The sequence below is a fragment of the Meles meles genome, chromosome 19, assembly GCF_922984935.1.
Source record: "Meles meles chromosome 19, mMelMel3.1 paternal haplotype, whole genome shotgun sequence".
Lineage (NCBI taxonomy): Eukaryota > Metazoa > Chordata > Mammalia > Carnivora > Mustelidae > Meles > Meles meles.
In genome coordinates this window covers 50,103,555-50,216,964 of record NC_060084.1, presented here as the reverse complement: position 1 = coordinate 50,216,964, position 113,410 = coordinate 50,103,555, and the positions used below count along the sequence as shown (strand labels likewise).

Here is a 113,410-nt window from a genome sequence, read left to right as displayed (position 1 = left end):
CCAGCGTACCTTCCTGGAGGGGAGGAGGGACGGGATGCGCAGCCCCAGTTTCCAGCCCATCCCAAGTGCCCATCCTCGCCCCGAGAGTACGGGGCGGGGTGGAGGGGGGGTTAGGGTGGGAGGATGGGATGGTGCCCAGTCCGGGCCTCACCCCAGCCCCGCAGGCTTGCAGGCCGTGTGCCCGGCAGCTCCCCGGGGCCCGGTTCCCCGCCCCCCGCGCCGAGGGCTCCCCCAGATCCGGGCGGGCGGGCGCGGCGGCGGCCAATAAGCGCGCTCGCCGTCTCCGGGAGCCGGGCCGGCTCTGCCCGCCTGGCATTGGGCACGCGGTGGGCAGTGGCGGGCGGGGCCTGGGGGGTCCTCGCGCCTGGTTGGGCCAGGCTTGTTGCTGGGTAACGGGGCGGCGAGTTTCCCCTGGCAACGGCGGCGGGTACCGCTCACTGGCTGGCCGGGAAGGAGGGGAGGCGGGGGCGCAGGCAGGCCCCGCAGACCCCAGCAACAGCGCGCGGCCCCCGCCCCGCCGGGGAGCGGTAACCTTCACACACGCCGGCAGCTCGGACCCTGCGGACACCCGCGCCCCCGCCCAGCCCCCACGCGGCTCGGGTCCAGCCTCCGGGCCTGGGAGGCCGGCTACATCGAGGAACCCAGGAGGCCCCCTCCCCTCCGTGGAGAGCCAGGACTCAGGCCCTGCAGTGAAAAGTTAAGTCCTTCCTTCCCAACTCCCTCTCCCCGAGCTGCGAAATCTACTCACCCAGAATGGCATACAAGATACCGCGGAAGCTGATGGGTCGCCAGTAAACCAGCTGGGACGTTCATTTTCATTTTCTTGAACCGATGATTCACACGGAGGCTATTCCTTCGGGCCACTGTTCTGAGTGCGTTACAAACAGAAACCCACGTAATCTTCACAGTTCCTTTTTGGGTCCCGCAGTGACCCTCTTTCTACAAATAAGGAAACTGAGACAGAGAGGGAAAGCTACTTGCTCAAGGTCATCATTTGAACCCCGCAGCGGGGCTCCAAAGTCTGGGTCTTTTACCGCTTCACTGTGCTGAATGTCTCTCTCTCAGAGGCATTCATATTCACAGCTTTCTTTAAAATTATTTTTTATCATTTTTATTTTGTTTAAAGATTTAATTTATGTGACAGATTGAGACACAGGGAGAGAGGGAACACAAACAAGCACGGGGAGTGGGAGAGGGAGAAGCAGGTTTCCCGTTGGAGCAGGGAGCCCAATGTGAGGCTCCATCCCAGGACCCTGAGATCATGACCTGAGCCGAAGGCAGCGGCTTAACCCACTGAGCCACCCAGGCGCCCCTATCATTTTTATTTTTTAAGTAACTCTATGCCCCGATGTGGGACTTGAACTCATGACCCTTAGATCAAGAGTCCGTGAGAAACTGCAGGTTAAGCGAAACCCACTAGTAGCTGGCCTGTGGACCCCTGGTTTGAGACCCCTGCCCCAACTTGAGGGTCTTAGCTTGAAGTCCTTGTTTGGATTCTCAGAGAGTCAATGGACTCCCCCACTGGTGGTATTCATGATGGGTAACATGTATGAATCACCCACAAGGCCCCAGGGCTCTCTTTTTCTTGATCTTCTTACTCTGCTGTGCTGTCCGGACACCAAGACTCAGGCACATGAGCAGGCGGCAGAGCGAGGGATTCTAACTCAGGCCATTCAGAACGGAATTCATTCTCTTTGGTGAGATCTGCAAGCGGCTTTGGTGGGGACGGGCCACAGCTGTTGGGATGCTGATCGAGTGCTCTTAGCCGACTCTCCACAGCACGGAATCATCTGGCTCCAAATGGAGGAGGTTGAGAACCCCCGGTGTATGCCCAGTCCCATTCCACCACCGTCACAGCCGCCACTGCCACCCACCGCCTCCCCCCCAACCACCTCACCACCAACCCCTTTCATCTCTCCAGCTGATCTCTCTCGCTGTCTTTTTCTGACTTTCTCCACTTCCCTGAGCTGAGTCTTACTGTCTCTGTTTGTATCTCTTTTTACCTCTGTTTCTCACCCTCCGTCAGAGGTGTGGGTGAGCCCTCCAATCTTAAGAGACCCTTGTCCCCCCCCAAAAAAAGAGGCCCTTTTCCCCTATCCAGGGGAGCAGGGACCAGAGGTAGGGTTGGAAGGAGGCCCAGAATGCTCCTCCAGGAACCTAGAGAGGAGGGAGTCCCTTGGTTCCTCAGGAGACCCGGTAGAGGTGAAGGTAGGGATGTGTAGTCTGGAAGATGCACGTGGGGCCTTCTCTGTCCCTGTGCCCTAGGGTAGGGGTCTCCAAAGGGCAGCCCTCAAGCTAGTCACAAACATTCTTGGACACACAGCATTTAATCTGGAGTTTGTATGCCACTAGAAGGAAAAATACTTGTTCCAATTAGCCCCAGTCCCCACCACGCCCTATTGTATGACCCTGGATTCCTTTCTCTCATTTATTTAATCACAGGTGGAGCCCCCTCCCCCCACCCCGGTCCGGGGTGATAGGATGCCAGAATTTGGAACAGGATCTGGACTAGACGGTGAGAAGGATCATGACCGGTGACAGTGCTTATGACTTGCTAACACTGTAGGCCCACTCCTCTGCGCACCAAGCCAGATTCCTAGCATTCTTCACAGTCATTCCTCACCCCCATGTCCACCCCCGGCTCAGAACACTCTAGCACTTCTGGTCTCCTGGTGTCCGGTCTTAGATTGGGCAACCAGATGGCACAGACCATGAGAAAGGGGTACAGGACAGACTGGGAGCTAGCCCAGGGCTGGGGCCTGTCTCCCAACTTCATCAGTGCCAGGCACAGAGCGAACACCCACAATAATTAGTTCTACTAGTGATAATAGCTACCATTTATTAGGTGCTCAGTCGCTGTCAGACAATGCACTCAGTAACTTCCATGCATAACCTCATTTCATAAACGTCCAAAGCAGCATCTCTCACACACCTTTAAACTTGGTCTACAGTAAAAAACACGCTTTCTCTGTGACCTGATATGTATTCACTAGGTATAAGCAATGTTTCCACAAAACAGTATTTTCTTTGACTTCATGATTTTTTTTTAATGATGTCCTATTTTTTATATATATATATATATATATATATATATATATATATATATATATATATTTAAGTCTGGTCAAGAACCCCTCAAGTCATAGGTAGAAGGATTGATAAGAAAGGGGCACCAGGGAAGTATGGGGGGGTGACAGAAATGTCCCAAATCTTGTTTGGGGTGGTGTACAGTCATTTACACACACGGCAGACATTTGTCACAACTCACCAGACTGTGCACCTAAAAAGAGTGAACTTCAGGGCGCCTGGGTGGCTCAGTGGGTTAAGCCTCTGCCTTCAGCTCAGGTCATGATCTCAGGGTCCTGGGATCGAGTCCCGCATCCGGCTCTCTGCTCGGCAGGGAGCCTGCTTCCTCCTCTCTCTCTCTCTCTCTCTGCCTGCCTCTCTGCCTACCTGTGATCGCTGTCTGTCAAATAAATAAATAAAATCTTAAAAAAAAAAAAGAGTGAACTTCATTACATGGATATATGTCTCAATAAAGTTAAGTAAAAAACAGTAAGATCTACAAAAGTCATTTCACAATGCATGGTTTGCTCATGACCCACAGTTTGAAGAGCAATGGAAGGAAGGAAGGGGAGAATGAATGAATGAGGGAGGGGAAGGAGAGAGGGAGGCTGAGGGAGTCCCCACTATGTATGTTTGTCTGTATGTATTGTGTAGGTAAGTAAGCTCTACACCCAGTGCGGGACTTGAACTCACGACCTGGAGACCAAGAGTCACGTCCTCTAGGGACTGAGCCAACCAGGTGCCCCCCAACTCCCCAAAATTTAAAGTAGGGAGATTTCACAGATGTGCACCTCCGGCTCCTCTTGGGAAATGGAGGGATCTGGACCCGGAGGGAACCAAGTCTGAGAACCTGGAGAAGCCCAGTTTCGCTCAGGTCTGGCATCCTTTCTCAGCCAGCCCACGCCTCCCGAGGTGCTCAGATGACTGGCCCTGTGTGACGCGTTTCGTGGCTCGTGGGTTGGGCTAGGGGTGTGACATAGAGGGAATGGAAAGTGCATAGGAGCCTGAGCTCCTGAGTCCTGGGAAGAGGGAAGGAGATGGGGTTACCACCGCAGAGCCGAGGAAAGACTGGCAAGGAGTAACTGAGAAAGGGAAGTGAAAGCCAGGAGGCAGGGTGCTAGAAGTCCCGCAAGGGCAGCCTGCCCGGGCATGTCCCATCTGGTGCTAGGGGTTTCCTTCTTGCCCTGAGTCCCCTGCCAGCCAGATTTGTGGCAAGTGTGGCCAGGTGTGCCTGCTCCAGAGAGTGTCCCCGGCAGTGGGCCAGTTACCAGGAACCTGTGACAGGTGTGCTTCGGGACTGTTCTGGGGGGTCCGTTTTTGTTTGTGTCTGACTTGATCTGTGTCCCTCAGGGTCAGTTACTGACAGCTGTAATGGGTCAGTTGTGAACTGGTGTGCGTTTGTGTGTGTCCCTGTAGGAGTGTCACCTAGATCAAGCTCTGTGTTCAGGTGTCCCTGTGACAGGTGTGTGCGTGTGTGTGTGCGTGCGCGTGTCCACCTGCGCCTATCAGGAAGCCTGTGTTTCCTGAGAAGCGCTCAGCCTCAGCCCGTGACTGCGTGTGTGTGCTGGGGGTGCCCGTTCCGTGGCAATGGTGGTGAACACAGTTTGTGGGTCCCCTGTGCTCATCAGTGTGGGCGTTTGTGTAACACAGCCCAGTTCCTTGTGTCCGTCCGCGTGTCCCGGGGACCCTGTCAGCTAGCCGGTCTCTTCGGTTGTGTGTGGGTGAGAGACTGTGCGCCCCAGCCAGCGTGGGAGCCGGCATATCCGCTCCCCGGTCCAGGGGGTGCATTTGTGCGAGTGTGGCCGTGCGCCTGCGAGTGGCTCGTCGCCGTGGCCCTGTCAGCACGTGACTTTGTGTACCCTGGAGCGCCAGCCGGTCAGTCGGCGTACGCGTCTCTGGGCGCGTGTGTCTGCGGGTCCCAGTCAGTGTGTCAGTGTGTCAGCGCGTGTGTCCGGCTGTCCCGCCGGCCGAGCGGCTGCGGTCGGCACTCCTCGGTCCTCCTCGCGGCGGGCCAGGCCCCGCCCCGCCCCCGGCTGCAGGGAAACCCCCGCGCGGAGGTAGGGGGGCGCGGCGCGCGCCTGCAAGTCCCGACTTGTCCGCCGCGGGCGGCTGGGCGGGCGGGGCTGTGGCGTCACGAGGGGGCGGGGCGTGGGACCCGCCGGGCGGGGGCGGGGCGGGGCGGGGCGGGGCGGCCGCCGAGCGGGCAGGGGATCCGCCGGGCGGCCTGAGACGCGGCGCGAGCCACATGCGAGCGGGTTCCTGGCGGCGGCGACGGCGGCAGCAGCAGACTTGGCGGCGGGGGCCACGACGCGGACGCGCCTACAGCCCGAGCGGGAGCAGCAGCAGCCAAAGCCACAGCAGCCGCCACTGCAGTTAGAGCAGCAGTAGCAGCCGCCGCAGCAGCAACAGCCGCGGCAGCGAGCAGCGCTAGGCGGGCGCGCCCTCTCGAAGGAAGCCGCCCGCCCCCCATCACCGCCCCCTCCGGCGTGTTCATGCCCCCGGGGTGAGTGTGCGCACCCCGAGTCCCCGCGGGCCGCCACTGGCCAGGCCGGGTGGGCTCCCTGGAGGAGGTGGCAGGAGTGCGCTGGGAGAGCAGTGGGGCCGCGCTGCATCCCCACCCCGTGCCTCCCTCTCTCCCCACCCTCCATCCCACGAACGACCCTGGGTTGGGGTCGCTGGGCCGGAGGCACTAAGGGTCCGGGAGCGCAGGTGCCTCAGCGGTCCGGCGGGTTTGTTTACAAACAATGGGGTGCGGGCTCCGCAGCGCCCCCTGGCGGCCAGTGCGGGCCCGGGGAAGTGAGTCGACCCCGACTGCCCCGACCCCCGCAGTCCGGGAGGGGCGCGCGGGGGGGGGGGGGGGGCGGACGGCTTGTAGACGCGGCCACACCCCAGGCGCGCGCCCGCTGGGGGCGGCGACGAGAAGGGGGCGGCTCGCGGGCCGTGGAGTCTGCGGCTCCTGCGGGCGGGGGCTGCGCCCCAGCAACAGCCGGTTATTGGCCCCTCGCTCGCCTCGCGGGCGGGGCGGGCGCACGTGGCGGCGGCGGGGTGGGGGGGTGTGCTGTGACAGCAGAGGGGGGGCGTCTGGGCCCGCCGTGGGAGCGCGCGTGTGCAGGGTTGTGGATCTGCAGGTGTCTCGCCTGGGTGTGTGCATGTGTCTGGCTCCGAGTTAGTACTGGGGTCCGCAGGGGGTGGAGGTGTCAGTCCGGGGGAATGTTGGGGCTGTGGCCCGTCGGGGTGTGTGCTTGAGTCTCCCCATGAGTGTTTGTGTGATGGTCTGTGTATACCGTGCCCGAGGGCTGGATGCTGTTTATGCGTGGTGTACCTGCGTGTGTGTGTATGTGTGTGTGTTGTGTGCTCTCAGAGTTGTCAGTGGGCGCTGTTTGGGGCTGATTCTCTGGGTCTGTGTTGCCTGCGTGAGCTACAGTATGTGGCTGGGGTGTTTGTGTGTTGCTTGAGTGAGCTGGGTGTGAGGGTTTGTGTGTGCGTGTCTTGCCCGATGTGCTGTTTGTGTGTGCTTGTGTGTCTTGACTGTGTGTACTGTCTGTGTCGATCTCTAGGGCATGTGTCTCAGCTAAGCGTTTGTGATGGTGTGCCTGCTGAGCGCAGTGGCTGTTTTCTGTCCAGGTGCGTGAGCACGCGTGTGTGTGTGTGTGGTCAGGGGGTGTCTCGGTCTGTGCTTGGCTTCTGTGTCTGGCATCCGAGTCTGGGAATTGAGGACTCGTGGGGTCTGTGTGGTGCTGTCAGTGGGTGTTACTGGCAGTCCGGGGCTGTGTCTGAGCCTATGTGTGTGTCTTGTGTGTGTGTGTGTGTTGGGTCTGAGGGGCTTGTCTCTGTGATCGGCTGGCTCATGTGTGTCATGTGGGCTGCGTGTGTGGAGTGTTTATGTCGGTCACGTGAGACCAGTGTTTTCTGTGGGTGCCTGAGGTGTGCGCGCTGCCACGGTTGTGTGGGATTAGAGTTGGCTGGGGTGTGTGCGTGTGTGCATGTGTGTCCGAGGCTGACAGTTGGGGATGGTGTTTTGAGGTTGGCGGTGGAGGGTTAGCTGAGGTCTGCTCTTTGGCGTGTGTGCTGATGCATCTGGGTCTGATGACAGGAGTGTGTGTGCCTCATTTCCATGCGTCCCAGGGTCTGAGAGTTGGCGATGGGGGGGCATGTTTTGGGTGTGTTGGTCTCTGTGTAAGTCCACGGATGTCCGTGGGGTGTTGGTATTTGTGTAAGCCCTGAGGTGTGCAGGTCTGACCTCGTGGGTGTGTGTATGTGTGTGGGGGGAGGGGCATGTGTCTGAGAAGGGGAACAGTGCCTGTGTGGTGTGTCTCTGTGTTTGCGATGGCTGCATTGTGCGTGTGTGTCCACGCGCATATCCACAGTGGGTCAGTGGGTTCTGACAGTTTGTGTATGTGTGTGCGCAGGGATGGAAGGGCTGGAATGTGGCAGCCCGTCTGCATTCTGATGGTCTGTGTGTATGTGTATGTCCACATTTTGGTCAGGGTGTGTGTGTGTGTATGCATGTGTGTGTCCTGTACTGGGTAGCAATCCCAGAGATCGGAACCATTTCTGTGCCAACGGGAGATGAGGTGGGAGGTCAGGCTGGCCAGTCCCAAGGAAGCCCTTACCTGTGTGGCGTGTACCCTTCACCACCTCCCCCTACCCCTGCCGGAAGTAATATTTGCCATTGAGGTCCTGCATGAGTCCGTGTGCATGGCCATCGCCGTGTTCCGAAAGTCAGCCCCACCAGCCCATGCTCTGGGTGACTCCCAGGCTGGGTGAGTTTGTGTTCTGAGGCTGTCTCCCCTCCTGCACACACACACACACACACACCTGACAGACTGCTCCATCTGGGTCCTGTGTGAGCCCCTGGACTTGCTGTGAGAGCTGTCCTGTACCTCCTTGACCGTCGTGGGCACCCATCACCACGCGCATTGGAGGTGGTCCCCACCTGGGGGGGCCCTGCGACAGACCCTCGGTGGCCATCTGTCCTGTGGGGCCATCGCAGCTGCCTACAGTGCCCCGTCTGGGCCCTGTGTGTTCTGAGACCTTCCCTGGACTTCCCTGCCCCCCAAAGGTGCTGGTGGCTGTGTGCAGGAGTGAGTGGGGGGTGTCCTGTGTGCCCCCTGCACTGCCTGCCTGACCGCACCCCTCCCCCCCTGTCCTGCAGGCCCCAGGGAGCGCCATGGCCCGAGCACGCCAGGAGGGCAGCTCCCCGGAGCCCGTAGAGGGCCTGTCCCGCGACGGCCCGCGCCCCTTTCCCCTCAGCCGCCTGGTGCCCTCGGCCGTGTCTTGTGGCCTCTGCGAGCCCGGCCTGCCCGCCGCCCCCGCCGCCCCCGCCCTGCTGCCCGCCGCCTACCTCTGCGCCCCCACCGCCCCTCCCGCCGTCACCGCCGCCCTGGGGGGCCCCCGCTGGCCTGGGGGTCCCCGCAGCCGGCCCCGAGGCCCACGCCCCGACGGTGAGTGCCGCCCCACACGGGCGCCCCGGGATGCGGGGAGCCAGGAAAGAGACATTGGAGGAACTGGAGAAGTGGGAGCGAGCGCGGGGGGGAGGAGGTGGCGAGCCGGCCGGGCCACAGGGAGGGTGTGGCCAGTGTGGTCTTTGTGTTGCAAGAAGCAGGAAGACTGAGTGGGAGGCTGGGGGTGGGGGGAGGCGGGGTGGGAAGTCCCTCCTGGAATCTGACTGCAGTCGCCGAGTTGCAGCCCACGGCCTTTTCCGGGCCGGGGCAGCAGCTGTTTCCCAGCCCCCACCTCCCCGAGTCTGGGTCTCCTTAACCTCCCCGAGGATGATAGTTGGAGGGAGTGTGGGCAGAGCGAGAGGACTGTCACTTCGGGACTTGGGGGGTGGGGGATGGCCTTTTGCCTTTATCTGCATCTCTGGCCAGGGCCGCCCTCTTCGCAGTCCGGGAGGAGGAAGGAGAGGGGGAGGGGCCATTGTGTGGGGAAAGTGGGGGTGGGGGAGGCCAGAGTGGGAAAGTGAGTCTTGGGGAGGGAAGGGTTAAAGGTCCCCTGCCGGATGGGCTGTTAACCCTGTGGTGCCCTGCCAGCCCCATCCCGGCCTACACGCTCGGTGGCAGGGAAGATCGTCCCGCTTTCCCTCTCCACCCCAACCGCTCACCCTGTCTCTGGAGCCCGGGGACATCAGGGGGGAGAAAACTTCCCCGGCTGGGCTCCCCAGCAGCAGAGGCAAGAGGGGACCCGATTTCAAGACCACAGGCACAGCTGTGGAAACTGAGGCCCCGATTTTAGGCCTGAGGATCCCCCTCGCCAGGACCTGGTGTGGCTGTGGAGGGAGGCAGATACTGCGGGGCGGCCCAGAAAGGGTGGGGCAGGAAGGCATATCCCGAATCCCAGCCCCCCAGGCCCGGGCTAGCTCGGAGGCAGCCTGTCTGGCCTTCTGGTCTCCGTGCCCCTGCCACATCCGGGGGTGTGGCTTCGCTGCGGTTGGACACCAGAATGCAGGAGACCTGAGGCTTGTGACTGTGTGTAGTCAGTCGCCGTATCCCTATGTGACCTTGGGCCACTTCTTAGGGTGGGCCTCAGTTTCCCCATCTGTTAAGTGGAACAGGCAAAATTTGGTCCCGTTTTGTAACAGTTGGGTCGGATAAGAGGGAGACTTCCAGACTAACACGGGCAGTGGGGGAGGGGGTAAGCTGGCTAGCCAGGTAACCCCGAGAGAGGCCTTCCCAGGACATCCTCTTGCTTTCTGGCGCCTGGGGAGCGGAAGCTGAGAAACCTGGCTTTTGGAAGGGAAAAACAGAATCGCTAGAAATGAGGCGGAAAGCAGAAAGGAAATTGGGAGGCTGGAAAAGGGAGAAGCGGGCCCTGGCTAATTGGTCCCTCGGGGCCGCCTCAGGCCCGACAAGGGTGGTAGGTGCTGACCACGCCCCCCCCTCCCCGGCTTTTCCCAGGTCCTCAGCCCTCACTCTCGCCGGCGGAGCCGCACCTGGAATCGCCGGTGCCCAGTGCCCCGGGGGCCCTGGCGGGCGGCCCCACCCAGGCAGCCCCGGGAGTCCGGGGGGAGGAGGAGCAGTGGGCCCGGGAGATCGGGGCCCAGCTGCGGAGGATGGCGGACGACCTCAACGCGCTGTACGAGCGGCGGGTGAGTGCTGGGGGCGGGGTAGACGGCAGGTGGGACTTCCCGCCCCGGAGGGGGCTGCGGGCGGGCCCCGCCAGATGTGCCGCAGCTGCTGCCCGGCGCGGCGGGGTCGCGCTGGGGACAGGCAGGTGGGAGGGGCGGCGGGCCCACGGACCTGTCGAAGGGCCCGCGCCGCGGCGGCTGGCACAGGCCGGGCCAAGGGCCGGGACCGCCTTGAGTGCCGCGGCGCGCCCGCGGCCCGTGGCCGCGGGGACTGAGGGCGGCGCTCGGCGGAGCAGCTCATATATCCCGGGCTATTTATAGCCGGTGAGTCAGCAGCGGCGGCGCGGCCGCGCCCGCCCCTCCCACCCGCCGGCGCGCGCGGCCGGCAGCGCGCCACACAGCTTCCCGGGCGGCCCGGTGGGGGGGGGGGGGGGGCGGGTCGGGTCATGGAGCCCCGCCCCCGCGGGAGGCGCCGCCCCCAAGCCGCGGCTCGGCTTCTGATGAAAGACAAAATCTTGGGAGCTTATGGCATAGAACAGAGAATAACAAATATCAGGGCGCCGAGCACCCAACTCTGTCCAATCTGAACATTACACCCGCGCTGCTTGCTTATTGAAAGAAAAACAAAACCCGGATGTTGTCAAGCCCCTCGCTCCCCCCCCCCCACCCTCTTCTCCTCCTCCTTTCCAAAGGAAACCTCTCAAGTTGGCGTGTCCCATGACTCCGCAGGTGTTGATCCCCTACAAACTAGTGATCAGGCCACAAACAATGCTTAGGTTGGCGGGATGTTTTTGGGCTTCATATGCGAGATATGGTGTGTTTCTCTCCAAACTTTGCCCCTCCTGTATTAGGCTTTGAGACTGATCCATGTGGGCAAAGCATTTTCGCTGTTTCTGTAGCATTGTGTTGGATCAACGTACAGTATCCTTGTTCATTTTCTCATTGATGGAGATTTAGAATTTGAAAAGAAAGAATGCTTCCAATTTCATTGGCTTGGTTTTTTGTTTGCTTTGGTTTTGGATTCTTCCTGAGGATACACCTTTTCGGTGCACTTGTGTATACCCCACAGTACAGACGTGGGTGCTCGGCTTTACCCGGTGATCGCTAGCTTGCTCCCAGGGATGACTGTGCTGGGCAGCACCCCAAAGCAGTGAAACATTGGCAGGCTTTCCAGCTGACGCCATTCTGACATGCCCCCTTTGCTACCTCCCGGCTTCGAGAGTTGGTGGGAAGTAAGTTGAGGGTGGGGATTGGTATAGGGCATCCCACTAGCCTGGCACCCACTAGGTTCATAAGGATGGTTTATCTGACTTTGTTCTCATCGGTCGGAGGAGCTTCCCATCCTTTCACGGGGATGAGACCAGGGGGGCAATGCTTGTTAGCAGCTGGCCTGGCCCTGCGCTCAGGATAGGGAGTGGGAGAGAGCTACAGCTTACCTTTCCTTTGTACTGGGGGAGTCTTTTCTTCCATGTGGCTTCCTTCGTTCTCACTTGCCTAGCAATGCGGAACTGAGAGGGTCCTAGGGGCCACCGCAAGCCTTCATCCTGTCGCTGGAAAGAGGGCAGGGGTTAGCTTTGCCTGCACAGATTTCCGGGCAGCCTCAGCACAGAAGGTGAACTGTTGTTTTCAGGGCTTGTCCTTCCACGGATCGTTCTAGAATCACTGAGACCATAAGCTCCCTGCTCCCTTCTCTGTCACTTCCCAGCCTTTGAGGGGAGGGCAGGACAGTCTGCCATCCAGCCGCCCCCCCAATCCTGCCACCCCCCAGCCCTGGCTGACTTTTGGTCCAGAGACTAGGGGAGCACTTGCTGGGCTCAGGCACTCTGCTGAGGACTGCGTCTGCGACATTGCCATCCATCCTATTCTGTTCTAGATGAGGACACTGTCCCCCTTGAGGTGACTGACTTGGACCCTGGTTGGGGGAGGAGCTGGGATATGGACCCAGTCAGCAATGGTAGTGCCCACTGCTGAGGGCTGGTAGCTCACCCTTAGGAACCTGCCTCCCTCATCCTGGCCCTTGGGCCTAACCACCCACGCGCCCCTGTCCCCCTGCCGGAAGCCCACTCTAACTTCCTCTTCTCCCTCTTCCTAGAGACAAGAGGAGCAGCAGCGACACCGCCCCTCCCCCTGGAGGGTCCTGTACAATCTCATCATGGGACTCCTGCCCTTACCCAGGGGCCGTGGAGCCCCAGAGATGGAGCCCAATTAGGTGCCTGTACCCGCCCGGTGGACGTCAGGGACTTGGGGGGCAGGACCCTCCCACCTCCTGATGCCCTGGCCAGCGCGGGGGACTTTTTCTGCACCATGTAGCATACTGGACTACCAGCCCTGCCTGTCCCAGGGGCGGGCCAGGGCCGCCACTCCAGCCCCAGTCCCGGCCTAGCCTGGGGACACTGACGGAGATGTGGACTCCTGGGTCCCTGGCTGGGAAGCCAGGGGAAAGAGGGCTGACGGACTCAGCGTCTGAAGGCAACGGTGACAGAGAGGGTGGGGACGGAGCCACCCGCCTCTGCCGCCCACCACCATCTCAGGAAAGGCTGCTGGTGCTGGCTGCCCGTTCCAGCTGCAGGGGTGACACTGGGGGCGGGGGGAACCTCCCTCCCAGTGCTCCTTCACTTTGGGCCTAGCCTCAGGCCCCTGGTGCTTCCCCCCCTCCTCCTGGGGAGGGGGCCCGTGAAGAGCAAATGAGCCAAACGTGACCACTAGCCTCCTGGAGCCAGAGAATGGGGTGGGACTGATGGCTGCCCCAGCCCAGCGCCCAGCCATCTTCCCTGAGCCAGCCGGCGGGTGGTGGGCATGCCTGCCTCACCTTCATCTGGGGGTGGCCAGGAGGGGCCCAGACTGTGAATCCTGTGCTCTGCCCATGACCACCCCCCGCCCCCATCAATCCCATTGCATAGGTTTAGAGAGAGCACGTGTGACCACTGGCATTCATTTGGGGGGTGGGATATTTTGGCGGAAACCGCCCCAGCCTTAGTCCCCAGGGCGAAGCGCTGGGGGGAAGATGGGGAGTCAGGGAGGGGGGGAAATCGCAGAAGAGGGAGGAGTCTGGGAGCGGGGAGGGATGGCCCAGCCTGTAAAATACTGTATATGCGCTGCTGTAGATACCGGAATGAATTTTCTGTACATGTTTGGTTAATTTTTTTTGTACATGATTTTTGTATGTTTCCTTTTCAATAAAATCAGATTGGAACAGTGGATACTCTTTCTGCTTTCTTTTCCCATGGCATGGTCTGGTCCAAGCCTCCGTTGACCCCTCTCTGGGACGAGGTGGGAGGAGGCAGTCCACCCACAGAGCCCATCAGGCTCTCCAGCTGTATCCAACTAGCGGAGCTTCTTTTTTGTCTTGTTTAAGAGTTCAAGTCATCTCCGCACCCCACGTGGGTTTCGAACTCGCAAGCCTGAGGCCAAGAGTCCCACGCCCCACTAGTGGAGTCAGCCAGGGCCTCCGAAGGCAGGGGGTGGGTTTCTCTGGTGCTTTATCCTCACTTTATCCCCACTAGATAAAGAACATCCCGGAAGCTCCATGTTTGGGGAATGAATGAATGACCTAGAACTTCTAAAGCACCATCAGGAGTCCTGGGACATGTGTCAGCCATCAGGCTGCCCTTGTCCCCACCCTCCCGGATGGAGAGCACCTCAAGCTATGACCCTTCTAAAGGTTCTAAAGGGGTAAATGGGCACGATCACTTTGGACCTTGAGAGCTTGTTTGGAGGTTCTAGCAGGGGAGCGCAGCTACTCGTATACCCTTGACCGAAGAACGGTCCTCTCCTCTATCGGGGAAGGTCGTCCTCTTCGACCGAGCGCGCAGCTTCGGGAGGGACGCACATGGAGCGGTGAGGGAGGAAGGGGACACCCGCCTAGCCAGCCAGATCAGCCGAATCAACCCTGGCGATCAATGGGGTGACAGATGTCGCAGCCAGATCGCCCTCACATCCGCACGATCACTTTGGAAAGGAATCTGGCAAGAGCTTGTCAAGCAGGGGATGGGCACTGTCTGTGCCAGCAACTGGCTTCCTGGGTGCCCTCCCTTAGAAATGCATGGGCACGAGTGTCCAAAGGTTGGCAACTCGAGAAAACAACTCTACGTCTCCAGCAGCAGTTGAAAGGGTCTCAAGTCTGCTCTAGGCATGCAACTGAATAATCGACAGGGGGTAGCCAGAATGAACTAGAACTCTACCCATAAATAACAAGTAACAGTGAGCACACACACACACACAAAAAGCAGGTGGCAAAATGGTGGCGGGTACCTGGGTGTTATTATATTATTCTCTGTATTTTCCGCTGGGACTTAAAACGCTGGGCACAGAGGCCAAGGGTAGGGGCGTTCACACCCAGCCGTCTGTCTGGCTGCTCCTCGGCAGAGAATGCTTCCCATGCGGGCAATCTAGGGCTTCCCCTTTCCAGGAATAGTTCGTGGAATCACTGACATGGTGGAATTAGGTCTATCGATGTTATTATTTGTTTTCCCTTTTTGTTCCAGTTTCCGCTCTCCTGCCTTCTCTTGGATCATTTGAATACTTTTTTCCAGTTCTTTTTGAGATTTCGCTCTCGGCAGTTCAGTCTGTAGTACTGCTCTTAGGGACGACGCCCACAGGTGCACTCTTTCTCGGTCTGTCTGGAGTCCGTATGGTGTCATTTCACTTCCAGGGGAATCCGCCACCGCTCAGGCCACGCGTCCTTGCCACTCCTCCCACTGTTTTGTGCTGTCGTTGTCACACGGCTTACATCTCCTCTCACAAACCCCTCACGGGAATGGCATAACTTTTTTTTTTTTTTTTTAAGATTTTATTTATTTGCCAGAGAGAGCGAGCGAGCACAAGCAGGCAGCGTGGAGGGCAGAGGCAGAGAGAAAAGCAGGCTCCCCGCTGAACAAGGAGCCCGATGTGGGACTCGATCCCAGGACTCTGGGATCATGACCCGAGCGGAAGGCAGCGCCTTAATCGGCTGAGCCACCCAGGCGCCCATAACTTTTTTTTTTTTAAAGATTTTATTTATTTATATGATAGAGATCACAAGTGGGCAGAGGCAGGCAGAGAGAGGGGGGAAGCAGGCTCCCTGCTGAGCAGAGAGCCCGATGCGGGGCTCTATTCCAGGACCCTGAGATCATGACCTGAGCTGAAGGCAGAGGCCAAACCCACTGAACCACCCAGGCGACCCATAACTTTTGCTTTAAAATTGTATACATTTTAAAGAAATGAAGCAGCTAGATAGTCTTTAGCAATCTTTCCCCGCCCGGTTACCATTTCTTCATGCAGCCTGACTTCGAAATTTCTCCTGGGATAATGTCCCAAAAGCCTGAAGAACTCCCATTAGCATTTTGTATAGTGTCTTTCTGCCAGTGACAAGTTCTCTTAGTCTTCTTTTATCTGAAAATACTTGTTTTCACTGGTTATAAAATTCTGGGGATCGTTTTTTTTTTGAATCATGGTTGCCCTGCTTGTAATATGTTGTTTCTGTCAGCTACTTTCAAGACTTTATTTGAAAAATCTTTGTCTGTTTTTGAGACTGGAGAATTCCCATTAATATATTTCCAGCGCACGGAGTCTCTCATTCCCATTCTATTAGGTCTACCAGTGGATCTTTAGAATCGCAGATACTGTATCTTCAGTGTTAGAACATCCATTTTGTTCTTTAACATTTTTCTATTTCTCTGCTGAGATTTCCTATTTTTCAACATTACACTTTTACCTCAATGAGCACATTGTAATAACTGCTTCAGAGTCCTTGCCCGCTAACTCCAGCACTTGGTTTTTGTTGTTGTTAACGTAGGCTCCACGCCCAACATGGGCCTTGAACTCACGACCCCGAGATCAGGAGTTGCATGCTCTACCCACTAAGCCAGCCAGATGCCCTCCTAACACTTGGGTTCTTTTGGCCATCTTGTCTCTTCCCTTGAGAATGAGTCACGTTTCCCTAATTCTATGTGTATTAGGTAATTCTGCCTTGTGTCCAGATGTTATGTTAATGTTGTAGACGTCTGGATTCTGTTATATTCCTCCAAAGAAATATGAAAGGTCTTGCTGTAGAGGTATTTGTATTTGCTAGACTCAACTTACTGCAGGGGGTAATGGTGTAAATCTGGATCGCTTCAGCCCTGCTTGGAGTTGGCCCCACAGATCCACAGCCGGGTGGTCAGCAAGAGACTTGGGCTGAATTTATACAGGTCACTTGGGGGAAGGGAACCTCCCTGGTGCTCTCCTTTCCAGCTGCTGTGGTTCCTCTAGGCTCTGTCCTCTGGTTCTTCAGGCCAGGGAGACAGCTGGTTTTCTACCCGAGTCTTGGCTCTCCCCAAAATCCACCTGCTTTCGAGCACTCTCCAGAGCCTTCCAGTAGTTTCGGGGTTTTTTGTTTTTGGCATTTTGTCTAGAATATACAGTTTATTTGCGGAGGGGTGGGGGTGGTTGTCTGTTAGAAACTTACTCCACCACACCAGAAACAGAGCTTCTGTATTTTGATAGACCTAAACCTGTTATTTTTTTTTTTAGGCTCCCTGCTGAGCAGAGAGCCCAATGTGGGACTTGATCCCAGGACCCTGAGATCATGACTTGGGCCGAAGGCAGAGGCTTAACCCACTGAGCCACCCAGGTGTCCCTAAACCTGTTATTTTTTAGGGTTGAAAGTGGAGAACCCTACTCCGCTACATAGTGTAGATGGAAAGAGCCAGAGACCCAGGGACAGTCCAAGTCACTGACAGCCATATTTTATTTGCAAAGTTCACAGGACTCTGATAAAAGAAGGATCAATTCTTCCAGGGGGGCAGGAAACACGTAAAGTCATCTCTGCTGGCCTTCTCTCTTGGAACCAAGATGCTGAGTGGCTCCCTGGCTTAGCAAAGCAGATGCTCAGAGCACCTGGCAAATGAGGTCGAGAGCGGAACCTCTGCCACTGGCAAACCAGCCCCCCCCCCCAACCCAGCAAACTAATCCCAACTTGACCGGTACTCCTCAGCCGCCTCTCGTAATTCCACTCTGCAATGGTTTCTTCTGGAAGGGAGAGATTTACTTTTCATTGTTCATGTTGCATCTTCCTTCCTTAAAAACTACGACTGCGTGTCTTTGTAAATCTTTCAATTCTGCACTACGCACACCTATTATCTATCCAAACAACAAAGGATATGTAAAAAACGCTTTTGGAAGGAAGCAACATCAAGTGCTTTTATACGCTCTGTACATAACCGTGGCCTCAGGCTTTGGGGAATCTTTCCCAAGTGTGTGCAAAGGGAACCAGCTCAATGTCACTCAACAGCAGACTGATCGAACAGCTTACCGTTGGTTCATCTGTGGTTTTGGAATTCAATGCCCAATGCACTGACAAGGATCTCTAAGACAGTGAGAAAAGGCAAGTTGCAGAGAAAGTTATGCATAACAGCAGCTAACACGGAACAACTTCTCCTCAAAGAATGTACTCATTCGACCCCCACATTAACAGAGCAGTGTACTGCTATTACCCTGTTTCACACATGGGGCAAAGGAGGCACAAAAAGGTCACTTGCTCAAGGTCACATAGCAAGTCGTATGGTCTGGGCTTAAACCTGACAGTCCGGAAAGATTCACTGTCAAACGCTGCCAAGAGTGAGCTCTGGGAGGTATGTATGAAAGTGGATACGGCTAACATATCCAAAAAGCATCACATTCTCCCCAAAATCCTGAGTTTAGCTAGGAAGTCAGCTGTTCCCACTACGTGGCCGACGTTGAGCTGCTAGGCCCTATGAGGCAGCGGGGAGGGATCGTTTCACCCATATGTGTGTGTATTACTTGAACGTTTTGCTATGAGCTTAAAAACAAAATCTACCTGTCCTGCATCCAGCTGGAGGCCCTCCTATCCACACGTTGGGCCACCGGGTCCTGCCTGCTACGTTTTCAGTGGCGACTACTAGATCTCAGAACCTTGAGAAGGTAAAGTGCGAGTCTCTGACAAGTACGGGTGCCACCAAGTAAATGCCCACTGAGTGTCTTGTGTAGAAGCCTCCCCATCAGCCCACATTCTGCCCCTTCCTTGTTGGGGCAGGCTGTTCCCTCTTCTGCAGTATGAGCAGGACAGCAGCGTCGACCCCCACGGGGCTGCTGTGAGGGTTCAAACAATTTAGCTGAAGTGCAGGCATTCTGAAAGGGGCCAGGCAGGCGTGCGAGCAAAAGTGTTAGCTATCATTAAACTCTTTTGACTTGCCAACTCCAATCTAAGCGTCCATTCTTCCATCTACAAAGGGCAACCAGGGCATACCTCAACAGACACACACGTTTGTATATACCAAAAACATACACAAGAAACTGACAAGCGTCTACACTGCAAAGGGAAACCACGGAACTGGGGGCTCTGATGGGACTAAGAGCTTTTTCTTTCTTTTTTCTTTTTTTCAAGTAGCACCTATTCCACTAGAATGTTTTGAGGCTTCGACTTAACAGGGTCTGGCTACTAGATATCACCCTCAGACAACAGAAGTGGGGTACGGAGCAGAGAAACCTGGCAGCCCCAAAGACAGCCCCCTTCCTCTCATTTGGAAACTTGAGCGTCCCGAAAATATTTGTTACCTTCACAGATTAGATCCTCCTTCCCAAGTAGCTACGAATCTCCTGGAGGTATGAGAAACCACAGGACGATCACTGTGCTCTTCCTGGAGACTCGGCGAAATCTTTTTTTACGATAATACGAATGTGTAACATGGGAGAATATGAAATTTGAAGAAATGAGAATAAAGACCGTTCTCGCCTGGGGCTGGCAGCTTCCAGCGCCCACCCCAGATTCCCAAGGGGTCTTTTCCGATGACTCCATTTCTGCCATGAGAGATACGGGGTGGAAAAGTTTGAGAAGCTCCCGGGAAGATTATATGATGACAATTTTGTTTTTATCCATCCAGACCCACCTGCTCCCCCTTGTGACCAAGGCCCCACACTGCAAAGTAAAAGGGTGTAGTTGGCTCGAACTGTCAAAGAAAGGGTGAGTCATGAATTGCTAAAAACACTTGGTGCCCGAGTGGACACTGCCGGGGTCAGGAAAGGGGCCCCTCCAGAAACAGTCCTAGCCTCACCCAGGGAGGAGGAGAGGGGACCGAGGGAGGGTCAGGGAATTAAGGGCCTCCTCCCTGGAGGAGACCATTTTTCTTCTTTTCTTTTCTTCTGCAGCAGGACTGAAATAGGAAAGGAGGGAGTTTGTTCGAACTGGCCAGACTCACGGCTCACACAATTCTACAAGAAAGAGAAAGCCCAGGATGGTGCTGAGAGCTGTCGACTCAAGACAAACCCGCCATCCCGAACCAGCGAAAGCTTTGACCCCTGCCAGCCGCGGGACTTGCGGCACACGACTGAAGTGTCACTTAAGTCTCATACGGAGCCCCTGCCCGCTCGGACTGCGCACAGGGCCTGCTGCACAGGGGATCCCCACGGAAGGCAGCATCAGTATCACATCTTTTACTTCTTGCCCATTAATTTAATTCTCGTCACCGAGAATAGCCACTATCGAACTGAATTAGTCACAAGACAGTTGGAACGAGAAGCTTCTACGCACCCTAGAATGTGAGCCACCTGACTCTTGCTGCATTACCCAGAAAAAGTGGCAGGAATGGTGACGGAGGGGAGGAATCTCTGAGTCACACTGAAGCATCCAGTGATTTTTCTTTAGAAAAGGCTACTGATAGGATCACTCCCTCATCACGGGAAGACGCTTGTAATGTAGAAAAATAAATAAGCAAATCCAAAAGCAAATAACTTTATTTCTATCATTCCTTTTTAAAGAACCAAGGAAACGTAGAAAATATAAAAAACACACAAACAGCTGCAATTCGGGGGGAAAGGAAGGACAGACACAGCCCTCGAAAGCAACGGGCTCCAGGACGATCTGAGTTGCATCAGGGATGGGGGGGTGGACGGGGCTCTGGTAAGACAGGCTCCTATGTCCTAGCTGGGGCCCCGATACCTCAGAATCCTCAAGAGGTGACACCCTGGAATCTGCCTTTTAAAAACAAGTCTTCCCGCTAATACTCACTTTGCAAGGTCTCGTCCTAATGCCCAAGGGAACTCTGGTAACATTTCCTCTCTTCCAAAATCCAGGCTGAAACCCAACTAATCCTGAACTAAAACTCAAGAACAGCACACCAGAGGCCACCTGTTGTTTTTCAGGATCTCAAACTCTGGAGGAAACACATTCCACTTGCCCTGTCTTTCCCTCTCTGGGGCACCTGTCGGCACGTGGAACTGCGGCTCCGCTAGTGTTTCACGCGGCCTGGCCTCATTCCCCACCTGGAGTCATGCTCTTCCCTGTGTGACATCAGGCAGGGAGTAAGTCCAAGGAGGTGGTGAGAGGATCCCAAGCAACAAGGCGTGCCTGTCCCTGGCAGGCATCTCCTGCAGAAGCTCAGAGGGCTGGCGAAGCCGTGACGGCCCCAGGACAGGGGGATGCGTCAGAGGGGATGTACAGGTGATGGCCGGCACGCAGCCCTTGACAGTGTGGGAACAGAGACACCGGTTCCTAAGCCCCTTGCTGAGCAGCTGCTGGTGCTTGGAAGTCGCACATCTGGACAAGCTCACTGCTTGCGGGAAATGGTTTGTACTAGTCCAGTGGCCTCACTTTCCCTCCACCTGGAGCAGCCTTTGTCTGGGGGAGGGGACAGGGCACACGTGCGGTCAGGCTGCAGGTCAATATCTCCAGGGTGGCCAAGTCTTGGGTTCACTTGGGGCCGAGGCACTCCACGATCCCACTGCCCTTCATGCCATCAAAAAAGAAGAAGTTGTTGTGAGGAGGGTCCCTCTGAGACAGGGCCTGGGAAGAAAAACAAGACGAGGGTTCAGCTCAGATGCTTTCAAAAAAAAGAAAAAAAGAAACAGCCCTCAAAAACCAGATCTTCTAGAACTTGGCAGCAGTCTTCAACAGAGGCTGATTTTGCTCCGCAGGGGGTCACTGGTTACGTCTAACCCACGACTGTGACTGCCACATCTCTCTGCGCTGTCCCTGATCACTCGTGTCTCTGGACAGATCGTTTAGCCTCTCTGAACCTCGTTTTCCCCGTGTAAAATGAAAACAGCACACGTACTATCCTCGACATTAAGAGAGATGCTGCTCCTCAGCCATGTGAAACGACGCCTGACCCGGAGCAGCACCCAGAGAGCGGCAGGAGTAATTGCGCATGGCTGTCCTACTGAGGACATCAGCTGTGGGACACACTGGAAGAGCCAGACGCGGATCTTCCAGAAGGAGACATGCTGCCTGCCGTCGTCTGCATGACAGGCCGGGGCTGGGATCCAGAGAACCTTAGAGGTGCTATTTAGCCTGGAAATGGTGATTAACTTGTGGGGTTAACAGAAGCACAGGGCACTTTAAAGGTGGAGCCAGACCTCCTGAAATCACGTGCTGAATCGTGTGTGTACATGTATGTACTGGAAAAAAGACTCATGGGTGTCAGTGAGTTTTCTAAGAGGTTCTTAACTCAAAAGGGCTGCCATTTAAAGACGAGGACGTCGCCCAAGCGTGCCACCGGGCAGGGTTCAAAGGCCTGTCATTCATGGGGCAGGACCGCTTCTACAAGGTTAGGAACTCACTCCGAACACCCTGAACTTTGCTTTGCATCGAGCGCCAATCTCAACCTGTTTCTTCCTCTGTAAAACGGGAGCAATTATACCTCCTTCAAGTGTTATTCATCCATCTGTCCATGGAAAACTTCTAGAGCATCTACTCTGTGCCCAGTATCCTAGCAGGTACTGAGGCTTCTGAGGCATGGTTAAGACAGTGGCCCGCTTCTCTGGGCTCACATGCAAAAAGGCAAATCAACAGCATGTGCCTGCTACAGTTTTTGGTGAACATGAGATGCTATCAAGCTTGTGATGCGTCTGGGACATGACAAAAAGTGCGAGCTGCCATGACTACCAGGAGCCAGGGGTCCCTTACCACAATCTGAGGACCCCAAGCACCCAGCCAGGTGGAAGGGCCCAAGAGCCCGCAGTCAGAACTCCTAGACCCTAGGACTCAAGTTACAGGACATGACACAGTGGAAGCCAGTAGGGCCGCCACGACCACTGCAGACTGGGAGGCCCAGCGGGGACAGTGGGAGAGAAAAGGAGGACTGACACCTAAGGAAGCATGACGGGACAGGGGATATGGGTGTATGTGGTGTTTGGAATGATGGAAGGAAGAAAACAAAGAGGATTCGGAGGGTAGGGAGTTACGTTTGCCTTCCGTCCCCTAGTTTGTTACGGATGGTCAGACGGTCCTCAGGACAGGGGGAGGGTCCTGCAGCCTTCAGAATGTGGGACCCTGGTGCCAGCTGGCTGAAGGCTGAATCGTGTTCAGTAAGGGGCAGGGCTGGTGGGGACAAGACACCAGGCCATGGGGTGAACATGGGGCAAAAGGTAAAGTGCTTCCCAAGCAAGATGGGGGTAGGGGGAGATTCCAAACACACCCAGCAACCAAGAATGCAGTGTCCTCTGGCTGTCTGGGATAAACAGAAACAAGATGCGGGTAACAGCTGTCTCCAGCAGGCAGGAAGGAGGGGGCCGCATTAGAGGTTAGGACTGGGATGCAGGGAAGCCACCGCAAACAATGGGGTCAAGGCCAGCCGCCCTGACCCTTAATCTCCATCCCACATGAAAACCACAGGGAGCAGCTTCTTGGTGAGATGTACAATGTGAGGCTGAAGGCACAAAGATAGTGCCCAGGTCCATGCAGACAGCGCCTGAAGCACAAGGGCCGAGCGGCGAAGAGCACAGGCCCAGAGACCAGACTGCCTGGGCTCAGATCCCGGCTCCACCACTTCTCTGCACCTTGGCTCTCCCTTTATGTAGCGGGTGCGCACAGAAGTCCAACCTCAGAGGGCTCTTGTGAGGAAAAGATAAGTGTATCCTTGTGAAGAATACAGGGTAGGCATTTCAGTAAGCGCTGTTACTGTTTTTTGTCACTGCAGGCTACGAAAATGAGTATGTTCCCTTATGACTCTCCCATCATGGCGCTCCTTCCTCCTGAGTCTGTCCATAGGCGGCCTCAGAATCCTTCTCCACAGTCTCCTGAGCAGCCACAGCGGACTTCTCAGACTGGGCACAGGGTTTTCACAGCAGTCTGAACTAAGCAGAAGGCATGAGCAAGGAAACAGGTGTGGCCATTGCATCCCTCTCTTCTTCTCCCTCTGAATCTCTCTGGGGCTCTAGTCCCTATTCCCTATGTCATAGAAAGCTGGATTTAGGGAGAGAATTTGGTCCAGAGAAAAGGATCAGGAAAGACAGAGAGAGAGAAAGAGAAAAGAGCCTTAAGGAAGGCAAGACTATCAAATTGAGTCAAATGTCTCCAGAGCAAATTTACTGACTTCAAGACACGGTAGCGAGAGCTGGATCTCCAAATGGTCCCAGTGAACTCAAACACATCATATAAATGAGCACGGAAAATCACTTAACTAGGCACGAATCTGCTCCATGAAAGAAAAGGACAAACCATCATCGCAAATCTAGCGAAGCAGTCGAGAACCTACGAAAGGCAGACTGAGTATCCCAAAGAAAGTATCTGGGGACATGCTATAATTCTGACAACCAAAATGTTCCAGAAGAGAATCAAAAGGCTGGCCGTGCTCGTTACTGGTTACGTGAGCCCAAGTGAAATACTTTGCTTCTGAGAGGGATGATGACACCAAACCTAATGTGGTCAGAGGTCACCCTCTCCGGAGCCTTACGGAGCTCCTGGCACAGTACACATGCCCCACTGGTACTGGGTGCCCCTTCTGAACACACGGCCCGGCTGTGTGCATCAATGGGAGGGAGCTCTGATGCCGCGGTCATGGACAGAGAAAAATCACATGAAGTAGGAGTTAAGAGCACAGGTTTTGGTACCCATCTCCAGGCCTCAGTGTCCCCCCCTCCCCTTTAAACAGCAATCATGACAGTATCCATTTCACAGAGCTGTGAGAAGCAGAACACACGGCACATCCCATAAGCACCATGGAGCTCATGACTATAGTCCGGGTCTGCAGGCAGGACCTGAAGGACACTGTGCCCAGCTCTGAGCTCAGCACAGAGTAGACGCGCAGAGATCACCTGCCATATGCTTGTCTGCACGGGCTGGAGAGAAGAGGACAACGTGCAGAAGCAAAGAAGGGAAAAAGGCAGGGCACGAAATGAGAATGACTGGGGTCAGAGAAACCAGGCAGCCCTCTGAGGTGGCCGTGGGTTCTCCCAGTTGGCTCACGGACAAGGCCATGGTGGAGCAACGATCTTCAGCTCCGAAGGGTCTCTTTACCTTCACAATTTCCTGGGCCAAGATTCCTCCAACCACTGCACACACCGGGGCCATCTCGGAGAAGCAGTACCTAGAAGAGAAGACAAGTGAACGGGAGCTCCGAGGAACAGGAAGGCTGGGAGGACTTCTGACAAAGGTCGGTAGTGGGCTTGCCTGAATGGAAACACCTCCTACCAGGACGAGTCAGTTCAGATACGAATCCTAATGCTGGCACCGAGGCGTGAAAACGAAATCTGCTCCAGAAGGTAGCTGGGAAAGACCTCTGAACCTTGCAAGGTGGGCACGAGTTGTTTCAGTTTTTTGTTTAAGTTACAATTTTTTTCTTTAAGTTAAAGGAAAGACTATATCCGTGCTTCCTAAAAATAAGGTCGAACAAATACCAGATGTTTCAGTGGCCCGGTCACATTCTCGCAATTCTCTTCTTACCCACAGTGGGCAGTGGGCTTCTATCTGCTATTCCCAGACAACTGTCAGGGAGAAGGCCTGTGTTAACATGCAGGAGGCATGGGAAATCTGGGGCCTATAAAGAAGCATGGGGGCACAAAGCCTCTGCTACTTACAGAGATACCAACCCTGTGGGCTGGGCTGGGGCACCCAGAGGACAAATCTTAGCTAATACCGTCACCTGCCCCTCCAAAACACTGCTCCTGGGTGGGACAACCCACTGCCACCACCTCCCCAGAGGAAGTGAACTCTGCCAGTTCCCAGCACTGAACACAGAAGGTATTTTTTTGAATGAGCAATGTGGAACACAGAGAAGTTAAAGGGAAAGCTTCCCTAAGGAACCCTACCACCGGAAGACACCTCCAATCTTCCCAACGTGCTAAACACCCTTCCTAATTTTTAAAAGTGCACATATCTAAACATATATAATTTAAAACCCAAGTAATAATAATTATTCACTCTGCTCTGTACTCTACTGATGGATATTTAAGCTGTTCAACATTGCAAACATACATCTTTGGCATAGGTGTCCAATAATTCCTTTAAAAAAAGAAGATTTTATTTATTTATTTGATAGAGAGAGAGAGAGAGTGAGCAAACGAGCATAAGCATGTGGAGCTGCAGGCAGAGGGAGACAGAGAAGCAGGCTCCCCAATGAGCAGGGAGCCTGATGCGGGGTTCGATCCCAGCACCCTGGGATCACGACCTGAGCTGAAGGCAGACGCTTAGCTGCTTGAGCCACCCAGGCGGCCCGGTGTCCAGTAATTCTTTATGACAAATTCCTAAATATAGAATTTTGGGGTCCTGACACATTGTGCCAAAATCCCCTCCAGAAAAGCTTTACCATTTCAACTCCCACCAACTGTGTGTGAAGCTGCCCATCTCCTCACACCCTGGCGGGACCAGCACTGCCATCTCTGCACCCACGGGAGGTTAACTTTTCCTCTGGATTATCAAGTTCCTTTAGAGAACATAAAACTAATAGAGAACTATACCAAGGGCGCCTGGGTGGCTCAGTTAATAAGCCTCTGCCTTTGGCTCAGGGTCCTGGGATCGACCCTCATCAGGCTCCCTGCTCAGCGGGAAGCCTGCTTCTCCCTCTCCCACTCCCCCTGCTTGTGTTCCCTCTCTCGCTGTGTCTTTGTCAAATAAACAAACAAAATCTTAAAAAAAAAAAAAAAAAGAGAGAGAGAGAGAGAGAGAGAGAACTATACCAAAGAAAAACTGGTCACTCATAATCCCACTACTCAAAGATAATCAAATGTGGAAATACTTTTCTTTTAAAAAATACTCCTATATTCTGTGCAATCTGACTATACAATTTAATATTCTGCTTTTTTTCTCTCAAAAAGCATATCATCTCAACAAAATGCCAGAGAACCTAACCAGGAACATACAGAAAGGATTATACACCATAACTAAGTGGATTTACAACCAGGAATGCAAAGTTGGTGTACTATCTGAAAAATCAATGTAGTACTGCCATATTACACAAATAAAGGGACCATAAGACACATGATCATCTCAAGTGACAGCGGAGAAAAAAAAGCATTTGACAAAATCCAGCACCTCTTCATGATAAAAACACTCAACAAACCGGGAATAGAGGGCAATTCCTTCAACCTGATAAAGGGCATCCATGAAAAATCCACAGCTAACATTGTACTTAATGGTGAAAGACTGAAAGCTTTCTTCCTAAGATCAGGAATAAGACAAGGATGTCTGCTCTCACCACTTCTATGTGACATTGTACTAGGGGTTCCAGCCAAAGCAATCAAGGAAAAATAAACAAGACTGCCAGACTGGAAAGAAAGAAAATACATATTCACAGATAACATGATGTAGCATATAGAAAATACTAAGGAATCCAAAGAAAAATTATTCTAACTATTAAATTTATTCAGCAAGGCTGCGAGAGAAAAGATTAATATACAAAATTAAATTGTATTTCTATACATTAGAAATTGTATTAAATCATATTTCTATACATTAGAAGTGAACATTCAGAAAATGAAATTAACACCTCCATTTACAATACCACCCAAAAGAATAAAATATTTAGGAATAATTTAACAATAGTTACGTAAAACTAAAATCCTGTAGACGACAAAACATTGTTGAAAAAAACAAAAGATATAAATAAATGGAAAGATATCCCATGTTCATGGATAACACTGTTAAGGTAGCAATACTCCCCAAATTTAATCTATTTGGCACAATCTAAACCAAAATTGTTGGGGCCTTATTTGTAGAAATGCAAATTTCTACACCCTAAAAATTCATTTTGGAATGCAAGACACCCAGACTAGTCAAAAGAGTCTTGAGAAAGAACAAAGCTGAAGAACTCACATGTCCCAATTTTACAACTTATTACTACTACTGCTGCTACTACTACAAATCAACAGCAATCAAGACACTGTGGTACTTTTTATTTTTTTAAAGATTTAATTATTTATTTATTTGAAAGAAAGAGTGAGAGAGATCACAAGCAGGCAGAGAGGCAGGCAGAGAGAGAGGAGGAAGCAGGCTCCTTGCCAAGCAGAGAGCCTGATGTGGGACTCGATCCCAGGACCCCGAGATCATGACCTGAGCCGAAGGCAGAGGCCTAACCCGCTCAGCCACCCAGGCGCCCAACACTGTGGTACTTTTATCTGTATGGAAAGACATACATATCAGTGAAATAGAAATTTGAGAATCCAGAACAAGAATTACATATATGGCCAACTGATTTTTTTTTTTTTTTAAGATTTTATTCATTTATTTGACAGATAGAGATCACAAGCAGGCAGAGAGGCAGGCAGAGAGAGGAGGGGGGAGAAGGCTCCCCGCCAAGCAGAGAGCCCAATACGGGGCTCGATCCCAGGACCCTGGGATCATGGCCCAAGCCGAAGAAAGAGGCTTTAACTCACTGAGCCACCCAGGCATCCCTGGTCAACTGATTTTTGACAAGGGTGAAAAGACCATGAAGAAAGTCTTTAACAAACAGTACTGGATAATTGGGTCTCCATATGCAAAAGAATTAAGCTGAACCCCAACCTCACATCATGCACAAAAGCTGACTCAAAAATGACTTATGGTGGGGCGCCTGGGTGGCTCAGTGGGTTAAAGCCTCTGCCTTTGGCTTAGGTCATCCCGGGGTCCTGGGATCAAGCCCTGCATCGGGCTCTCTGCACAGCGGGGAGCCTGCTTCCTCCTCTCTCTCTCTCTCTCTGCCTGCCTCTCTGCCTACTTGCAATCTCTGTGTGTCGAATAAATAAATAAAATCTTTAAAAAAATTTTTTAAAGGGCGCCTGGGTGGCTCAGTGGTTTAAGCCGCTGCCTTCAGCTCAGGTCATGATCTCAGGGTCCTGGGATCGAGTCCCACATCGGGCTCTCTGCTCAGTGGAGAGCCTGCTTCCCTTCCTCTCTCTCTGCCTGCCTTTCTTGTGATTTCTCTCTGTCAAATAAATAAATAAAATCTTAAAATAAAAAAAAAAGAAAAAAAATTTTTTTTAAAGAAATGACTTATGGGACCTAAATGTAATAGCTAAAACTACAAATTAAGCAATAAGTCTTCATGGCCTTGGATTAGGCAATGGTTTCCTAAACATTATATTAGGAAAAGCACATGTGAAAAAACAAAACAAAATGCAACAACTCCAGATACACTATAGTTCATAAAAATTAAAAACCTGCACTTCGAAGGATACTTTCCACATCAAAGAGAATGAAAACACAAGTCATGGAATAGGAGAAAAATTTTGCAAATCATCTATCGGATGAACGACTTGTATTCAGACCCTACAGAGAACTCTTTTTTTTTTTTTTTGAAGATTATTTATTTGAGAAAGACATAGAGCAAGAGTGACAGCAAGCATGAGCAGGAAGGAGGAGCAGAGGGAGAAGCAGACTCCCTGCTCAGCAGGGAGCCCAATGGGGGGCTTATCCCAGGACCCTGCAATCATGACTCAAGCCAAAGGCAGATGCCTAACTAACTGAGCCACCCAGGCGCTCCTCTACAGAGAAGTCTTATGATTAACAATAAAAAGATAAATTAAAAATGGACAAATGATCTAAAGAGACATTTTGCTGAAGAACATATATAAACAGCCAGTAAGCACATGAAGAGAGGCTCTACACATTATTAGTTATTAAAAGAATGCAAATCAGGGGCGGCTGGGTGGCTGGCTACTGAGCCACTGAGTGGGTTAAAGCCTCTGCCTTTGGCTCACGTCCTGATCCCAGGGTCCTGGGATCAAGTCCCACATCGGGCTCTCTGCTCAGCGGGGAGCCTGCTTCCTCTTCTCTCTCTGCCTGCCTCTCTGCCTACTTGTGATCTCTGTCAAATAAATAAATAAAATCTTAAAAAAAAAAAAAAGAATGCAAATCAAAACAACAGTGAAATACAATTTATTACTCACTAAGGTTAAATTAACAGACAATAACGCTTGCTGGTAAGGATGTGGAGAAACTGGAAGCCACACAAAGTGCTGGTGGACTGGTAAAGTGGAAGACAGTCTGCCAGTTTCTCAAAACATTAAACATAGAATTACCATATGAATCATCAATTCCACTCTTAGTTCTACACACCCAAGAGAAATAAAATCTTATGCTCACACAAAAACAAGTGAATGTTTATAGTGGCTTTAGTCTCTAATTGCCCCAAACTGGGAACAACCCAAATGCCCTTCATCTGGTGAACACACTGGTATATCCATATAGTGGACGACTGCTCAGCAGTAAGAAGAAATAAGCGATCCATTCATACAACATGGATGAACTTCAAGTGAATTAAGCTAAGTGAAAGAAGCCAGACTCAAAAGCTTACACATGATGAATCACTGCATTTTATGTTACACTATTGGATAAGGGAGAACTACAGGGATAGAGAACAACAGATCAGCTGCCTTGTCATCAACAGTACTACAAGGGAATTTTTTTTTTTTTAAGATTTTTATGTATTTGACAGAGAGAGACACAGAGAGAGGGAACACAAGCAGAGGAGTGGGAGAGGGAGAAGCAGGCTCCCTCCTGAGCAGAGAGCCCAATGTGGGGCTCAATCCCAGGACCCTGGGATCATGACCTGAGCTGAAGGCAGGGGCTTTAATCCACTGAGCCACCCAGGCGCCCCACTACAAGGGAATTTTTAGGGTAAGGAAACTTTTCTTTCTTTTTTTTTTTAAGAGAGGGAGAGGGAGAGAGAGAACGAGAAACTTAAGCAGGCTTGACGCCCAGCATGGAGCCTGAGGCACTTGATCTCACAACCCTGAGATCATGCCACAGACTGAAATCGAGAGTCAGATACTTAACTGACTGAGCCACCCAGGCACCCCAAGAATGAGTATCTATCTATCTATAGCTTCCTTTTTTTTTTTCCCCCAAAGTGATCTCTACACCCAAAGTGGGGCTTGAACTTACAACCCTGAGGTCAAGAACTGTGTGCTCTACTGATGGAGCCAGCCAGGTACTCTGAATTCACAGAACTCTTAAAAAAGATTTTATTTATTTATTTGAGAGAGAGGGAGAGTGAGCAAGAGGGAGGAGAGAGCACACGAGCAGGGGAACAGGGAGAGGGAGAAGCACTTCCTTGCTGAGCAGGGAGCCTGATGCAGGGCTCCATCCCAGGACCCCGGGATCATGACCTGAGCCGAAGGCAAACGCCTAACAGATGAACCACCCAGGAGCCCCTGAATTCATGGAACTTTAAAAACAAAAACAACCGACAACTATATGGTCAACTAATCTTTGACAAAGCAGGAAAGGATATCAAATGGAGAAAAGACAGTCTCTTAAGCAAATGGTGTTGGGAAAACCAGACAGCAGCAGGCAGAAGAATGAAACTGGACCACTTTCTTTCTTTTAAAGATTTTATTTATTTGAGAGACATCCTGAGACAGAGTGAACACAAGCAAGGGTGGGAAGAGCAGAGGAAGAGGGAGAAGCAGACCAGGGAGCCTGATGCGAGGCTGGATCCCAGGACTCCAGGATTATGACCTGAGCCGAAAGCAGACACTTAATGGGCTGAGCCACCCAGACGCCCCTGGACCACTTTCTAACACCAAATATATTAATACACCAAAATAAGTTCAAAATGGACGAAGGACCATCAAAACCCTAGAGGAGAACATAGGCATAAACCTCTCCGACCTCAGCCACGGCAAAACTTGGGACTCCATCGAGATGAAAAGTTTCTGCGCAGTGAAGGGAACAATAAAACTAAAAGGCAACCTAGGGAATGGGAGGAGGGATTTGCAAATGTCACATATGATAAAGGGTTAGTATCCAAAATCTATAAAGAACGTAACCACACTCAACACCCAAAAAAACAAAGAATCCACTTAAGAAATGGGCAGAAGACATGAATAGACCCTTTTCCAAAGACATTCAGATGGCTACTGGACACATGAAAAGATGCTCCACATCACTCATCAGTAGGGAAATACAAATCAAAACCACGATGAGATACCACCTCACAACTATCAGAACGGCTAAAATTAACAACACAAGCAACAACAGGTGTTGGTGAGGATGTGAATAAAGGGGAACCCTCTTGCCCTGTTGGTGGGAATGCAAACTGGTGCAGCCACTCTGGAGAAGAGTTTAGAGGTTCCTCAAAACATTGAAAATAGAAATGACCTATGATCTAGCAACTGCACTACTAGGTATTTCCCCAAAGGACACAAGAATACAGATTCGAAGGGGGACATGCACCCTGATGCTTACAGCATTATCGACAATGGCAAACTATGGAGAGAGCCCAAGTGTCCATCAACTGATGATGGGTAAAGAGAATGTGGTGTGTGTACAAACACACACACACGGAGAAAGAGGGGGGCGGAATATTATTTGGCCATCAAAAAGAACGCATTCTTCCATATGCAATGACGTGGACGGAGCTAGAATGTATTCTGCTAAGTGAAATAAGTCAGTCGGAGAAAGACAAATACCATATGATCTCATTTATATGTGGAATTTAAGAAAACAGATGAACATATGGGAAGGGGGAAAAGAAAAAAAACAGAGAAGGAAACAAGCCATAAGTGACTTTTATTTTTGTTTTTTTTTACAGAGTTTTTATTTACTCACTTGAGAGAGAGAGAGAGACCAAGAGAGCACAAGCAAGGCGAGAGGGAGAAGCAGACCACCCCCCCGGACCCTGCCGCCGCTGAGCTGGGAGCCTGACGTGGGGCTCAATCTGGGATCGTGACCTGAGCTGTGGCAGAAGCCCAACATCTGAGCTACCCAGGCACCCCACCGTAAGTGACTCTTAATGATAAAGAACAAACGGAGGGAGCCGCGTGGGGCATGAGCTAGGTGGGTGACAGGTATTAAAGAGGGCAGCTGGAATGAGCACTGCATGTTGTATGTCAGTGACGTATCACTTAATTCTACTCCAGAAACTAACATTGCACTGTATGTTAACTAGGAAAATTTACATTAATAAAATTTTTTTTTTAAATTCGTAAAAATTCAACAAAAGAAATAACCCAATTGAAAAACAATAACCCTGGGACATCTGGGTGGGTCGGTTGGTTAACTATTTGCCTTTGGTTCAGGTCATGATCCCAGGGTCTGGGGATTGAGTCCCACATCAGGCTCTCTGCTCCACAGGGAGTCTGCTTTTCCTTCTGCCTCTCCACTCTACTCATTCTCTTAATAATTTTTTTTTTAAGATTTTATATATTTATTTAACAGAGATCTCAAGTAGATGGAGAGTCAGGCAGAGAGAGAGAGAGGAGGAAGCAGGCTCCCAGCTGAGCAGAGAGCCCGATGCGGGACTTGATCTCAGGACCCTGGGACAATGACCTCAGCTGAAGGCAGAGGCTTTAACCCACTAAGCTACCTAGGTGTCCCAAATAAAATCTTTAAAAGCAAAACAAAACAAAACAACCCTCTCCCCCCACTCATACAACTCATAGAACATTTATTTGAGAGAGAGGGAGAGAGAGAAGCAGGCTCCTCACTGAACAGGAAGCCCGGTGCAAGACTTGAATCCAGGATCTTGGGATCATTACCTGAGCCAAAGGCAGACACTTAACCGACTACGCCACTCAGGCGCCCCTGTATATAAGTTTTTTAAAGATTTTTTATTTATTTATTTGACAGAGAGAGAGATCACAAGTAGGCAGAGAGGCAGGCAGAGAGAGAGGAGGAAGCAGGCTCCCCGCGGAGCAGAGAGCCCAATGCGGGGCTCGATCCCAGGACCCTGAGATCATGACCTGAGCCGAAGGCAGCGGCTTAATCCACTGAGCCACCCAGGCGCCCCATATAAGTTTTTTTTTAAGAAAGATTTCATGTCATCTCTTGTGTATGGATGGATGGATGTCCCCTCTACACGGAAGATGTCTACCTCCAATGTGGCTCAAATTCACAAGATGAAAAGTCGCAGACTCTTCCAACTGAGCCAGTCAGGTACACTGCTATGTATGATTAAACAAACAAACAAACAAACAAAACCACCAAAAATACAAACAAATAAACAAAAATACCCTATTGACAAAAAATAAATTAAAATACCACTAAGGAAACAATTCTAAATAATAAAAATTAAACAAGACAAAACAAGCACCAACTGAAGAAACAATCATATGAATCCAGAATACAGGACATTCTACAATTTAACTGGCCCAGACTTAAAAAAAAAAAGTGGTAAATTGTTCTAGATTGGGAGTTGGAAAATGTTCTCTGTAAAGTAATTGACAGTAAATTTTTTTGGCTTTATGCGTCATATGGTCCCTGTTTAAACTCTTTAAGTCTGCTGTTAGAGTTGTAAAAACTCTACAAAAGCTGTCACAGATAATACATAAATGAGTAGGTGTGGAATAAAACTTTATTTACAAAACCAGGTGGCAAGCTGTAGTGTGCCAGCTCCTAGACGAAAAGAGTCAGAACCAAATGCAACTGATGAACTTGGATGCTTCCTTAAGCATCACGTCATCAGTATGGCCCTTCCCCTAGAAGAAAAAGCAAAATATTAACAACTGAAGCTAGCTGAGTGTATTCACTACTGTCTAATTCGTTTTATTTTTCTGTATGCCTGGCGCTTTTCATAATAAACATTTATCTGGTGCATTGTTCTGTGTCATTAACTCTTTAATGCCTTTCCAATTTCGCTTTTAAATATGATAATAAATATTATTTATTTAGTACACACCAGCATGGAGCCCCACGCAGGACTCAAACTCACGACCCTGAGATCAAGCCCTGAGCTAAGATCAAGAGTCGAACGCTTAACCGCTGAGTCACCCCACGCGGCCCATGAATATCCTCTGTACCAGAAATACTTAGTTTACATTATTTCTTCAGGGTATATAGTCTCATTATCAAGGAGAATGACTGGGCCCAAGAGAGGACACTGTAATGATTCCTGATACATATTTCCAAACTGCTTCCTAAAAAGACTGCACCTTTTCCCAACACCCTTGTGAACAACTATATGGGTCTTTTAAAAAAAATCTGCAAAGGATTTTGTTGACTTTATATATGCTAAGAAAATGTGTAAGAAGATATAATAACAAAGGGTCAGTGGTTTTCCCTGGGTAATAGAATTATGAGGGATTTTCATCTCTGAATTTATTTGGTACTATATCAGATTTTCTATAACATGCATACTATTTCTGTAATTTAAAAAACCAGTAACTTCACAAAAGGATAAATATGGTAGGATTCTGCTTACATGAAATACCTAGACTAATTAAATTCATGGAGACAGAAAGCAGAACAGAGGTAATTACCAGAGGCTGGGGAAGGCAGAATGGGAAGTTACTGTTTAATAGGCAAAGATTTTCAGTTTAGGATGATGAAAAAGTTCTGGAAATGGATAGTAGCAATGTCTGTACAACAATGTGAATGAACTTAATGCTGATGAATTGAACCATTTTTTAAAAAGATTTTACTTCCTTATTTGACAGGCAGAGATCACAAGTAGGCAGAGAGGCAGGCATATGGGGGAGGGGGCAGGCGAGAATTCTACCACTGAACCACCAATGCTCATATGGGGGAGGGGGAAGCAAGCTCCCTGCTGAGCAAAGAGCCCCATACAGGGCTCCATCCCAGGACCCTGGGATCACGACCTGAGCCAAAGGCAGAGGCTTTAACCCACTGAGCCACCCAGGCGCCCCGAAGGCAAAGGTTTTAATTCAATGAGCCACCAGGCGCCCCTTTAAGATTTTATTTGTAAGTAATCTCTGTACTCAATGTGGGGCTCAAAGTCACAACCCCGAGATCACTCCACCAACTGGAGTTGCACACTCTACCAACTAAACCAGCCAGGTACCCTCGAATGTATGTTTAAGAATGGTTTGGGGTGCCTGGGCGGCTCGGTCAGTTAAGCAGCCAACTGTTGGTTTCAGCTTGGGTCACAGTCTCCAGGTGGTGAGACTGAGCCCTGCTCTGGGCTCTGTGCTCAGTGGAGAGTAGGCTTCAGGACTCTCTCTCGCCCTTTGCCCCCCACCCCCCTAAAATAAATAAACCTTAAAAAAAAATGTTTAAATGGGGGTACCTGGTTGGCTCAGGGGGCAGGGCATGAGACTCTTAACCTTGTGGTTGTAAATTTGAACCCCACACTGGGTATGGAGATTACTTAAAAATTAAAAAAGAAAAAAAAAAAGGTTAAAATGCTACATTTTATATTGTGTTTATTTCGCCAAATTAAAAAAAATTAAACAGTAAAAGTTATATTACATATACAAATTATGAATGTTTATATTTTATTTTATTTTTTATTTATTTGACAGAGAGAAATCACAACTAGGCAGAGAGGCAGGCAGAGAGAGAGAGGGAAGCAGGCTCCCTGCTGAGCAGAGAGCCCCATGTGGGGCTCGATCCCAGGACCCTGGGATCATGACCTGAGCCGAAGGCAGAGGCTTTAACCCACTGAGCCACCCAGGCGCCCCATGAATGTTTATAATAGTGACAAAGTATCTACAACTTAAACACCCACCAATATAATGGTTAAGTAAATTACCAGCTATCACACAATGAGACATGAAGCACCAGTGAGGCTATCGATCTGTGTGTTTGCTGCAAAGAGGCCCATGATATGCCAAAAAAAATAAGGCTATCATATATTAAGTATGATCTCATTTTGATATTTGAAAAGAGAAAAAAAATATGTATAAACAGTAAATAGAGGGGTGCCTGTGTGGCTCAGTGGGTTAAGACTCTGCCTTCGGCTTGGGTCATCATCTCAGGGTCCTGGGATGGAGCCCCCCATCAGGCTCTCTGCTCGGCGGGGAGCCTATTTTCCCCTCTCTCTCTGCCTGCCTCTTTGCCTACTTGTGATCTCTTTTTCTGTCAAATAAGTAGATTAAATTAAATAAAAAAAAATCTTAAAAAAAAAAAAAAGTAAATAGAGACGCCTCTGAGATAAAACCCTGAAACATTACCAGTGGCCACTTCTCAACAGTGGGACTATGAATGATCCTGTTCTTTTAACACTTTCTGGAAATGGGCAACTGTTACTTTCTTTTTTCTTTTTCTTCTTTTTAAGGTTTTATTTATTTGACAGAGAGACAGTGAGAGAAGGAACACAAGCAGGGGAAGTAGGAGAGGGAGAAGCAGACTCCCACTGAGCAGGAAGACTGATGTGGGGCTCGATCCCAGGACCCTGGCATTATGACCTGAGCTGAAGGCACTCAACTGAGGCACCCAGGTGCTCCCAAACTGTTACTTTCATAATCAGAAAAGCAATAAAACTTTCTGAAAGAGAAAAAATGACCTGACAGAAAGGACAGTGTCTGAGAGCACAGACAGATGAGAGGAAAGAAGGCTTGTGCACAGCTTTCCAGACTCAAGTGGGCACACCCTGTTCAGAGCTGGCCGCCGGCAATTTGTGAGGGAAGCTCAGCTGCCAGACGGCGGCTCATTTCCTTGCCAGCATCCCCGGCCCATCTCAGGCCTCATCTCCACCTATCTATCCACAGACACTCGAGGCTACCAAACACCTCTTACTTACAGGGCAATAGAGCAGAAGCGCCTAAGCACACGAGGACCTGGACAATGGAAAGTGGTTTCTGCTAAGAGGCGGCAGAGAGAACACTCTGGAGAGAAAACCAGCCAGCAGCTAGTTAGGCTCCGGCTTTTTCCTTCTGGGGAGGGGAGGCCTGCAGTGCACAGACAAGCCGTTCTACACTCAAGGTGCCCTAATTAGTTCACGAAGCTGCATACTCACAGCCGGGCACCCAGCACTGGGCAAGCCTGGTGGCCCAGCCCCGCCTCCTGCCGTGAAGCACAGAACGGACACCACTTGCTTCTCACACACATTCTTCCTCCTCCAACAGACGCATGTCTGGCTTTTAGCAGGAGACAGGGACCCCACTGCAGCCTGCAGCGTCTCAGCCCCTGACCACACAGTGCCAACTTAAAAAGTATCCTGTGAACGGCTGCCTCTTTTTGGCTGACGGCTTGGCAGGTGGTTCAAGGCCCACTGCTGGGCCTATACTGGTTGGGCTTTGGTAGGGTCTAAATGAGATTCCCCTGGGGTGCCTGGGTGGCTCAGTCATTGAGCATCTGCCTTCTGCTCAGGTCATGATCTCAGGGTCCTGGGATCGAGCACCGCATCAGGCTCCCTGCGCCTGCTTCTCCCTCTCCCACTCTCCCTGCTTGTGTTCCCTCTCTCACTGTGTCTCTCTCTGTCAAATAAATAAATAAGGTTCCCAGACACAAGTAAAGTTAAGTAGAGACTAGGAACAGAAGGGACCCTGATTTACTTTATTGTTGAAAAGAAACCAAGGCAGCAGTGTGCTAAGACCTGGGTGTGACCTCTATAACTATATACTATATATGTGTATGCGTATATACATAGTGGACTATATAATAAATCCTTGGGTGAGTGATAATATCTTTCTGAGCATCAGTGTCTTCATTTAACTAATGGGAAAACAGTAACAATTAAAATAATAATAATAATGCGTACTTAAAGGGATTAATTTGACAGTTAAGTGTGGTGGTGGTACAGGGGATGCCTGCCTGGCTCAGTCAGTTAAGCATCTGCCTTAGCCTCAGGTCATGATCTTGGCGTCCTGGGATCAAGACCCACGTCGGCTGCCTGCTCAGTGGGGACAGTAGGGAGTCTGCTTGTCCTCTGCCTCTGCCCCTTCCCTCCTCATGCTCTCAAATAATAAAGAAAATCCTTTTTTTTTTTTTTAAATTTTACCCATTTATTTGACAGAGAGATAGCCAAAGAGAAATACAAGCAGAGGTGTGGGAGAGGGAGAGGGAGAAGCAGGCTCTCACCAAGCAGGGAGCTCAATGCGGGGCTCGATCCCAGGACCTGAGCTGAAGGCAGACACTTAACTGCCTGAGCCCCCCAGGTGCCCCCTTCTCCAAGCTCTGACTTAACTTTTCCTCACCTGTAAAATGGGTTGTTGTGAAGGAGACCACGTCCAGAAGAGACCACCACAATGCCCGGGACATAACTGTTGCTCAATAAACTCAGTCCAGCTGCCATCACTAGCGCCTCCAGCTGGAGGCCTTCCAGACCCTCCTTCCAAAGACACTGAAAGAATGAGAGTGACAGGATTCCAGAACTGCCTGGAAATGGGTTCCTGACACAGTCACCATCTGGACCTCTCCTATTAAATCCTAAACCCGCCGAGTAGGAGAGCAAAAGACTGGTCGCCTAGGGCGAAGGCATCCCAGGATCCAAGGGTGTGGATGCCGGGAGCATGGATGCTCTTGCTGCTGACGGCAGAAACTGGTAAGTGATCATGGAGGGCAATGGGGTCATATCTACCAAATGATAAAACCACAATCTTCTGACCCAGCCACTCCCTTTCCAGAGATGGATCCTGCAACTGTACCTGCAAACCTACAAAATGATACGCACAAGGCCCCGCACTACGTGGTAACAGAAGCCTGGCCACCACCAGAGTCAGTACGGGAAAGGTTCAATAAACCGTGGCGCTCCCATGGTGAAACACCACAGAGCAGCAGGATCAGAGGAGGAATCTAGGTACCGATCTGGAAACAGTCCTAAAATATAATGCAAAGTGAAAAGAGAAAGGTAGAGAGGAGTGTATATGGATTTCACATCATCTTGAACTTTTAGCCACGTGAATATAAATGATCTATGACAAAAGATAACCTCTCTTCTGGTTTCACATATGGTGCTATACCAGAGATCAACGGGGGTAGGCAGAATGCGGCGAAGGAGGCTCTCCTCGGGACTTTCGTTCTTAATAAGGGATCTGCGCAAATTAAGGCAAATGCTGAAAGCAGACATTTATCAATCCAGGCTAACCTGTGATAAACATGAGACTAACCTGACGAAGTCTTCGGGAAGCAGGTCAGAACTAACACCCAGGGAGTCAAGCACGTCGTTTCGAATCTGGAGCAGCAACTCCGAATCTTCCCCAAAGGTATCAGAACTAGGATCTCTTCCTTTATCTGTGCGGAACTTCAGGAGCACTAAGAAAGGCAAAGAAGGCAGGTTAAAAACCAAGTCTTTTTTTTTCTTTTTAAAAGATTCTGTTTATTTGAGAGAGAGGAAGAGAACAAGAGCAAGCAGGGGGAAGAGCGGAGGGAGAGAGAGAAGCAGGCTCCGTGCTGAGTGTAGAGCCCAACGTGGGGCCCGATCCCCTGACCCTGAAATCATGACCCAAGCTAAAATCAAAGCATCTGACACTCAGTCAACTGAGCCACCCACATGATGAATGAAATGATGATAACGAAAAGACCCCAAAACCAAGTCTTTTCATTAACAAATGCTTATGGATATTGAGAACATAAATACAGAAAGTGGTACATTAATTAAAATGAGGGCCAAGTGAAAGATAATCTACTTTCATTTATTCACAAACACAGAAGAGCAATCGAAAATTCCAGAACTAACCAGAATTACTGCGACGAGTACCACAATAGTGTAACAAGAGGATCTGAGGTCCTTGGTGGGGTGGTGTCCGGTAAGGACTCCCAAAGGAAGTAGTAACTGGGTCCAGTGTGTGAATATGGGGGCAGGGAAGTAGGGGAGAAGCCTCAAGCAGAGGGAAAAAGACCCAATTATGACCCACAAGACAGGTCAGGATGGGGAGGCATCATTCCAGGCATCAGTTCAAAGGGCTGCTTCAGCCAGAAGGTCAGCCAAAAGCTCAGACTCATCAGACAGGCAGGTCATTATAAACAAAACCTCCCTCGGTACAATAATTATGTCAACCTCTAGAAACGAATGTTTAATTTTGCTTGTGAACCAGAGGAAAGGTTCAGATGATGGCAGCAAATCAGAGCTACTGTGTAATGAGAGCCTAATAGGGTTTGAATTTTTAACCCCAATAAAAAGACACAGGCAGGAGCCTAAGACTGATCAAAATACCAGCACCTTCTACTGCCACCACACCTTGTCCAAGATGTTCACTGCATGCTGGGTGCATAGTGTCCTTATTCCCTGCAAGCTCCCCAAGGTGGGCATACAGCCAGCCTGGAGCCCCATCTCTAGGACAATGCCCGCCCCCCCGCCATGACACTGCTGCTTCGAGTGCGGGTGGACAGAGATGGAGCCTAGTGTTCTGGGATAGCAACTCAGGCCCCGATGGGGCTTCCCAGTTTAAAAAGTGCTTCCTTTCAAGTCTCATCGAGAACTGCTGACTGGAAAAGTGAACTTGTTCAACAAATTATACTCTCTATCAGTACAAGGGGCTCTTCCCTAAAAATTAAGGTGGACTGGAAAATGATCTAACTGTTATGAGGCTCTTTAAAAATCCAAGGATTTGGAAGCCACCCTGGACTAAGGAATCCATCCTTCTCCTTGATTTCTTTTTTTTTTTTTTTTAAGATTTCATTTATTTATTTGACAGAGATACAGTGAGAGAGGGAACACAGGCAGAGGGAGTGGGAGAGGGAGAAGCAGGCTTCCTGCTGAGCAGGGAGCCCGATGCAAGGCTCGATCCCAGGACTCTGACAGCATGACCTGAGCCAAAGGCAGATGCTTAATGACTGAGTCCCCCAGATGCCCCAATTTTCCTCTTTTTCAGAACATAGCTCCAAGGCATGCGGGTGGCTCAGTTAGTTGAGTGTCCAACTCTTGATTTCAATTGGGTCATGATCTCGAGGTCATGGAATCGAGACCATGTGGGGCTCTGCACTCAGTGTGGAGGCTGTTTGTCCCTCTCCCTCTGTTCCTCCCCATTCCCCGCACTCTCTCAAATAGCCACAATCTTTAAAAAAAGAAAGGAAAAAAAAAAAAAAAAGACACAGCTCCTAGAATCTTCAAAGCTACTGGACCACTTGGCAGCCAACTCAGAGCTGATGACCATTTGGATGCTGGCTAAGACCAAACCGCTGTCACCTAAGCCTCACTTCTAACTCAGCAGACATGTTGCTGGGATTCCAATCTGGAGGAAATAAATGCAATTAAGTAATAAGCATCTGGGGCAGGGCAGAGAAAAGACGTTAAACCAAGACTCTTTTTCAACAATGTCCTGTGAAGACAAAGGAATATGGAAATCTGCTGCTCAGGCCCAAAAGAGAAGATACTCCAGGCAGACTGTATCGAATGTCTTTGCTATTCCTGTCAATCACTCCTGAGAGTACACAAGGACAGACCCAGAATGAGTATCAGTGTCTCCCGAGCAATGACGGAGGCAATGCCAAGGGCAAGCTACTCGCACTGCACACCCCAAGGCCCGGTGTGCACTGAGCAAGGCCGCATCCGATGTGATCCTCTCCTTTCTGTGTCACTGCAACAGAAGCACCAACTGTCACGAGGCATAGAGGGGAGGGGATCATTTTTTCAGCTCCACCACAAAGCTTTTCATCTTTTGGTTAAAAAATACAGCTCTTGGAACAAAGCTGAAACCATTATAATAATCGGAAAACAAACAGTGCCTACAATGTGCCAGGCACTATTCTAAACATTTCATGGGCATTAACACTCGTCCTCAACGACCCGGTGAGGTAGGTATTATGCTCCCCACTGCATTGATGATGAAACTGAGGTTCAAAGAGATGCAGTGGCTTGTTCAATGTGACTGTCAATAATTTGCAGTGGGGCAGAAATGCCAACTCAGATCTGGCTTCAGAATCCGTGTTTCTTAACCTTAATCGAATCCAGGAGAAATGGTAAGACAATCAGGAACGCAGCCCCAAGGATTCTAAGTGGTCTGGCTCCCTGCCCCTAACCTCAGGAGGACTCCTATTCAACCACATTTTTGTGAGCTGCATTTTCCAGATGGGTCCTGCCCTCTCCCAACTGGTCCATTAATTTTAAGTTGCTAGTTCAGTGGGGTGAGAAGTGGAGGCACAGGCCATACAAAACCTTGCCCATCAATCTTCAGAGTGGAAGAGCAGCTCTACCCCAGAAAGAAAGAAGATGGCATGAAGAGGAGGAGAGCAAAGGCAGCCAGCAGCTGGCCCCGCTGTTGCTCTGGGCCCCTTGCCTGGTCCTGGTGCAGGCCGCCTGGCTGAGGGCCGGCAGGCTGGCACCGTCCAGATACCTCGCTGACCACATCTGAAGTCCTCTCAGGGCCTCCGGGAAAGGGGCCAGTCAGTCCGGCCACTTACTTGCAGCAAAGCAAACAGAAGCTGTATTTTTCACTCTTTTTCAAATGTCAGCACTCCAGTCAGCAGGGGTGGGGAGGACAGAGAGAAGCCCATGTCCTGGACAGGCAGCAGCCCCAGAACTGACCCTATCCCCTAACAAGCTCTTGCTTATTAAATTCTCCTCTTTGTTCTGCTTTTCACCCCTCCCAAACAGCCAGCCAGCCACACACACACACACACACACCACTGTTGACTCTGCACTTCTCAAGCGCACCTCCTCACCAGTTTCCAGATTATAAAACTGTTCTATTAAGATCAAATATTGTCAGGGATGGAGAGCTGCTCTGCCAAAAGATGACTCATTGCATCATATCAAAACACTGCACAAAATTAGAGTTCCAAACTTGATTAACTTCATCTGAACCTTTTAATTAACTCAGGTTGTTAAAGTCTGAGGGAATGACATTCATCGCTACAGATGATAGGCTAGTGTCTCTGCCCAAGTTCAGGACTTGCCCGTGTAATGGAAAAAGGCAAACTTCAAAAAGGAGAAACCAAGCACCTTTTCATTTGTTAGAAGAAAAAACTATGTACATGTGAATATACTACCATTTTGATAAAAAGAAATTAACATTCAAATTCAAATTTAAACTGAATCAGAGTATCAGATTTGTGTTGTAACAGAAATCTGGAAAGCAGTACTATTAATCACTATTTCTTTCTACAAATTTCTATTACATTTAAACAGAATTATATTTAGCAAAATCAATAAGTCCCCCCCCAAATAGCACATTTATAGGGGAGGAAATGAAGTTAATGTTCCAAATTAGCCCTAAAGCAATTGCTGTCCCCCAAAATAGCTCAAGTGAGGGGGAAAAAACCAAATCTATACCAAAACCTCCTATGCCTGACACCTAAAAGCTTCTCTGTACCTGACACCCTTGCTCCAATCTCTCTGGTGCTCTCCAGCCTCCCATAGACCCGTTCTCCCCAAGCTGGCTCACTCAGTGGAGACTCATTATCTCTGAGAATGGCTTGAAAATCGGCTGGACTCCTGGCTCACATATAAAAAAGAAAGGAAAGGAAGAGAAAAAGGAAGAAAGGAAGGGAAAGGTAAGGAGAAAGAAGAGAGAAAGGGAGAAATGGAGAAAGAAAGGAAGGAAAGGGAGAGAGAGAGAAAAAAAAAGTTATCCTCCTACCCTACAGCCCCCTCCCTTTTTTTTTTAAAGACAGAGCACGAGTGCTCGAGCAGATGGAGGGACAGAGGGAGAATCCGCACTGAGCAGGGCTCGATCTCACAACCCTGAGATCATGACCTGAGCCAAAGTTAAGTCAGATCCTAAACATAACCAAGCCACCCAGGCACCCCCACTCCCCACGGCCTATCTTTTAAGCCAAAACATGAGGTCTCATGTTTGATCAACTGCTCTTCCCAATAAATACATACCAAGGATGGTAATAACTACAATTATTGTGATGATTTCACAGTGCATACAAATATCAAATCATCATGTTATAACCTGAAATATAATGTTATAGATCAAGTACATCTCGATAAAAACAAACACATAAATAAATAATGAGCATCGATTGTGCCAGGCCCTGAGCTGCACAGGGGAAAGCAAAACGCATACTCTGCTCTCTCAGAGCATTCAGGGAAGGTGACAAAACCACATACAGAGTAACGAAAGCTGGGAAGCAGCAAAGGCACTCTGAGAGCATCCCTGGATGGAACGGGGTGGTCTTACCGGGTGGAACCAGCTCGTCCCCACCGGCCACCAGGCCTGAACACTGACCCTGGGCACACTCTCACCCCCGGCACATCCACATTCTGCTCCTCAGAGCCAAGGGGTTTGGAAATTGGCAGGCGGCAGCAGTAGGGACCACAGCGCTGGAGCCAGACTGCTTGGGCTGGATCCCAATTTTTCCACTTACTGTGACTTTGGGCACGTGACAACATCCTTGAGCCTCCTCTGTAAAATGGGAATCATAAGAGCACTTCCCTGACAGGTTTTAAGGACTCAGTGAAGTAGTCCCCGTAAAGCGGCAGGGACAGTGCCGGGCGCAGCGTGAGCACGGCGTAAAGGACAGCGCTCCAGGACCCCCGCTCTTCCGCAATCGCTGTAAGCCCAGCTTGCACGCCCTCAGAGAAATGGGACAGACTTCGTGCCGAAATTCCCCACTTGACTCCGCTACCCTCACTAACTCAGCTGTGCGCTCTGAGGCCTACAGGAACTCAGCTCTGAGCAATCCTGGTCCGCTGCACATCCCCTGCCTGCTTTCCTCCAATGCCTAGATCTCAGGTTGTGATTTTAGTCATTTGTGTAAATTCACTTGTACAAGGACCGAATTGGTCTCCTCAGCTGGATTTTTGTGCTCGTGGGACACAAACCGTATCCTCTTTGTTCATTATTCTCTACTTAATGCCCAGCACAGGGTATGCCTTATAGTGGGCACTGAGAAAATCTCCACTCCGCTGGGGAGCTTCAATGTTTGGCAAAGGATGGGAAGCAGTCACACAAGAGTGGGGAGAAGGGCTCCCAACAACTACACAGGGCCCTCACCCATCCTAAACAGGCCTGCTCTTCTATTAAGAGAGTCGAATCGAGTTTTCAACATACCCAAGATGGATCTGTTCCTTACAAACGGGGCAGATCTGAAAGTCCAGCAAGAAACAAAAAACGATATACAATGCACCACGTGTCCTCACGAGGGGAAGGAGATGAAATCTGGCTTTCAAGGCCTATCTGAGGGCTAAAGGTGCAGAAAAGCCAGCCCGCAGGCATGAAGCTCAAAAGAGGGACAGAGTTGGACTGGGGAACCAGTGATGTTTCAGGGAAGTAACTGTGAGTTAGACTCTCACAGCCTCCTGCCTTTTGAGGTGCCTGGTCATCTGCTCAGCTCAGTTCCACATTACCTGCCCCTTCTTTTACCTCACTCTTTAACCACAGACACTTACAAGTAGGTGTGTGCACGTATTCATTCATTCATTCATTTTTCCATCCACAAACACTTCCTGAGCACCCGTACTCCACCCACACCCCGTGCTGAGTTGTGCTGGGGACCCAGAAGTGACCCAGACAGTCCCAGGTCTGGGGATCCGCAGAGGGCACACTCGTAAGTCTTGTCACCATGGCCACACATTACTTGACCTCACTCTCCAGAGAGCCTCACCACTGCAGTGGCCTCCCCAAGGACTCGCTCTGAAATGCCCCTTCTGAGCTCCAAGCCCTGGCCACCCTTTCACCTCTCTGGTGAAACCTGGTGTGGGACCTCATCACGAAACAGCTCAAAACAGAAAAAGAAAGCTGTCTCACGTTATTTACATCTCACTCTCTTCTGAAAAGAATTTGAAGCAGCCGCATGGAAGTTACGGACGGGGCGGGGGAAGGGAGTGCTATTTCTCAGAAATGACCTGAAAACAAGATGCCGGTTTTTGCCTACCAAATTAAAGGCCAAGATTACTCACCTAAGCAAGAAGGCAGAGGGAACTGCTCTGTCACAGAGTTCTGGTGGGGGGTAAATGCTCAGTAAACCATAAGGAAATGTGGTACAGAGGATCTTGACAAAGGGTCATGCCCCTTGGCCAGTGATTGAATTAAATATAAATGGTCCCTGCCGTGTTATTTATACCACAGAAAATCTGGGAATAATCTCACTTCAGATAGTAGGATGGTTACATAAAACATACTGACAGGTTGGAATACTATTCGTCTATTAAAATTAGATTTAAGCAGGTTTTAGTCAGGGGCACCTGGGTGGCTCAGCTGGTTAGGCGTCTGACTCTTGGTTTCGACTCAGGCCACCATCTCCTGATTTGTGGGATCAAGCCTCGTGTCAGCCTCTTCACTTGGCAGGGAGTCTGCTTGAAAGATTCTTTCTCTCTGCCCCTCCCTTCCACCCCCTCTCTCTAAAGATAAAGAAATCTTAAAAAAAAATTTTTAGGGGCGCATGGGTGGCTCAGTGGGTTAAAGCCTCTGCCTTCGGCTCAGGTCATGATCTCAGGGTCCTGGGATCAAGCCCCAAATCAGGCTCTCTGCTCCGCGGGGAGCCTACTTCCCTTCCTCTCTCTGCCTGCCTCTCTGCCTGCTTGTGATCTCTGTCAAATAAATTAAAAAAAAATCCTTAAAAAAAATTTTTTTTTTAAAAAGCATGTTCTGGTACTGTTTTTGGCAACATTTATGTTTAAAAAAAAAAAAAAAATCCTACAAGAACACCTGGCTGGCTCAGTCAGTAAAGTGTGTGACTCTTGATCTCGGGGTTGTGAGTTCAAGCCCCACATTGGGTGTGGAGCTTACTTAAATAAAACCTTAAAAAAGGAAGTCCCATAATATCCTATATTTGGAATGCACTCCACTATGTAAAAATAAAGCAGAATGATGTAATACAGTACAACTGTTCCCACCCCATTCTAGAGGTGGGAAACTGAGGCTGAGGACAGAGAGGTTCAGGGTCACAAAGGACACTCAAAGGTTACCACACTCATAACCTCAATGCTATACCGCCTCCCTAGCAGTAGAGACAAGATAGGAGACACCCTAGTTCACAAAATAAAAATCACTTCAAATGGATTTGGCTTCCCACCCCAGAGCGCATCAGTTTAGAATAACGCCCACTATTCGGTCAGACTCTTGTCTGGCCAAATACCGATACTCCTCTAGAAAATGTGAAGTGATCCCTGAGCTTGACTCTCACCTTTGAAGTAGAACATTTTGACTAGTATGCAAAGACTGTAACTTGCAAAAAGAAAAGGACAAAGCAATTGTGAAACGCAGAGACAATCACGCAGAGGGCAAGAGATCCGCAGCCCCCCGCCACCGGGCCCCTTCTCTACCAGCTCGGCCTACCGCGCCCTCAACTCACAGAGCCGTTCTGACAGAGCCCTCTGCATTCACACTCACCCTGCCTGGTCACAAGCAGCAGGGAGACAGGGGCTTTTCTCTAGCCCAGCACTTGAGTGCCACATGACCTTGACTCTGGGCATCTGCTGCTCTCTGCCAACCGCTCTCACCGAGTGAAGATGGCACAGGACATTCCCGTGACTGTTGTCTGACAGTCAGAGAAAAGATGGGAGGCGTTGAACAAGGACTGCAGCTGGGCTGGGGGCCTGAGAGCAGCTCCAACACAGGCTAATGCCGGGGGTGGGGGAGACAGAGGGCTGCAAAGCAAACAAGCAGGCAGGTCTCGCTGACAATGCAGCCCATTATTACAATCTGCTCTCGGGGGCGTCAGGTTCCCATCTGCCAGACTGGAATAAGGAAATGTCCCAGGGCTCTTGTGAAGTTCAGAATTGTTAAAATGGACATAATGCCGTTACTGGTAATGCTAATATAGCTGACCCTTGAACGACACAGGAGTTTAGGGGCACTGACCCCCCACCCCAACTGTGAATTCGAAAATCCATATATAATTTTGGTTCTCCAAAAACGTCACTACTAAGAGCCTACTGCTGATCGGAAGCCTTAGTAGTAAGAGAAACAGCTGATTAACAAATATTCATGTTATATCTGTTACATACTGTATTCCTACAATAAACTAGAGAAAAGGAAATATTATTAAGAAAATCACAGGGAAGAGAAAATACACTTTACAGTACTGTACTGTATTTATAAAAATAAAAAATTCATGTGCATGGACCTGCACATTTCCTATCTGTGTTGTTCAAGGCTCAGCTGTCATTAAAACCTGACTGCGTTGGGCAACATTTAGACACTTACTAGGTTTGGTGACCCTGGGCAAATGACTTGGCCTGCCCAACAGTCAGTATCCTCCCAGGACAACGGGCAATCATAGTAAGATCTGCTCTCCGAGGGAGTTATGAAGATAAATGGGATTGTGACACATGTAAAGCCCTTAATCGACAATTATGAACATACAACATGGGCTGGGCCTTCGTTTGATCGCGGTGGCCCATGAGGCGGACTCAGGGTTAGGCCCACTTGCCACACTCAAGAGCGGAGCAGGTGCCTCACCAGGACGGGTTTTCTCACCAGGCTATGCTCTGACAGCCGTGAAGCACTAGACCGCACTTACAGGTCACCTCTGCCCTTCCCCTCACCTCTCTTCTCTCACATGGCACTGTCTTCCTTTCTGAATGACTGCGGTCTGTGTTCTCTACCACTGATAAGGCAGTGGCACCAAAAAACCCAAACAGAACAACAACCACCCAAAAAACCACTGCTTTTTTTTTCTTTCGCCTTTCCTACAAATTATTTTTAAACATCTGTGGTCATGACAGCAGCGAATCAACAAGTACTCGACTGCCACCCCCTTATCAGAACCCACTTCCCTGTGGCCGTCTCCTCCCCAGTGGTCCTTGTCACTGCTGGACACCAAAACACCCGGTGGGGAATGCCAGACCCCAACGGGAACGGCTGCCCTTGACCTGGTGTGCAAAGGTCTCAAGTTCTAAAATAAGAAGTTCCTTCTGAACAGAACTGATCACCAAATCAAGCTGAGGCCTGGAGACAAAGACAATTACAAATCATCACAGCAGGGACGTAAGTAAGGAGTGTGGTGAGGGCAGGGAGAACTGAAGTGGGAGGCATGAAGTAAGTTTTCTAGTCTACAACAGGAACAAAATTATTACAAAGCATCCACCAAGACACCTTGCAAAAGATTCCACACAGAAAGGAGGAAAAATGGGGTATAAAATACCAGAAAGTTCTAAGGGCACCTGGCTGGCTCATTTAAGAGCATACGACTCTTTCAACCTCAGGATTGCAGACTTGAGCCCTAGGCTGAGTGTAGAGGTTACTAAAAAAATTGAATCTTTAAAAGAGAAAGTTCTGGAAGAATACACAAGTAATGTCAGTTTCCTCTGAAGTTACCTGTATATTTTACTAATCTGTCTCACTTTTATAATTTAAAAAAGGAGAAACAGAACTACTTAAGGCTCTTGTATATATGATCATCGCAAGAACAAAGTTCTCAAAATCTTCTCCATCTCTACAGAGGACATGAAGTAAAGGGATTTGCTTACGGTCAAGAAATACATAGCAAAGCTGGGACCTAAACTTCTTTCCAGATCCAACTCTAGAGACTTCAAGGCATAGGTTGACTGAAAAGATTCTACTGACAGGAGAAAGAGGACGTGAACCCCAAACTTGTCTGGCCAGATTTACAAACCAAGAACAATTAATCACCTTAGAAAAGAGCCTAGAGGCGCCTGGGTGGCTCAGTGGGTTAGGCCTCTGCCTTCCGCTCAGGTCGTGATCTCAGGGTTCTGGGATCGAGCCCCATTTTGGGCTCTCTGCTTGGTGGGGAGCCTGCTTCCCCCCTTTCTCTGCCTGCCTCTCTGCCTGCTTGTGATCTCTGTCAAATAAATAAATAAAATCTTAAAAGAAAAAAAAAAGATTTTATTTATTTGACAGAGAGAGACACAGCAAGAGAGGGAACAGAAGTAGGGGGAGTGAGAGACAGAGAAGCAGGCTTCCCACTGAACAGGGAGCTCACCCGATCCCAGGACGGAGATCATGACCTGAGCTGAAAGCAGACACTTAACGGCTGAGCCACTAAATAAATAACATTTTTTTAAAGATGTTATTTCTTTGACAGAGATCACAAGTAGGAAGAGAGGCAGGCAATGACAAAGGAAGGGAAGTAGAGAGCAGAGAGCCCAAAATGGGGCTCAATCCCAGGACCCTAAGATCATGACCCGAGCCGAAGGCAGAGGCCCAACCCACTGAGCCACCCAAGCGCCCCACAAAATCTTTTTAAAAAAAATTTATTAGAGAGAGAGCATGAGTTGGGGGGCAAGCAGAGGGAGAAGCAGACTCCCCACTGAGCAGAGCTCAGTGTGGATGTGGGGCTCCATCCCAGGATGCTGGGATTGTGACCTGAGCCGAGGTCAGATGCTTAACCAACTGAGCCACCCACTCACCCCAGAATTTTGCTAATTCTTAACCTGTGGCTTCATTAGTTTATTTTAGGCTCCTGTAAATGGTGCTAGATGGTGCTAATTTGCCTGATTTCTTTTCCCCACTGTGCCATAAGACTGGCAGTACCTGTAAGTCCTAGACTTGGCTGCAGGACTGTGCTGTAAACGTGTAGAGGATGGAGAAGTAGTTCCACTCCTTTAAGCCCTCTGGGTCCAGGGAGCAAGGGCTTGTTAACAACCAGCAGCTCCTGTCTCTCCTAGGACCTGGTGAGGCCAGGGCCCTTCACTGGGGAATGAGGCTCTTTTCTTTTCTTCTTCTTCTTTTTTTTTTTTTTTAAGATTTTATTTATTTGACAGAGAGAGAGAGAGATCACAAGTAGGCAGAGCAGCAGGCAGAGATAGAGGGGGAAGCAGGCTCCCCGCTAAGCAGAGAGCCCGATGCGAGGCTTGATCCCAGGACCCTGGGATCATGACCTGAGCCAAAGGCAGAGGCTTTAACCCACTGAGCCACCCAGGCACCCCTAAATAAATAAAATCTTTTAAAAAATTTTAAAAGGGACGCCTGGGTGGCTCAGTCGTTAAGTGTCTGCCTTCAACTCAGGTCGTGATCCCAGGGGTCTGGGATCAAGTCCTGCATAAGCCTCTCTGCTCGGCAGGGAGCCTGCTTCTCCTTCTCCCTCTACCTGCCACTGACCCTGCTTATGCGTTCTCACTCTCTCTCTGACAAATTAAATAAATAAAATCCTAAGAAAGAGAAAGAAGGAAAGAAAGAAAGAAAGAAAGAATTAGCAAAACTCCTCAAATGTGGCACAGGTGGCCTCAGCAATCAATCGACCCACACTGACCAAGCCCCTGTTCTGCATCAGGCCACTGTTGGACAGTCAAGAGACGAGGGGGCCCAGAAGACAGTCCTCAAGTCAGCTCTTGTTGTCTGGGCGGTGGCATGGGGATTACAAAGGAAGGAAACCCAACTCAGATAAGGGGCTTAGGTTCCTGGACATAGCACTGGAGCTGAGCAGGGAAGGGCTGAAGTAGGATATTCCAGGTAGAAGAAATGGAAATGTGTATAGAAATGGGGAGGGTTAAGGTTAAGGCACCTGGGTGGTTCAGTCATTGGGTGACCCCTTCCGCTTCGGGTCGTGATGCCAGGGTCCCGGGATCGAGCCCTGCATCAGGCTCCCTGCTCGGCGAGAGGCCTGCTTCTCCCTCTCCTACTACCCCTGCTTGTGTTCCTTTTCTCACTATGTCTCTCTCTGTCAAATAAAAAAAATCTTTAAAAAAAAAAAGAAAGAAAGAAATAAGAAGGATGACACTATGGGGTGACGGCAAGTAGTTCAGTAGAAGTGTAGGGTTCAAGGACAGCAGAAGGAATGGAAAGGAGAAAAGAGGTCAGCAGGTCGCAGGTCTAGAATGCCAAGCCACAAAGTTTAAATTGTATCTTGATGGCAAAAAAGATTCACAGAAGGGTTTCAGTTTTTAGACAGATTAGTCTGGTCACTGAAAACGAATTAGAAGAAGGAGCTCTGAAGGCAGAGGCTGGTAAAGGGGCCACGGCACTGATGAAGGCTGCCAGAGAGGCAGTCCTATGGGAGAACTCGCGATCATCTGAAGGGGAGGGAGGGAGATCAGGGGGGCTCCAGCTGAACTCGGGTCCCAGAGAGCACCACGCAGAGGGCTAGGCTGGGACTCTAGGTGAAAGGAGCTGCCAATCAACCATGTGAACTTCAGGAATGCTCCGCAGAAGAGAAAATGGCAAATAGGCTGGGACAAAGCTAACAGCTTAATTTGGAGCACTGGCTTCGAACAGATTCATTCTGGCTCTGGGAATACACAGACAGCGCATTAGAGCACCTCATCTTTAATCCACCCTACAATAAAATAAGGCTCAGCAGGGGGAAGTGACTTACAAGAGGCCACCACTACATCTATGCCCTATGCCCCCCGCCCCAGTATCTGCCTCCAAGCCACCACTTGTATTTTTACTAAGTTCCTGCCCAGCTCCAGACAGAAGGTGAGTGGAACTTGTTTACATGCAAACACACCCCCTACAGTCTGCCTCCCACTACTGCTCAACAGAGGAAATTCTTTTTTGCAGAGCAAAGCCCCATAGTGGAGGCCAGGGAGACTGGTTCATCATCTCCTACCCGATTCATCAAGGCTTTGCTGTTCTGGTGATGTGCGGTGTATCTCCCACAGCAAGGGTACCCAGGCAACCTTGAAAATCTAGAGAACCTCTATGGCTCTTTTGCAGAGGAACTGTACCTACCCCCCCACCATCTGAAGAGATGATAAGGATGTGATGTAAAATACGCCCTTCTATGGACCTGCAGAGGTCATCAGTAAGCCCTTTGCAAGTATTACTTACCAGCTACCAAATCAGCATTTTTCTGATTTGAGGAAAAAAAAAAAAAGTTGGAAAAAGTTGAGAAACGGTGTGTTTGGAGATTGTTTTTGCTCGTTTTTAACTTTTTTTTTAAATTTTATTCATTTATTTGACAGAGATCACAAGTAGGCAGAGAGGCAGGCAGAGAGAGAGAGAGAGAGAGAGAGAGAGAGAGAGAGAGAAGCAGGTTCCCTGCTGAGCAGAAAGCCCGATGCGGGGCTTGATCCCAGGACCCTGGGACCATGACCTGAGCTGAAGGCAGAGGCTTTAACCCACTGAGCCACCCAGGCCCCTCTTTTTTTTTTTTTAATATTTTATTTATTTATTTGACACAGAGAGAGAGATCACAAGTAGTCAGAGAGGCAGGCAGAGAGAGAGGAGGAAGCAGGCTCCCCACCGAGCAGAGAGCCCGATGCGGGGCTGGATCCCAGGACCCTGAGATCATGACCTGAGCCGAAGGCAGAGGCTTTAACCCACTGAGCCACCCAGGTGCCCCGTGCACCTCGTTTCTAACTTTTTAAAAAAGACTTCATTTATTTATCTGAGAGAGCGAGCCAGCACAAGTGGAGGTAGCGGCAAAGGGAGAAAGGGAGAGAGAGAGAAGCAGACACCCTGCCAAGCAGGGAGCCCGACACAGGGCTGGCTAACAGGACCTGGAGATGACTTGAGCCAAAGTCAGACGCTCAACCAACTGACTAAGCCACCCGGGCACCCTTATTTTTAAGTTCTGAAATAATTTTAGACATACAGAAAATCTGTACATAGAATTCCTGTATAACTTCATCTAGATTTCCCAAAAGTTAACATTCCACCACATTTATCATTATTTCTCTGTATCTGTACATACGCATTTCTTCCTGAACGATCCAGCATTTCCTAAAAACAAGAACATTCTCTTATGTAACCATGAAACAATTACACAAACCATGAAATTAACATTGATAGAGTATATCTAATTCACAGACCTTTTTCAAATTTCATCAACTGTCCCACTAATGTCCTTGAGAGCCAAAGAAAGAAAAACCTTCCCCTACTCTTGGGTTCGATCCAGAATTCTCCATTCCACTTAGTTTTCGCATCTCTTTATTCTCCTTTAATTTGGAACAAGAGTTCCTCAGTTCTTTGTGATACTTTGAAGAGTACAAACCATTTACTTCACAGAATATTCTTCTATTCGAGCTAGTCTGATGCTTCCTCGTAACCAGACTCACACTACGCATTCTGGACAGGGAATCCGGCGTGGTGGCGTGTCCTCCCCAGTGCGCCCTCTCGGGATGCATAAGCTCTTTCTCTCCCATTCCTGGAATATCAACTTTGATCTCTCGGTTGAGGGACAATCCATCAGGGTTCTCTAAAGTCTCTCTGTAATTAGTTAAAAAGTAGCTCGGGAAGAGATCATCTCTTCTATTTCACAACAAACCTTCCTGTTCGTTTTAGCATCCATCAAGGATTCTTGACGAACAATTTTTACTGCCATGGTGATGGTCATATACAGATTTTTTAATCTGCACCGCTCCTGCTCTATTCTTCTACTGAAAAAACAAAAACAGGGCATGCCTGCATGGCTCAGTCAGTTAAGCATCTGCCTTTGGCTCAGGTCACGATCCTGGGGTCCTGGGATCAAGCCCTGTATTGGGCTCCCTGCTCAGCGGGAAGTCTGCTTCTCCCTCTCCCACGCCCCCTGCTTGTGTTCCCTCTCTCCTTCTGTCTCTCTCTGTCAAATAAATAAATAAAATCTTAGAAAAAAAATTTTAAAACAAAAAAACACACCATACCTCTTGCCCACATTTATTTACGTACTCGTTTATCTATCAGTATAGTCATGGGCTCTTTTTTTATTCAATGGGTTATAATCTATTATTTACTTGATCTTCCATTGTCCCAGACCTCTCCAGAAGGAGCCCCTTCAAGTTGGCTCCTGTGTTCCTCTGACATGACCCATCATTCTTCAAGCACATCCTTACTTTCTGGCAGAGCAGGATGTTCCAAGCTCACCCGTGATGTTCCCACGCAAGCCCCAGCGTCAGCCATTTCTCCAAGACAACATGGTTCTTACGAGATTACTAATAGGCAGGATCTGGGCATGAGGTGTACTCATGGCTTGCTACCAGAGTACCTTTGCTTCTAAGCCCTCTCAACAAACAGAACTAGGAAATACACATGCATAAATGTGAAGACACACGCATCTATACATCTGTGTCTGTATCTGCACAGAAAAACCATGAGTTCATCTGGTGACTCCAATGCCCATCTGACCTCACAGGGTTCCTTCTAGCCTTTCCCACCTTCCATACTTACAGGAACTCCCTTTTCTGGGAAAAAAAAAAAAAAAAAAAAAAAAAAATCTGACTCTCATTATCCACAATATATTTATTTACCTATCTGCTCCACTCTAGAACAGTAACTAGTTTCAGAATTGCTAACCCATATACCACTGTGAAAAACAAACCTACTAAATTAGAGTTCAGTATTTGTTTATAGTTCTTTTTTCTTTAGTCTGAGGGTATATATTCAAAAGCTACATGGGTCAGTTCCTTTTTCCTGCCTCTGTAGTAATGGCCTCATCTGAAATAAATACTTAATATGCTGTAAAGTAAAAACACAAAGGAGCTCAAAGCTGTGACAAAGCATGTGGGTACCCCCACCCTGTGGCAGTTGCCCTCTAACTGGCTGGGCACTCAGAAGATGGGGAGCTTTACAAATACAGAGATGCCAGGCTCTGCTAGTTATTTTGATCCAATAAATCTGGGCTAGAACCAGGGAATCTGTATTTTTCAAACGTTCCCTGAGTAAATTCTGGTATCCTATCAGTTGGAGAAAGATGGGCTATAAGAAATAAAGCTAGAGGAGTCTGGCTGGCTCAGTCGGAAGACCACGTGACTCTTGATCTCAGTGCTGTGAGTTTGAGTCCCATACTGGGTGTAGAGAGCACTTAAAAATAAAAATTTTCTTAAAAGATTTTATTTATTTGAGAGAGAAAGACACACAGAGAGAGGGAATATAAGCTGAGGGAGCAGGAGAGGGAGAAGCAGGCGTCCCACCAAGCAGGGAGCCCAATGCGGGGCTCGATCCCAGGATCCCGGGATCATGACCTGAGCAGAAGGCAGACGCTTAACAACTGAGCCACCCAGGCACCTCTTAAAAATAAAATCTTAAAGAAAAAAAAAAAAAAAAAAAAAACAGGGCCCCAATGATCTCTCCAGCCAACTCCAAGAGAGCTCCAGCCTCACTGTGCCATGGTCCTGGCACCACTTGTCCCGTGCAGGGTCTGCGCCTCTGCCTGCAATCATCTTGCCTCTCTCCAGTCCCTAGCAAACCCCTCTTCTTTACAAGTGAGCTCAGATGTATTGTCCTCTGTGAAGACTCCTCGGCTTCCCAATTACACCCAGGCCCCTGGTTCCCTGAGCTCCGCGGTAGTTTTATTATGAAGCAGTTCACAGAAGCTGAGAAACAGAACAGGACAACACAACAGCCTTCTCCAGAGCCCTGTTACTCCTCACAGGGAGAATGGTCTGTGTTTCTCTCTTTCACTGGCAAGGATCTAATGAGGATTCCCAGGCATGGGACCTGGCATATAGCAGGTACTCAAATAATGTTTGGTTAAATTATTTTCAACTTTAACTTTGTGGCTCAAAAATGGCCTAAGTACTTTTCCACGACTCATCAGAACAGAGACCGAGAACTTTCAAGAAAGTTCACGTTGCCAAGGATTCTCTGCTAAGTAATTCTCATCTTGCGATAAAGCCTGTTTCTTCCTGCTCTGGGCTAAACCTGAGTGTTATTGTTCATGCTGGTAAGTGAATGCTGTTTCCATACTAGACCTGGTATTTTTAGCACTCCTGTTATGATAAACTCACAGTAACCTCAAAAAGAACAAATCAAAGTCAATTTTTTGTCACAGGAAACCAGCTCATGCTTAATGTTGTGCAACATGCCATGGGAGAATAATAAAAAGATGAGACCTTTTGCTCACAGATGGTGAGGCAACTCTCAAGATAGTGGAAAAATGCAGCAGGAAGCATGCAGTCTGGCCGCTATCTTATTAGGTAAACTGGAAAAACACTCGACACCCAAACAAGGCAAACGCACATGCACACACCACAGAGCAGCTGCTTCCCCAGGGGCTGAATTGTGAATGGGGCAATAAAACACCTACGTGTGAGGGCCAGGCCAGTACGATGTTGGAATCGAGTCTGACGGGTGCCGAGAGAACTGGGCAGGCAAGAAGATCCTGAAGGGACACCGCAGGGCAGGCTGCTCTCCCTCTAGAGTGGGCCAAATGTCCGGACAAGCAACAACCAGTCACTCGGGCAAAAAACACTTTCTTACGGAGTACGTGCTGTGTGCTCTGCTGGGCGATAGTGAAACAAACTCGGGGTCCCTAGGAAGTCTCTCCGGTGTGCATCACAGCCAAGCAAGCACTGTGTCCTTACTAGGAACTCCCAAGGCATCATTAGGTGTAGAGGTCACCTTCCTAGAAAGGCTCTTGGGAACAGATTCCAAGGACCAGGAAAAACTGAAAACAACTTCCATACCTTTCAAGATGAAACTGGTCACAAACAATGCTACACCCGAAGGAATACATCACACAGCCAATAAGACATATGAGGTCACTCTATACATGCTCCATGATCTTTCCGTACCACTGAAGGCCATCCAGTGAAAAGAGCCAAACTGGTTTAATAGTCTGGTTTACACACACACACGTGTGGTTATAAGTGTTAAGTCATCTTCCAAGACAGGCCCTTTCAAGACAACCCCCCCTTTTTTTTTCAAAAACATAAAACTCAAATGTCTCTTGGGGGAGAAGAAAGACTATCTGGGTCAGAATTCAGATAATCTTTTTGTTGTTGTTTTTAAAGATTTTATTTATTTATTTGACAGAGAGAGATCATAAGTAGATAGAGAGGCAGACAGAGAGAGAGGGAAGCAGGCTCCCCGCTGAGCAGAGAGCCTGATGCAGGGCTCGATCCCAGGACCCCGAGATCATGACCTGAGCCGAAGGCAGCGGCTTAACCCACTGAGCCACCCAGGCGCCCCAGAATTCAGATAATCTTTAAAAAAAAAAGAAAGAAAGAAAGAAAGAATTCAGATAATCTCTGTGTCTAATACATATTTGAACCAGGGTTTTCTGTATTGTGGTGGTAATTCTATTTCTCTAACATGCAGGACTCCTGATTTGAAATTTAACAAAAATCACTTAGCTCGGAGGTGCATTTAGAGATGCGAGGGACACAGTCCAGGGATCAAAGAGACCTCAAGGTCTAAATCCTGGTTCTGTCTATAAAACCAAGCATATGCCCAAGCAAGCCACAGCCATGCTCAACCTTGGTCTCTTTAAAGAAAATGGGACAGCAACTATATTTTGAAGGCTGTCACGATAACACGAGAATATGTCAGATGCTTAGCACATTGCCAGGTAAAGCAGCAAGCGGTGTCCAGTACCCAATAACCATTCTTACATGCCACAGGAAAACCACAGTAATGCCTGAAAAGTCAACCACTCAACCTGGATACTCCCCAAGGCCATCCCACTTCCGGAAGTCAGACGTTAGCAGTGTTTAATTTTATAATAACAAAAGTAAGGCCATTTTAGAATTGTATCGATTTCAGGTGTGCAAACCTTGACTTAAAAAAACCAACCAATCGGGGCGCCTGGGTGGCTCAGTGGGTTAAAGCCTCTGCCTTCGGTTCAGGTCATGATCTTAGGGTCCTAGGATGGAGCCCCGCATCTGGCTCTCTGCTCAGCAGGGAGCCTGTTTCCCCCTCTCTCTCTGCCTGCCTCTCTGCCTACTTGTGATCTCTGTCTGTCGAATAAATAAATAAAATCTTAAAAAAACAAACAAACAAAAAAACCAACCAATCCTCCTCCTCAACATGTGACTGGAAAATGTTCGGAAGAGTCAAAGGAAAATACTAAACAGTCTAGAAGCTGTGCCCCGGCACTCATCTTTCACATTCACCATCTCAGTACCTCTCTTAGAGCCAAGGGAAGGCTGAGTTGTCTGCTAGCCCCTCAGCCCTGAGTCAGGAACCCAGATCTGAATGAAGCTCCTACACCAAAGGTTAGACCTGCTGATAAGGGGGAGGAGCTGTGATCTGAGCTCAGCTCTGTCAGTCTCCAAAGACCGTGGTTTTTCCAGGATATGAGACTGCATCAGTCTCTACTCGGACTCTACTTTTACTGCCATGGTTCGCAATCAGAACAGGCTAGGCAAAAAGCATGGTTCTAATTAAAATCAAACTTTAGGACTATGTGGAGGATATTGTTTAAATTAATGGATTAATTTTAAAAAATTAAAAAATAGCCCTTCCCCAAAAAAAAATTTCTAGAATTTATTAAAAGAAATACACTTTAAGTTTTTTTTTCTTTCTTCTTTAAATGTATTTGACAGAGCAAGACACATCAAGAGATCGAACAGAAGCAGGGGAAGTGGGAGAGGAAGAACCAGGCTTCCTGCTGAGCAAGAAGCCTGATGAGGGGGGCCCTGGGATCATGACCCAAGCCAAAGGCAGACGCTTAAGGACTGAGCCACCCAGGCGCCCCTAAACTAAGTTTTCTGGTATAAGTCATAAATCAATAAAGTTATATAAATCTAAAAGTAGAGGGACGCCTGGGTGGCTCAGTCCATTAAGCATCTGCCTTCGGCTCGGGTCATGACCCCAGGGTCCTGGGATTGAGCCTGACATGGGGCTCCCTGCTCAGCAGGGAGTTTGCTTCTCTCTCTCCCTCTGCCCCTCCCCTTACTTATGCACTCACTCGCTCAAATAAATAAATGAATAAAATCCTAAAAAAGAAAAAAAGATACAAATATAAAAGAGAAATACAAGCCACAAGAAGGGTATTTTATTAGATTCACTGATTATTTGGACTCAGAGGGGCACGCCTGAGTGGATCAGTCATTAAGTGTCTACCTTCAGCTCAGGTCATGATCCCAGGGTCCTGCTCAGCAGGAAGCCTGCTTCTCCCTCTCCCACTCCCCCTGCTTGTATTCCCTCTCTCGCCGTCTCTCTCTGTGTCAAATAAATAAATAAAATCTTAAAAGAAAACTTTTTTTTTCAAGACAGGCTGGCTGACTTAGTCTTACCATTTTATAAGCAAGAAACAAAATCCTAGAAAAGCAAGTTATCTGCCTCAAGTCACAAAGACAGTTAACAGCCAGTGTATTTGCAGAAGGCAACTTCACATATGGAAGCTGCTATGCTTTGCTGCATAAATCCAATAAGGTCAAATTACAGGAGAATCCCATAGCTCCATGAATGGCTGAGCAGAAAGTCAAAAGGAGTATTTCCCTGGGTACCCTGGGTATAAGATTAAGATGACACAACCACAGAGGAGCAGCTTCATACCTATAAGCGGAGGATTCTGAGCTGCTGGTATAACCTGGGAGAGATCACAACAGCCATTTCCCTCTACTTCCAGAACTTCAGCCCAGCAGGCAGTCGAGGGCATTAATAAAATTAAGTATGCATTCATAAAGAAGCTCCCAGAAGCCAAACCAGGCCCTCCTGCTCACTGCATTTGGGGCACTCCCAGTAGCTCCAGCCCCTCTGGGAAGATACATCAGAGCCTAGAGAGACCAACTGAACAAAAAAAAAAAAAAAAATCACTACATCACACAGGAAAGGTTAGAACCTGTCACCTGCTGCAGAGAGAGAGGCTCAGGAGAGGCTGTGTTGGACATCCAGAAACAGCCAGGAAAAGCACTGGAGTGGTGTGAAGGAACTAGCCCCTGGAAGAGTTGGGACACTTGGTTGAGATGTAGACTCTACCACTAATTTGTTTTATGATGATGGCAAGGCACTTCCCCTCCTGTGCCACTGGGTTCTGAGGCTTAGGGAAAGTGGCTGGTGATGATATGGACTTGCCGGCCAGGGATGAGGGTCCTTCAGGCACCCACGCCACCGGTAAGGGGGGTGGAGGGAGGGGCAGAAAGCTCCTTCTTGCCACTCCTGGCCTAGAGGGCATGTGGGCCTGCCTCCTTTTATAATTCCATGACTGCTACAAAACCATACATGTAAAAACATTTAAGATAGTAAATTTCATGGTATGTGTTTCTTACTGTAACAAAAAAATTGGGGGGCACCTGGGTGGCTCAGTGGGTTAAAGCCTCTGCCTTCAGCTCAGGTCATGATCCCAGGGTCCTGGGATCGAGCCCCGCATCAGGTTCTCTGCTCAGCAGGGAGCCTGCTTCCCCCCCCCCCACACCCCTGCCCGCCTGCTTCTCTGCCTCCTTGTGGTCTCTGTCAAATAAATAAAATCTTAAAAAAAAAATTTATATGTCTATTGACTAACGAACATCATTTTAATCACCAAACCTGAAGCCCTGAAACTGAAACTGAAAAGGTAGTGAGTACCGTTTAGAAAAGTAAACATATGGGATGTATTATCCAACGAAATGTCACAGGCAGAAAATTAAAATCTAGTAGGATTGCTGCCATGATAGTACCTACTCAAATATGAAATTAAAGGAAACTGAGTCAATCCCAAAATTTCTACACAGTTGCAAAGTACTTGTGTCAAAACACAAAACCCCAAACAAAACAAAACAAAACCCCACAACTTTACAGATAACACAGGTCTCTAGGACTTTCCTGCTCTGTGCTGAGAGTGTAGGCATACTATTCAAGTCTTACAAAAACCCCCTTCAGGCAAGTGCTATTAACACTGTGACAGAGGGGAATTTGAATGAGCTTCAGGGAATTTAACTCTCTGTGGCTCATTATCACCCACCTAAAAAAAAAAAAAAAAAAAAAGAAGCAAGACTGAAAAACCAGATGCTTTGATTCGAAAGCTCCTGTTCCGAACAACCATGCACCAAGTCTGCCATTTGGGTCAGTAACAAGGCTACTGCTTCTTGCTCAGGACCTGTCTACATCCCCTGCCCCTGTAACTTCTGCCGGTGCTGGCCAGCAGTGGCCGGATGTAAATTGCACTTTCCCCCATCCTGCTGCCTCCCACCTCAGTCTTGGGCTCCTGAGGGCAGGGATGACCACAGGCCTGTGTCTTAATCAGTCCTTTTTTTTTTTTAAAGATATTTTTTATTTATTTATTTGACAGAGATCACAAGTAGGCAGAGAGGCAGATAGAGAGAGAGGAAGGGAAGTGGGCTCCCTGCAGAGCAGAGAGCCCGATGGGGGGCTCGATTCCAGGACCCTGAGATCATGACCTGAGCCGAAGGCAGAGGCTTTAACTCAATGAGCCACCCAGGTGCCCCTTACTTTTTCTTTTTTTTAAGATTTTATTTATTTATCAGATTAAGAGAGAAAGAGTGAGTGAGCACAAGCAAGAGGAAGACCAGGCAGAGGAAGAACCAGACTTCCTGCTGAGCAGGACTCAATTGTGGGACTCCATCCCAGGACCCTGGGATCATGACCTGAGCTGAAGGCAGATGCTTAATCGACTGAGCCACCCAGGTTTCACTGTCTTTTTTTTTTTTTTCTCTCTTTATTAAGATTTTATTTACTTATTTGACAGAGGGGAAGAAAGAGAGAGAGAACAAGCAGGGGGAGTGGCAGAGGGAGAGGGAGAAGCAGACTCGCCGCCAAGTAGGGATCCCAATATGGGACTCTATCCCAGGATCCTGAGATCATGAAACTGAGCCGAAGGCAGATGCTCAACCAACTGAACCACCCAGGCACCCTCATCTGTGTTTTTTAAAACACCTATAAGTGGGGGAACAGCAGCTACTCCACATGGCTGTAGTGAGGATTCCATAAGCCAACACCTAGAGAGCACTTACGATGGAGGTAGGCTGCTGTGTCCAGGTGTCTTATACCGCCTTAGGCTTCAAAGACCTGAGCAGTTCAGGGCCCCAGCTCCTTTGCCGTGGCCAATCTGTGTTCTCTCTGGTAAAACACAGAGCCTGTCCTGGTCTCTGTTTCCTCACCTCAAGGAACTAAACTGGGGAGAATTCCCACCCACCCTGTCTACCTCATAATGGCGCTGTGTTGATGAGCTCAGAGGAGAAAATACTCTAGGAACTGCAGAGGGTTAGAACAGATGTCTTGCCCTTGGCACTACTGCCACTGCGACATTGTGGGCCAGATAACTCTTTGCCACAGGGGCTGTCCTGTGCCATGGATATTTAGCAACATGCCTGACCTCTCCCCACCCTACCTGCCCACAGTCTGAACAACCAAAAATGCCTTAACACTGCTCATGCCCCCAGCAAGCAAAACGACCTTCGTTTGAGAATCACCAGATTTTGGTAAATCCAAATACCAGTACAAGCAGCAATAAGAACAACTTGGGTTGTTAAGTCCCAAAGCTGCAAATTAACAGCTACTGTTTACTGAGGGCTCTCCATGTGTCAGGCAGAGTGATCAGCTTCTCCCAAAGGCCCATGCCCCATGCTCAGGCTGGACTAGAGACAGCACTGCCTTGCCGCCCCGTCCTCATCCAAAGGAGTATTTTCTGAGTCCTAGCACACTCATTCCTAAGACTCATTCCTACCTAACGCACTGGATGCCCTCCCTAACTCCCCACACTGGATGATTTCTCGACAAATGGATAGTAAGTGCTCTAGTTTCTCCCAACTCTCCCCAACCCGACCTGGCTAACACCACTAATTACAGGAGGAAGGCTTCATTCCTAGCTAATTAGCCTCATCCAATTTTTCAGTTTATTAAGGAAGTTCTGTGTAGTTTTACATATTTCCCTCTGAACCAATATACATGGTACCTGCGGAGGGAGGAACTGTGTTCGCTATCACACACAGCCACCATCTGTCCTGACCCGGGGCAGGGTGTGTTCCTGGAGTCCGCAGAGAGCCAGCCCTGGAGAAAGTAAGGCTGAAGACTATCCAAATGTAACCAAAGGTGCTTTGTAAATTTGACAAATAAAAGCGACATCTCTACCCAGTCTCCTGAGAATGGGTGAGGCTTACGCAGAGCTCAACGAGGGGCCACGTCTCCAGCCCAGCCATCAGGATGTTCTCGAGTGGTCACGGAGAGCCGGCTCGTGAAGAACTAGACTAGGGGCAAACATCAAGAGAGCCCTGGACTCTGCAGCCACAGGTCCGGAAAGCAAAGCACAAAGTGCCCACTGGGACGCTCTGTTCTGGCTCCTCACCTTGAAGGAGAAAGTAATCCGAAGTTGTGCGCTTCAGAGTTGTCTTCGCCTTATCACTGCTCCAGTCCACTTCCAGCGCGTCCTTAACGGAGCAAAAGACCACCTTCTGTTGAGAAAAAGGCAAAATTGCTTAGGGAGAAAAATATTGGCTTTAAATCGCAAGGCAGTAGCTCCTCACCATCTAGGAGAAATGTCATTATTTAAGGCTTACTGTTCATTAATAGCAGCTGAGGACCACGCAAATCCAATAAATGGTAACTGAGCACTGGGGACACAGCGACGAGCAACATATACTCCTTGCCCCAGAAGGAGTCAGAGCAAAGCTAAAGACCAAATTCCACTCTGGCTTTAACTCTGGCTGTGCTCACACCGCAGAAATTTTTGCACAAGTGAACAAGACTGTGTGTCTACAGATAGTCAATAAAACATTCTTTGTCACAGCCAACAAAAACATTAAATGTGTCTCATCAGAAGAATGGTTTGAGGGTGCCTGGGTGGCTCAGTGGATTAAGCCGCTGCCTTCAGCTCAGGTCATGATCTCAGGTCCTGGGATCGAGTCCCGCATCGGGCTCTCTGCTCGGCGGGGAGCCTGCTTCCCTCTCTCTCTCTCTGCCTGCCTCTCTATCTACCTGTGATCTCTCTCTGTCAAATAAATAAATAAAAAAAATCTAAAAAAAAAAAAAAAGAAGAATGGTTTGAGAATAACAATAGCAATAAATAACAGAAAGAAACATAAGCAAGGGTTATGAGACAAAAGCTCCAGGCTGCGGGCCTGGAGAAGGCATTTGTAAAAGTGAAAAGAAGCATGGCCGTAACCTATTAAAGCTAAATGAAATTATCTCAAAAAAAAATGCCATCCTGTATCTATATTTTAAAATATAAATAATTGGGCGCCTGGGTGGCTCAGTGGGTTAAGCCGCTGCCTACGGCTCAGGTCATGATCTCAGGGTCCTGGGATCGAGTCCCGCATCGGGCTCTCTGCTCGGCAGGATGCCTGCTTTCCCCTCTCTCTCTGCCTGCCTCTCTGTCCACTTGTGATCTCTCTCTGTCAAATAAATAAATTAAAAAAAAATCTTTAAAAAAAATAAATAAATAAAATAAAATATAAATAATTAACTATGAGTAAGAAAGTGACTTTCCTTTTTCTTTCCTGACTCGTTCGGTCCAGAAGCCATCCACTGGCACTCAGGAAGGGCAGGGAAGAGTGTGTAGAGGTGCTGGGTGACCTGCTGAGGGGGACAGAGCAGAGCCGGGTAGGAAGGGTGGCATCCCGCGAGGGGGGGCGCTAAGTGGTGACTAGGAGACTCACTCCCACCAAGGACTTCTGCAACAAGTGAAGATAGAGAGAACCTAGGTTTCTCACTGTCAGAGAAGAATTGCGGAAAGGGAAAAAACCAGAATAAAGCCTGTGGTGGGGTTATTAGTGTGAACTCACTTTCAATATATACAGACACGGAAGTAAATGCAGACGCAAGCCTGTGTGTACGTGCACACAAATACTGAGGAGCCACATCCACGGACAAAGCATCAAAGCAATGACGCCCTGAGAACTGTCAGCACACCTAACCCCCAGATCTTGGATTCTAACCCCCCACCGAGAAACATTTCTCTTTGGAGAAATGGCTGATTTCACGGCTAAGGCAGGAAGAGTGTGACAGGAGCCCGAAACATCTTACTGCGCCTGAAACAAAGTGTGCACAGAATGATGGGGGTGTGTCCCGAGTAAACAGGAGCCAACCAACGTAAAAGAGCCCCCACTGGTCAAACTGAAACACTTTATGGAAAAAAATAAACAGTAAGAGATTATAACACTTCAAATGAACTAGAATCCTCTAGTCATTGATCTAAAATCGACTAATTGATAAAGTGTGATGAATAATGAGGTCATTTACATATTTTCAAAATACCTCTCCAAAAATTATTGGAGGGGAAATTACGGGAAAAGAGGAACTGTTTTCAAAGGAGAAATCTGGCAGGCATAATTCTACTCAAATGACCAAAATTAACAATGCCAATAAAGCAGCATATGGAAACCAGAACCAGACCACAGGATGGGATGAGGAGCAACCCTGCTCTGGTATTTTTGCCAAAGGTGTGAAGCTGGAATCTAATCATGAGGGAACATGAGACGAACCCAGATTAAGGAACAATTTACAAAATAAGTGGCTTGTAATCTTCAAAAGCATCATGAAAATCTAGATGCACGCATGATCCTGAACTGAATCCTTCTGCCATTAAGGACATGATTGGACAACCGGTAAAATCTGAATGGGGTCTCAGGGTTAGATGGTAGTGATGTAGCTATTTGAATTTTGATTTTGAAGTTTGGTTTGTGACTACAGAATACGCCTTGTTTGAGAAAATACAGACTGAAATATTTGGGAGTGATGAAAGGAGGACTGCTTTGACACTTTATTCTCAGATGATTCAGGAAAAAAAAAAGGTTCTCAGAACTAGCTACTTTAACGAAGTTTAAGATGGTTACGTGTGGGGCACCTGGGTGGCTCAGTTGGTTAAGCGTCTGCCTTCGGCTCAAGTCATGACAATCCCAGTGTCTTGGGTTCGAGCCCAGTCGGGCTCCCTGTTCAGCAGGGAATCTGCTTGGGATTCTCTCTCTCCTTTTCCCTCTGCCCCTTCCCAGTCGGGCTCCCTGTTCAGCAGGGAATCTGCTTGGGATTCTCTCTCTCCTTTTCCCTCTGCCCCTTCCACATGTGCACTCCTCACACTCTCTAATAAATAAATAAAATCTTAAATAAACAAACAAAAAAGATTGGGGCACCTGGGTGGCTCAGTTAAGTGTCTGCCTTTAGCTCAGGTCATGATCAGGCTCCCTGCTCCTCCCTCCCTCTCTGCTCCTCCCTCCACTCATGCTTGTACTGTCTCTCTCTGAAAAAAATAAAATCTTTAAAAAAAAAAAAAAAAAGATGGTATGTGAGTATGTATAAATAATTTCAAACTTCCTGAGGTATGGGTCTCTTTTTCTCCCTCCTTCTTTCACCACATATACATACCACACACCCACCCCACTCCCCCAACAAACGCCCGATATTTAAGAAAGGAAAGAGACGACAGTATAATTTAGAATGCTAAGTGAACCAAGACCTATCAGCTCCCAGGCAGTTGACGCTGCTTGCTAACGACCAAAATGGAACTGACAGATGAAAGCTCAAATAACTAGTGAAGATGAAACAGTCATATGGTTTTTAAGGTGGTTTTCTACGTCCCCATAATGACTCCTTTGGGATTTAAATCCACTGTAAGAATTGGTATATGAAATGTTTGTACTATCCTCAAACTTTTTGGTCAATGTGTCTGTCTGACCTCAAAAGTCAAGTCAAACAGCCCCTGAGTGACATTTACTGCCTGATACAGACTGCTTGACCCTTCTTAAGAAGTCTCACAACACAGATTCAAGCCATCAGCAGTATGGTCTGGGAATGCCATCACAATAACAAAACAAACTCTCATGAGGTTTCATAAACTACCAAGATTTTAATTCAGAATTTTTGTAGTTTACCTGGCTAAGAATCCATTGACTTGTTAGGTCACGATGCTATGACAAGTGAGGAAAAAAAGTTCTGTTTCATGGTCTCAGTCCTACAAAGGCCCACCTCTAAACTTTCAGGGCTTGGGGTGAAAGTACAAACGGAAACCCATACACCACTTCTACATATTTAAGTATATATCATACGAACAGGCTATTAAAAAATAAAGTGTTGGGGCACCTGGGTGGCTCAGTGGGTTAAGCCGCTGCCTTCGGCTCAGGTCATGATCTCAGGGTCCTGGGATCGAGTCCCACATCGGGCTCTCTGCTCAGCGGAGAGCCTGCTTCCCTTCCTCTCTCTCTGCCTGCCTCTCTTGTGATTTCTCTCTGGTCAAATAAATAAATAAAATCTTAAAAAAAAAAAAAAATAAAGTGTATTATATTCTCTTGCCTTAACAAATATACTTTCTTACTACCTGGAAGACTAGGATCAAATTTGGAATTCTCGGGGCGCCTGGGAGGCTCAGTGGGTTAAAGCCTTTGCCTTCGGCTCAGGTCATGATTCCAGGGTCCTGGGATCAAGCCCCGCATCAGGCTCTCTGCTCTGTGGGGAGCCTGCTTCCTCCTCTCTCTCTGCCTGCCTCTCTGCCTACTTGTGATCTCTGTCTGTCAAATAAATAAATAAAATCTTAAAAAAAAAAAATTTGAGGGACGCCTGGGTGGCTCAGTTGGTTAAGCTGCTGCCTTCGGCTCAGGTCATAATCGGGGTCCTGGGATAGAGTCCCGCATCAGGCTCCTTGCTCAGCACGGAGCCTGCTTCCTCCTCTCTCTCTGCCTGCTTCTCTACCTGCCTGTGTGTACTCTCTTCTGTCTAACAAATAAATAAAATCTTAAAAAAAAAAAAAAAATTGGAATTCTCACTCTCCTTGGGAGTTCTGTGCCAGAATGGGGTGCACTGCAAAAGGTGGTCCTCTTTCCCTTCCCACCTCTGGCTCTCACAGCTCAAGAGGCTCTGCATGTGAGTGTGGCCCCCCAGGCCACCCTTCCCCCACTACAACAACTACTCCTCAGCCCTAGGCGCATGGACATTGTTGCCAAGGTTTGTACTCTGGAGGAAGATAAGGGAAGAAGCCCACAAAAGCCTGGGAAGTAAGCCTGGGGTTGTCTGGATAGGAGATTCCAGGGGTCCCAAGCATCCACAATGTGGTCCAGAACTGGAGAGGTGGATTGGTAGGGGAGATGGGCCCAGGTGGACACATCTCTTTAATTCCATGGAATCCTCACTCTACTAGGGGAATGGCTGGAAGGAGACCAGAGTGCGACCTCGTAGAGGGCTAGGACCAAGGACAGAGGCCCTCTTTCCTCCCCAAGTCAAAGGGCAGAACTCCTCGAAATTTTGCCAGTAACTTGTGAACTCAGACAAATGAATTCACCTCTCTTAGGCCTGTCTCTGGCAGGCAACCTTTAGGGAAGTTTTCTGAAATCTGGGGAGGAGGACCCCAGTAAACCTTGTCTGAAATATGTATCAGCCCTCCAGCTACAGATGACAAAGCCAGAGGCGGGCACATGGCTCAGGCCACACCAACAGGTTCTTTCTCCTGGGAACTAGGAATTTGAAAGCTAGAAACAGAGACACATTAATGACCAGAAGGGCTCTTTAGAGAAAAGTTAAACTCCGACTGTCTCCAAGTCTTCCCAGCTGGCCTGGTCTTTATCCCTCTTGGGTCATAGTGGTTGTTCAATGCTTCTTGTGCTACTGCACCCTGCCTCCAATTAATGTCCCATTTTTCGGGTTCAAACTACCTAAAGCCTATCATCATCTGGGTGCCTCGCTGGCTCAGTTGGTGGAGCATGCGATATTGATCATGAGTTTGAGCCCCATGTGGGATGTAGAGATAACTTAAAAAATAAATAAATAAATAACCAAAAACTATGTCCCCTAATCTACAGTGCAACAAATGCAGATGGTGGTACCCATCTTACCTGCCTCACGGACACTGGATTTATAACAAGAAAAATATGCTTAACAGCATCCGCAGAAAATGAAGGGTCTTCATGAAAAGCCCCCAGCAGTATCTGCCAGGCAGCCGCAACCACCACAACGAACACCCGAAAACTTTTGCACCTCACTCAGCCCTCCCCCCTCTCCCCACCCTCAGCTCACGCATCCCTCTGGGTATAATGCCTGACTTACTTCCCTCCACTATCCATTTCCTTTCCTGGCAATTCTGAGCCTTAAGGATTTCAATCTGATAGTCTAGTTAAGACTAATAACAAGCCCTCGTACACCTCTCCCCGGACAGGTATCAGCTTCCTGAGGCAGGGACCACAGTGGAAGACACAGCACTGCACAGAACAGAATGTCAGTAAGCATCCGTGAGCTGATAGGGTCCAATCTGCTTTTCATTTGCCAAAAAGCCCGACAGTAAATATAAAAGATGAATTCTCCCACCCAGTCTGAGAGCCGTCAAATTGCAGGGCTGTGCTGAGCCACTCAGAACAGTGGACAAGTGCAAAACCCTCAATGCAACATGAGCTGGTTTGACGGACTGAGGCAAGGCGACAAGAGAACCGACACATGCTCTTAAAGCCACAGTCTCCAAAGTGGACTATCCGCTCCCAGGTTTATGGGAAATACGTTGCGTGCAGAAAGCAGAAGACGGTACTTATTTACATCATATATATTAGATCACTATGTATGACTCGTGTGTGCTAATGATGTTATTAAAACCTCAGCTTCATCACATGTGTGAATGAGTAGAAAGAACACTGAAAGGAGCACAACAGTCAATATTGGGGAGCAGGGTTCGCATTTTCTCAACTTGTTGGGGCTGTAAACACATTTTACTTTTATTTTTTTTTTAAGATTTTTTTAAGATTATTTCAGAGAAAGAGAGAGACAGCGCAAGCACAAGGCTGGAGGGACAGAGGGAAGAAGCAGGCTGCCAGAGGAGCAGAGAGCCCAACACGGAAGCAGGCTCCCTGCTGAGCAGAAAGCCCAATGTGGGGCTTGATCCCAGGACTCTGGGATCATGACCTGAGTCAAAGGCAGACACCCAACCAACTGAGCCACCCGGGTGTCCCAACACACTTTGCTTCTATTTCTTTTTTAAAGACTTTATTTATTTATTTGACAGAGAGATCACAAGTAGGCAGAGAATCAGGCAGAGAGAGAGGGGGAAGCAGGCTCCCTACTGAGCAGAGCCCGGAGCAGGGCTCGATCCCAAGATCATGACCTGAGATCTTGACCTGAGCCAAAGGCAGAGGCTTAACCCACTGAGCCACCCAGGTGCCCCACACACTTTACTTTTAAAAAGCTGAACATCTCGGGCACCTGGGTGGCTCAGTGGGTTAAGCCTCTGCCTTCAGCTCAGGTCATAATCTCAGGGTCCTGGGATCAAGCCCTGCATGGGGCTCTCTGCTCAGCAGGGAGCCTACTTCCTCCTGTCTCCTGCCTACTTGTGATCTCTCTCTCTCTGTCAAATAAATAAATAAAATCTTAAAAAAAAAAAAAAAGCTGGGGCGCCTGGGTGGCTCAGTGGGTTAAGCCGCTGCCTTCGGCTCAGGTCATGATCTCAGGGTCCTGGGATCGAGTCCCGCATCGGGCTCTCTGCTCAGCGGGGAGACTGCTTCCCTCTCTCTCTCTCTCTCTCTCTCTGCCTGCCTCTCTGTTTACTTGTGATCTCTCTCTGTCAAATAAATAAATAAAATCTTTAAAAAAAAAAAAAAAAAAGCTGAACATCTGTAACAAGGGATACAGCTCTGGCTGTAAAGCTAAATGTGAATCAGAATTGAAACAACTTTGAAAACCAGATTTCTAGGTTGGATTTCCACACCTACTCACAGGAGTCCATAGTTTTCAAAAGCATTCTAACGAACAACAACCGCAATCCCGAGACAAAGCTGTCACACTCAGCAGAGTGGCAAAAGAGCCTGAAGTCACCAAATGTTACCGTCACATACTGCTGATTCTGGACTGTGAGTGACAGAACTACTCAAGAGTCATTTAGCAGGTCTGGTTAAGTTGAAACTGCACATACCCTAATTTCCCTCCTAAGTATACACCCCAGAGAAATCACACATTTACCCAGAGAGATTACACACACACACACACGCACACTTTCTCCCTCTCTCTCTGTGACACCATTTGTAACAGAAAAAACATACATGCCCACATGCCCATCAATAGGAGATTCGATAAACAATAATGCTTTCACACAACAAATACTCTACAGCGAAAAAAAAAAGACAAAATGTCCTGCAGGGCTGTCCTAGAGAACTCACGATGATGATGACAATGTCCTGAACCTGTATTTGTCCTTCATGATACAGATGCCAATAGCCACACATGCTTGGTGAGCATCTGAAATGTGGCTAGGAGGCTGAAGAAAATTTTTTATTTTAGTTAATTTTAATTTCAATAGCCATATGTGGCTAGTGGCTAACCACAAAGGAGAGCAAAGTCCTAGACCTGCAGACAAACACAGACAGCCTCACAAACATAATGCTGCTCTTAAAAATCAGGTGGTTGGAGCACCTGGGTGGCTCAGTGGGTTGAGCCTCTGCTTTCAGCTTGGGTTGTGATCTCGGGGTCCTGGGATCGAGCCCCGCGTTGGGCTCTATGCTTGGCATGGAGCCTGCTTCCCCCTCTCTCTCTGCCTGCCTCTGCCTACTTGTGATCTCTCTCTCTGTCAAATAAATAAATAAAATCTTTAAAAAAATAAAAAATAAAAAGCAGGTGGCAGCACACATGCGGTATTAAACCTGAGGGGCACCTGGGCGGCTCCGTGGGTGAAGCCTCTGCCTTCAGCTCAGGTCATGATCTCAGGGTCCTGGAATCAAGCCCCGCATCGGGGTCTCTGCTTAGCACGGAGCCTGCACAGCCACCCCCACCCCCGCCTGCCTCTCTGCCTACTTGTGATCTCTATCAAATAAATAAATAAAATCTTTAAAAAAAATATTAAACCTGATTTTTAAGATGTTAAAAAGCATCTAACAAACAATCTATATTGCTTGGAAATATATAAGTAGTAAGAAGAAATGGGTGGGAATGAGAACCACAATTGAGGACAGAGGTTACTTATATTGGGGAGGGATAGCCAGCGGACCTTGACCATGCTGGCAAAGTTTTATATATACATTTTTTTAAAAAGATTTTATTTATTCATTTGACAAACAGAGATCACAAGTAGGTGGAGAGGCAGGCAGAGAGAGAGGAGGAAGCAGGCTCTCTGCTGAGCAGAGAGCCCGATGTGAGGCTCGATCCCAGGGCCCTGGGATCATGCTCTGAGCCGAAAGCAGAGGCTTTAACCCACTGAGCCACCCAGGTGCCCCTTATATATACATTTTTAAAGATTTTATTTGTTGGGGCGCCTGGGTGGCTCAGTGGGTTAAGCCTCTGCCTTCGGCTCAGGTCATAGTCTCAGGGTTCTGGGATGGAGCCTCACATCGGGCTCTCTGATCAGCAGGGAGCCTGCTTCCGCCTCTCTCTGCCTGCCTCTGCCTACTTATGATCTCTGTCAAGTGAATAAATAAAATCTTAAAAAAAAAAAAAAAAAGATTTTGTTTGTTTACTGGACAGAGAGGGAGTGACAGCAAGAGAGGGAGCACAAGCAGGGGGAGTGGGAGAGGGAGAAGCAGGCTTCCCGCAGAGTAGGGAGCCCAATGCGGGGCTCAATCCCAAGACTGAGACCATGACCTGAGCTGAAGGCAAACGCTTAATCCACTGAGCCACCCACACGCCCCAAAAAGTTTTATGCTTTAAATTAGGTAGTAGGCCCTCAGTAGTCAGCTAGATCATTCTCAATTTACACCTACGTCACATTCCATTATTTAGATTTACAAACGTGGTAAAACGCCATGTCAAGCAGGGCTGTAACCACACCTTCCAGATACTTGCTATTTATTTTGAAAGAGAAAGCATACTAGCACATGCAGGAACAGAGGGAGAGAGAGAGAAGCAGACTCTGCACTGAGCACGGAATCCCATGACCGTGGACCCTGAGATCATTACCAGAACCGAAATCAAGAGTCAGAGGCTTGGGGCGCCTGGGTGGCTCAGCCGACTAAGCGGCTGCCTTTGGCTCAGGTCATGATCCTGGGGTCCTGGGATCTAGTCCCACATCAGGCTCCCCACTCGGCAGGGAGCCTGCTTCTCCCTCTCCCTCTGCCTCTTCCTCTGCTTGTGCTCTCTCCCTCTCTCAAATAAATAAATAAATAAAGTCTTTAAAAAAAAAAAAAAAGAGTCAGAGGCTCAACCAACTGAGCCACCCAGCCATGGTCCCCCCACCTCCATACTTTTTAAAATTCCCACAAATGTACCTGCCTTGGGAAGAAGACACAGAAGGAACGCACAGATAGGTCCAACAGGACGGAAATATTTGGGTTTTTAAGTTGGATAGTGTTTTGTTATGTCCTCTAATTTGTCCTGATGTGATGGGGCACCTGGGTGGCTCGGTTGGTTAAGAGACTGCCTTTGGCTCAGGTCATGATCCCGGAGTTCTGGGACTGAGTCCTGCATCAGGCTCCCAGCTCCACGGGGAGTCTGCTTCTCCCTCTGACCTCCCCTCTCATGTTCTCTCTCTCTCTCAAATGAAAAAAAAAAAAAAAAAATGTATCTTTAGTTTGTACTGATGTCATATTATTTGAGGGTATCAAACATCACAAAAAAAATTTACCGGATTGTGCCCTGGTGCTGGGAGAGACCTCCTGCCTCAGGCCTAAAATGCCAAACCCCCACCACCACCAGCCTCCCCCCAACACCTGTCCTACCTGGAAAACCTGCTGTCGGCACTCTACCCAACTCTGCAATATGCACCCTGACTCTCCTGTCTCCCACTCCAAACCAAGTGATTCTGACAATCAGCCGGGCTCTGAACACCTCCGGCCTAAAGGTCCTGGTCTAGGGAACCCAATGACCTACTTTTTAATATTCCCAGCCAAGTCCCTTGTCCTCTTCGGAATTCTGTTCTCTCAGCCCAGCTCAAGTAAAATAAACCACAACAACTAATGTGCCAGGTGGTTAATTAACCCATTTGATTGATCACAAAGAAAGTCAACTCAGTAATTCTTTTTTAAAATGACAACGATCTCCAAAGCTGTCCTATGATGTGGTAGGAGCAGCCATACATAGTGACCAGACATCTCCCAGGGAATGTGCCAGGGACTGCACCAGGAGCACAGCGGTGAACAAAAGTGCCTAGCCCTTCCAGAGCCTAGACTCTGACCGGGAAACACTGACAGGTTCCCTCAACATCACGAACCAAGGTGAAGAATGAAAGCGGTTGAGTCCCTGGAATGTTCCCTTCAGCATGGGGGTGAGAGGAGATGAGTTGTCCACAAACTGCTCTGAAACAGGGATCAAAATAATGAATCACTCCTCAACCGTGGAATTTCACAACTGATTCATGACAGGAGTATTAACAGTGCCCAAAATAGTCCCTTACTATTTCAGAAACAGAGGTAAAATTAAATCTGTATTTCTTAGCATGTCACAAACAAATCCTATGTTGCGTTTAAATTTTAAAGAGCTGTGATGGAAAGTAACCACTCCTGGGCATCTACTCGCGTCTGGCAGCCCTTAACAGTAAAGAAACAGAGCAGTAGCAAGAGAGCACGAGGGTAGCCTTGTACCCTAAAGGCTTCTCCAGAAAGGTCCCAATCTTTACATATTTTATCCCATCATCCCCATAAAACTTCAAATTATCCTAGAAACTCTAAGGGAATTCACCCTTTAGGCGGCAGGGCAAGCCTGTGGCCTCCACCATCTATGTCCTCCCCCTCCACTCTGCCTTACATGGCCACGGGAGCTCAAGGAAGTCAAGGAACTTCTCTTAGCTTCGGCAGCAGCCATAAGCGGAGACAACAGGACTGGATGTGCTTCCCTGCACCCAACAGAATGCCTCGCACACAGTAGGCATCTTGCATTTCAAAGATACAGAAAGAGCTGGCTGCTTTGGGGTAAAGAAAGCCAGAGTCATTCTGTTCCAATATTTGGCTTTCAGCTGATCCCACTTCCTGTGACTAAATGTCAGTCCTGGCTTCGGTGCTTGGCAGACCTGTCTTCATGAGCCAACTCTGACAATTCTTCCTCTGAGAAACCTTTCTGGACATTTCCTTATCATAGAACTACTGCCCTCTCCTTTACCCACTTTGTACTGATGTCTCTATTAAACTTATGCCCAAGACCTGATTCTGATGAAATCGGTCTCATAACTTTTCCTGGGCACCACAGGAAGCCAACAACTGAGCGCCTACCTCTGGGCTACACATTTTCCCACTCTTGTATTTATCATGACGACACATGTGCTAGAAAGGCCCAGTATCCTCTTAAGCGGTGTGAAAACCACAAGCTCTATTTTTCCTCTTTGTTTTTTAACGTTTCTAATTTAGGAGCACAATGTGTACCTTGAAGCAAAAGTGGCTATACAACATTTGGTTGAACCTAAGGAAAGGGGGGGGGGCGGGGAGGGAACCCTAACCAGAAGCCTTTCGCAGGAAACAGGAAGTGGTTGCCTCCCCACCCCCATCCTGCACTTTGAGCATAACCCAACTACTTATTCTGTACAATTCAGGCGAAGGGGCATAATCTCAATCAAGGAATTTCTGAGTTGGAAGAAAACTTCAAAATCCCGGAGCAGTCTCTGCCAAAATGGACGAGGCCTGTTGTTATGAGGTGGCCGGAGCCCAAACCCAGCTCACACCCGTCCTTCCACAGTGCTCTTAGTGAGGCCGCACAAAGACAAGGTTTGGAATCCCAGGGATTGTCATCAGGAATGCACTGAATGCCTCACAACCTTAAGAGCTCGGGGCTGGAATCCAGGCCTGAATTGTCCAAGTGAAACAGCTGACTAACAATGTCAGCTGGGGAATATTTTGATACCTTCAAATTCGGCCCCTGCAGGAAGAGGCCGCACAAAGAGCTCTGTGACTGAAGAGCCCAAGGAATGGTACGCAAAGGCCACCGGGTGCCTGGCCGAGCTGCCCACATTCCCCTCATAGCTCCGTAAAGTGGCTCCCCAGAGCGGTTTCCAGATCCACCCCAGTGGGCACCATCAGTATTGAGTCCAGAGGAAGCGTCCAGCTGTGAAGGGCTAACAAAGCTGGGAGCTCTCCCCATTTGAATGTGAAAGACCCGCCTCAATCAGAGAAGGCCCTTAAGCCATAAAACCCTTCACACCAAGGCCAAGTGTCACACTTGTAAGAGGGTGTGATTTATAAATTGACAGCACCCACAAAGCTGCTTTTGTACTCCTCCGTTAGTTAACAATTTATCTCCCCCCACCAAACTCACGGAGCTATTCAGATAAAGCCTGACTGGGCCTCAAAAAGAAAGAAAAGAAGGGAGAAAGAAAAGGGCCCAAGTTTTGGCCAAAACACCAATGTTCACTCTGGGTAATTATGGTCCTGTGAATAGACACTAAAATTAGGGCTTAATAATTCCTCTGTATCACACTCACAGCAATCAAACTCTTCCAATACAAACATAAAGAGCAAGAAAACGAAAATCTCCGGCCCAGGCTTGCTGGAAACTCAACGAGTTCCACTTCTGTGGTTTCTGCAGTCTCTCTTGTGGTTTCTGCACTCTTAGAATCCCCCCTTTAGAGCAATTTTAACTTGAAGCTCTGACCAGCTGTTTTTCTTTCTCCACATTTAAATCTACAAAGCAAAGAGTAAAATACGGGCTCGGTCATCTTTCTCCTCAGTTGGACAAAACCAATTCTGGCCCCTTCATCTTGTCTCCCCCATCGCATGACCCCCTTCTCAGATTCCAACACCGGCTTCGGAAGATCCTCTCCTGCCGAGTCCCCGCCCCTCCTCTCGCTGTAAAGCAGAATTAAATCTCTGAGCCAACTCCAGTACAGCCTCCATCCTTACAAACTATGTTAAAAAGTACACACCGGATGATAACACTTGTCAACATCAGGACTTTCTTCCTAAAAGGTTATCTGGTGGAAAGCCGACCCCGAAACTTCATCTTAAAGAAGCAAAGCATAAACAATTCAAACTTAAACTGTATTCCTGCCCACTTAGGTAGGATTTCCCTAAATTGTCTGTCTATCCAAAAAACTTTCTTTTATGCAAGAGGTATGGCCTTTGCTCCAAAACAGTTGTTCTGCTACTGCTCCAGATAGTAGAGGCCCCGTCGGCCCACACACCAAGTAAGCCCTGCAGACATGTTCTCTTTAGCCTCTGCGGGGTGAAAGGAAGAGCATTCAAACCAAAGTAGTAAGTGGCTGCTTTTAAAAAAAGTTTGGGACTAGGGGCGCCTGGGTGGCTCAGTGGGTTAAAGCCTCTGCCTTCGGCTCAGGTCATGATCCCAGGTTCCTGGGATCAAGCCCTGAGTTGGGCTCTCTGCTCAGCAGGGAGCCTGCTTAAAAATAAAAAGTTTAGAACTGGCACCTGGGTGGCTCAGTCCATTAAGCGTCTGCCTTTGGCTCAGGTCATGATCCCAAGGTCCTAGGATCAACTCCTGCACCAAGATCCCTGCTCAGTAGGGAGCCTGCTTCTCGAACCTCTGCCTGCTGCCCCCCACCCCCAACCCCCGCTTGTGCATGCCTGCATACTTTCTCTCTCACCAAATAAATAAAATCTTAAAAAAAAAAAAAAGTTTAGGGGGGCAGGAGGGTGTGGGGGGAAAAAAGTTTGGGACAGAACCTATTAAAAAAATCTATTTCTGATTCCGTTAAAAACTGACACCTGGCATCACTGCGTCCATACTCCTTCATGGCAACAGCTGGCTGCCACTAAGCAGCAGCCACCCTCCTCTTTTAAGTGGGACAAGCACTGGCCCGGCTTGTCCAGGCCCCTCCCATCAAGACTACGTGCTTGCTCGCCCTGCTTGCAGTTGTGACTGCCTGTCCCCCATAAGGCCCCAAGGCTTCTTCTGATCATTCCCCCCTCACAGTACACATACCTTTTTGACCATAGTAGTTTCAGATGAATCAAGCTTTGCTCTCTTGGTATCAGGTCCGTCTTCTACCCCTTGGCTAACTTTGGCAACTTTGGTTTTCTCCCTATAGGGTGACAAGGGAAGGAATTGAGCTCTACTCTCTGAATCATGCCGAAGGGCATCACCAGCTCACGTGATAGGATCGTGGCTAAGAGCTAAAGCTTGGGGTGCCTGGGCGGCTCAGTAGGTTAAGCATCTGACTTGATTTCAGCTCAGGCCGTGATCTCAGGGTCATGGGATCAAAACAACGTCATGCTCCAAGTTCAGCAGAGTCTGCTTGAGGTTCTCTCCCTCTGCCCCTCCTCCCCCAATGCGTGCTCTTTCCCTAAATCTTCAAAAAAAGGGGGGGGGGTACCAAAAGCTTTGCAGTCAGGTATAGCTGAGTGGTTTCCAATCCCAAAGTGGCTGATGATTACCTACCTGATAAATCAGGTATGTAGGAATAACAATCCCTGACAGAATTATTTTAAGATAAGAAATAAGAATTGCTTAGCATACACTGCCCAGCACAAGGTAAGCTCTCAATAAGTCTTTATAAATTTCACTTGAATCATGAAATAGAGCCAAACTTCGATTTCTCCCCTCTGCCATGGGGAGCTCACATTAAAATAATCTGGGCTTGGGGTGCCTGGGTGGCCCAGAGGGTTAGGCTCAGGTCATGGTCTCAGGGTCCTGGGACAGAGCCCCACATTGGGCTCTCTGCTCAGCAGGGAGCCTGCTTCCCCCTCTCTGCCTGCTTGTGATCTCTGTCAAATAAATGAATAAAATCTTTCAAAAAAAAATAATAATCTGGGCCTGCTTTTCTCCAGTATGCCTTCTCCGTCCATTTACAGCGTGCCCAAAACACTACAGAGTTTCTGAAAGCCATAAAACACCAAAGTTACGAGAGATCTTGAACACATCTGTCCTTCCCCCACCTCGATTTTACAGACGAGGTATGTGCAAGACCAGGGCAATTTCAGCGATCTGCCTAAGAAGCTGAACAAAAGAAAGCAACTCTTGACTCTTGGTAGGGAGCTTCACCTACCACACAGGGCCTCTCTTTACCTCTTATTAGCAAGGGAGGTAGTCAGAAATAACAGCCAAAACCCCACCGCAGGTAGTTTTACAATACTGGTATCATCTGCCGTCTTTCATCTAGAAGCTGTTAAGTTCCAAACACTGCAGGTCCCATCATGTGAGAAGCACCACGCTCTGCAACCCTGATACTCAAACTGAGAGGATAAGGTCTGTTTGTTCCACCAGCGCAGTCTCTGGACTTCGAAGCTTTTCCAAGACAGACTCTGACTGTGCCTTCAGAGTTACCACCTGGCTATTTCGTACTCATTTTATTATCAACCTGGAAACACAGAGGCCAAAACTGAGGTGCACGTGTTTACAATCCAAGCAAGCCTCCCCTAATCATATGGTGTGGTTTGGCTACCCGAAGCCCAGGCTGCCCAAACACCCACCAGGTGTATTCAACTGCCGGAAGAACTCCGCTTTAGATTAGACCATTATTTGGAAACAGGGGCCCGCATCTGCTACCATTCTCAACGCACAACCTACATAATCAGTAAGCTGTTAATGAACTGGTTTCCAAGTGTTCTAAGCATACTTTCCTTAGATGGGCTGTTTCCTACTGGTGAATAAAACTGTATTTTTTTTTTTTAAGTGTTACATTCTCCCCTCCTCTCCCAAAACTTACTCTACGAATTCATGTTCTCCAAGATTGGCAAATGTGTATCCATGGTAGCCAAAAACATCTCCTGTAAAAAACTTGATGCTATTTTTGTGGCAGATCTGGTCAACTTTGATTATGACATCCCTGGAACAGCAAGTCAGGCAAACCTGCAGTAAGGAAGAATTGGCGGGGTGTGAGTTTTGCAAACTGTGAATCACTGCCCTGATGTCTACATAAATCTTGGTGAACAGTCTCTCTGGGCATGTCTAAAGTCAGTTCCCAACTGGTATAACGGGTTCTTTGGATCCTATGGTTAGAAGACAAAAGAAAAGTTGCAGGTTTCACTAGAAATGTAAATTGTGAGACCTCCACTTATGGCAATCAAAACAAATGGGTTTAACTAGAAAGTAAGGTCACTCCACGGATTTATCCCCCCTGTTCTATGAACATATATAAACCACATCTCAAAGTTTTCCTGAAAAGGGAAAAGACAATAATAACTTAGCGTAAGTTATTTCTAAATTATTTAACCTGTTAAAATCTGCATAAACTATCATGAGAAGCACAACCAGTTTTACGTGACCCAGGGGTCACATTTAAATTCAAGGGCATTTTCCCCCCTTCTTTTGATTGATATGTTAAGATAAAGAAGATAAACAAGTCATGTTGAGATTATTTTTCCAGTTTTCAACAGGCAACTTTATCTGAATTTAAGGACAAAAGAAAAGGTTACACACCAAGTGACCTTCCATTCAGACCTAGACAATGAACCGGTGATTCACTCAATAGACTTATCAGTGTTGCTCTGAGGCCTCTAGGTTGTGTTCCAAAAAGTGGAGGTACTGCAAATAGCTAAATTTTTTTTTTTCCATTGCAAATAGCTAAATTTTACCACATAAAACACCATTTTTTCAGGAAAACCTTTGGGATAAGGGTCACGAAGACAACTTCTAAACTGCACGTTTTCTTCTGAACACAGAAAACACCCAAGGAAAAAAAATCCAGTCTAAAAGGCAAGACAGCCACAGTTGAACATGCAACGTTGACCAAATGGAACCCTGCAGAGTGAAAAATGAGGGTAAGACCCAAGAGGCCAGAAACAGGTGGCCCCGAGGCATTTATCCCTGCCCCATGCGCATGCTTTATACAATCCACCAGCCCCAGCTTCAGTTCTAACCAACCCTCTAAGTGCTAGAAATGCAAGGGACACCTAGAATTAACCAAATGTGGTTACTATGGATAAAGAAATGAAGAGAAGACTTATGTCCAAACAGAAAATGTTCCAATACTTGGGAGTTACAAAATAGAATGAATTAAATTAAAAAAAAGACAAAACGCACAGATGATCCATCATTCCAAGCACACATTTGAACAGATGCACATATGAAATGTAACAGTGTGGAAAAACAAACTACCCAGCCCAGATTCTAACCTCTCATGTAATGGGCCTCTCATTTAAAAACCAAGCAGATCATCTATGACTATTCCACGGTTACCCAACATTTGTTTAGCTTTTCCTGGGTACAGGGAACCATGTCTGAAAGGTCACAGGCGCTGAAACAAAATTTAACTTATCCTTTCACCTCTGCATAGATCTGGCAGTGAAACCAAATGAGGCTGGATATGCCTCATTTGGCTTATGACTACAGGGAATGTGTCTAGTTATCCATGGCAACATGGTCAAAGTGGCTGTGTGAAAGAGACAGACATAGACCAAGATCAGGTGTGCTCTTTTTTAAGACAAAACACAAGCTGTAGTTTGATATTTCTAACAAAAAAAAAAATGCCTCTACTACAGAAATTAACCACCAACTTGTTTTCCAGAGAAAACACTTGCAGTAAAATGTATCGAAGCTATATGGAAAGAATCTGGAAGGAATACAAACACCAACGATGAAACCTGGTCTTGAGGGAACATAAGCCCAAAGAAGAAACCAGCAGACAGCAAGTCACAAACAGCCACAGCAGATCCAACAGACTGGATCCACTACCAACAGAGTCAACACAGCAAGGCACCGCGCTAGCAAGGCACGTACACCAAGGCAATGTCAGACTCGAGATTCCAATGGACTAAATCTATGAATTTTATACTCTTTATGGGACTTACAGCATCAAACTGAGTGAAAAATGACTCCGGCTTCTTTTCTATACTCTCAGTGTCCACCTTCACGTCCACCATGGGGTTGAGATTCTGGGCTCGTTCCAAAGAGGCTTCGGCCCTGTTGCGGCCATCAGATCCAGTACGGATCAAGAACTGAGCCCCGGGGTCTTCTGGAGATACCTAGAAAGAGCATTGTTTTAATACCTGAATTTTAGGGAGAAAACAAATTCTTGAAAACAACAAACCTTTCCGTTTTCAAGGATAACGAAAATATCTACCATCTAATTGTATTATTGTTCCTGCAGGAATTTGCCTAATGCAGACTCCCCACACTCACTCCTTCGGAGGCTTAAAGTAGAGACATTGAACTTTTTTTACTTGGCGTTGATAGTTGAAGAGCACCCCCTTGTGTTTATAAAGAAAATTCACTCTAAACAGAAAAGTCCACACTTTCTTCTTTAAATTTGTAACTGCTAATAAAATGATGAAATTATCAGTGGTTAAGAATTTGCCAAATACCTACTATGTTCCCAATTTTAAACATCTGGAGACAAACAATAGCAGTTTAAAGGATGTAGTCCCTGGGGCACTTGGGTGGCTCAGTCGACTGACCATCTGCCTTCGGCTCGGGTCATGACCCCAGAATCCTGGGATCGGAATCCTGGGATTGAGTCTCGGAATCCTGGGATTGAGTCTCGAGGAAGGCTCCCTTCTCAGTGGGGAGGCTGCTTCCTCCTCTGCAACTCCCCCTGCTTGTGCTCTATCAAATAAATAAAATCTTTAAAAAAAAAATCAATAAACGATGTTGTCCCTGTCTACAATTGGTTTAAAAATCAGAGCAGTGAGGGATGCCTGGCTGGCTCAGTCTAAACAATGTGCACAGCCCTTGATGAGGTCAAGCCCCATGCTGGGGGTAGAAATTACTTAAAAAAAAAAAAAAAAACAAAAAAAAAAAAACCCTGAACTTTGAAAATAAGAAAACAAAATCAGACCAGTGCCAAAATCAGGCACAATTAAGAATGCCTGAAATTAACTCTTTAATTCAATTAAAGTTCAGAAAGGAGGAGAGATGAGTAGGGTTGAGCAATGGGAGGATTTCCCCCACAAGGCTGGATGTCAGCAGACAGCCTCAAAGACAGATGATAAAATCACCTGACAAGGGCGACTGGGTGGCTCAGTCAGTTAAGTGACTGCTTTCAGCTCAGGTCATGATCCCAAGGGTCCTGGGATGGAGCCCCACATTGGGCTATCTGCTTGGCGGGAGCCTACTTCTCCCCCTCCCTCTGCCTACCGCTCCCCCTGCTTATACTCTCTCTGTGTCAAATACATAAAGTCTTCTCAAAATTAATTAATTAAATCACCTGAGAGCTGCCAATATGATTACAGATTCCATTCCGTTCACAGCATTTCTTCACACATCCAATATCTAATTTAACAATTAATCTCTAGTATGACCGTGCTACCTTCACCAAGACAACACAAGCAATCTCCCTCCTCTCCTCCAGCCAACTATCCCTTACCATCTTTCCTTCAAGAAAATGAACTGGTCTTCCTCCCACTCAAGGCCAGCCCTCTAACAGTATCCTTGACCCATCCTGTCCTACTTCTTCAGGGATCTCATTACATACTGAGAGATGTACATCATACTGGTTAAGGGCAAGGCTCTGGAATAATTCAAGTCGAATTCAAATCTGCGACTCAAATCCTAGCTCAGCCACTTACTGAATGGCGTGAACAAGGGTATGGGAATCACAGGCGAAATGAGGTTAAGACAAGCAGTACATTTTCTATAATCGCTCTATTAGTGCTGCTCTGCTCTTCCCTCACTGGACAGCCAGTCTCCACACGGGCCCTCTTGGCTATGGTTTCCCCTGGACGCCATCTCAGAATCACTCATCTTTCACTCCACTCTCCACAGCTCCATAAACTCACCACCTCTAGTTTCTGCTGGCATTTCTCAAACTGTTCTTACTGGCATAGAATGCTTCCTCGTCCATCAGAGTCTAACTGCCCACCAGATATCTCCTCCTGGATATTCATATTCAACTCCTCTATTTTCTGGTCATTTGATGAGCCTACCAACCACCCATCCAATGACTTGAGCCAGAAACCCCAATCTTTATAGTCTTGTTATGTCCTTGATAACAGCCACCCGAGGACGTAGCTAAGAGCACAGGCTCTACCAAGAGTCCGACTCCCTGGGTGCTGGTCATACCACCATCTACTATGACCTTGAGCGGACCAGTAATTCACTTCCCTTTCCTCAGTTCTCTTATCTGTAAAGTAAGGATAATAATCCCTACATCTCAGAGTTGTGAGGACTAAATGAGATACAACTACAGCTCTCAGCACAGTATCCATATCCAGCACCTGCCGGAAGCATCTGCTACTACCGGTACTTCCTTTCCCTATGCTCCCGTGTATGATCCCACTGATTCTACCACCTCCTGTTTTTCAGATCTATGTGCTTCTTGTCTTTTCTAGCACAAGTACTATTACTCAGACCCTTTTTATTTTTTACCTAAACTACTAAAGCAGCCTTCTAGGTGGTCTTCTGCACGTTATCCTGTGCAAATCATACACAGTGACTAGTGTTCTACAGGAGGTCTGAAACTGACCAGGTCACCCATCCCATATTTGTAACTCTTTAATGAATCCTTCCCACCCAGAGGATTGAGTACAAGCAAGGCTTCCTAGTAGGGCCTTCATGATTTGGACTTTACCTACAACCTGCAATCCCCTCCACCCCCCAACACACACCACTTTGGGCTTCTCAATCTAAAAACACCAAATAGCACTGTTTGTTATATTCTACTTCTGCCATGCTGTCCTACGCCACTGCTAATGTTTCCTGCCTAAAACACCGCCCTTCAGCTTGAGAAATCTCTACTTGTTCCTTAAGCCTCAGCTAAGATCACAACTCCAGGAAGCCTTTCGTGTCCCCCTACTGCAACCTGGGTCTAGGAGCCTGCTCTGGTTTCTAAAGAAATCTTGAGAATGGGAACCCAATTTTGTGCATCTTTGTATCACCAGCATCTAGACAGGGTAGCCTGCAGGTACTCTAGGATATTTGTTGATGTGAAACAAAATAAAACACTCTGAACTCCGAAGGACAGGAATTAACATCTTTGATTTATAGATGAGCAAACTGCAGGGCACCTGGCCCACTCAGTCGGCAGAGCACGAGACTCTTAATTTCAGAGCTGCAAGTTTGAGCCCCACACTGGATATAGAGATCACTAATATAATTAACTAATTAATTAATTAGCAAGCTGAGTCCCTGAGAAGTTAATAAAGCCTCTCGCCCAGCTTGAAGATGTGGGATTTGAGTCCAAATCTGCAAAATTCCAGAGCTTTTGCACTAGGTAGCACAGTCTCCCTGGGATGTTCCTTGTCAGGGGGGAAAAAAAGCACAAGCAAATTCCAAAAGGCAGAACCATCAAAGTGTATCCATGAAATTATGAGGTAAGAGTCAGTCTGGGTAAGCTGACTGGGCCCAGTTTACATGAAGGCAGTGGTTCTCAACTCTCCCTGACTGTTAGACTCACCTGGAGAACTTCTATTTTATTTTATTTATTTATTTGACAAAGATCACAAGTAGGCAGAGAGGCAGGCAGAGAGAGAGAGGAGGAAGCAGGCTCCCCGCTGAGCAGAGAGCCCGATTCAGGGTTCAATCCCAGGACCCTGGGATCACGACCTGAGCCGAAGGCAGCGGCTTTAACCCACTGAGTCACCAGGAGCCCCGAGAACTTTTATTTTTAAAAAATCCCCCAAATATTCAAACCACAGATGGGACGGAGAGCCGCTGTATTAGGTCTTGAAAACCAGTCAGAGGAATTAGGCATTTCAGTGGAAGGTACATGGAAGGCACTGCAAGTCTTCAAAGTGAAGACGGCAGGGATAAGTCAGCCTGTTCACTCCAAAACTGGATGGCACCCATCGCTGTCCTGAGGCAGTAACAGTTCTCTGTCACGCCTCAGTATTCTATCATCGTTCCCCAACCAGATGAGGAAGTCATCATCCCCATCTGGTTTCAGTTTCCCACACTACAAGCCTCCACATTTAGGAACCATCCTTCCCTGGCTCTCTCTGCTCTGACCCTCTCTACACGGCAAACAAATTCTCCCTCCAAAAGCCTCTAGGGGGCACTGTGGTTGGGGAGATGTCAAAACTGCAACTGCTCCGCCCCCAGTTTGCTTCCAAGAATTTTCTTTCCTTAGAAGGTTTTGAATTCAAGTCAAAAATCAATTTGTGATGATATTAAGTGAGGCAACCCACATTTCTCTTCATTGCAGGAGAATTTCTTTTTAAATCCTGATACTACTTTTCTCCTGAAACCCAGACAGATGAGCTTTAAAAAATTTCATCAACAGGGGCACCTGGGTGGCTCAGTGGGTTTAAAGCCTCTGCCTTCCGCTCAGGTCATGATCTCAGGGTCCTGGGATTGAGCCCTGTAAAATACTGTCCAAAAAAATACAGACCAAAAAAAAAATACCGTTATCTGTAGAAGTCAGATAGATGGGGTATCCAACGTTACTCTACCTTTGCATATACTTGAAATTTTCTATAAAAGAAAATTAAAACACTGAAGCATGAGAATGTAAGAGAAGGAAGTTATTTTCACCTTGGAAAAACTGGTCAAAGAAATCTACATAGGAGATGAGAATGACTACCATATCTTCAATTAAATGGTATGCCACAGAATTATTATCAGATGTTTATTATGTGTAAGCACCATGCTAAGCAATCTGCATCCATTCTCTCCCACCCACTGTTTTCCAAATTCATGAAGCTCTCCTGAGATACCTCTCAAATGTTACATAGTCCCGAGCCGCATCTCGAACCTTCTAAAGCAGGATCACTGCAGGGTAAAGGCCAGCTACACCATAACAAAGCCCTGAGGGGACTATGCAATTTTAAGTAGTCACGCAGGTGGTTTATACGTATGAAGTGGAAAACCACCCCTCTCCTCCTCAAAGTCACCCTCCAAGGGAGAGACTAACTATGCTTTAAAGCGCAAGGAGGAGACAGGAGATAGGAGCTGACCACCTAGGACGAGCCAGTGCCGTGAGGCCACAGCTCCACTAATGCCAGCCCTCCTTTCACAAGCCTGCAGGGGCACATAGGAATTCACGACACCTCCAGGTGTTTTATACTGAAGAGGGGAGACCATGAAGGAAAAGTGAGGAGGTGGCCAAACATCTCACCTGTTCAGGATCCAACATGGTCAGTCCTTTCACGCCTGCCAGAATGAGATTCTTGGCAATTTCAGCCCCAAGTCCTTTCATGCCGACAAGAAGCACCCGGGAGGCCCGCAGCCTGTAAGGCAGACACTGTTAACCAGGTGACAGAGAACAGTGAAAGTTTCACCGAATTATCAAAAAAACAAAACAAGTCACAGTAACAGTGAAGTAATTTTGGTTTTCATTAAATGCACGGAAGCATCATGGCTAAAATCCAGGAAAGAGACAGGCTCTAATCCATCCTGCAAAGAACAATTCATTCAGCAAATATTTACTGAGCACCTACTATGCCAGGCTCCCCTCTAAAGTATAAAGCAGTGAACAGGACAGACATAATCCCTGCCCTCGTGGAGCTTTTATTTTATGGAAGAGATAGACAGAGATGTAGGATGTCAAAAAGTGATGAAAATCAGGGAGGCCTGGCTGGCTCAGCCTGTAGAACAACTCTGATCTCAGAGTCATGAGTTCAAGCCCCACACTGGGCACAAAAGAGCTTACTTAGAAAAAAGAAAAAAAGAAATGATGGAAATCAAGAGTGTTGGAGGATGCTATTTTACTCAGACGGATCATGAAAACCTTTCTGAGAAGGTGCTGAGCAAAAATCCAAATGAAATGAAGGACAAATAAACAAGTATTTGGGAGAAGAGCAATTACAAAAGCAGCAAGTATAGAAGGTCTGAAGCGGAGGAGTGCCTGGCATGTTTCGGGGTCAGAAAGGACGGTGGCTGAAGAACAGCGAGCAAAGGTAAGAATGGTAGGAGGTGGGTCACAGACAGAACCAGGGCCCACATCACGAAGGCTCCTACAAGCACTGTAAGTGCTGAATTTTATCTAAGCACAATAGAAAGCCATGGCAGGGGTGGGCCAGATTCCTGGAGGGATGAGTGTCACAGTTAAGGCTAGAGAGAATGAAGGCTTGGACTAGTAAGGCAGCAGAAGAAAAGGTGAAAAGGGGTAGTACCAGCAAAAACAGGGTGGCATTAAAGAGGGTGTATTTGGAAAGTGTTTGGATCATCCTAGTCTATAAAGTCACAAAAGATGAGATTTTAAGAAAGGTAGTCAGAGGTCCAGCTATCTCAAAAAGTCTGGGGGTGCCTGGGTGGCTCAGTCAGTTAAGTGTCTGCCTTTGGCTCAGGTCATGATCCCAGGGTCCAGGGATCAAGTCCCGCATCTTACTCCTTGCTTGGAGGGGAGTCTGCTTCTCCCTCTCCCTCTGACTGCTGCTTTACCTGCTTATGGTGTATCTCTCTCTCTGTCAAATGGATAAACAAAATCTTAAAAAACGAAAAACAAACAAAAAAGTCTGGACTTAGGGGAGCCTGGATGGCTCAGTCAGTTAGGCAACTGACTCTTGATTTCAGCTCAGGTCATGATCTCGGGGTTCTGAGACCAAACCCTGAGACGGGCTGCATGTTCAACGAGGAATCTACTTGTCCCTTTCCCTCCCTCTCTGTTCTCCCACCATACACTCATGCATGTGTTCTAAAATACATAAAATCTAAAAAAAAAAAAGTCTGGGGACACCTGGGTGGCTCAGCCAGTTAAGCAGCTGCCTTAGGCTCAGGTCATGATCCTAAGGTCCTGAGATGAGTTCCCATCGGGCTACTTGCTCAGCGGGGAGCCTTCTCCTCCCTCTGCCTGCCATTCCCCCTACTTACTTAATAAAGATTTTATTTATTTATTTGAGAGAGATCACAAGTAGGCAGAGAGGCAGGCAGAGGCAGAGGGGGAGGGTGGAGCAGACTCCCTGCTGAGCAGAGAGCCCAATGCAGGCGCTCTATCCCAGGAGCCTGAGATCATGACCTGAGCGGAAGGGAGAGACTTAACCCAGGCGCCCCAATAAATAAAATCTTTAAAAAAAAAAAAAAACACTTTAGCCCTAAAATGACAAAACAACAACAACAAGGGCTCAGTGATAGGTGGGATCCTGATTTTCAAAAGAATCTGATAGAAAAATTCTAAAACTGGCATTTAAAGGCCTTCAGTATTTCCCTTCCACTTCCCCAGCTGTCTCTCCCACCAGCACCAGATTCCTCCCTCCCAGACATGCCTTCCATTTCCCACCTGCCAACTTTAGATGACCACATTCTACACACCTGCAATACACTTCGCCTCTCTAAGCCTAGCTGAACTTTTCCCCAGACTTCAAAACCCAATTCAAATCCCATTTCCTTAAAAAGTCCTTCTTACCACAGCCAACCCCTTCTTCCTCTGAGCTCTTACAGCACTGCGACCTATAAATGCCTCTGACAAAAATCACATTTAGCCACGTGGCTTCTCCACAATTCCTACCTCCTACAGAGCTCTAGACTCTGACTGCTTGGGAGGTTTTTTCCCTGCCCTTAAAGATTTTATTTATTTATTTATTGCAGGGGGGAGGGTAGAGGGGAGCGTGAGTGGAGGGAGGGACAGAGGGAGATGGAGAAACAGACTCCCTGCTCAGAAGGGAGCCCTACAGCTGGATCCAGGACCCCTGCCCCCAATTTTCTTTTTAAAGATATTATTTGAGAGAGAGAGACAGCGAGAGAGGGAATACAAGCAGGGGGAGTGGGAAAGGGAGAAGCAGGCTTCCCACTGAGCAGGGAGCTGGACATGGGCTCAATCCCATGACCTGAACCTAAGGCAGAAGCTTAACAACTGAACCACGCAGGAGGTCCTGCTTGGGATGTTTTTTTTATTCAGCTGCCATCGACACTGAATATCATGTTTGTATTTTTAATCCTTAACTATGCTAGAGGCCCTGAGCTTACAGCTAATGTATGGCTCAATTACACGAAAAGCACTTAAAATAGGACCTGGCACACAGTCAGCACTTAGTAAATGTCAGCTATTATTATTCATACTCTGACGCAACAGTTCCCCTTCTAGGAATGAATGTTGTGGAAATACTCCGGTGTGCACCCGGGTCATGCACAGATGTGTTCACAGCAGCAGCACCCATCCGCTTCCCTCCACCGCCACCACCATTTCTCACCTACAGAATTACGATAGCTTTACACCTGGCCGCCTTGCTTCTACTCTTGCCCCCTACAATCTGCTGCCCCCAACTCAGGAAGGGAGAGCTTTTAAATCAGATTATGCCCCTCTCCTGCTCAAACTGTTCAATGGCTCCCTCTGCAAGTTCCTTACCCAAAGCCCTGTGAACCGCTCCCATCTCAGGCTCATCACACTCTTCCGGCTGCTAGTTTGCCTACACCCCAGCTCCCGCCTTAAAACTTGGCCGGTAGTCAGTCCTTTAGGTCTCAACTCAACTGTCACCACCTTAGAAGTCCACGCTGGCCACCTAATCCCAATTTATGTCCGCATCCACCTCTATCTGGAATTACACTCTTTGTTTATATGTTCACTGCCTTTCAAATGTAAATTCCAGAAACCATTGTATCCCTAGCATCTATGACTGTGCTTGCAACTTAGTATAATACTTTTACTGGAACAGTATGGAATAGAGACACCAAAAGAAACCCAAGTGTCCATCACCAGAATTACATAAATCTGGTACACAATAAAACAATAATAGCTAAAGTATATTGAAGATTCACCACATGCTACACACTTTTTTTTTTAAAAGATTTTATTATTTGACAGATCACAAGTAGGCAGAGAGGCAGGCAGAGAGAGTGGGGGGTGGAGCAGGCTCCCCGCTGAGCAGAGAGCCTGGGATCATGACCTGAGCCAAAGCAGAGGCTTAACCCACTGAGCCACCCAGGCGCCCCATGCTACACACTCTTTATGTGTATTGTTACGTAATTCTCATGACAATCTTATGAGCTGGTATCTCCTTATCCCTATTTTGGAGCTGAGAAAACAGGCACAAAGAAGTTCCCTAGCTTACCCAAGGACACACAGCTAGGAAGTGGCTAATAATCGGCTAGTTGATTCAGACAATAATAAGGGAGAGCGGGGCACCTGGGTGGCTCAGTGGGTTAATGCCTCTGCCTTCGGCTCAGGTCATGATCCCAGGGTCCTGGGATGGAGCCCCATGTCGGGCTTTCTGCTCAGCAGGGAGCCTGCTTCCCTTCCTCTCTCTCTGCCTGCCTATCTGCCTACGGTGATCTCTGTCAAATAAATAAATAAAATCTTTTAAAAAAATTAATTAAAAAAAATAGTAAGGGAGGGCGATTCAGATAGTGGACTCTGAGGCCACACTACTCTGGTGCACACGCACCACGGAAAACGAGGTAGCCATTAGAAAGAATAAGATAACAAAAGGTAACACTTACTGAACTCTAACTGTATGCCAAGCACTGTTCTAAGCAATGTATGTGTATTAACTCTGTCAGAAAGGGGCGACTGGGTGGCTCAGTCAGTTGGGCATCTGCCTTGGGCTTGGGTCATGATCCCAGCGTCCGGGGATCCAGCCCCACTTCTGGCTCCATGCTGAGCGGGGAAATCTGCTTCTCCCTCTCCCTCTGCCTGATGCTCCCCCTGCTTGTGCTCTCTGTGTCAAATTAAGTAAATAAATAAATAAAAATAATAAAAAACCCTGTGCCAGAAAGGCACTGTTAACTCTCATTTTGCAGATAAGAAAGCTATAGAAAACAAAATGTGTGCAACCTTCCCTACCCCCCCTCCCACCCTCAGATGTCCATGCTCTAATCCCTGGGACCATGAATAAATTACTTTACATGACAAAAGGGATTTAGGTGTAATTAAATTAAGATTCTGAGATGGGGAGATTAACCTGGATTATTACTTGGGTGGGTCCTTATAAGAGGGAGGCAGAAGGGTCAGAAGATGCTGTGCTGCAGGCTTTGGAAATGAAGAGGCCGCCCGCTACAGAACACAGGTAGCTTCTTCATGCTCGGAAAGTCAAGCAAAAAGACTCTCCCCTAGAACCTCCACAGGGCACATGGCCCTGTCAACGCCTTGATTTTAGCCCAGTTAAACTGATTTCAGACTTTTTTTTTCTAATTTCAGACTTCTGGCCTCCAGAACTGCAAGAGAACAAATCTGTATTGTTTTAAGCCACTAAGTTGGTGGTAATTCTTGCAGCACCAATAGGAAACTAAGATACTGAGGACAGAGTTGTTAAAGAACAACTACTAAATAGCAAAGCAGGCATCAGCTCGGGAAATACTGCTCCCAAGTCTGTACTCTTCAAGTTCTACTGCTTCTCAATACGACAAATAAATGTAAAATCGCATCTCGACAGGTTATGCAGAAAGTGCACTGGTAGCCACAAGGCAGTAATGACCAGCTACAGGGAGCTCACTAGGTTCGAGGCATGGAACTAGGTACATTACATACCCTACCTCACTGATACCTTGATTACTGGGGCACCTGGATGGCTCCGTCAGTAGAGCACAGGAGTCAAGCTCAGGGTCCTGAGTTCGAGCCCCACATTCGGTATGAGGCCTACTTAAAATAAAATTCAAAACAACTTTGATTATGGTTCTTCAACATGTTTCTTCTGGGGAAAATGCATACACACCCTAAATACTGCATACAATTTCTCCCTCTAGAAGTCGAAAGGGCTCCACAGACCCCAGAGTAGGCCATCACGTTTCCATAGGAAAAGATTCAAGTCTGCCTAGAATAGGGAGAAAACTGAGGCTCAGAAAAGGTGTCCAAGCTCTCACAGCTGAGTAGCCAGACTGGAATAGGAATATAGCTCTGACCATAATCTATGATTTTTCCTCTTTCAATGTCTCCCTCCATGCTATCTTGTACACAGCAGGTTCTAAATAAATATTTGCTGATTAGGCTCTCTCATCCTTACCTTTTACTGCCACAGGAATACCTTTTAAATTTCTGAGGAGGAAGGAACGAGAGCCTTTTTATTATAATCTTTGAATTCCCAATACATACTGCAAGTTAAGTCAAGCCAACTGAATTCCACTCATGATTAAGAATTCCTAAGACTGGGCGCCTGGGTGGCTCAGTGGCTTGGAGCCTCTGCCTTTGTCTCAGGTCGTGGTCCCGGGGTCCTGGGATCGAGCCCCACGTTGGGCTCTCTGCTCAACGGGGAGCCTGCTTCCTCTTCTCTCTCCCTGCCTGCCTCTACCTACTTGTGATCTCTGTCAAATAAATAAAATCTTAAAAAAAAAAAATTCCTAAGACTAGGGCACCTGGGTGGCTCAGTGGGTTACGCCTCTGCCTTCGGCTCAGGTCATGATCTCAGGGTCCTGGAATTGAGACCCACTTCAGGCTCTGGGCTCAGCGGGGAGTCTGCTCCCCACCCCCACTTGTTATCTCTCTGTGTCAAATAAATAAAATAAAATCTTAAAAAAAAAAAAGTTGGGGCGCATGGGTGGCTCAGTGGGTTAAGCCGCTGCCTTCGGCTCAGGTCATGATCTCAGGGTCCTGGGATCGAGTCCCGCATCGGGCTCTCTGCTCAGCAGCGAGCCTGCTTCCCTCTCTCTCTCTCTCTGCCTGCCTCTCTGTCTACTTGTGATCTCTCTCTGTCAAATAAATAAATAAAAATCTTTAAAAAAAAAAAAAGAAAGAATTTCTAAGACTACCAAATTCACACTTAAGCCACGTATATCAAGAGCCTAATGTGTGATAGTGAGTCATGCAAAAATCTGGTTATAAGACTATTTCAGGGGTGCCTGGATGGCTCAGTCGTTAAGCGTCTGCCTTTGGCTCCAGTCATGATCCCAGGGTCCTGGGGTTGAGCCCTGCATCGGGCTCCCTTCTCGGCAGGGAACCTGCTTCCCCCTCTGCCACTCCCCCTGCTTGTGTTCCTTCTCGCTGTGTCTCTATCAAATAAATAAATAAAATCCTTAAAAAAAAAAGAAGACTATTTCAAGTAGGGTAAGCACAAAGTCTCCAGGCCAGAGAGACGTTTAGCATATTTGAGGAACAGAAAGAATCAAGAGCTCGAATGAAGTGAACCAGGGAGATGCAGGCAAGATCAGACAGGGCAAGGCATGAAAAGTAATGGATTTTAAAAGCTTTGGATTTTATTCTGGATATAAGAGGAAATCACTGGAAGGCTTTATGCAGAGAACTGGCTGTGATCTGATTTTTTTTTTTTTTTTAATCAATCTGGCTGTTGTATGCAGACTGGATTATAGAGTCAAGAGTGGAACAGAGGAGACCAGTTGAGGGGACTACTGAGGTGATCTGAGAGATGATGAGTGTAAGTTGGACTTAGAAATGAAGAAAGGGGGAAAAAAAAAAGGAAATGAAGAAAGGTTGGTGCACCTGGGTGACTCAGTCGGTTTAAGCAACTGCCTTCGCTCAGGCCATGACACCGTAGTTCTGGGATTGAGTCCCACATCATGCTCCCTGCTCAGCAGGAAGACTGCTTCTTCCTCTGCCCCTCACCCCACTCTCATGTTCTCTCTCTCAAATAAATACATAAAATCTTAAAAAAAAAAAAAAAGGAAATGAAAAAAGGTGACTGAGATAGTATGAAACAGAGATGACAGGACTTGCCAACAGATGGAACATAGGAATAAGGGACACAGATGAATAAAGAACGTCTAGATTTCTAGTCAGTGCAACCAGGTAAATGGTGAGGTCAAACACATCTGGCAGATCAGACCATTTTCTCCTTCAGACGGAAACTCATCTTCACTTAACAGTAAAGTACTTTTCATTTAAATCTACTATCTCGCTCCATCTAACTGCCCGTTCATTACATTTCCTCCAGTGTCTTCCAGAATCCAAAACAGAACTTAAGACTGTTCCCCCTACAATCTTCCTCATTCTTCTGGAGTCTCCATTCGTCCCACTGCATTTGCTTTATTTATCTCAACCTATTTCCTATGTAGCTTCCCTTCTTTTGTTGCTTATGATTTATACTTGTCAAATCACTGTAGCCGTAATTTACTGAGTGCTTTTCTAAGCATAGGGACTATTCATGCATGATCTCATTTTTTGTGTCTTTGTTTATTAAGTAGTCTCTACACCCAAGGTAGAGCTCAGACTCACCACCCTGAGATCAAGAGTCGAGTCCCCTTCCAGCTGAGCCAGCTAGGTGCCTCCATGCATTATCTCATTTAATTCTCAACAATCTTATAATATAGATTCTATTATCTCCATCTGACAGATGAGGAAACGAAAGCACAGAGAAGGAATGTATGTCCAAGGTTAAACAAGAATCTCTGCCATTGAGAGTCAATCTCCACTATCAACCGCTAGTGACACTACAATAAACTGGTCCTTACATGAGATGATCAGGATTGGCCTCCACAACACAGTGCGTCCTCAGTCACTATTGTGGCAAATGGGTGCCTGCAGAACCAACTGAAGTTCTTTTGAACAGCAGCAGAATTGGATAATGTGTCTCTGAAACACGGAAATTTTTTTTTTAAGATTTTATTTATTTATTTGACAGAGACACAGCAACAGAGGGAGCACAAGCAGGGGCAGTGAGAGAGGGAGATACAGGCTTCCCTCGGAGCAGGGAGCTGGATGCAGGGCTCAATCCCAGGATTGCGGGACCATGACCTGAGCAGAAGGCAGACGCTTAACGACTGAGCCACCCAGGCACCCCAAACACATGGAAATTTTTGAAGTCCCTTTTTGTAAAGTCAAAATTTCAGAGTTGAAAGAGTCCTTAAAAATGTAGTCACCCGGGGATGCCTGAGTGGCTCAGTGGGTTAAGCCTCTGCCTTCAGCTCAGGTCATGATTTCGGGGTCCTGGAATCAAGCCCCGCATCGGGCTCTCTGCTCAGCGGGGAGCCTGCTTCCCCCTCTCTCTGCCTACTTGTGACCTCTCTCTGTCAAATAAATAAAATTTTTTTAAAAATGTAGTCACCCGGGGCGCCTGGGTGGCTCAGTGGGTTGGGCCGCTGCCTTCAGCTCGGGTCATGATCTCGGGGTCCTGGGATCGAGTCCCGCATCGGGCTCTCTGCTTGGCAGGGAGCCTGCTTCCTCCTCTCTCTCTGCCTGCCTCTCTGCTTGTGATCTTTCTCTGTCAAATAAATAAATAAAATCTTTAAAAAAAAAAAAATGTAGTCACCCAGGGCACCTGGGTGGCTCAGCGGGTTGAGCCTCTGCCTTCGGCTCAGGTCATGGTCTCGGAGTCCTGGGATAGAGTCCCGCATCGGACTCCCGCTCGGCGGGGAGTCTGCTAAATAAATAAAATCTTAAAAAAAAAAAAAAACAAAAACAGCAAACCGCTTGGTTCTCAGGGACCTTATCATCTACTTTCCTCTCTTGAGTCACCCTCCCCCCCTCCCTCATGTTTAGATAAGGGGAAAACAAACTACTGTCGAGCTATAGAAGAATCAGACGGCCCTACCTTGTGAAAGGCCATGCAGAAACTGCTGAAGTACACATTCTGAAAACATACACATCTGCCAGCTTCAACACCCTCCTTTACACTAATCTGACTGAAAAAAATAAGCCCCTATTGTCAAAAATGACCTGGAGGTGGGAAGGATATGAACCTGAAGTGAGTGACTTAGATTCAACTCCTACTTCTATTGGTCCATGACCTTGGGAGTCTGTTCTCTGAACCTCATCCATAAAATGGGCTATACCCCACAGCAAGAAATGCAAAGTCACTCGCTGACAGGGGCAATTATACCAAATGAGTGAAGCTGAACTGACAGGGAGGATCCCTAGAGAGAACGCAGTGCCATTGTCAGAAGCAGTCCCTACTTAGTTCCAACCAATGTGGAAGATCTGACTCTTCTATTCTCCAAGAGAAGACGGAAATCAGAAATTGCCAGACTGGGGCATGGGGCTGGGGTGCAGTGGTAGGGAAGAGATTCACATTTCTTTCCCAACTTTATTTTAAGATTTTATGTATTTATTTGACAGTGACACAGCGAGAGAGGGAACACAAGTAGGGGGAGTGGGAGAGGGAGAAGCAGGCCTCCTGCTGAGCAGGGAGCCCAATGCAGGGATCAATACCAAGACCCTCGGATCATGACCCAACCCAAAAGGCAGCCCAGACGCCCCCTTTTTCCAACTTCCCATGATGAAAACTTGAAACACACAGAAAGTAAAAAGAATAGTTAGCATTCTGCTAGAATGTGCTATCTCTAGATGTGCTATTACCACATCTAGAAAATAATTCTCAAATATGACCTAATAGGACTAACTATTCAAATTTCCACTACTGTCTAAGATGCTTCTTTATGGGTTTTCTTTTTGAACCAGGATCCAGTCAAGGTTTACATCTTACACGTGGCTTCACCTCTTTATGCCCTTTTAATCTAGAACACTCCCGTCCCTTGTTTTTTCCATGACACTGACTTCTGGAATAGAACCAGGACAGTTGTCTTGTAAAATGTCCTGCATCCTAGACATCTAATCATGACCTCAGTGTTCTTTAATTTGTTCCTCTGCTCTCTGAAAGCATGATTAGGCTAAAATATAGTCAGCAGGGAAACTTGAAGGTGACACACTGAAGTTCTTACTTCACAGAAAGCACATTATTAGTAATCACTTCCAAAGACAATAAACTCTTTTTTAATTTCTTGCTTGAATATTTCCTTGGCCTTATGGATTCTAAATGATTACGTATTATTAAATTAAGTCCATCTCTCTCTCTTTCTCTCTCCTTCCTTCCTTCTTTTGACTTGATTTTTAAAAGTACTCTACTTCTAACTTGGGGCTTGAACTCAAAACCCCGATATCAGGAGTATCAATGCTCCACTATCTAAGCCAGCCAGGCACCCCAATTTTTTCCTTCTGATGCTCAAATGGTCTCAAATGTGGCCAATTCTCTAAACTTTTAAATGTTGGCAACTAATTTCAAAAAATTTAAAACAGTGTATGAAAGATACCACCCAGTTTTTAACCTCTAGACCATTATTCTCCTTTCCAGTTCTGATACCCTAGGCCCAGTATCACACAGAATCAGCAACAAAATGTCGCCAGAACACAATCGGCTGATTCCTAGGCCACCTTCCATTTTACAAGAGAACCCCAGACTCCAGAGTTCTCCTATTCCATCTGGAGTTTCCTTAGAGGCAAGTCAATCTGCTTTGTGGAGCCTCCTTCCTGTCTGTACAGGGGAAATCACTGCCCTTCCTACTTCAGAGCTGACAGGAGCTGATGGACATGAAGGCATTTTCACAAACTCTCCAAGACTGTCTATAAATACAGATATCCAAACTAGTGACAATCCCTTCCTTCCCTCCCAGGATCCTCAATCAATCCTCTTCAGGTTCTACACTGAGTTTGGTACCTCTCCACTCCCTCAGAGTAACTCCCATTTCCCAAGAATTCCATACCCTGACTGATTTGTCCCGCAGGCCATCTCCTCTTCAGCAGCTCCCATCCATTCTTTACTGCTCCTCAGAGGAATCATTCCTCTGACAGTTCTCTCACTACGTTCCAGCTTCATTTTCACCAACTTTGCCTTAAAACCACCGGCTGCCCCCATCCTTTCCATGAGCCCTTCTAATACACTTAGGATCTCTTTCCCACCCTTTAGAACCTCCTACCACTCAAACCTACTTCAAATATCAGCCCCTAAAACCAATCAGCCCCACCTATAATCCTCAAACCCATTTCTACCATTTAATTCCCAATCTTCCACCTCAGATCCTTTGGATCCTCAGACCAATGCTTGCTGATGCCTCACAATGCCTCCTCCCCCAACCACATAAAACCCAACACACCTGAAATGAGCATGAAAACTCAGGTTCACCCCACCTCACTCCCCACACACACACTTTCTCTTTCACCAAAAAATTCTAGAAACTCCCACCTCTCAAGCTAAATTCTCTCCACCTATCTGCCTCCTTACCCTAGATCAATTAACTCTATACTCTGGACTCATATCACATACCTCCCGACCAATCAGACCTCAACTCTGAACTCAACCATTCATGTACTTCCACTTAGACATAAATAACCACCTAAAACCTAAGTCCTGGGGCACCTGCATGGCTCAGTCGGTTAGGCATCTGCCTTCAGATTGGCTCATGATCCCAGGGTCCTGGGATCGAGTCCGGCATCTGGCTCCTTGCTCAGTGGGGAGCCTGCTTCTCCCTCTGTGGGCTGCTCCCCCTGCTTGTGCGCTCACTCTCTCTATATATCAAATAAATATTTTTAAAAATAAATAAATGAAATAAAATAAAACGTAAGTCCAAAAGAGAACTCTTGCTTCTTCACTTAGGCCACCATCTCCGTCGATAAATGGCGATTCCATATTTCCAGCTGCCCGAAGAAATCTTAAAGCCATCCTTGAGTTCTGCCTCTCATACTTCACACACTGACTGTATCCTTCAGCAAATCCCGTCCCCTCCCCCACCTTGAAAATATATTCAAATATATATTTGTCCCCTTCTCTAGAGTTCGAAGCCACTATTACTTATGTCCTAAGGGGAATTATTACCATGGTCTCCCAACCAGAATCCTCATCTCCACTTCTGCACACTTCAACCTACTCTCCCCACAGCAAGAGTGATCCTTTTAATTTTTTTTTAAGATTGTATTTATTTATTTGACAGAGAGAGAAAGAGCATTAAGTAGGCAGAGTGGCAGAGAGAGGGAGAAGCAGGCTCTCCACTGAGCAGGGAACCCGATGTGGAGCTTGATCCCAGGACCCGGGATCACAACCTGAGCCGAAGGCAGCCACTTAAGCGACTGAGCCACCCAGGCGCCCCCCCTTAACAGCAGTCCTTTCATTTTATTTACTTATTTATTTTTTTAAAAGATTTTATTTATTTATTTGACAGACAGAGATCACAAATAGGCAGAGAGGCAGGCAGAGAGAGAGAGAGAGGGATGCAGGCTCCCAGCTGAGCAGAGAGCCCAATGTGGGGCTCGATCCCAAGACCCTGAAATCATGACCTGAGCCAAAGGCAGAGGCTTAACCCACTGAGCCACCCAGGTGCCCTTATTTATTTATTTTTTTTTAAGATTTTTATTTGACAGAGAGATATCACAAGTAGGCAGAGAGGCAGGCAGAGAGAGAAGAGGAAGCAGGCTCCCTGCCGAGCAGAGAGCCCGATGTGGGGCTCGATCCCAGGACCCTGAGATCATGACCTGAGCAGAAGGCAGAGGCTTAACCCACTGAGCCACCCAGGCGCCCAGGAGTGATCCTTTTAAAATGCAAACCTGAGGGGCGCCTGGGTGGCCCAGTGGGTTAAGCCTCTGCCTTCAGCTCAGGTCATGATCTCAGGGTCCTGGGATCGAGCCCCACATCGGGCTCTCTGCTCGGCAGGGAGCCTGCTTCCTCTTCTCTCTCTGCCTGCCTACTTGTGATCTCTGTCTGTGAAATAAATAAATAAAATCTTTAAAAATAAAATAAAATAAAATGCAAACCTGATCGCTTTACTCCTAGGCTCAAACTCTCCAGAGGGTTTCCCAGAACACTGGAAATTAAAAAGCTACTCCTCATTTCTTTCCACCACCTTGCTTCTTTCTCTCCTTTGTCAAGCAAGCTCTGGCCTCCAGGACTGTACACCAGCTGTTTTCTCTCCACACGGCTCTTTTTCCTTCACACAGGTCTGAGGCTCAATGTTACCTCTTCAGAGGCCTTCCCCAGCCTATCAAAATAGCGCTCCCACCTCAGCACCCTTTATTGACCCTGGTGTGAGGGTCAATACTCTACGGTTTTCCTCTCCCTGGCACTTGCATTACCTATTATATTATTTACGTTTATTGTTTCCCCCATCAGAATGTACCCTCCATGCGGGCAAGAAGTCCATCCAATTCACTAATAGATGCTCAGTGCCTAGAACAATGCTTCTGGCAGGTGCTCAATGAATATTTGATTAAATCGATCAACTCTTTCAAAGACGTCATGCCCTCCAATAACTATTAAGTACCCAAGGCATCCCCAACCCTAGTGCCCAGTCCTCTCTAGACACACCCCGTTCCTAGGAATAAGCAACCTCTTCGGGTAGCTTCAGCCCCTAGGCTCTCCGGACCTCTCAAGATTCTCAGTAGAAATAACTTGCTCCAAAACTCCTCAAAACACATTCATTCTTTCCAGCTGGCCCACCCTGTCGAAGCCACAAGAATGTAAGCTCGCCTGTGTTCGGTGGGCAGTCTCCCCAGCGTCCAGCAGAGAACAGGTTCCCTCAATCTCCGAATGAATGAACTACGTCCCCACTTCATCCTTCCCTTGCACCCTCCTACTCCCCAAGCGCTCACCACCACCACTCCCTTCGGGCGTCTGCGTCCCTGAGTGTGAGTCTTCCTGATCCCTCAGGACTCCCCCACCGCCGCTTCCAGAGGCTTCCCTCCGAACGACCCTACCCACCACCCTGAGAGGCCCCCGCTTCCCACATCTTCCAGAAACACCCCTCACCAACCCCTCCAGTTCTCTCAAGAAGGCCGCCCTCCCCCGGCACGTAATTCCCGCCTCCTCGCTTCAAATTAGATCCTCCGGCTCCGTGATGGCCGCGAACGCCTCGGGCCAGACGCCCCCTCCAGACCCTCAGCCCCACAAGCCGCTCTGGCCCTGACCGTTTCTGAGCCTCCAATCCCCACAGACGGATCTGCCGGTCATACTGCGCCGCCTCCTCCTCGCTGATGCCGCCGCCAGCCTCCTCCTTCTCCACCATGGCGCCGGCTCTAGCTGCCTGCTCTCGGGTCCTGCCCACTGCAACCACCCGCCGGCCCCAGGCGCCGCCAACCGCCGCCGGCCGCGCTCCCGGGCCGCCTCTGCGCCTGCGCCAGGGACTGCGCCTGCGCAGCACGTCCTCCAGGCCCGTCCCGCCCCTAGAGCCCGGGACCACGTGGACCTCCCAGCCTCAAAGGCGGGCCAGTGGAACTGTCAGTCACGTGATGGGACTCCAGCCAATCCTGGCCCCAAAATGGCGCGGTTTAAGGACCGGAGAAAACAGATACGCAAATGTAGCTTTATGGGGCTATTAATTCGGCAAATATCTATCTAGCACCTGCTGAAATCCCAGCATTGGGGGTGTTTTGAGATAGAGCAGCGAATAAAATAGACAAAGCCCTGTCCTCATGGAGGTTACGTTCTGTTGAGGGGAGCCCAAAGAAGAATAGAAATCAGGCTGTGATAAATGCTGCGGAGAAAAATAAAGGCAGATACGGACCTTCAGGGTTGCAGGAGTGACCAGAGAGAAGGCCTCTCAGAGAAAGTGATACTGAACAGAGATCAGACGGGACCGAATAAACAAGGATAACTAGGAGGTGAAGCATTTCCAGTCAGGGCAAACAGCACGTGCAAAGGCCCTGAAGCTGGAATGTGCTAGCATAGACGAGGAACTGTGGAGAGGGCAAGGTGTCTGGAGCAGAGTGAGAAGATGGACAGGTTGTAAGAGGTGAAATCATAGATGAAGCAAGTGGTACATCCAGTAGGGCCTTGTAGGCTAGTATTAGCTTATACCTATTTTCCTCAGGCAGTCTTTTTATTATCCATTCAACAAATACTTACTGAGCATTTGTTATATGTCAACGATTGATCTCAGTGCTAGGCTCGGTAGAGCCCTGTAAAAAAGAGGTAACTGCTTTCCCACAGAGTTAAAATGGGCTTTGCCTGAGTTCTTTCTCTAATCCTTACGAGATTGCTTAGTTTTTGTTTTGGTTTTTTTTTTAAGATTTTATTTATTTATTCGACAGACAGAGATCTCAGGTAGGCGCAGAGGCAGGCAGAGAGAGAGATGGGAGGAAGCAGGCTCCCCGCCTAGCAGAGAGAGCCTGAGGAGGGGCTCTAGGACTATGAGGTGAGCAGAAGGCAGAGCTTTAACCCACTGAGCCACCCAGGTGCCCCTAGAATTTTGTTTTGTTTTGTTTTGTCTTTTAGGTTTTTTTAAAAGATTTTATTTATTTATTTGACAGAGATCACAAGTAGGCAGAGAGCAGGCAGAGACAGAGAGGGGGAAGCAGGCTCCCTGCTGAGCAGAGAGCCTGCTAAGGGGCTGGATTCCAGGACCCTGAGATCATGACCTGAGCTGAAGACAGAGGCTCTAACCCACTGAGCTACACAGGTGCCCCGCCCTAGATATTTTGGTACTACTATTTCACAGCTGAGGGGTCTAAGGTCCAGCAAAGTTAAGTATTAGTAGCCTGAACGAATTCTTATCTTAGAAGTAGTGAAACTGGGATTCAAACCCAGGTGGTGTGGCCCACATGCTTCCATCAGGAGGTATACTGCTGGAGGCATATTAAGCTTCTACCATGTGCTCCGATCTTGTCCCTGAGGTACATACTCTGTGAACCTCAGAGATGGACATTTCATCCCCTTTTACAGACCACAACTCTGGGACTCAGAAAGGGGTAGGAATTCATCCAAGATCACAATATCACTCAAAAAAAAAAAAAAATGTTTGGCCATGCTTACTCTTGATTATAGATGTGGAACAAATCATGTAAAAAATTAGAGACTTAACAATAAATAGTTATTATCTCATGGTTTCTGTGGGTCTGGGATTCAGAGCAGCTTATCTGGGCTGTTCTGGCACAAGGTCTTTCATGAGCATGGGGTCAGATGTCAGCTGGGGCTACAGTCATCTGATGGCTTGTGATGAAAGATCCCTTTCCGAGGTGACTCACTCCTTATGGCTGGCAAGTTGACGTGGGCGGACGGCTGGGGCCTCAGTTCCACTCCACGTGGGCACAACCACCAGGCTTTTGGAGTCTCCTCATAACAGGGTGGCTGGCTTCCCCCAGACTGAGTGATCCATGAGAGCAAGGCGAAAGCAGCAATGTCTTTTATTTTTTTTTTTAACATTTCCTTTATTTATTTGGGAGAGAGCATGAGCAGGGGGAGCGGCAGAGGGAGAAGCTGACTCTCTGCGGAGCAGGGAGCCCAGTGCTGGACTGGACCCCAGGATCATGGATCATGACCTGAGCCGATAGCAGACACTTACCAAATGAGGCACCCCATCAATGTCTTTTATAACTCAGCCTTGGAAGTCACACACTGCCACTTCTGTATTATCCCATGGATCATACACAGTTGTATTCATTGTAGGAGAGGACAATACAAGGACATGAATATGGTGAACAAAAGAAACATGGATCCACCCTGTGTTGTGCTGACCAGCTTATAAGGAAGACAGGAAGTATTTTATCAGCAAAGGAATTATTCACTAAACAGTCTTGAAAAATATCTACCATATTCCTACTATGTGTCTGACTTTGTGCCAGGCCCCAGGGATACAATAATGATAAAAATGGACATACTTCTGCTTTAGGGACAGTCATAATCCAGTGGGAGAGATAAAACTGCCACATAAATAGAAATAGAAACTTTGTGAAGTGCTATGGAGGAAAAGAAGAAAGAGCTATGACAGTGTTTGACTTAGTGCTGGAGTCAGAAAAAGGATATTCTGAGAGTGTAAACTTTCTGCTGAGCTTTACAGAGTCAATAAAGTCCAAATAACAAAACATGGGAAGAACTCCAGGCAGGAAGGATGGCCGCACCTGCTATGACCCAGAATTTAAGCCCATTATCTCTCTCTCTCTCTCTCTCTCTTTCTAATGATTTTATTTATTTATCTGAGAGAGAAAGACAAGAAGGGGGCCCAGACAGAAAGGGAGAAGCAGGCTGCCCCTGGGCAGGGAGCCCATAGAGTGGCTCAATCCCAGGACCCTGGGATCATGACCTGAGCGAAAGGCGGACACTTAACAGCTTAACCAACTAAGCCACCTAGGCACCTCTCATTCTTTCTGACTCTGCCTCCCTGAGGGTATCTCCTTGACCCTTACTCCTCCAACCCCACACACTCTGTGGGACATTTAAAACAGGCCCGCAAATCTGGGGCACCTGGCTGGCTCAGTTGGTAGAGCAAACGGCTCTTGATCTGGAGGTCATAAGTTCAAGCCCCACGTTGTGCCTCAAGCTTACTGAAAAAAATAAAAAAAAAAAAACATGCCCACATATCCTTCGATATTCTTCAACGATATTGAATGGGGCGGAATCAAAATCCCCGTCCTTGAATCTGTATTCTATGACAGCTTGATCCATAGAACAAGAAGGAAGTAAACGCTGAACCAATTTCTCCATCCAGGCCTTAAGAAACACGCAGCTTAGGGCACCTGGGTGGTTCAGTCGATTAAGCATCTGCCTTTGGCTTGGGTCATGATGCCAGGGTCCTGGGATTGTGTCCCTCATTGGGCTCCTTGATCAGTGGGGAGCTTGCTTGTCCCTCCCCTGGTTCTTTCTCTCTGAAAAATAAATAAATAACATCTTTTAAAAAATAAAAGAAAGAAACGAGATCATGAATGTTTTTTTAAAATACCGAAAATCTATAAAGATTTTATTTATTTGACAGAGATCACAAGTAGACAGTGATGCAGGCAGAGGGAGAGGAGGAAGCAGGCTCCCTGCTGAGCAGAGAGCCTGATGCCGGGCTGGATCCCAGCGGATGGCAGAGGCTTAACCCACTGAGACACCCAGGAGTCACTGGTAATCAATTTGTTAATTACAGTATATGACTGTCATACTTTGAGGCAAATAGAAAACACAAAAAATCAGGATCCTGATAGCTAAAGGAACAAGTCCAGAGTAAACATCACTTTGCTTAGAATGATTTGAGGCTCTCTTTGAAATGAGCATGTCTGGGAGGCACATGCCTCTTCAAATCTGTATTGTTTCTTCCAAGCATTCCTTGGTCCCCAGCAAAGGCCCTTACCTAACTCCTTTCCTGATCTTCAATCCAGCCTCCAACCACGACCTTACCCCTTACCTTTTTTTTTTTTTAAAGAGTTTATTTTTTTGACAGGGAGAGACACAGTGAGAGAGAGAACACAAGGGGTGGGAGTGGGAGAAGGAGAAGCAGGCTTCCTGCTTCCCTTATCCTAATCTATAGGATGAGATAAGGGTCCAGATGCCTTGAAGTTCAGGAACACAATGAGAATAGTTGACGCTATTTGATAACTTTATGTATTTATTTAGATTTTGTTTTTATTTATTTGTCAGAGAGAGAGAGAGCACACACATGGGAGGAGCAGGCAGAAGGAGAAGCAGCCTCCTCGCTGAGCAGGGAGCCCAATGTGGGGCTCCATCCCAAGACTTCCTGGGACCATGACCAGAGCCAAAGGCAGACATTTAACCGACACTTAACCAGACTGAGCCACCCAGGCGTCCCTAACTTTTTATTATTTTATTTACTTATTTTTATTTTTTAAAAAGATTTTATTTATTTATTTGACAGAGAGAGACATAGAGAGAGAGAGAGAAAACACAAGCAGCGGGAGCGGGAGGGGGAGAAGCAGGCTTCCTGCCCAGCAGGGAGCCTGAAGGGAGCCACTTAACAACTGAGCCACCCAGCCGCCCCTATAACTTTTTTTAAAACACAGATCTTTTTTGTTTGTTTGTTTGTTTGTTTGACAGACAGATCACAAGTAGACAGAGAGGCAGGCAGAGAGAGGAAGGGAAGCAGACTCCCTGCTGAGCAGAGAGTCCGACGTGGGGCTCGATCCCAGGACCCTGGGATCATGACCCAAGCCGAAGGCAGAGGCTTTAACCCACTGAGCCACCCAGGTGCCCCACACACAGATCTTTTTTTAAATAAATTCTACAGAAAACACGGGGCCCTGAGATCAAGAGTTGCAGGCTCTACCAACTGACCCACCCGGGTGCCCCATAGATTTTTATTTTGAAGATTTTTAAGCTTACAGAAAAACAGCCCAATGAATATTCATACATCCTTTGTCTAGATTCATTAATTTGAAGTTTTGGCACATCCTCTGTCTGTCTCTCTCTCTCTCTATCTCTCTCTTTCTCTCTCTCTCTCTCTCTCACACACACACACACACACACACACACACACACACACACACATTTTTTGACTAAACAACTTCACAGTCACTCCAGGTCTTTAAATCAATGCAGGGAAAAACCGGAGTGCCTGGATGGCTCAGTCATTTAAGCGTCTGCCTTTGGCTCTGGTCATGATCCCAGGGTTCTGGGATCAAGCCTGGGATCAACCCTGGGATCCATCCGAGTCAGGCTCCCTGCTCGGTGGGAGTCTGCCTCTGCCCCAGCTTATGATCTCTCTTGAGCACAAGCTCTCTTTCTAGTCTCCCATCCAAGTACTAACCAGGCCCGACCCTGCTTAGCTTCCGAGATCAGACGAGATCAGGCGCGTTCAGGGTGGTATGGCCATAGACTCTTTCTAGTCTTAAAAAGAATCAGTGCAGGGGCACCTGGCTGGCTCAGAGGGTTAAAGCCTCTGCCTTCAGCTCAGGTCATGATCCCAGGGTCCTGGGATCGAGCCCCACATCGGGCTCTCTGCTCAGTGGGGAGCCTGCTTCCTCCTCGCTCTCTGCCTGCCTCTCTGCCTACTGTGATCTCTCTGTGTCAAATAAATGGATAAAATCTTTTAAGAAAAAAAAATCAGTGCAGGGAAATATTTTGAGCATCAATAGGCCAGGTTCTCTTAAACACTTTCTGCATATAAAAATCCAAATATGCACAAATTCCTTAAACCAAAACATTAATTCCAGAGGTCTGAGCCACTTCACAATTTCTACATTTGACTCCAAATATTCCCAGGGTTAAATAATGCCAACTAAGGAAATAATTATGGCAACAAGAGGGAGTTCACTAGGGGCGCCTGGGTGGCTCAGTGGGATAGGCCTCTGCCTTCCGCTCAGGTCATGATCTCGGAGTCCTGGGATCCAGCCTGGCTCTCTGCTCGGCATGAAGCCTGCTTCCTCCTCTCTCTCTGCCGGTCTCTCTGCCTACTTGTGATCTCTCTCTTTCTCTGTCAAATAAATAAATAAAATATTAAAAAAAAAAAAGAGGGAGTTCACTAAATCCTTTCGATTATCACTACGGCCCATTGTATTTTGCACAGGTGGCTACAGCAGTATCTCCCGTTCTTAGAGATAGTTTTTTTAAAAAGATTTTATTTATTTATTTGAGAGAGAAAAACAGAGCAAGCAAAAGCATGAGCTGGGGGAAAGGGAGAGGCAGAGAGAGAAACAGATTATCCACTGAGCAGGGAGCCCGATGAGGGGTTCGATCCTACGACCCCCTGAGCTGAAGGCAGACGCTTAATCATATGAGCCTCCCAGGCTAACCCCCCATCTTCTTTTTCAAGGCTTAATATGAATATATTCCATTGGAAGTATACACCACGTTCTGTTTACCCATCCATCCATTCAGTAGACATTTGGGTTGCTTCTAACCTCGCGACTGTTGTGAATAATGTTGCTATAAACAAATGTCTACAAATATCTCTCAGAGACCCTGTGGAGACCATGGCATATATACCCATGGGGCAGCTTGTTTTTCAGCAACAGCTAATCAGAGCAGCTGCCCAAACTGAGATTTTTGTCACTTCAAGGTGGGGTGGAAAGCCGCGATTCCATAGATCAGGCCCCTGGGTTTCAGAATTACATAATTACTTCCACCCAGGTGACTGCTCACCATTAACAAAGCCAGTGGTTCCCAGTCCCACCTGCATATTAGGATTATCTGGGGAGGTTTTCAGCAAATATAGTGCCCAGATCCCACCTTCAGAGACTGATTAATTGGTCTGGGGTGGAGCTGAGTCATTGGGATTTTTACAAAATGCTCCCCAGATGATTCTAAAATACAGTCAGAGTGGAGAACCCTGGAGCAAAGATCCATGTGGTGTTTTTCAATTCTTTTCCTGCCTTTGGTTCTAGAGCCAAAGAACTCATAGGGTTGTTTAAAAGACATCAATTAGGGGGCACCTGGGTGGCTCAGCAGGTTAAGCCTTTGCCTGTGGCTCCGGTCATGATCTCAGGGTCCTGGGATTGAGCGCCACGTCGGGCTCTCTGCTCAGTGGGGCACCTGCTTCCCCCTCTCTCTCTGCCTACTTGTGATCTCTCTCTGTCAAATAAATAAATAAAATATTTAAATAAAAGACATCAATTAGGGGTGCCTGGCTGGCTCAGTCAGTGGGACATATGACTCTTGACTTCAGAGTCATGGGTTCAAGCCCCACATTGGGTGTAGGGCTTACTTAAAATATATATATATATGTGTGTGTGTATATTATATATACATATATATATACATGTGTATATATACATGTATATGCAGGCACCTGGCTGGCTCAACGGAGCCCCTGACGACCTCCGGGTTGTAAGTTTGAGCCTCACATTGTGTGTAGAAATTACTTAAAAATAAATGAACTTTAAAAAAATGCTTAAGTCGGGATGCCTGGGGGGCTCAGTCAGTTAAGCATCTGCCTTTAGCTCAGGTCATGATCCCAGGGTCCTGGGATGGAGTCCAGCATCGGGCTCCCTGCTCAGCGGGGAACCTGCTTCTCCCTCTGCCTATCTCTCCCGCTGTTTCTGGGCACGTGCCTGCGCACACGTGTGCTCTCTCTGACAAATTAATGAATAAAGTCTTTAAAAATAAATAAATTGGGGTACCTGGGTGGTTCACTGGGTTAAAGCCTCTGTCTTCAGCTCAGGACATAATCTCAGGGTCCTGGGATCGAGCCCCATCGGGCTCTCTGCTCAGCGGGGAGCCTGCATCCCCCGCCCCGCCCCGCGCCTGCCTCTCTGCCTACTTGTGATCTCTCTCTCTCTCTGTCAAATAAATCTTTAAAAAAAAAAAAGTGCTCATCACAGGAAAAAAATCTGTGACTAAAAAAAAAAAAGGTGAACAGCGGCGCCTGAGTGGCTCAGTTGGTTAAGCAATTGTCTTTGGCTCAGGTCATGATCCCTGAGTACCGGGACTGAATCCTGCATCGGGCTCCCAGCTCCACAGGAAGTCTGCTCTTAGGCTCTGTCTCACTGGCTCTCTCTCAAATAAATAAATAAAATCTTAAAAAAAAAAATAAAGTGAACAGGGGCACTGGGTGGCTCAGTGAGTTAAACTTCTGACTCTTGCTTTCAGCTGGGGTCACTATCTCAGGATCCTGGGATCAATTTAAACGTCCGGTCCTCGTGGGGCATGGAGCCTGCTTGGGATTCTCTCTCTCCCTTTCCCTCTGCTCCTCTCCTGCTCTCTCTCCCTTTAAAAAAAAAAAATTAAAGCGAACAATTTGGTGGTGTTCAGTACACTTACCAGGTTGTGCAACCACCACCTCTTTCGAGTTCCAAAACATTTTCATTACCCCAAAGGTGGTAGCACACATCTCATAAATTCCCAGGTCGGACATGACTTTGCTATGCACACAATTCCACAACTGGAAAAGTCCAGCATTACAGTTTAGTATAACTTAGTAAAACAGTTCTTTCCAGGGGTGCCTGGGTGACTCAGTGGGTTAGAGCCTCTGCCTTCGGCTCAGGTCATGATCTCAGGGTCCTGGGATCGAGCCCTACTCTCTGCTTGGCAGGGAGCCTGCTTCCCTTCCTCTCTCTGCCTGCCTCTCTGCCTACTTGTGATCTCTGTCTGTCAAACAAATAAAATCTTTAAAAAAAAAAGTTCTTTCCAGCATTTATTTACTAAAGAGTTTTATTTATTTATTTGACAGACAGAGATCACAAGTAGGCAGAGAGGCAGAGAGGAGGAAGTAGGCTCCCCACTGAGCAGGGAGCCTGATGCAGGGCTCCATCCCAGGACCCTGGGATCATGACCCGAGCTGAAGGCAGAGGCTTTAACCCACTGAGCCACCCAAGCACCCCTCTTTCCAGTATTTAAAAACTATCACTAATTTTGTTCATTAGAGGATCATTCATTACCAAGGTCACGTTGCAGATCCCTGTTTTCTAGCGCCAGTAACAATCCTTCATTATTGTGATGTCCAAAAAAGTCCCTGCAAAATTCCAAAACGCTCTGGAGGGAGCAATACTGTCCGCTTTGGAACCATCTGACAACCCCAAAATAAACACAAATTTCCCACGATAATTCCCAAAATGTCCTCCAGGGGGCAACATCATTTCCTTGAGAACAGAGCCGACCCAATGATCTAGCCTGGACTTCATTATCCCTCCCCCAGGGTTGGATTAGTAAGGGAGAAAGGAAATAGCTATTGCGTTGGCAGTCAGCAAGATCCCACATACCGTAATGCCTCTCTTTGGCCAACAGTCTCCTCCTTTCTTCCCTAGTTATTTCCAGAGGCTGGAGCCAACTTCTGGTGTTTCTTCCACATGGTGTAATGACTTCTGTGTAAAGCTCCCCTCATTTACGGTGAAAGAACACATCCGAGAGCCACCCCCGTAAGTAGAAAAATAAAATCCTTTGCCAGAAACATGATGTTCCCAGAGTAAAAACAGGCACCAGGGAAGCATTGGTCAGACGCAGGGCCATTACAGAGTTCATCTCGGAAAAAATATAAATGTCTGCCAAGCTTAGAGACATTTTGGAGGTCCAGAAGAAGAATTTTGGAATTTGGGGGATAGTTTCTTTACTAAAACAAGGGGCAAGTTGCTAAAAGTTGCAACCTTCTTGCTCTTACTCATCAGCCAAGAGAGTTCTAAGGCTGCGGCGCCTTAGTGGCTCAGTCTGCTCAGGTCATGATCCCACACTCTTGGGATCAGCAAGGTGTCTGCCTCTGCCTCTCCCTCTGCCCCCACCCCAGCTTGTGCGCTCTCTCTAATAAATAATTTTTTTTTGTTTTTGTTGTTTTTTTTTTTTAAAGATTTTATTTATTTATTTGACAGAGTTCGCAAGTAGGCAGAGAGGCAGGCAGAGAGAGAGGGGGAAGCAGGCTCCCCGCTGAGCAGAGAGCCCGATGAGGGGCTCCATCCCAGGACCCTGAGATCATGACCTGAGCCGAAGGGAGAGGCTTAACCCACTGAGCCACCCAGGTACCCCTAATAAATAAATTTTTTAAAAAAGTGATATCTAGGGCGCCTGGGTGGCTCAGTGGGTTAAGCCGCTGCCTTCGGCTCAGGTCATGATCTCAGGGTCCTGGGATCGAGTCCCGCATCGGGCTCTCTGCTCAGTGGCGAGCCTGCTTCCCTCTCTCTCTGTCTGCCTGCCTCTCTGTCTACTTGTGATCTCTCTCTGTCAAATAAATAAATAAAATCTTAAAAAAAAAAAGTGATATCTAGGGGCACCTGGGTGGCTCAGTGGGTTAAACCTCTGCCTTCAGCTCAGGTCAAGATCTCAGGGTCCTGGGATCGAGCCCCACATCGGGCTCTCTGCTCAGCGGGGAGCCTGCTTCCCCCCACTGCTCTGCCAACTTGTGATCTCTGTCAAATAAATAAATAAAATCTTTTTTGAAAAACTGATATTTAGAATGTCAGAAGGGCTTAACAGACAGTATTAGACAGTGGAACACTGAAAAGGTGAGAAATCTTTTTGCCTTATGGGATTTGCTGATGTTCTCATTTTCTTTCCTTTTTTAAAAATGTCTGTCTTTCTTTCTTTTTATTGGACAGAGATCATAAGAAGGCAGAGAGGCAGGCAGAGAGAGGGGGAAGCAGGCTTCCCACTGAGCAGAGAGCCCCATGCGGGTCTAGATCCCAGGACCCTGAGATCATGACTTGAGCCCAAGGCAGACACTTAACCGATTGAGCCACCCAGGTGCCCCTTTCGTTTTCTTCATTACCTAAAAGCAGATGGCCGTCTAGAATTCTGGAATGGCCTGCTGAAGCTTCAGAGATGGCCCCAGCTGGAGACCACAGCTTGAAAGGACGGGGCCCTGTCCTCCATGTGGTCTAAGTTCTCACCCAGTGTTGTTTCGTCCATAACTAGAATACATGTCGTTCAGAAATCAGGGCACGGATGAGGAAAGAGGATTTGCAGCATTTTCTTTTCCATTCTTTTTTTTTTTTTTTAAAGATTTTATTTATTTATTTGACAAACAGTGATCACAAGTAGGCAGAGAGGAAGGCAGAGAGAGAGGGGGAAGCAGGCTCCCCGCCGAGCAGAGAGCCCGACGCGGGGCTCGATCCCAGAACCCCGGAATCATGACCTGAGCCAAAGGCAGAGGCTTTCACCCACTGAGCCACCCAGGTGCCCCTTCTTTTCCATTCTTACAGCCCTCCTCTGCTAATCTTGTGTTAAAGAAAACTTCTTGACAATTTAGTTAAAAGCATGTGCCAACATTTTATTACAATCATGCGTGAAAGGGGAAAAAAAGGTCTCTTGTGGCTGAATTAGAAATTTATTCACGGGGCGCCTGGGTGGCTCAGTGGGTTAAGCCGCTGCCTTCGGCTCAGGTCATGATCTCAGGGTCCTGGGATCGGGTCCCGCATCAGGCTCTCTGCACGGCAGGGAGCCTGCTTCCTCCTCTCTCTCTGCCTGCCTCTCTGCCTGCTTGTGATCTTTCTCTGTCAGAATAAATAAATAGAATCTTTAAAAAAAAAAAGGAAATTTATTCACGGTAAGGACACTTGATGGGAGAAGAGAATGGTTAAATAACCATCATGAGATTATAGACTAGATCCAGAAGAAAAGAAAAAGATTGAAGGTTGTGAATCTTGACTGGCAGGCAGTCGGCTCTCAAGCGGGTGGACCACTGGTTTCCCAGGACAGATTTCATACCATCAAAATTCATTCACAAATGGTTTCAATATTTTTATTAGAAAAGCGAATGACGGGGCGCCTGGGTGGCTCAGTGGGTTAAAGCCTCTGCCTTTGGCTCAGGTCATGATCCCAGGGTCCTGGGATTGAACCCCACATTGGGCTCTCTGCTCAACAGGGAGCCTGCTTCCCACTGTCTCTGCCTGCCTCTCTG

At 47.9% G+C, this 113,410-nt stretch overlaps 2 protein-coding genes across 4 annotated transcripts; one reads left to right on the top strand and one right to left on the bottom strand.

The window, feature by feature from the left end:
• The first annotated feature begins 4,244 nt into the window (after positions 1–4,244).
• BBC3 (BCL2 binding component 3) lies at positions 4,245–12,448 on the top strand. 2 transcript variants are annotated; one of them, XM_045986933.1, is made up of 4 exons: positions 4,245–4,350; positions 8,222–8,510; positions 9,963–10,153; positions 12,225–12,448. In XM_045986933.1, the coding sequence occupies exons 2-4, from the start codon at positions 8,237–8,239 to the stop codon at positions 12,339–12,341; spliced, it is 582 nt and encodes a 193-aa protein (XP_045842889.1). In that variant the 5' UTR covers positions 4,245–4,350; positions 8,222–8,236; the 3' UTR covers positions 12,342–12,448. The 2 variants fall into 2 exon arrangements, with proteins under 2 accessions (XP_045842889.1, XP_045842888.1); XM_045986932.1 differs by lacking the exon at positions 4,245–4,350 and adding an exon at positions 5,266–5,569.
• Positions 12,449–19,822: 7,374 nt separating this feature from the next.
• SAE1 (SUMO1 activating enzyme subunit 1) lies at positions 19,823–101,532 on the bottom strand. Of its 2 annotated transcripts, XM_045989232.1 has the most exons (10): positions 101,349–101,532; positions 86,982–87,093; positions 81,781–81,954; positions 79,698–79,840; positions 77,975–78,074; positions 64,715–64,804; positions 63,576–63,681; positions 39,029–39,173; positions 24,342–24,411; positions 19,823–20,888 (listed from the first exon to the last, which is right to left on the bottom strand). In XM_045989232.1, the coding sequence occupies exons 1-10, from the start codon at positions 101,444–101,446 to the stop codon at positions 20,796–20,798; spliced, it is 1,131 nt and encodes a 376-aa protein (XP_045845188.1). In that variant the 5' UTR covers positions 101,447–101,532; the 3' UTR covers positions 19,823–20,795. The 2 variants fall into 2 exon arrangements, with proteins under 2 accessions (XP_045845188.1, XP_045845189.1); XM_045989233.1 differs by lacking the exon at positions 64,715–64,804.
• Between the last annotated feature and the right edge of the window lie 11,878 nt (positions 101,533–113,410).

What these genes read in the sequence shown, in the direction of transcription:
- SAE1 (XM_045989232.1), bottom strand. Translation starts at nt 101,446, where the DNA reads ATGGTGGAGAAGGAGGAGGCTGGCGGCGGCATCAGCGAGGAGGAGGCG. An exon ending in AAACTACTATGGTCAAAAAG is followed by an intron (nt 64,805 to 77,974) that starts GTATGTGTACTG and finishes TGTCCCCCTCAG; the next exon opens with CAGGTCACCCAGCACCTCTA. An exon ending in GGATTACTTTCTCCTTCAAG is followed by an intron (nt 39,174 to 63,575) that starts GTGAGGAGCCAG and finishes TGCCTTTCTTAG; the next exon opens with TGCTCCTGAAGTTCCGCACA.
- BBC3 (XM_045986933.1), top strand. Translation starts at nt 8,237, where the DNA reads ATGGCCCGAGCACGCCAGGAGGGCAGCTCCCCGGAGCCCGTAGAGGGC. An exon ending in CCGAGGCCCACGCCCCGACG is followed by an intron (nt 8,511 to 9,962) that starts GTGAGTGCCGCC and finishes GGCTTTTCCCAG; the next exon opens with GTCCTCAGCCCTCACTCTCG. An exon ending in ACGCGCTGTACGAGCGGCGG is followed by an intron (nt 10,154 to 12,224) that starts GTGAGTGCTGGG and finishes CCCTCTTCCTAG; the next exon opens with AGACAAGAGGAGCAGCAGCG.